Source organism: Phascolarctos cinereus, unplaced genomic scaffold, assembly GCF_003287225.1.
Source record: "Phascolarctos cinereus isolate Bilbo 61053 unplaced genomic scaffold, phaCin_HiC Scaffold_726;HRSCAF=1367, whole genome shotgun sequence".
In the NCBI taxonomy this organism is placed as follows: domain Eukaryota; kingdom Metazoa; phylum Chordata; class Mammalia; order Diprotodontia; family Phascolarctidae; genus Phascolarctos; species Phascolarctos cinereus.
Window position 1 is genome coordinate 32927037 of NW_027556098.1, and position 144179 is coordinate 33071215.

The window sequence follows — 144179 nt, forward strand, 5'->3', positions numbered from 1 at the left end:
AGTGCCATTTTTTTCAATTGACAAATGGTCAGAAGATAGAAACAGGTAGCTTTCAGAGGAAGAAATCAAAGCGATCTATATTCACATGAAAAAATGCTTTAAGTCACTATTAATTAGAAAAATGCAAATTTCTCTGAGGTACCACCTCACACCTATCAGATTGGGTAACATGACAGAAAAGGAAAATGACAAATGTTGGAGGGGATGTGGGAAAATAGGGACACTAATGCACTGCTGGTGGAGTTGTGAACTGGTCCGACCATTCTGGAGATCAATTTGCAACTATGCCCAAAGGACTATGTGGGCACACCTTTTAACCCAGAAGTAGTGCTACTAGGTCTGTATCCCAAAGAGATCAAAGAAAAAAGAAAAAGACCCCTATGTGTAAAAATATTTATAGCAGCTCTTTTTGTGGTGGCAAAGAATTGGAAATTAAGGGGATACTCATTAATTGTAGAATGGTTGAATAAGTTGTGATATATGACTGTGATAGAATACTATTTTGCTGTAAGAAATGATGAAGGGAATAGTTTCAGAAAAACCTGGGAAGACTTATATGAATTGATGGAAAGTGAAATGAAGAGAACCAGGAGAACACTGTATACAAAAACGGCAATATTATAATGATAATGAACTGTTAAAGACTCAACTCTTTATATAATGATCTATGACAATTCCAAAAGCCTCATGATGACAAATACTATCCATTTCCAGAGAGAGAGCACTGATAACTCCAGTACATATTGAAGCATATTTTTTCACTTTATTTTTCTTTTTTTGCCCCACTTAATAGTATTTTATTTTTTCCAATTACATGTAAAGATAGTTTTCAACATTTACTTGTATAAGATTTTGAGTTCCAATTTTTTTTTCTACCTTGCTCTCTTTCCTCCCCCCTTCCCAAGATGGCAAGCGATCTGATATAAACTATACATGTATAATCATATTAAACATATTTCCACATTAGTCATGTTGTGAAAGAAGAAATCAGAACAAAAGGGAAAACAACAACAACAACAACAACAACAAAAATAGTAGGCTTTGATCTGCATTCAGACTCCATAGTTCTTTCTCTGGATGTGGACAGCATTTTCCATCATGAGTCTTTTGGAATTATCTTAGATCACTGTATTGCTAAGAAGACCTAAGTCTATCAAGGTTGATCATCACACAATGTTGCTGTTACTGTGTACAATGTTTTCCTGGTTCTGCTCACTTCACTCAGCATTAGTTCATATAAGTCTTTCCAGGTTTTTCTGAAATTAGCCTGCTCATCATCTCTTATAGCACAATAGTATTCCATTATATTCATATATCACAACTTGTTCAGCCATTCCCCTCAATTTTCAATTTCCACTTTCCATTCCATTCCAATTTCCAATTATTTGCCACCACAAAAAGAGCTGCTATAAATATTTTTGTACATGTGGGGATCCTTTCCCCCTTTTTATGATCTCTTTGGGATACAGACCTAGTAGTACTATTGCTGGATCAAAGGGTATGCACAGTTTTATAACCCTTTGGGCATTCACTTTATTTTTCTTGATTTTTTTTTTGCAATATTGCTAATATGAAAAACGTTTTGTATGACTTCACATGTATAATGGGGATCATATTTCTTGCCTTCTGTATGGATAAGGGAGGGGCTGAGGGAAAGAATCTGAAACTGAAAATTAACATTTTAAATGAAATAAAGGAGTACAGGACTTGAGAGACAAGGATATTGAGAACATTTTACAAGATACTATTGAGACTTTGGGATGTGAGTTATTCACTAAGTTATCGGAGGAAAATGATTAAAAAAAAACAACAACAACAACCCAGTCTTTTCAGTAAGTTATCTGAGGCTATGGACTCTTCTAAAATTCCTGATAGGATGAGAGTTTCAGAAAAAACTTAGAAACTGATAACCCGGCCTTTCCCAGAAGATGAGAGGATATTGCATAGGGTTAAGACTGTTAATCAGTGAAGTATCTAGAGACATATTATTGGAACTGAACTTCAATTAAAAGTCATCTGAAGTGCAGAAGCGGCTACAGATGCCAATTAGTGTCCATGCTTCACAACACACAGTGTTGTAACAAAGGGCAATCTTTGGTGTAGATACTGCCTTTTCTCAGGAAAGAAACCATTTCTGGGTGACAAATTGGACTGAAGCACGATAGCACTGGCAGGCCTGTGAAGTGCAAAAAAAGAGGATGATTACTACTTAGAATTTTGAATTGTAGAGAGTCTGAAGACTTCACAACATGAAGTTATGCTACAAAGATGCTTGTGGAAATTAGAAAAGCAATCTAGTACTGATAAGACACCACAAGAAATACATGTTGAGCTCATGCAGTGAAAATAGAAAGGCACTTCAAGTTTGTAATTTGAGTAGACAGTCAACTACACAAAGGGCAATAAAATCTGAAGAAGCAAATGTAGTTAGACTATGAGCAAATGTGCCAGGGTACAGGATACTCCAAAGAACTGAAGTGAAAGCAGCCAAAATGTGATCATAGTAAACCAATTTATAAATCATTTCCAAGCTGCAGTGATTAATCTAACTTGAAAAAACTCAGCTCAGCCTAGCTCCTTGACATCTTCCTGTGTGTAGACCCTAGAAACAGGGCAAGAGACCATCTATAATTACCTAGACTCAAGGCAAGTACTTACAGAAAACCCACTCAGAGAAAGAATAATAGACAGTGCCATTATAGTAAGAGAAGCCAGGGGTCACAAATACCTAATGGAAAGATACCCCTAACAGAAACCAGATGAAGGGGAAGAACTACATTCTGCTTAAATAGTAACCAAGAGTGATGTGCACACCTAATAGAAGAAAGCAGAGATCGTGTGTGAGAAGCTGAATTACTGAGAATCAGTATCAGGACATGGAGATGACACCAGCAATGGACAGAAAGCTTGAACTCAACACAAGTTACATATTGATTCCTCGACCTGGATTTATTGGAACCCTCTACCCCTACTCCCCTAAGTGACAGTAAAGATTGCAAATTTGCTATATTGGACAGTTGCATCTCAAGTGACTATTATGTACCAGGGTTTCTAAGGGAGACATGAGAAAAATTCCATTGCAGCCTTTGAAAGGGTTAGGACTCTATGGAGTAAGTAACAAAGATTATCGATACTAAGTCTACATTAGAAGGAGACTAAGTTTGCTAAAGAAGTTATTGGTTTGACAGGAAGTAAATGCTTTGGCTTTGGTATGTCCATATTTAAGAACATCCCTGTTATGTCAGCACAGATTTGGACACTCTCAAACTTATTCAAGATCCTAGCAATATATAAGTAGTAATAGCCTTTCCAGCACAAGACCAGTAACCAAATGACCTATCTGTTCCAGACCTAAATCAGTCATGCCCAATGGCCAAGTAACTTCCTTGTCCAACTCAGAAGCAGCCAGTCCTGGTGAGGAGGCAGTACAACAGCTAAGTGATCTGCTTTGACAGCCTAACAAGTGAGGAGCTGGCACAGCAGAAGTAATCCATTACCAGCTACAGAGAACCATGAAAGAACTTCTCTCTGTAGAAAGGACATTGAAACATTGCATTTCCAGAGTTGTGAGTTGTCTGGTCACATGTTCCCTGCAGATATGTCTCACTGTAATTATACTTTAGGTTCATGCCCACATATCCTCTCAAGTATTCTGTATATTTTTGTGGTAAAGTGTAACCCTAGTTTGGGGGAATTTGCTTTTTAACCATTGTTCTTGCTATACCATTTGAGTAAATGACAGAAAGTCAGAAGCAGAGCCAGAAAGTCTTTTCATAGATTGTTAGAAGGACACCAGTAGGGGCTCATGATCTGATGTTAAGAAGATAAATTCTCCTAGTCTATAAAAGGTTGTAGCAGTCACCTTTCTGGGAAGCAACTTGCCAGTGTCTGGGATGGTTAAGGGAGTGAGTTCAGATTGGCCTATATGAAAAGAAACATGAGCATACTGGTTTTTTGTGGCCCCTGGGGAGCAAAAGTCCAGGTTGTAGTTCTAGGGCAGAAAGGAGTGCTTAAGGTCACTCACAGGACAGTGGAGATCTTGTCTCAGGTCCAGTGTGGAGAAGAGCACTATTGTTTGCCTGAGCTGCATTTGAAGGGCCAGAAGGAGCAAATGCTCACAGACACAGAGGAGTAGGGGCCCTGGGCTTAGAGGAGTGCTTATGGAGGCTCACAGGCCACAGCACAGGCCAGGAGAGCAGTGAACACACCTCTCCTTAGATTATACCACCTTGGAAGAACTGAAAACTTTCAGACTGTTTGAACTAGCCTTGCAAATAGCGACACATAAACCTGAAACTTGGGATAATGCTCCCTTGACCCCAGAGCTGAACTTTAACATAAAGTTAAAAGTCAAGAAATAAGCTGGAAAAATAAGCAAACAACAAAAAAGAACCTGACCATAGAAAGTTACTATGGAGACAGGGAAAATCAAGACACAAACCCAGAAGAAGACAATGAAATCAAAGCAGCTACATCCAAAGACTCAAAGAAAAATGTGAATTGGACAGAAGCCCAAAAAAGAATTCCTAAGAACAAGAAGAGTTTTGTTGGTTTTTTTTTAAAGGATTTTAAAACTCAAGTAAGAGGGTAGAGGAAAAATTGGGAAAAGAAATGAGAGTAATGCAAGAAAATTATGAAAAGAGGTAAAGGAAAACAAAAATCCATTGAAGAGAAGAATTCCTTAAAAAGCAGAATTGGTCAAAAGGAAAAAGAGATACAAAAGCAGCCAGAAAGAAAACAATTCAAGTACCATGGAGCCACAGCCAGGATAACACAAGATTAGCAGCTTCTACATTAAAGGATTGGAGGGCTTGGAATATAATATTCCCAAGGGCAAAGGAACTAGAATTACAACCAAGAATCACCTACCCAGCATGACCATGTGTCAGTTTTATTATAGTAGTGATTCTTTTAGAGTAGACAAGATGGCTTAAGTTCATGTCTCCAATATCCCTTACCTAGACTAGATGGCTGCTGAGTTTCTTTACAATTCTTAAATTACATGATTCCATTGCACTTGAGTGACTAGTTTAATGGTCATGCCCTCAATATAAATGGGGAAATCTGGAGATTTAGGCAGGAAGATAATGAGTTCCATATCAGACATACTGAGTGTGCCATATCTATGGGATATGTGGGAGGAGATATTTAGTAGGCTGTTGGCAAAAATAAAGACCTAGAGTTTGGGAGAGATGTTAAAGCTGATTTTATATATAAATAGATACACACACACATGTATATATGCATATGTATACACATACATATATGCATATACATGTGTACATATATTTATATACATACAAATGTATATATGTATATACATACATATGTATGTCATTTGCACAGAGATATGTCAATCCACATGAACTAAAGAAATCTCTATGAGAGATTATAGTGTGTCCTGGAGAACATTCATGCTAAAGGAACAGAAAATGGAGGGTGATTCTGAGAGGGAAACCAGGAAGGCATGTTGAGAAAGTAGGAGTAGAGAGCTCCTTTCAGAAGCTTAGAAACTGAAGAAAGTGTACCCAGGAGGACAGCACCAGTACTAAAAGCTACAGAAAAATTAGGGAGGATTAGGACTGAGGAAAGGACATAGGATTTAGCAACTGAGACTGTATTTAACCTTGGAGAGAGAGTAGTTTTAGTTCAATGAAAATTGAGGCTAAGAGGTTGAGAAGTGAGTGACTGGTGAGGAAATAGTGAGAGTGAGAGTTTGGCAGTGAAAGGGAGCAGATACAAGACTGGAGAGATAGAGAATGATAGTTTGAAAGGATTACACAGTCCTGTGAAGGTTCTTTAAGGGTGGACTACTGAGAATATTTGTAGGCAGCCTGGGAAAGAGCTAGTATATAGTGATTTAAATCAGACTGAAATAGGGAATGATTAATGGGCCAAGCTCCTGGAGGAAAAAGAAAATAGGACTGAGGGAAATAAGCAGAAAGGTTAGCCTGGACAAAGAGAAGGGCCAACTCTTTCTTCAAGTCAGGAATAAAGGAGAAGATATGGAAGGTTTTTGAGATATGGAGTTAAGGAAGAAGAGGAATCTCATTACAGATGACCTCTGTTTTCCCAATAAAGTAGGAGACAAGGACATATGTTAAGACAGAAAAAGGTGGGTTTAAAAAGAGAACATCTGGAGGGATGAAGGACAGAGAATCTATTACAGAAGAATAAAAAGTTCTACAGAGCAGGACTGAAGGCTTAGTTGAAATTAGATAACATTAATTTAGACCTAGTTGGCACAGAGGAATGAGTTGCCCCAGCAGCATTCAGAAGCCTGGGAACCTAAGTGGAGAAGGCAGACCGGGGGGCAGGGAGCGGGCAGTCCAAGGCTAAGGACTGGCAAGGCTTGAATGGCAGTGGACAAGAGGACAAGTGAGTTCTGTGAGGAGGGCAGTGTATAGCTCAACTTTTCTATTATAGAGGCTGTGAAGGGAGAAAAGATTTAAAGTATGACCATCTCTGTGGACAGCTAAAGAGAGTGAAGCTATAGGTCATGAGAACTGAGAAAGCTGATAAACTGGGAGATTAGGATGCTTGAAGGAACATTAATGTGTATATATTTTAGTTCCTAAGAACAAGCAGGATAATAACCTTCATATGGGTATGATCCTGGTAGTATCTGTAGGTCAAAGGGTATGAATAATTTTTAAAAATATATTTTTATTTCCTTAAATATTTCCCAATTATATGTAAAAAAATTTTCAACATTCATTTTGCAAATTTTTGAGTTCCAAATTCTCTCCCTTTCTCCCTGCTCGCACCTCTTGGGAAGGCAAGCAACATGATAAACATGTAAAATCATGTAATACATATTCCCATGGCATGAGAAATTTAATAACTTTTCTTATGCATTTTAAATTGTTTCCCACAATAGTTTAATCAATTCACAGCTTCACAGAGAATTAGCATGTCTTTCTTCCCACTGCCCTTCTAACAATGAATTTTCTCTTCTTTGCTAAATTGATAGGTGTCAAAGAATACATCAGATTTATTTTAATTTGCATTTCTCTGATTATTAGTGCTTTTGAACAGTTTGTCAGGTAGCTTGTATTTCTTCTTTTGAAAACTCTTTCTATTCTTGGACCATTCATCCATTGGGAAATGGTTCCTATGCCTTGTTGAGACATGGGGGTGACCTTGAGATTTCAAAGACTATGTCAGCAGAGTACAAGCTCTGGCAGAATCTTCCACTTTAGAAAGACTTAATATGGTCCTGGTGACAGATTATATCTAATGTTTGAGGTTCAGCTTAACTAAGTTCAGAGGCCATCGCTACTCATAAAAAAGAGGAAAATATAAGATGCCTTCTTTAAGCCTTTGAGGTCAACTTCCACAGTAACAGTGTTAGAATGGCTAAGAATCATTTTTAAACTTTTTTCAAACATTTCTCAGTGACTTGCTAGTGTTTCAAGTAGTACTTATAGGGCTAAAATTTTTATCTTCAGACTTCTAGTAATGTTCTTTCTGCCACACCTTGAAACTCTGCATGATAAAATTTGTTAGAGGAATAAAAAAATAGTAAATTCCACTTTCCTGCACTGTTCTTTCAATTAGTGTGTCAAGCAAAATGATTGTTATTCCATTACTTTTTCATCTTGATAGATTTTTATTTTATCAAAATTATAAAAACATTCTATCTTCCTTCTTTGGTAAGGGGTGAGTATACTATGCTCTTAACTACACTTCATTTTTTAAATGCCCATAAGAACACCTTTAAGAAGTAAAAATTAACAAGGCACAGGGAAAAAAAAAACAACTTGTAAATCTCTTAAGTAATAGGTTGACCAGAGAACAGCTTAAGATCAGCCATGGTTAAATCTCTTCAAACTTTTTTCATGTAAACCCCAAGTAGAAAGGGATCTGAGAGGGCATATAATAGAGTAGGTTTCATGTGGAAGAACCTGTTGCTGAGCAAGAATTCCTGCTACAACATACCCAACAACTGTTCATCTAACTTATTCTTTGAGACCTCCAATGAGGGACAACTATCTCATTTACAGATGGCCTCCATTTTGTTAATAAAGTACTAGATAAGGACCTATGTTAAGGCAGAAAAAGATGGATTTAAGAAGCAAATATCTGGAATGGCCATTAAGGGATGAGGGACAGAGAATCAATCACAGAAGAATAAAAAGTTAGGTGATAATAAATAAAACAGAAAGAAGATAATAGCATTCTACTTTGGAACAGCACAAATTGTTAGGAAGTTTTTTCTTATGTCTAAATTTGTCCTGAATTTGTTTGGTCTACTTCACTTTCCAAATGGCAAACTGTGAGGTGTCCTGGTATAACAGAAACAGTGGGGAAAATCCTAACAGAGCTAAAAGCTTCTGGAAGTGGCAGATTCCTAATCAATGCAGGTTTCTGTTTGTCTTTAGTTTTTGAAGAGGACCAATGATATCACGGTTGATGCTGACTTGCCAGTGAACTGGATTTAAGTGAGATAGAGTTGCACAATGTCATCAACCTCACTCTCTCTTCCAGAGCCATGAAGATCCTGTGACAAGATAAAAATCAAGAAGATTGGCAATGGCCCAGGATGCAGTGGAAGACCTTGGCATCTTTGATGTCTGACCAAGCTAAAAGCACCCCACTGCTACCTGCATGGCCACTGGAACAAATTGTTCTTATCTGACCATTCTGACAGAAGAAGTCTTCTCATGCTTGGAGTAGACATCCTGCTGACTCACGAGAGGGTTAGAGGCCTATAGGTTACCCTCAAACTGGTTTAGCCCATCTGCTGAGATGGTTTTTAAGTAGAAGCTGTATGACCACTTGTCAGGTATATTATAATAGTAACAGTGAGGGTCAGAAGACGTTAATCCTAGTGAGAAGGGAGGGACAAAGGGAGGTCGTGGCTCTACCTATTATCAGCTGTGTGACTTTGGATAAGTCACTTATCATTTCCTAGCCAAACAAACTCTCCCTTTTCCACTGTACTCTGTTGCCTTCTATGCTGAAACTTATATGATTTTGCACGCTAAGTCTATATTCTATATAAGATCATTCTGTAGACAAGCAGCATTGTATTATAAGATAGAAGGCTGGCCTTGATGACCCAGAGATCATAGATTTAGGTCTCTGACATATACTCTGTGATCAAGGGCAAGTCACTTAATTATTCAACTCTGTAACTCTTGAGTTACTGACTAGTTGCTCATCTCCATTGAGGGAAAGGGTTTTCACATTGGAAGGTCCTTATGCATCCAGACTAATTACAGATATAGTACTATTAATGTAAAGTTTAATTTTTGGACAAATTGGCCTACTTCCTGTTCCTCATACACAGGATTCTATTGCCTATCTCTGAGACTTTGCCCAGGCTGTTCCTCTGAAATGCCCTCCTTCTTATGCTCACTGTGTGACCATGGGCAAGTCACGTAACCCTTCTTGTAAGGTCTCTTTCCTTACCTGTAAAATGAAGCGGTTGTACTAGATAGCCTCTGAGTTCGATTCTGAGTCTACGATCCAATGAGCCCCTTCCCCTTGGAACCTCTGGTTCCCCTCAAGGTTCGGCTCTGGCACTGCCTCCTCTACCATGCTGCTTACTTGTCAGTGTTCTCCTCCACATCCAACATGACTTCCTATGTATCTGTATATGCATTGCATGCTGTTTATATGTTTTGTCTTTGCATTCTCAGCACCTAAGACAATGTCTTGAACATAGTGTCATGTTTTATGGATATAACTATTCTAAAGCTTTGCCATGGGATGGAATTGACTCTGGGTAACTGAAGGTTATAAGAAGCAGCTGGCGGTCTCTGTGGCTAGAGTGCTGGGCCTGGAGTTAGGAAGATCTAAGTTCAGATGTGACCCTGGGCAAGTCACTTAACCTCTGTTTGCCTTAATCCACTGGAGCAGGAATGGCAAATCACTCCAATATCTCTACCTAGACAACCCAAAGGATAGCACTGGCATGCTATGTTCCACGAGGTCATGAAGAGGTGGACACAACTGAATGACTGAATAATAGTACTGCAAAGCTTATAACCAGAAAGCTGGCACCAGAATGTCTACATGCATGTATCATTACAACCAACCAACATACACACACACACACACACACACACACACACACACACATATATTTGTGTATATACAATATGCATATGCATTATATATACACAAATACATGTTTAAGCACATATACATACATGTATATATATCTCACACAGCAACTCAAGAAGAGGCTATCTGTGATTTTTTTTTCTGTTGGTGGCAGTACTTACATATATAACATTTATAAAACTGGGAATCGTTTAAGTATGAAATCATCTACAAAGTAGTACACATAAGCCCACAGATTTAGAGCTGAAAGGAAACTTAGATGTTACCAAATCCAACCCCCTTAAAGATGAGGAAACTAAGGCCCAGAAAGGTTTACCCGAAGTCACACAGCTACTCAATATCTGAGCTTGGATTTTAAACTAGGCTTTCCTGACTCCAGCTCCAACATGCTATACCATCCCCTCACATTTCCAGAGGAAATGGAGGCTCAAAATACTTTAAATGACTAAAACATAGGGTTAGAAATTGTTTAGCTAGTCAATGTATACTAAAAATGAAAATTGCTCTTGACCTGCCTTAGATAGGTCAAACAAGTAATTATGAAATGTTTGCTACATTCTAGGAACTGTGCTGAGTTGGAGATTAAAACAAAAAAAGTAACCCCTGCACATAGAGAGATGAAATTCTAACCCAGTAGACAACAGATACATATAGAAATATATACAGAATAATACAAAATAGACACAAAGTAGTTTGGGGAAGGAAGGCATTAGTAGTTAGAGGAAGGCTTCATGTAAAAGGTGGTTGAGCAGAGTTTTAAAGAAAGCCAGAGATTCCAAGCAGTAAAGGTAAAGAGGGAGCGTGTTCCAGGCATGTAGTGTAAAGGCATGGAGACAGAAGAAGAAAATAATATCCAAGACTCTAAAGGTAAGAAGTAGACAGGCTGTGAAAGAACTCCCAGCAAAGGAGTTTATATTTGCTCCCACAGGTAACAGGGAGCCACTGAGGCTTGTAGAGTTCTTGAGGGTGGCATGCTCAGACTCATAAGAAAATTGCTTTATTGGCTGTGTGGAGACTTGAATTAGGGAGACCAACTGGGAAGCTATCGCAATAGTCAGATGAAGATTGCTTGAATTTGGGTGGTGACTATAAGAATGGAGGGAATAGTAAACAGAACAAAGTTGTTATAAAGCCAGAAATGGCAAGATTTGGATTGGTTGGATTGACTGGATTGGTTGAGGAATCTAGGATGACCAAGAAGTTGTGGATCTGTGTTAGCTCTTCCTGACTTGAAGCTCAATGCTCTGCACTCCTCAGCTGCCTCAAGAGGGGTAGGTTTTAGGGAAAAGATACTGGAGCTTATGTTCAATGAGTAAGTATGGTCTTATATAGGCTTCCATTATCGCTCTGATCAAGATCTCTTTTAAACCACTACTTGGGTCACCTTGGGCAAAATCACTCTCTGGCCCTCAGTCCCTCCTCTTTAAAATGAGGGGATTGGACTCTTATCTCCTCCATGGTCCTCTTCCAGCTTTAATTTTGTGTTCTTAGCTGAACCTCCTTAACTGGGAGGTTCACTTACTTCTGTACTGATTTTCTAATGAAGTGCTGGACCACATATCTGGTGAATCAAGATTCTGAGGAGCTCCAGGAGATACCATCTTTACCTTCTACTTTTGGTAAGCCTGAGTCCTATCCTGCCACAGAGAGGGAAGGAGATATCCTACTGCTGTCTCTTCCATGTCACTTTCATCAAGCCTCAGCAAACCCTCTAAGTCAACAATTCAACAAGCATTTATAAAATGCTTCATATGCACCAAATGAGACAGTGGGTAGAAGACCAGGCTTGGAGTCAGGAAGATCTGAGTTCAAATATGACCTCAGACACACTCAGGCAAGTCACTTAACCCCTATTTGCCTCAGTTCCAATGGGGAGTATACTGGAGAAGGAAATGGCAAACCACTCCAGTATCTTTGCCAAGAAGACACCATGGACAACATCCATGGGATTATGTAGAGTCAGACACAACTCAAACACAAAAAATCTGTCAAGCACTGTGCAAAACAAAAAAGAAAGGCAAAGACAGTGTTTTGCCTTCAAAGACCTCACGAGACAATCTGCAAACAAGCGTGTGCAAACAAGATACAGAAGAAATTAGAAGTTATCTCAGAGGAAAGGTATTAGCTTTAAAGGGAACTAGGAAAGGTTTCATGCAGAAGATAGGATTTTAACTAAGACTTGTGTAAGCCAGGAGGCATGGAAAGAGGGTATACTATAACCTCCTCTTTTTAAGAGAAGCATACAGACACTGAGTTCTTCAGGAAGAAAAGCTTTGCAGACCTATTCTAGATTCCCTAAGGGTTTGCTTGGAGGTCTGGAAAAAAAAAGCTTAAAAAGCCTTTAAAACAGAGGTTGTTAGCCATTTCTGTGGGTCGTGGACCCCACTGGCCGTCTGTTGAAGCCTATGGACCCCAGAATAAACATTAAATGCCTACAATGACTATACATACATACACACATACCTACATATATAGAGTGGTGTGTGTGTATAACCTCCTGTACGTATCTTTTTGGTCCCCAGTTACTTGCCAGCTGTCTCCCACCATCAGACGGTGAGATCCCTGAGGGCAGACACTGGGCTAGACCTCGGGAGAAACAGACAGGTCAAAGACGGCCCCTTTCTCGGGAGCTCTCAGCCTCCGTAGGAGACCCTACGCGACAGCTGTAGGACAAATGGGAAATGATCAATAGAGCAAAGGCACTAGCGTTACTCGGAACCAGGAAAGGCTTCCAGCAGAAGGTGGGACAGTGGCTGGGGCTTAACAACGTGCTGCCTACACTCACAACGGAAGGAAACGCAAACTTTCGGTTAGAGGTCAGTGAAAATCATGATGTCATTTTTCCCCCATCCAAGTAGGCCCCCCTGGAATCTCTCCCAGGTTAGAAATCCCTGCTTGAGGAGGCTCACGGTTCTAGGGGGGGCCCTCCCAGGCCTAACATAGCCCGGGGCTCCCCAGGCGCCCGGGCGCCGGCCTGGGGCTCCCGTTACACCGGGGCCCCCCTCCCTGCTCGAGTCCAAAATGGCCGCGGGGCACGGAGGGGCTCAGGGCGGCCCCTAAGTGGGCACCCTTTCCCAGCCGCCTCTGCACCCGGCGGTGACGACGGCAAGCCGGAGGGCAACGGGCCGTGCGAGGAGGAAAAGAGGAGGAACCCGGAGACTCTATGGCCCGTTCCCGCCCCCTCTTCCCCACCCCAGTCCCCCGGTCCCAGGCTGCCGCCGCTGCCCCGCCTCCTCCCTTTCCTCCGGGCTTCCCCCACGCTGTCCCCACCCCTCAGCTTTCCCAGGCCTGAGCCCCTGCGCCCAGCCAGGCCCTGGTGGCGCTCGCGCTGCCTGCCGGGATACTCCGCCCGCCCAGCCAGTCCTCCCAGCTTGCGCCGCGGCCGTGATATCCGTGTTTCTCCCAAGATGGTGGCGCTGGGTTCGGGGTGACTATAGGAGACGACAGGGCCCCTTGCCCGCCCCGACCTCCGACCTCTCCCCTCCCCCGACACACAGCGCTCTCCTCTCCTCTCCACCCGCCCGTCCCCTCCGCCGCCGCCGCTGCCGCTGCCGCCTCCTCTACTTCCACCTCCCCCCAAGGCCGGCTCCGCCGTGCGCCCCGCGCCCCGCGCCCCGGCCCAGAGCCCCCTCGGGCGACGACGGCGCTTCCTTCGGCTCCAGCTCCGGGCCCCGCGCGGAGCCGCCCGTCCGCCGCTGCCCAGCACCGGCCGAGCGGGCCCCTGAGCCCCCCGGGGTGGGGGGAGCGGCCGCGGCTGCGGCTGGAGAAGAGCGAGGGATCCCCGGCGGCCCCGCGGGCTCCTTGCCTTCCCCCGGGCCCCGGAGAAGGAAGCGCGGATCCCGCATGAGCCCCGGCGGTGGCGGCAGCGAAGGGGAAAGAGGAGGCGGCGGCGGGAGGAGGCGGAGGAGGAGCGGGGCGGCGGCGGCGCCTGCTGCTGCTCCCACCACCGCTGCTGCTGCTTCTGCTGCTGCTGCTGCTGCGAGGGCCGCGGCCCAGCCCGGGGCACCACCACAGGTCGGTGTTGGCGGGACCGGAGCCCCTTCCTGGGCTCCCCGGGGCAGGCGGGTGGGCTGCTGGGCCCAGGGCCGAGTCCTCGCTCGGCCGGGGCCGCGTCCCCGCCGCCGGGCCAGGGCCCTAACTGTCAGTTTGGGAGGCGTCCCCCTCCGCCGCCGCCGCTGCCGCCGGAGGGTTTTAACAGCCCCCGGCCCAGAGCCGGGGGGCGGCAGGCGCGGACCCCGGCCGGCGCTGAGCGATTGCCCGGACCCGGGAGGAGCTCGTCCTCTCTGCTCCAAACTGTCAGGTCCTCGCTTCCTTCCTTCTTCCTCCGCCGTGTTTAGCGCAGAGTATCTGCTAGTGGACTCGTAGTTTGTTTCTGGGGGAGGGAAGGAGAAGAGCTGTTGGATCTGTCTGATGGGATCGGGCTGCAAACGGAGCTTCTGCATAAAGTGTTTTTAGGCAGCCGCCGGTGGGGACCCCCCCACCCCATCCCAAGTTGCATTGGAGTTCATGGCATTTGCTAATGGGAGAAGTGTGTGAAGACTGGGAAATAATTCTGACCCCCCCCCCGACTGAGTGAGAAAACACGCACACACACGGAAATAGTTCCCTTCTTGTCCCTTCTCCCAGCTGAGTGAATGAGAGAGGAAAAAATACTCACATGCACACACACAAACACACATGCACACACACGAAACCACTCCTGGAAATAGTTCTGTTTTCTTCCCCTCCCCCAACGGAGTGAATGAAAGGGGGAAGACAACACCGAGAGGCGCACAAACGGCGCCAGGCCCGGCCTGTGCCTCGGTGCTGCCTGGATGGGTGAAGCTGTTCTTCCGTGAGCGAAATGTGTTTGGATGAAAAGCAGACAAGTAGTATTATTTCCTCTGGATTTATTTCATCGAAGACACAGGTGTTGTCTTTTTTTTTTTTTGTAAATCTTAGAATCCTAGAAAGATGATTCATGGTCTCATTTTGTTTTCTTTTTATGACATCCTATGGGAGGACAAAAATAGAAGAGGTGTAGAACCGTATCAAGATCACATTTATTAGGTGGCCAGTAAGCAAAAATTTAAAATAGTAACATTTAGTCCATTGTTGAACAGGCACCTAAAGTGGTGTGTGGGATGGGAAATGCTCCTTTAGCACAGAAATTGAGACAGCTTATCAGTGATGGCTTTGGTGACACAGGTATTAATTGAAACCACTTACAGGCAGTAAGTGGGTACGTACTAGACATTGCAAAACTTTAATCATTTTTTTAAAAAAAGGCTCCAGGGGGCAGCCATTTAAACTTAAAAACTTTTAAAATATGAACTTTTGTAAAAAAAAAATTTTCCTGATAGCATCGTATTGTCATTGTGATTGTAGATGCCATAGAACAACCACAGTGTTAAAGCGTAGCTGTAGAAGTTTTCATTATCAGGTTTGACACATGCAAAAAGTGAGTATATTTTGATCACTTGTTAAGTTTTCTTAATAGACAAAAAGAATTTCTTAGGCAAAAGTAATAGTCATGGATTTGAAAACAAATCTGGCTGTATCAATCCTGCTTATTAATCGGTTAAATTCAGCAACTAATTTATCCAGCACCTACTGTGTGATAAGCATTGTGTGAGGTTTATGGGGTTACAAAAGCGAAGTTGTTTGCTTGTGAAGCTTAAATTACTTTAGGGAGATAAAATATAAACATGAAACAATTGAAAGTGATACAAGGCAATTTAAGTAAGTAGCAAATTACAGTTATATATCAGTATTAAAACTATCTGTGATTTTTCATCAGTGTGAATACTCTTATGCTGCACATAACCCAAGCTTTCATGAGAGTTGTGTTTCTTATCTGATGTTGTAGTTGAGATATTTCCTTAGTGTAGTGATGTGTCTCCAGTAGCTAAATGAGTCCTACAACAGTTATACAGTTCATCAGTGACTAGAGAGTAAGTATTGGAAGTCTTTCCAGTTTGACCCAACAGACTTTGTGCTGCACTAGCATAGCCTTTGAAAATGCAGGTCCACCCCATGCCAGGAGGAGGCATCAGAATAGGACTATACTGGAAATTCAAATATAGAAGGACATTTTAAAGGTGATTTTTTTAAAGGATTATGACCTGACGAGTAATCATGCAGTCATGTTGTGCAAGTCTAGGTGATGCTGGTGTATACAGGATGTCCTAAGTCTTCCTGTAGTTTTATGTTAAAGCTTAAAAAATATTAAAGCTTTAAAAAGCTATTAAAACTTGAAACTCATGAAGACATTTGGGATTCCCTATGTCAGATAGTGCAGCCCTGTTGAATCCTTGGTAGATAAAAACAAATATTTGATTGACCTCTGCTGATCTCTGGGGATTAATAGCAGACAAGTGGTTCTGCTATACTGCTTCAGTTCAGATTCACTCATTTGATGCTACTTGTTCAGCAAGGTGTGCATTTCAACTTTATTCTCATAGAACTAAAATCATCCTATACCTTTCAGTAGGATATAAAACACATTGATGATCATGCTCCAATTTCTAATTGGTTACAGCGCACTAATTCCTTTTTATCATTTCTGTTATAGAATAAATGTTCACACATGCATTTTGTTCATGGTTATAAAATATACTGATTAGTTAATATGATTTCTGTGGTAACACTTGAAATAACATCCACACAGAATTCTGTACATCTTTCATCAGTCACTTAGTTAATTCCTTGAGAATTTTGTGTTTGCTCAGTGATCCCTCTCAAGTATCTGGTACAGACTCATCTTTATCCCACTTGAAGATTTTCAGATTCATCAAGAGCTTCTCTCATTGCTGATTAACTCTCTACTTAAGCTCACTTCCTCAAAATTTTCCCCTTCCCCCCTTCATCTCAATAAGTACCACACACTTCATAAACTTTAAGGTGCTATATAAATGTGAGTTATTATTCTTGGCATTACTTGTCCTCATATTTTAATATATTCTTTTCTTGAAATAATATAGCAGGAAAATCAGATGAATTGTAAGATAAGATAAAATAGGTATAAGAATATTAAATGAATATATAGTCTTTCTACTAATGTCCTACTTTAATTCCCAGTTATTATGTGATTTCAGGTTCTCTATTGCAAGCTATCTTAGATCTTACTAAGCTGAAACAGCTTTAAATATGGGTCGTGTGACAAACTGGCCCTGTGGTTGGACAAATACCAGTTTAGTTCGGCATAGAGAGGCTCCTTAACAGAATGTTGGCCAATCTCATGAAACATGTAAAGGTTGACATCTCTGTCCATGGAGGGAGTACCCTGACTGATAAAATTACAGATCTTTCAAAGTATCAGAGTAAAGTACTATGTAACTACTTCACTAGATCTGTGATTTCATTGGTATTGCTTACTATTTCTGCCGATATTTTGTGAAACTTCTCTGTGACTTAAGTAGTTAGATGAATTGGTACGGCCAAATTCATCCCTTGGTAGGCTGGTAGCAAAACCTTTGTTGATAAGGTTCTCTAGGCATAGAATGAATTGTCCTTAGAGTACTTAATTCAGGCCACATTCAATGCCTTTCCATTCCTTTCCATTTCCATAGGCCCTGCCAAAACTTCATGCCCTGCCGCTGAGCACTACTCCTCACCTCCCCTTTCCCTAAGCCGTCCGGCACCCCAAGGTCACCTTTGCTTCTTGGGAATAGGACTTTAGTAGAGCATCATGCAGTTATTTTGTTAAAAATCTTGTGACACTTTTTTAGTCATATGGCATTGTGGCAGTTCTGTTATCTTGACTTTGAGGCCGTGCCATTTTTTTTCCTTTGAAAATCTGCAGAATTTTTCTGTTTTTACTCATATTGTAGGCAGTGGAAGTTTCCAAAACTGCTGGTCATGTCTAAAATTTTAGTCTGAAACAATAGTATTTCCAGATGTTTACTTAAAAAAAAAAGTTGTTGGATATGTTCTGTAGCAGCTTTCCAAACTTGTGTTCAGAACCATTAACATTAGCTATTTACACAAGCAGTTTCTTGTGTAAATGAGCAGGTCTCTGTTTTCCAAATATAAAAGTATGTAGAAATGATATTTTGAGTTAAAGTACTTGGGTAAAACTGTAATATGTTCTCATAGGTGCAGATTTGTGGCTTTTTTCATAGTGCTTTTTATTTTTCAAAATGCCTTGACATATGTTAAGATGCAACTAGATGGGAGAGAGAGAATGAGCATTTATATAGTACCTAGTATGTGCCAGGCACTATGCTAAGGGCTTTTTTTTTTAAAGAGACAGTTGGGGTTAAGTGACTAGCCCAAGATCATACTGCTAGTAAGCATCTGAGGCCTCATTTGAACTCTGGTCCTCCTGAATCCGGCATCCGTGCCCACCTACCTGCCCCACTAAGGGCTTTTCCAGATATCTCACTTGATCCTCAAAACAACTCGATTGGCAAGTGTTGTTATTATTCCCGTTTTACAGTTGAGGAAACTTGAGGCAAATAGAGTTTACATAACTTTCCCAACATCACACAGCTAGTGTGTTCCCAAGGCTGGATTTGAATTTAAATAATCCTTACTCCAGATCCAGTGCTCTCTCCATTTCACCAGCAGCTACAAATTCAACTTCAGACACTTACTAGTTTTGTATCTTAACCTGTCTGCCTTAGTTTCCTTACCTGTAGAATGGGGTTATCACTTACCTCCCAGTGTTGTTGCGAGAATAAAATGAGATATTATCAAAGTTCTGTGCAAACTTTAAAGCAAGTATTTTATCCTTTTCACCTTATATACCCATTTATCTGTGGAGAAGTGTTTGAGACTTCTTAAAAGTCATGCCAGATCTCCTTACCTTCTATTCAAGGATCTATACTAGAAAATGCTGTAAGCTAAGGTTTTTCTTCTGCTTTGTTTTGCCCTCTTTTGGGGGAAGAGGTGGGTCAGTATGGGGAACTCCATGTGTGAGAAACTCCTTCAGATTCAGTTCACCAGCTATATATTCTTATGGGGAAAGTCAACATTGAATTCATGTGCTTACAGAGTTGCCTGGGACAGAGAGGAAAAGCAATTTATTTAAGGTCACATGATTAGTGTGTTAAATATAAGCAGGATTTGAACTTCTTGATTCCAAGCTATCTAGCCCTTACTTGTACATGTTGCCTCTCTTGTCTTCATAGACCCATAGAATCTTCCTTTTTTTCCATACTTTAGAAAATTACACGTATGTAATTTTCAATCAGTAAATTTACTGATTGCCTACTGTTATCTGCAGGAGGCAGTGATAGATACTAAATTGAATACAAAGTATAAGACCGATCTCTGTCTACCAGCAGCTGGAAGACTAGTTAGAAAAACAATAGCCTGTCAGTACATATTTTCAGTGAACTAGGAGATCTAGAAATAAAGGTTTTTATGTGATAGAAATGTTAATATTAGTGATAAATCTAATAATCCTATGAAACAGTTCTAGCCAATTCCAGTCAGTCCTCTCTCCTTAATGAGATCAGTTTGATTTGGAGCAGCACTTTTCAGACTTTGCAGTCTGAAGGAGTAATTGAGATAGTGTGGTACTGGGCTTGAGGTCAGAAAAACCCGGGTTCAAATTCTGACTAGTTGTGTGATGTTGGTTAAGTCATTAAAAACTTCTGTGCCTCAGTTTCCTGATCTGTAACATGAGGGAGAAAAAATGCAATATGTATTCTAGGTATCAAGTAGTATGATTTGTAGAATGTAGAGTGCCAAATGAGCATTAATAATATGAAATTAGGCTGGAAAGGTAGGGTGGCACCTCATTGTGGGGGTCTTTGATTGACAGGTAAAGGAGCTACTTAGAAGAGTTAACTTCATTTAATAGGCAATGTGTAGATATTGAAGGTAACAGTTACATGTATGACCTTGTGAATCTCTCTGGGCCTCAGTTTCTTTATCTGTAAAACAGAGGAAGGCTATTGTAAGGAATAAATGAGATGTAAAGTACCTTTCATACCTTAAAGCACTATATAAATGTTAGCTATAATTAAAATGAAAACTAGATGACTACAAAGTTCTCTTTTAGCTCTAAATCTAAAGAGCAGAGGAGTGGTATTAATTCTCTGCATTAGGAAGATTAGCTTGGCCACAGTATGAAGGATACATTGGAATGGGAAATGGTTGGAGGAGGCAAGATTTAGTAGAAAAATATTGTAATAGACTGGTTAAATAGTAATAAGGGACTATACACTAGGGCTTTAGAGGTGTAGGATTAGAGAGGCGGAACTGAATACATGAAATCCTACAGAGGCAAAATTTGGAGAATTTGGAAACAGTGCTACCAGTTTATTAATTGAAAGTTCTGGCAGCAGCATAATCTAATACTTTCTTGATGGAATTGGTAAATTTTGTGTGGTAACCTTACTCAGAGCAGCATATTCATACTTTGGATTTTTTTTCTTTTTAAATACTGATGTTCTTTAAAACAAAAGAAAGGACTGGTATTCCCCAGTGATTTCCCCCTCACACACTTTGAGGGGTCTTCCTCTCCCCTTTTCATCTTGTCAATAAATAAATAAGCAAAAAAAAAAAATTATACCACCTCTTTGCAGTTAGGGGGAAGGCGTGATTTACCATATGTCCCTGAAACATAAATTGTCCCTATGCTGATCAGATTTTTGAAGTCTTTGAATATTATTTTCTTTACATTAGAGTGATTATTATATCTGTTATTCTCTTGGTTCTACTTCCCTCTGAATCATGTCATACATTATTCCATTATGTTTACATACCATCATTTACTATGCTATCCCTTAATTGATTGGGTACCACTTCCTAGTTCTTTGATCTTGCAAAAATGCTGCTGTATTTTAGTGTATGAGTACTTTCTTTTCCTCTGTCCTTCTTACGGTCAAAGTTTAGTGACTTGAAGTTGGGGTAGGGCCTGGACTCATGATTTCATATATACAGGAGGCTGTTGCCAGATGAAAAAAGCTTCCTCTAACAATGCTGGTCAGACTTTAGAGATTAAGTGACTAGCTCATGGTTGTAGAGCCAGTGTGTGTCAGAGGGGACCCAGGTTTGAACCCAGATTTTCCTGGCTTCTAGATTGGCTCCCTATCCCCTGTACCATGCTACTGCTGAATTTTTAAGTATAATTCCAAATAGTTTCCCAGAATATTTAGCACTTCATAACCTGGCCCCAGTGCAATTCATTGAAATTGCTCTCCTTGCTATTCTTTACACAAGATACTGCCATTTCTCTCCTTGGGGCATTTTCACTGGCTGTTTACCATTACTGGAGTGCTTTCCCTCATCTTAGCACCTAACTTCCCTGGCTTCCTTTAAGTCTAGGCTAATATCCCACCTTCTACAAGAAGCCTTTTCCTTAATTCTAGTTCTTTCCCTTTGTGATTATCTTCAGTATAACGTTTATATATCTTGTTGGTCCATGGTTGTTTGCGTGTTGTCTCCTCCATTAGACTGTGAGCTAGTTCTTTGGGAGGAGGGGCTGTTAATTTTTTTTGCCTTTCTTTGTATTCTCACTGCTTAGCACAGTGCTTGGCTCATATTAGGTGCTTAATAAATGCTAGTTGACTAATTAATTCACAGATGCACCATAAAGAGTTCATTAGTGTGTCTTTTCATATCTCCTTAAACATTTCACCATCTTAATTTTTTGTAATTTTTGTCAATCTGATGAATGTGAGGTGAAACCTCAGTAGTATTTTAATTGGCATTTTCTTACTGTTGATACATTCTTATTGGTGAGCATTCTTTCATAAAATTGTTGATAGCTTGGATGTTTTCTTTTGGAAATTATGCATCTTCTTTGGTCACTTAATCTATTTTATTTTGTTTTATCTTTTACTTTTTGTTTTATTTTATTTTATTTTATTTTTGCTAGGCAGTGAGATTAAGTGACTTGCCCTGGGTCACACAACTAGTAAGTGTCAAGTGTCTGAGGCCAAATTTGAACTCAGGTCTTCTTGACTCCAGGGCTGGTGTTCTATCCACTGTGACACCTAGCGGTCCCATGCTTGGTCTATTTTAGATCAAGGTCTTCTTTATATACGGCCTTCATCAGAATTAATTGTTATAAAGATTTTTTTCCAGTCAAATTTCTCTTCCAATTCTAGTTGCAATTATTTTATTCGTGCAAAACCTTTTCAATTTTATATAATTAAAATTGTGTTTTACTTTTTATGATTATTTTCTGTGTCTTCTATTTTCCTCTTTTCTTAATGATGTGCCCTTTTTTTCTGCTTGTTTTGGCTTTATAAACTACTTTCCAGTTTTCCCATTAGGTTTTATTGACTAGTGGAGGGAGTCCTCAGCCCAGCATTTTAAATTTTTTTGCTATAGCAAAGAGCTGGAAAGTGAGTATCCAGTGGTGTCCTTGGGTTTATCAAACAGTAGGCCACAATGTTCCAGGGTTTCTCTTTTTTAAACCAATAACAAGTAGTTTTTAAACATTGCTTTATTAATATAGTTTGAAGTCCAATAGTGCTACATCCCCATCAACATTCTTACTTTTTAAATTGTTTTCCTTCAAGTTTTTGACCTTTTGTACCACCAGATGACTTTTGTTATTTTGTCTAGCTCTACAAAGTAACCCCAAGGTAGTTTAGTTAGTATGTCCGTAGCTTCAATTTTCTCTCATTTTGAGAACTTACGTGGATGGAGCACCCTTTATACCACACATTTAGAATTAGCATGTTATGGGGAGGCATTTTTTAGACTAATTCTTTTTACCCTTTTTCCTTATCCACTTAACTGATTGGTTTGCTTTTCAATATTCCTGTTCATTTATCTGCAGGGCTTATGGCTAGGTGACTCAATGGATAAAGTGCTGGGCCTGGAGTCAGGAAGACTCATCTTTGTGAGTTCAAATCTGGCCTCAGAAACTTAGTAGCTGTGTGACCTTGGACAGGTCATTTTACCCTGTTTGCCTCAGTTTCCTTATCTGCAAAATGAGTTGGAGAAGGGAATGGCAAACCAGTCCAGTATCCCTGCCAAGAAAACCCCAAATGGGGCCACAGAGACTTGGATGTGACTGAAAGGACTAACCCACAACAATTCATGTGTCTGTGGGAATTATTCTTTGACATTTCTAGTTGTATACTTCATGTGCTTATACGTGTTAAGCATGCATAGATTCACAGCCTGCAGAACCAAACTTAGGTCTGGAAAGGGCCTTAAAGGTGGTAGAGACCATCATCTCCTTCATTTTGCAGATATGGAAACTGAAACCAAGATGGGTAAAGGGATTTATTTGTTCAGGGTCCCACAAATAGCAAATAGCAGAGCCAGGTTTTGAAATGAGGAACTCTGCCTCCAAATCTAGTGTTATTTCTACTGGACCACACTGCTAATCTTATTCATGATAGGATTTGGAGTATTCAGTGCCACTAGCATTTGTTCGGTGCCTACGGTATACCAAGTGTACTGCTGAGTGTTCACAGATGAAATCAGTCCTTGTGTCAATGTGGTTGCTAATTTGGAGGGGAGGGGTTACAGCATGCTCAAGAATAAGCAAATAAAAAAAGATGTGTAAAGAAATTTGGGGCACTTGGGGAGTGTTAACAGCTGGAGGGAATTGAGTTTTTCCAAAGTTATAATGAAAATTAAACTTCAGCTGTCCTAATGTATTACAGTTAGGAAAACCCTTTTTTTTTTGGTCAGATATTTGTGCATACTGGTTTTCCTAATGTAATATAAGCTCCTCGAAGACAGAGACTTCAATTTTTATTTTCATATCCCCAGTGCCTGACACATAGGGGGTGCTAGTTGATGGACTGACTAAACATTTAAAATATATTAGTTCTACAAGAAATGAAAAAGTAAAATTTGAGAGTGACTTTTTAATAGAAAAGTATCTTTTATAAACCTTAGGGGCAGATTGTTTAAAATAAGATGGATTTGAACTTGGTGAAAAATATTATACATTTGTACTTCTGGCTGTCAAACAATGTTTCACAATCCAGTTTTCATTATTTGCTTCCTTATAGTGAACAAAAGATAACAAAAAAGTTATCTTGAATTGAAACTCCTTTTCCCTTGAAATGAATGATTGTTTCCATCTTCCTTAAAGAAGCTGCTTTTGTTATCTGTGTATATTAAGTAGATTTTGATTGTTTTTGACAAGTTTACTTAATCTTCCAATGAAAATACCCGTGACGTAGAATTTGAGGATTTGAAGGGACTTTTAAGGATAAGCTAGAACTCCTCATTTTATGTCGTATGAGGAAACTAAGTTGTAAGTGACTTGTCCAGTTCCACATCTAGTTAGGGTGACTAGAATTGGCATGCAAATGCTGGGTTATGTATAGAGGTTTGCCTTCAATTAACATTATTTAGGAATTTTACTTACTAAAACATTGCTTTTATACATTAACCTTCCACTTAAATTTGGATCATTTGAAAGACAGCTTAATCAATGAACAAATAATGCATTATGTTTCATAGATTTGCAATAGACCCCCAGTTTTTCAAGGTCACTTGAACTGTTAACATGAGCTGAGTTCATCTTATTTATAATTTACCCTCCTTGGCCTACTATATTTTAGAAAAATGGCAAATGGATACTTCATTGAACATAAAGACTTAAAGAGGCATAGACCCCCTCATTAGAAAAGGCAATGGCCACATTTCCAGACTTCATTTCTAGGACCTTTGAAGAGTCATTATATTTCAAATGCCACCCAGAGGCAGAAGGCTGTATGTAAGACCTTATTGTTTAGACTCAACATTTTGAATTAGGTTATGAAATTGTTTATTTGAATTAGGTTAAATTAAATATGAAATAAATCAGTGTTGGAAAATATGGAGTACTTCTGAACTGCTTATTTCTTTAGCCAGTGAGAATATTGAATGTGGAACCCATTAGTATTTCTGACCAGCTCAGTATATTCTGAAGTTATAGTTCAACTTCTACCTTCTTAAATCTGTTGCGGTCCAGTCTGGCACAGAATTTCTCCTAGTAATTCAGCAAGTTAGAGAGCATTATCAATCAATAGGTACTTCCTTGAACTGACTTACATAGGTAGGCTATAGGTCCAAGTTCCATTTCTGGAAGAAACTCTGGATAACTGTTCATTTTCTTCATTTTCACAAAAGACATCACTCTTATCTGGACTAAAGAGGTAGGTAGTTCTGCACATTCAAAATCAAGCTCTCTCTTGCCCAAACCCTACACTTCAGCTTAATTCCTTTGAAATTGATGAACCTGCCTCCTTTTTCCACTAGATGGGGTAGTTAAGTCATTGGTTGCAAACCACCATGGGATCTCTATAGCAGGGCTTCTTAAATTTTTTCTGTTTGTGACCCCTTCAGCGCCTCAGTCACATCCGACAGTTTAAAGAGGCTGCCTAGGACGTCAGCATTCTCTAAATACATAATGGGGCCTTGAAGTGATTAATTCTTATATAGTGGTATTTAGTTATTATTCTCATACTCATTTCCCCATTCCTCTGCAGATTTCCACATTTTACTGGGTTCACAGCAGATTCTACTGTTGTGGATATTGTTGAGTCGATTCAGTTGTGTTCAACCGTTTGTGATCTCATTTGGGGTTTTCTTGGCAAAGATACTGGAGTTTGCCATTTTCTTTTCCAGCTCATTTTACAGTTGAGGAAACTGAAGCAGAGCCAAGTGACTTGCCCGTGGTCACACAGCTAGTAAATGTCTGAGGCCAGATTTGAACTCATAGAGATTAGTCTTTCAAACTCCAGGCCTGGCACTCTATCCCACTGTACCACCTAGTTGCCCTAAGTGTACTGTACTGCTCTTTATAATTGATATCTTTTTTAACATGACATTGACTTATTATTTCCTGTCTCATACCCCAAACCCCTTTCGTACCATCACCTTTTAAAGAAAAATATAGTTCAGCAAAATCATTTAGGGCATATGCAAAATTAAAATTTCATATCCATATATACTTCTGCATATATATTCATATACATAACCATATCCATTTTCTATAGCAGTGAAAGGAGGGAGGTACATTTTCTCAACTTCTCTAGGGGCAAACTTGATAGTTATAATTATAGTGTTCAGTTTTGTTTTTTCTTTTTCATTTAAGTTGTTGTCATTATCTTCATTTTTCTATGTTTCTGTAATTGAAGATTTTATCAACCTGATGGTGAATGAACTTCTTTGAACTTAGCTAGGCTTGTACTTGGGAGGCAGGCAGACAGGCTGTTTGACTGGTACTTAGTGCCTTTCAAGGCATTCCACTGATGTGGTCTTTGTGACCCAGGGTCATCCTTATATATGGTAGAGTAATACATAATTCTTTTCTTTTTTAAGGAAGTCAGGGTTAAGTGACTTGCCCAGGGTCACACAGCAATACATACACTTCTTAATAAAAACTTATCTATCGCCTCTTCTCCTCCTCTTCCCCTCTAATACACAATACCTTTGTGTATTATGGTATCTAATAAGGTACCACTTCAAGAATTATTTCTCTGTACTTTAGCATAATTATGTCTTTAGAACAAGAGCAGATCAGGAATCACTGATTGCTGGAGTAGGAATGATGGCAGCATTGGGGTGGATGTGACTACTACATCTTAAAATTTGTGGTAGCAAAAAAGAATGTTGGCCATAGCCTGACATGTAGTGGTTTTCAACAAGTATGGGGAAAAAATAGGTTGGATCCTGTGAATATTTAATATTTTATAGGAGGAAAGCATAACGATTAGACCTACTCAAAAAGTTCTCACAAAGGCTGTCCGAACTGCTTCTTGGGTATGTTGTAGCTGAGTTTTGAAATTCCAGTACAAATTAAATTAGATGGCTGCTGAGGTCTCTTCCATCTGAGATGCCAAGTTGAAAACTAGATTCAAAAACTCATTCTGAAATCATCAGACTGCTAGCATGGTTTACAACAATGCTGCCAATATTCAGTATTTTGTGGTATGCTTTTGAAACTGCTGCCTTAATATCTAGTTTGTGAGCCATCCAAGAAGATATTATTATTTTACTTTTGCATTTACAGAAGTCCAGGATTTCATTATCTTATTTGGGTTGAAGTGTGGATATAGATTTTGGGGGGAGAAGTTTATTGGTAAGGAGATTGATAAGTATACCTGATCATACTTTACTGAATGACTTTTCAGGCCATGGGAATTTTATGGAAAATAATTATATTCCCACTTTTCTTGAGTGTTTATGTACTATTATTTAGGTTCCTTTCTGGGCCTCAATTTCTTTATAAAATGAAAAGGTTCTACAAATGGTCTCTTAAGGATTCCTTTGGCCCTAAGTGTAAATTAAGTATTTACCTTTTATACATTAGCCTCTGTCTTTATTCTACTTTTTATGTATGATAATACTGTCTTACCCATAGGCTCCATTCATTTAATCTTTTTTCTGAATCCCTGAAGAGAATAGATAATAACTTACATTCTGTATTTATAGCAAAATAATATTATGAGAAATTATAGAAATTCATAGTTTAAAATTAAAATATTGCTGGGTTATAGATAACTCTAATTTAAGAAAACTTGATATATAAAACTCCATATTTAACATTGAAAATGGGGTGATTATTCATATTATTAATGAATTACTTGTTTTGCAAAAAAGATTAACCCCATGGATTCTTTATATAATAAACGTTTCTTACTCATTTGACAAGTATTTGATTTACATACAACTTTTATGAAACATCTCAACTGTATAATAAGTAGTATATGTCTTCTTTTAACATAGTTTTTTATAACATAAAAAAAGTCCTTTTCAGATAACAAAAGGAATAAGAGAGCAGACATTTATTTAAGTGCTTCTCTGTGCTAGGCACTGTGGTAAGTGCTTTACAAATATTATCTCATTTGATAGACCCTTGTAACTAGACTGAGGAGATAAGAAAAATGAATAAAGTTGAAATGATTGTTCTTTTTTTACTGTCATCTAAAAAAGATGCATTTTGTTTTATAGACCTAAGATATTTCTTAAGTTTGCATAAAAGCTGTTAACTGTTGCAAGATTAGGGTGGGCAGCATGTTGTGGTAGAAAAAGCTCTGAAATCTCATGACCTAGTTTCTAGGCCTGGTTTTGTTGCCACTTTTTAAGTCTTGTAAGTCACTTAGACTTTTTAAACTTCAGTTTCCTCATCTATAATTTGGTGATAATAATACTTCATTTGGTTCCTTCTCATAGGATTGTTCCCAGTAGCAAACAATTTAAAATTGTAAAGAACTTCCTATACCATATTAAGTGATATAAAAGGGTCCACATTTATTTTAGGATATTTGACCCAAAATAAAGTGTGTGTGTGTGTGTGTGTGTGTGTGTGTGTGTGTGTATTAAAAACACTATATCCTTTCTTTTCCCCATTTGGTAAGGAATATGACAATAAACTATTATTGCCATATAAAAATCATCACATCTTGTAATGTGTAAGTTTACTTTTCAGAGAAAGTATCCATAAACCTCTAGCAAAGCCTTACTCCAGAGCTTCTTCATAGCCTTGAAATGAACCTGAGTTTTCAAAGGCTGTAACAGCAGATTACAAGCTCTGGCAAGTTGTGCCTAGCTAGAAAGGCATTTTGAGTGTGGTCCCAGAAATAGACTGTGTCTGAACTCCGAAAGATCAGCCTACCTTCGCATGGAAAGATTCAGCTTCAGCAAATTGGCCGTTAGAAAATGAATCCTTCTCCTTGGTACTGTATAAAGCATAAAAATGCTTTTTAGCTTCTTTAGCTCCCTTTCTGGTCCTCTTCTACTTCTTCAGTGAGATAAAGTAGGGGCACAGGATAGTAAGAATCACACAGATTTAGACCATTGACAGACACCAACTATGGGTACATAAAATATCAACTCTTGTTTAGCACCCACTAAGTTGATTCAGTAGTGCTGTTTTCCTGTAAATGGAATGGAAATGCCTACTACGTGCCAGCTTACTGCACAGGAAAAAAGCCAAAGGAGTTATAGCTAAATGGAAGAATGGCTCACATGTTTTCACAGCTGGCAAAAAGAAAAAAAAAGGAATTTCATTTTGTTTCTTAAGGGAACAAGAAATAGCATTTCATAATATATGTAATCCTCTCAAATTGCATTGTTAATAATGAGCACAGGCATGAAGATAGCATGAATATAGTTGCGTCTTATGTGCATATTTTAGAGAGAATGAAGAAACAGAAATCCTATGAAGAATTTGAAAGATCATCCAAACTGAGTCAACATACATATCTTAACACTTGGTTGCTTTAGTATTAAGGTAATCTTGGGAGGACACCTCCCCCTCCCCAAAGAAGGTTGATGCATATTTGACAATGTCAAGTGAAAAGAAACATTAAATAAAGCTTAATAACACTGAGTATTTGTAATGTCTCAATTTGAGAACAGATGACAATGTACTACTTTTCAGTATAGAGTCCAGGGGACTTTGCATTGAGAATGTTGCATATATTGTCAGATGTCACCAGGTTATTGTTTTTGCTTGACAATTACTCCTTTTTACAAGGGGCTTGCTCTTCAGGGTGTATGTGGGGGAAGGGGGAGATGTAGTGTAGAGTTATGTAATATAGTATAGTGTATTTCCAAAACTTATGATAATGTTAAAGAAAAAAACATTAATAGACTGAATGAGAAAGTAATTGTTCAAAAGTACTTTTCTTGAATAATTAAAGCATGTGTATTTATATGGTGTTTCACAAAGCATTGATTTGAGGAGAAATATAATAGTAATAGTTCACATAGTGTTTTAACATTTAGGACAAAAGAAATCCTTATAGTTAAAGCTATCTGAAAGTGGAATGAGCTGTCTCAAGAAGTAAATGGATTTTCCATTACTCAGAGTCTTGTCTCAGAGACTGAATGAATACTCTTTGGGAATGATCACACAGGATCACAGATTTATAGCTACATGGACAGAATCTACAGGCCATCTTGTCCAACTCCCTGATTTTACAGATGATGAAACTGAGGCACAGCGAAGTTAAGTGTCTTCCCAAAGGTTAACATAGGTAGTAAAAGACAGATGGGGTTCCAGTGTAGTTATGTATTAGGCGAAGTAGATGACTAATTGAAGTTTTAATTTTGATTTATTTCAGCTCACTTGGTATAAGAGGTTCAGCCTCTTATAATCCATGTTGACCCAGTCTATGAGACTTGTATCAATACATGCCAGAGTAATGATAGAAAGTATATTCAAAATTGGAGAATGATTGTTAGTGGATTTTGTTGGACTGGAACTATCTACTCCAATCAGGAACAATGCCCCTGTCCAGTTAACTTAGATCATTAATAATAATAATAATAATAATAATAACAATAAGTTTTTGATTTTTATAATTTGTCTTTTTTTGGTAATTGTTTCCAGAAGAGTTGGAGTCAGAAGACAATAATCTCAAAAATTGTATTCTAAATATATTATGCGAATTTATTTCATAGAGGATCTAGCAGAAATTTGTAAAGTTTGAGGGAAGTGTAATTTTTAATAAAAATTGATTTCATGAAATACTTGTAAGCCTCTGGAAAAATGAGTTTGAAGAATGCAGTAAAGGTCCACAAAACAGAAAAGCTAATGGGACATATTTGAACATTTCTAGAAAATTTTTCCTTGTGTGGAATTCTTTGTCCTTTATTTTCCTTTTTTTCCTTGCATTATCTCTATTAACAGGATTAAGATTAAGGATTAAATAAGTGTGATTAGAATAATTAAAGCAAATATTATTTTTGAATAATCAAGTGTAACTATCTAACAGGTTAAAATTAAATGTGAGGAAAAATGAAATGTTCACAAGTATCTTAAGTGTAATTTTTTTGTAAAACATTTTCTAATCTTTTAGCAGTAACAACAGAGTTTTCAGTTTCTTGGAGATTAATATTAAATGGAGAGTAAATAGATTTTCCAAAAAATGTTTATTTTCGAACAGTGTCTGCTGGATGCAGAGGTTTAGTTTAAATGGATCTTGTGACAGTTACAAGATGTTTTTTATAAATTGAAGACTTATATGTCTCCACAGATATTTTGCAAGAAGTTTAATTTTTACATGGAAAAATCAGCAGAGAGGTTTGATTAAAGTAGACAAAACATTGCATAATTTTGGGCATAAAGGTTGGAACTCATGTAACATAAGCTAAAAAGGAGCCTAAACTAGTTTGAATTCTAACACTAAAATGCCTAGAGGATTATCTCAAAAAATCATTTCATGATTGTGACCAGATGGCATCCGTGCAATAATTTTGAAGGCACTGAAGGATGAAATTGTAGAACTTGCTGGCCAAAATGACAGTGTCATTACACACTGTCACTGTACCAGAAAATTGTCATGTTGCCAAAATGATTCCCATTTCCAAAAAAAAAAAAGTTAACCCTCCACTAGAATCTCAAAGTATATTACCATATAGAATAAGCGTTTATAATAAAGACTAAAATTACCGAACACTTAAACTGGCATTAAATGTATAACATTGTTGTAATGAGGGAAAGTCGTGTCAATCTATTAAATTCCTTGAAGGGTGTAAATGAAGGTATGAATAAGGGGAAAATCAGTGTATTCTTCTACTTCCAAAAGACCTTTGACAAGTTTCCACACCCATGACTGTTTTGTTTGTTTTAAGAGCCTTGCAGTGGGATTGAAAGAAGACAAATGTTTTGTTATGGAAAGGGAAAAAGTAGTAACTTATAAATCATAATATTTCTGAATGGAGAAGAATTAAAATAGTGAAAGATTCTGTAGGTCAGAGAATTACAGAATTGTAAATCCTAGAGCAGGAAGAAACCTTTATCTTAATTCTCTCATTTTAAAACTGAGGAGACTGAGTCCCAGGGAGGTTTGAGGGCTTGCCCCAGCTTACTCAGGTAGTATCCGAGGTGGAATTATAAACCCAGGTTCTCTGACTCCAGAGCAAGTGATCTTTCCACTGTATCATTCTGCCTGCCTAAAAGATTCCAACATGAAAAATCACTTATTGCTTAAGAACCTGTGATAGCTTTATGTTTTGTCAATTCTGTCCTCCATTGCCTAACATTGAAGGGAAGTCTATATCAAACATCCATCTTCACTACACAACCTGCTACTATTTCCAGCCTCATCACTTAACCAAATGTCTACTAAATGCCTTCCATTCCAGCTAAATAAAGCATCTTACCTTCCCTGTTAACAGCTTGCTAGTTTCTGACTCTGACCTTACAGATATACCATTCTTAAATCTGGAATAAACTCCCCACTCTTCTTTACCAGTCCTTTGTCCTTTAACTTCAAAACCTAGCTTTAAATTGTTTTTACCTTTCCCAAATGCTGTCTGTTAAATCCTGTCAAACTAATATCACTTTTACTTTGTATTCCTCAACGCTTTTTATACGTTATTATATAGTAAACTCTTACTCAGCATGGTCAAGAAATAGTATGTTTCAGTTCATCAAATGGGCTGATGAACAGGTAAATAACAAATAGATTTCCAGTTTTCAAAGAATTTACCTATAATAAAATGCACATTTTATCAGTAATAAGTAAATGTTCACGATTCATCATGAGATAATAGAGAACTGGCTTACAAATTAGACCAACTTAAATTCAAATCCCACTTCTGACATACTGGCCATGTGACCTTGGACATGTCACTTAACTGATTGTGCCCCAACAAATTCTGTAAGGCTACAAGTGGCAGAAAAGTTTCCGATTAGCTTTGGTAAATGAAGTTCTTTACTATGAGCTACCCACACCAATTAAATCACATCCATATTTAAAAATTGAAGTTAGTGTTTGTTTTCCTTTGGTTTGTTATAATTGAGAAGCATTTCGTATTTTTGCAGTTTCCTGAGTTGTCATAATGAAAGTTAGGTGTAGTGTTGGTGAATTATAAACATTCTACTTGAAAGAATGCCCAGTAACAGTCTACTGTACTTCAGCTATTAAGAACAAGTGCTGTTTGTAACATTCTTAACTCACTTTACGAGTATATATTTCTGATCAGCACACGGAGGACTACTGTAATCACTTGGTCTTGGTTTCCCTATCTCCAATCTTTACCCACTCCAATTCATATTTCACACAACTGCTACGTCAGTTTTCCTAAAATGCCATTCTTACATCAGTTCTTTCCTTAAAAATTCACAATAGATAATGTTTTGATGTATTTTGCTTTACTATACTTATTTGTCAAGGAAGGTTTCTATTGGTGGAGGGGGGGGAGTGGGACCAGCATAGTAGTAAACATGCAAAAAAAAAAAGATGAGTATCAAAACATTTTTAAAATATGCAGAAGAAAGTAAATTCAGAAAGGGATACAACAATTAAGTTTAATACAAGTTTTGCACAATATAAACACAAGGTAACAATTTAATACACTCCTTTTTGTTTTTCTTCATGTGCTGGATGTTAGTTGATGATTGTGAAATTCATAAAGGAAAAGGAAAATAAGAACCCTAGCCATAGGCATGCTTCACCTTCCTTCATCTTTCCACCTAGACCATCTCTCAGTCTCTTCTCTTCTCCCTTTTCCACCTCTTACTTTAGGTACAGCAGTCAAATCAAGAGTCACATTGCTTCTGGAAAGGCTATGTAATAGCTTAACATCCCTGGGGCCACCCAAATCCAAACTGTTCTCCTTGGCTGCTGTTTATCTGCTGTAATTTCCCTTCTTACCATATAAGCTCCTCAAGGGTAGGGGATGTCTTCTGATTTTTTGTCTCCCCAATGTCTTCCCAGACACTGAGAGGCAGTGTTGCTTAGTGGGTAGAACACTGGACTTGGAGTTGTAATTTTGAATACTGTGTCTTCACACCTCAATTTGAATCTTGCCAAAGATGTTAGTCATGTGATTCTGGCCAAGACATTTAATCTCTCTGAGCTTCAGTTTCTTCACTTGCAAAATGGGCAAAATAATATTCAGTAAATATGGCAGAAATAGGACAATAGCTAAAGAAGACAGGGGGGTTAACATTAGAGGTGTTTCCTCCCAAGAGAAAGGCTCTTTTATTAGAGAAGAGAAAGAACCCTTCCAGAGGGGGCATTCTGAAGATCCTCAGGATGGGATTGAGAGCACAAATGTTTTCCATTTAGTTAGAAGAGGCTGTGTCACCTCAGTAAAAGAGGAGTCTCTTTTGTCTCTTGACTTTAAGTCCACTTATGCCATGCTGTCACAACTTATCATACCCTGATGAAAACCACTAAAAATCTTGTCAGGCTTTTCACTCTAAATTTGTTTGGGTGCTCTCTCCACATAGGCATATCCTCCAAGATTGAAAATCACGAATCATCCACACTGTTTTGTTACATATGATTGTCCATTTTCACCTTCAGATTCTCTAAGAGAAAGGTGGGACCTAACAATATGCTTGGAGCCTTCTATAGATAAATGGTCTCCAAAATGAGCACCAGTTACCCTAGAGGGCTGTAGAATAATATCAAGGGGGCTATACCTTAACCTCCAGGGTTATGTGATCAATTAATCTGTGAATGGGAAGATGGGTCTTTCCAGCCATTTTCTTCCCCCAGCCCATGGCCGACACAAATGTTGGTGTTTAGTTGTTTTTCAGTCATGTCTGACTCTTCGTGACTCCATTTGGAGTTTTGTTGGCAAAGATACTGGTGTGGTTTGCTGTTTCCTTCTCCAGCTTGTTTTACAGATGAGGAAAGTGAGGTAAACAGGGTTATATGACTTGCCCAGTGTCACAGGTCTGAGGCCGGATTTGAACTGGGGAAGATGAGTCTTCCTAACTTAAGGCTCAGCTGTCTATCCACTGCACCACCTAGCTGTGCAAGTACTACACAAGAAAATTACTCCTTTTATTACTCACTTAGTCTGGCACCCTTCTAGCACCCCCCCTCCTTACTCCCATGTGGGGCCCCTCAGGGCAATTAAAACTTTACAGGACTCAGACACTTCCAGGATTCCACCCCTACCCTTTGTATTCCCATCTTCCTCTAGCTATAGAAGTCCACCCAATAGATGGCTCATTTTTTTTGAGTCTGTTCTGGGTGAGTAATCTGCAGGTGTCCTCCCCCCAGCTTCCCCCAGTTGTGTTCTTTTTTTGATAGGAAATATAGCACAGGATATGCAGGCATGGATAGTTTGGGATTACATTGTCTTTCTCTCAAAACTCATCTGTCTTCTGAACTTTGTTTTTTCCCTAAGGGTACTACTATCCCTCTCTGTATTCTTTACCTCTACATTAGCCTTGCTTCCCACTTAACTACAATTACTCTCTTCAGAGTTAATAATGATCTCTTTATTGACAAATCTCTAATATTCATCACACTCGTTTTCTAGAAAAAGTAGTCTCTTTTTTTTTGGGTTTTTGGGACACTTCTCTTAGTTCGTCTGCCTTTTGGCACATTCTTTAAGTCTCCTTTGATGGCTTATCATTGGTATCCCTCCCCATAACAGTGAGTATAATGTTCTGTCTGGGGCACTTTCCTCTGTGCACTTAGCTCCTGTGGGTTTAAAGATCACCCTTATGCAGAGGACTCGCTGATCTGTATATCCAACCCTAATCTCCTCAGCTTTAGTCTCGCATTTGGACATCTCAGATTTGATGTTATGTAGGTATCTCAAACTCGACATGTCCAAAGTAGAACTCAGTATCTTTTCCCTAACACTCTCCCTCTCTCCTCAATTTCTCTTTCTGTTGAGGACCACTTATAGTTATTCAAGTTTGCAACCTTGTTGTTATTCTTGACTCCTCATTTTCCCTGACCCCATACGATCACTTGTGAAATCTTGTGCTTTCTGCCTCCACAACCTTTCTTGTATCTATTCTGTTCTCTTCACACACACACAGCTACCATCCTGCTTAATCTCTGGTTTGTAGTAGAGCCTTCCTAATTTGTCTTTCTGTCTTAAGGCTCTCCCTGCTCTAGTCCATCATCCCCATAACTGCCAAAATGATTTTTTTCTTAAGCGGTCTTCTGACCATGTCACTTTCCTATTGATTCTAGAATAAAATATTATTTAATCTTTGTCTCATCCTTTTATAATTTCTGTTTTGTGTAAGCTTTAAAACGTACATCATTATTAGTACAGTATAACATGTATGTAATTTATAAATAACGTAACATATATTGAGGGTGTGTGCACTACATTTTTTTTTTTTACTGGTGGATTGTGTGATGAAGAAAGTTGGGAAACCACTATGGGTGCCTTTAAGACATAAAAGAAACCCAATCCATATTTTTATCCCATTTCCTTGGTAAGATATTTAGTTTTGTTAGGCTTAGGTATATTATAAAATTAGTTTATTTTATAATTATTTTAAATTATAAAGAAAATTTCAGTTTGCTTTCATTCTTTAATTAGCAAAAATGGACTATTGTGCACTGTGAGGGACAGAAAGAAGCAGGTGTTTTTTGGTATAACTTGGTATGAGTAACATTTATTTGCATATATCAGTTTGCAAATGTGTGTATGTTAAGTTATGGAGTTATGTTGATTATCATAAATTTGTGTGTGTAAGGCCCACAGGAGCCATTGGATACTTTATGTGTAGTTTAGCTAAGCTTCACCAAATGAGGCTTGTTTATAGTCTGAGTTTTTAGATCTCCTATAGATGTGGTTAATTCAAAGGAATGTTGGGAGTATTTTTACATTCAATTTTGCTTTTTTAAAAATGAGGATAAATCCTTATTTAAAACATCTAAGCATTATCATTAGGTAATGATATAAATGATCTTAAGACAAACACCAAGGTATCTTTTTCACTAATCCTAATTGTTTTCATTCATCATCTAAGTTATTCCTGAATTTTCTCCTACTTTAAGCAGGATATTGACTCTTTATACTTTGAATGATGCAGTAAAATTTAAAGTGTTGTCTCTAGTATGAGGACCTCTCCTGGAATCCCTGCAGAGCTACTTTGGACAAGTAACTAGTCTCCCTGAGCCTTAATTTTACCCATCTACAAAATCAAGGATTAGACTAAATTGTTGTTCAAAGCTGGTCTGGAGTGAATAAGCCTTTACTTTTCTCATTAGGAGATCAGAAAAGTAGACATTACTTTGCTTTTTCGAAATCTTGTTCTTTCCACATTTGACTAGTATATGAGGAAGAAATTGACAAATGAAGAGAGTCTCCTTTAGTCCTCTAGTGTTTTTCTCTGTGCAGTTGCTGCTATGAGGAGTTTGTTGAGCAGTAGTTAGAAGCTACTGACTTGTCGGTAAGAAACCTGTGATTATCTTTTCCTTAGATAATTTCTCAGTCCTTCTTCCACCCTTCTTCTGAATACTGTAGTTGGGAGTTATATGAAACGAAATTTACATTAATTTGTTATGATAGACCACTTTACTTGCAAGATTAGGTGAAGTTGGGGTTTTTTTTTGTCTTTTTCTGAAAGACTATCTTCTTCCTCGGTACATTTAATTAACAAAAATCTACATTTTTACCAGGACATCACACACACATACACACACCCCACTCCCTAATCAAACAGAACTTAAACAACCAGAGGAGTAATTTTTGAAAGGTGTTTTTTTTAAAATATGCCTCCCAAAGACGTTTCAGCAAACTTTGTTAGAAATATATGATCATTTGAAATGCTGGACATCTTTGCAGATCAAGTATACTCCATAGTTTTCAAATTGTCATTATTTTAATTTGCAACTAATATAGCGTACATTTCAAAACCATGTCTGTTTGCAAATAAGCATTATTTCTGGTTTAAAAATTTTTTTTAACATTTTTTATAATTGATTTTTTTAGTTTCGAATTCTCCCTCTCTTACCTTCACTTCCCTGACCCACTGAGAAGACTAGAAAAAGAAGAGCCACTACAATCAAGTATATAGTCAAACAAAGCAAGCCTCTCTATTAGGCATGTCTCAAAAATGCATCAGTCTACACACTCCGAGTCCATCACTTCTCTTTCTAGAGGTGGATAGCATGTTTCATCATGTGTCCTCTGGAATTATGGTTGGTCATTCTGTTGCTCGGAGCTCCTGAGTCTTCCAAAGTTGTCTTTATGTATTGTTGTTATTGTATAAATTGTTCTTCTGGTTATGCTTATTTCACGTTACATCAGTTCGTAGATTTCTTCCCAGATTTCTCTGAAACCATCTTTTTTATCTTTTGTAGCATAATCATATTCCATCACATTTCATGTACTATGGTACTTTCTCAGATTCCAATTGTTTGACACTACAAATAGCTGCTATTAATATTTTTGTACATATGGATCCTTTCCCGTTTTCTTTGATCTCTGAGGTATAGACCTACTTAGCAGTATTGCTGGATCAAAGGGTATACACAGTTTAATAGCTTTGGGGACATAGTTCCAAATTGCTTTCCAAAATGGCTGGATCGGTTCACAGTGCCATCATTAATGTAGCAGTTTCCCACAGCCCCTCCGGCATTTGTCGTTTTCCCTTTTTTGGCCAGTCTTTTGAGTTTGAGGTAGTACTTTAGTATTGTTAATTTACATTTCTTTAAGTATTAAAAAATTCTGTTGCTATTGATAGCATGGATTTCTCCCTCTAAAAATGCCTATTCATATACTTTGACCATTTATCAATTGGGAAGTGGCTGTTATTCTTATAAATTTGACAATATTCTATTTATATCTTAGGAAATGAAATCTTTAACGGGGAAACTGCCCCAAAGGTTTTCTTCCAGTTAGCTGTTTTTCTTCTAATTTTAGCTACATTGGTATTGTTGTGCAGACCCTTTTTAATTTTACGTAATGAAAATTGTCCATTTTACGTCCTGTGAACTTCTCCCTCTTGTTTAGTCAAGAACTATTCCCTATTCATAGATCAGACAGATAATTTCTTTCATTAAGCATTATTTCTAAAGAGCCAGGTAATCCCTGCCCCACCACAAAAAAATAATTTTAGGTTCATTCAGAAGCAGAAGAATAGAACACTCCCTGATGCAAGAAAATGTAAAGGGGGAAAAAACCAAATCAATGGCTTTTGAAGGCATTTAGGCTCTGAGAAGTTTGCCTTAATGAGCTTAAAAAAAACAGTGGCATTCACTTTGAAAGACAAGAAGAAAAACAGTTTCTATTTGGACCTGAGTTTTTTTTTTCTTCACATGCTATATAAGCTAGTGTCCATAAATATCAGTGTTTTTTTGTGGCCCATTTGGCCACTTAGAAATAAATATTCTAAATTGCAAATGGACAAGTTTCTGTGTATGAACCCTAACCATTATAAGAGATTGAGAATAAAAGAAATTGAGAACGAGGGGCAATTAGGTGGCACAGTGATAAAGCACTGGCTCTGGAGTCAGGAAGACCTGAGTTCAAATCCAGCCTTAGACACTTACTAGCTATGTGATCCTGGGCAAGTAACTTCACCCCAATTGTGGCAAAAACTAATCAAACAAACAAGAATAAATATCTTTGGGGCAGCTAGGTGGTGCAGGGCATAGAGCTCAGGCCTTGGAATCAGGAGGACCTGAGTCCAAATCCGACCTCAGACACTTGACAGTATGTGACCCTGGGCAGGTCACTTAACCCCAATTGCCTAAGGAAAAAAAAATTAAGAACATATTTGAAACACCTAAATTTGAAGTATTAGATATTGCAGAGTCTTTATATGCTTTAACCATAAATTTTAAAAATAATTCATAATGATGGTTTAGGTAGTATACTTAAGGCCTTGTGTGTTTTGATTCAGCAGAAGCAAGAGCTGGAATTACAACTTCAGTTTTGTCACTATACTGATTAGACAACCTAAGAAGTAATAGGGTATATGGTATCCATATTAATGCATATTGCATACATTAAATGTGTATTGATAATTTTATTTTAAAACATTTTATATAATGAAAATAAAGATCGTGGTTTATTGGTTCAAAAATTTAAAATAAGGCATGTTTTTGTATTATAGGTCAGGATTCTGTAGGAGCCTGATTTTAGAATTCACAAGATCACCTGAAGTACTAGAGAAATATGGTATGTTTATGTTTTTTTTAAATATTCGTATGAAAATAACATCTCAATGTCAGCTCTTGACTATGCTTGTCAGTATTTGAAGATTTTCCCAATCCTAATGGAACATAGAAATAAAATAAATAAATAAAATATTTATTTAACCTATTTGGGACTATATGCTCAGACCCTTAGGGGATAGGAACAGAGCAGTTTCTTTAATTTAAAAAATACCTATAAAATGAGAAGGGAGATGTAACAGGTAATTGTCAGTAACATCCAAAATGTTTGTAGCTATTACTAATTACTGATTAGAAATTAGTAATAGCTACAATAGTAATATTAGTAACTAATTATTACTAATAAATTATTTTTGCATTTTAGTGTATATCATTTTGATAAGATAATCCAGACTGAGTAATACTTGAAATCTAAAATGTTGTTGTCATTTTGGTACCACTCAGTGGATCCTGGTAGCTACTTGAGTATAGACTGGAAAGGAGTATATTACTCCTCAAGTACTCAAGTCCCTAGAAAATGTCTGACATCAAGGTACTCTTGAAAACTCTTACGGTTTTGATTGGAAGATTTTTTGTAGTCTTCAGCTGCTGTTGAGGCAGGTGTGCTAAGAAACCTACAAACCTTAGGAGACTCAGTTCTTTCTGGGTATATATACCTATTTCTTGCCTGAATGGGTATATTAAATTTGATTGGAAATTTCCTTCTGGCTCTAAATCTATAATACTTCTTAGGCTTAGATTCCTTGAGGGCCTAGGAATGACCTTTTGACTTCTTTTAGATAATTGTAGTCTATAAGTTTTACATTCAGAATACAGAACCCTCTTGAACTATTTAGTGGTACAGTGCTGCCATTTTTCCTCCCCATCATATATTGTAAGTGAGGTTCCTTATAATGTTTCTTTAAGGCCAGTTCCATAAACTTCTGTCAAACTACTAGGTGTCAATTCCACTTGGCTAGAGGTGTTGGCTCTTTCTAGAGCTGTCTTCTCATTGGCCTGCTGTAGCTTGGTGGGGCAGAGTGAAACTAGCAAACAATTAAGGTACATATTCAAGTAGCATTTTGGACTTGTGTATCCTACCTGAACTAGTATAACGATGAGGACTTCTGGTAATTGTGAGCTCAGACACAACATCCATTGAAAGGTTACTAATAAGGCCAGCCGTGGTAGTGAACAGTCAATTTGGGAAGGAACATCAATGTATATAGGGAGGGGGTGTGTGTGTGTGTATACACATAGGTTTATTTTGTTGTCTCTTTTTAGAAAATTGTTTAGCTTTTGGACGATAAGTTTTATACATTTGAAAATTAGTGTTTCTAAGGAGTTTTGCTAACATTTGTCCAACCTCATAAAGTAATTCAAGCCAGTCTTCAAGGGCTCCTGAGTGTGTCCTCAGTATTCATTTATATGTTTATATTGTTCTTTCAAGTATATGCTCAGTTACTGACTTTTTTTCAAAATCTCAATGTTCATGATGGTCCCATTAATCTACTGCCATAAGTTTTGCTTGTATCTTATGTCCCATACTCCGAACTTGTGTTCATATTCATATGTACAGGCTATAAGCAAATTATAAACTGATGAGCTTAATTAAGGAGAAATATAAGAAAAGAAGTTTTAAAAACCATAGCTTGAATTATTACCTCTATACATTTATTTTCTAAATCTTTCTCTCTACCCACTTCCCCAAAATTCTAGACCTATATTTCCAATTCCCTTTGACATATATCCCACCCTACCTCAGACTCAACATGTCCAAAACTGAACTTAGTATCTTTTCCCCTGAAAACTACCACTTCCTCTAATTTACCTATTTCTGTTGGCAGTATCACTGTTCTCGCAGTCATAGGCTCGTAACCAGTTACCAGAAGAATCATTATTAAACATTGTTTCTTTTTCACCTCTGACATCTAGTTAGTTGCTAAATCTTATCAGTTCTTCCTCTGGAATCTCTCTCTCCCATTCTTTTACCTTATTTCCCATTCTACTGAGGGTAAGTTCAAGCCCTTATTTCTTCTTACCTAAACTAGTATATATTCCTTTTAGCAGTTCCTGCCTATAATCTCTCTCCTGTCCAGTCTGTCCCTCACCTAATAAATCCTTTTTTTCACCTTACGGTAGGGAAAAATCTTCCATTGAGTACTGAGTAGTAGTTGAGCCTTCTTTTCCTTACATTCAAGACCCTTCAGTATGGCTTCGGTCTACTTTTCCAACCTTGTCTCATATTATTCTCCTTTATATATACGCTGTTTCAGACAAACTAAACTGTTCTCCGTTTCCCGTTCAGCTCCTGCCTTCTCTGATCTCTATACCTATGCCTATGGCTTTTCCCTATGGCTAGGATGGATCCCCCTCTCCTCAAAAGCCCTATATCTATCTCCCTTCCTTTGAGGCTCAGCTCAGTGCCACCTCCTCCAGTAAGTTTTATCTTCTGATTTCCTTGAGCTAAAAATGTTCTTTCTGTCCTCAGATATCTCCTAGCGTTTTACCTGAACCTCTCCCTTGCATTTGTCAGCTTATCATACTGGTTTTTTATAGTTGTTTGTTTACATTCCACCACCTCCATTCCTACCCCCAACACCAACATCCCTGTCTCCCCTTTCCCCCCACACTCAACAGGAATTTCTTTGAAAGCAGCATTTTTGTTGTAGCAATCTTTCTATCTTCATGCCTATCACAGTGCCTTACTTAATCGATACTTAATAAATTGTTGTTTCTGAAAAATTGAAGATTGTAATTGGTATGCTCTTATATTTAGAAATTGACAAAAGTTTTAAAGAGGAGTGCTCTGAACATTGGATTGGATTGAAATGCTAAATTCTGAGGAATTCTAACTGAAAGTTTGTTTTTATTAGAATTATTAAACCTACGCTCAGCTCAAGTTAGCAACTAGACTGGTGTGACAACCTGTTTTTAATCAGTGACTCAAAGCTGTGATCACCTCGATGTCACCGAATGGCCACAGCTTGTAAAAGGTAACTTTGAATGTTATTTCATGGTCTTTGGTGGGCTATCTTCTTATAAAGTAAGATTATGCGATGATTATTAGTAGTTGTACAAATAAAAAAATATAAAACTGATAGAAATACAATCAAGAGTATTGGGCCTAACATTTGACTTACTTTTTCATATCTTTCCAAAAATTATCACTACCTTTTCCGCCTCTTTAAAAATGTCAGTAGCAGCCATCACTATAAGTCTGTATGGATAAACAATAGAGCAAACTGTTTTGGTAGGGAAATGATTCCAGGTTTATGCCTCAGTAAAAATTTAATTCTGAATGTTACGGAAAATAATATTAGAAGACTTATTAGAAGTTTCAGCTTTAAAATGTACCTCTTATTTGATGAACTTTTTATTGAAACACTACTCTAGAAGATTTTACAGCTTTAATAAAACCAGTGTACTTTTCTCTCCTAGAGAGTTACAGTGGAGGTAGAAGGAGTGGCTTGCAGGATGGAGAAGCTGCACCCAGTATTATTGGAAGTGAGCCACCATTTGAATTTGCTAGCTCATGCTGCAGTATTCAGATTAATGGGTGTCTTGTGATCACATTTTCTGCAATCCAAATCAAAGCTGAAAGTTATGTGAGCATTTGCTCTGAAATTTTTTATTTCTAAAATAATTTGCTTATTGTTAAATTTTTTAAATGAAAATCTTTTGTAATTTTTCACATAACATTTTTAGTAAGAGAGTGCCCCCAAAGTAATTTTTGCCTTTGGTCACATTTTCTAAGTTTATATATATATAAAATTTTTTATTGTACTCTTTAAAAATTGTAAATACTTGACATGAAAGAATAAATAGCTTCCTATTGAATAAACAAGTTTGATTAAATATTATTTAATATCATTACAAGGTAATTGATACTCCAGTTTTTGAAAGTTGGACCTGACTTGGAAATTTGCTAGTTTTGTTTCCTGTCTTCCATCACCATTGAGCTAGAAAATTAATTTGCAAAATATAATGTAAGCAGGGCTACTAGAAACTTAGTATAGATCTGATTATTTAAATTTTTACAAGGAAAGTTTTTTTTCTGTTTGTTCTGTGGAACTCACTTTTCTTTTAATTAAAAACAATCACATTTATAAAATTGATTAGGAAGACATATAGGATAATCATTTAAATAAAAGATTTAAACCAAGTCTCTGAAACTGGCATTTTAGGAAACTGAAACTGGCATTAATCTGTCCTTCCTTTCTTACTCATCTCTTTTTGTCTTTTTCCCAGTCTGGATTGATTTTAAATTATTCATCACTTGTAAATAGTATTGAGCAAGTGGTCACTTTCCAAGACCAAGTTAAAGAGAACAACCTAGTAGTTTTATTTAGATGTTAGTCACCATTTTCCTCAGTGGAGCCAACAGAGATGGGAAAAGCTAGACCCTAAAGCTAGATTGGAATGTAATTGTTATATGGTAATTGACATAGCTTCCATCCTCTTCTAAAAGAGTCTCACATCTCTGCAGCACTTAAATATCTTTGCTTCTAAGACTTGGATTTGTTTCCTCCTTGCTTGTGTCTTATCTTTATACCTTTGCAGTTTTTTTTCCCCTTTTCTATGTTCTCTCTGGGTCCTCCCCTTTTCCTTTATTCCTTTATCTTTCCTGTTAATTTTGAAAGTTTTGCTGCCTAAGTGTTTGAAAGCTTCTAATCTGCCTCTCTTCCCTTAGTGCCAGCAGGTTTATTTTTTGTTTTGCAAGCCTGCTCTGCCTCCTTACAATATGACATCTGATGCTGGAGGGTCGCACTTTCAAAAATGAGTCAGCTGGTACATGGGGTTATCATCAGTTTTTAGCTCTTCTGTCTGGGAGATACAAGTTTGGAAGCAATCTTGGGGTTCTTACCCACAAGGCTGGTGGAGACCAGGTGTGTCACGAAGGTGATTTGCTTGCTCCCTGGGGGAGAGGGTGGAGTGAAATTTTTGCATATGTGTCACAGCCAAGTCACTGCCACCTCCAGCAGGCTATCAATTTAGTTCTTAAAGTGATTTTCATTGACACTTTTAATTTTAATACTACTGTATAAAGGTTCTAAAATGAATTATTGAACTGGGACCTATTTATGCATTCTTGTTCTTAGCAATACTATGAACAGACAAGGGAAAACAAGTTTTGAAAGTCAACTAAAGAGGTAATTTTAAAATAGTTTTAAGAGAAGTGGAAAACACAGAATTATGCTTTTTTCTGGTGGCTCTGATTTTAAGATTCTTCTGATGTCTTTAAAATTTTGAAGTTCAAATCCTCATTTTCTGGTTAATTCCTAGGTTTAAGACTTGATGCCCCTTTGAAAACTTAGTCTTTGCTTTAAAAAAAAATTAATTTTAAGTTTGCAAGTATTGGAAATAATGTTTGTATTATACTATACTATAACATGGTTTAAAACTGCTAATAAAGTGAATATACTTCCTGGAACTCAGCCTGTTTTCTAACAGCAACATATAGGGTAAGGAAGGTTCGTGCACTCTAGAAATGAATTAGGATTGATTTAGTAGACTTGGCTTTCTGAGTATATCTCGATAAAATAGGGATATATAGTTTCTGTTGACAAACAAAATACTATAAAACCACTGGTTGGCAATTTTATATTTAATGGGCAATTCTCAACTATCTACAGCAAAGTTTTAATCCAAGGTTTAGTTTCTCTTACCATTCAAGTTTACTTCTGGTCAATAGTATCTCTTAGCACCACTAGTTAGTATGTGCACAAGGAAACCAAAGTAATGTCAGTATTGAATGGTGAATAAGAATAAAAATAAGAATGGTCAAACTGTTATGAGCTGGTAACTTATCATGTCAACTTGGATCCTTTTAGACTGACTTGCAGTTTTGCATGATGCATAAGTGAATCATTCTATAAGAGGTGTTAGTCCAGGCTTGACCCTAGAAAACTTTGCAGTTGTGTATTTTTAGCTAAAATTTTTGTTCTCCAGGCATAATCTTGATTTCTCGCTCAGATTTTGATTCCTTATACTACTGTAGGATTCTGTATATTATTCTTAGGAAGATAACACACTAGGTTTTATTAGGTAAATTGTATTTTTTAAAAAAACATAGTGTGCAACCTCATGTGTTTGAGTTTTTTCAATATGTATTATGAATTTGAAAATTTTGGCTTTTAGTAATATGTTGTGACCTAAAGAGTTTAATGTATTACCAGATTTATTTTAGAGAAAGTTATCTTCTAAAATAATTATATATAGATATTTCAGAAAGTAGTTTTGCTTAATGTTTTTTGCTTACATCTTGTAGATCACCAGGAGAACCTCACTCTGACGACATCGAAGCTAGCCGAATGTAAGTAAAATTGGTAGTCATTATTTGGGAAATTTAGTGTAATTACTTTATTTTTATAAATGGCTGTTACAATTTTCAGTATAGAAGATATAAAATATGTATTTTCAAAATTAATTGACTTTATATGAGATCTTAAAATAGCCACGAGCAGAAACATGCTTACCTGTTTTGTACTTCTTAGCTCTAACTGCAAGTCATTGACTTTACTGAAGTCTTCCTCTTCTAGATGTTAGCATACCCCTAGAGCCTTCTACTTTTTCATAATTAGAGATGGTAGCAGATTTAATAACATTTAATTTCTCTGTGGCCTGAATATCTTATTGTCTCTTCAGCCTTCTACTTGTGTGGTGGAAGGGAGAAATGCAGAAATGTGCAAGTGTAGTTCTAGCTCTTCACATCTCTCTCTTCCAGCTTTTCAGTCCCACTTCCACTGGAGAGACTGGAATCTGACAGCTATTCAGTGGGGTAGGTAGGCAAAATTTTTCATTCAGTACAGGTGTGCTATACTCTACGAGAATCAAATACCTGTATATGAAAATCTAAACTCATAAAATAAATAAAGGGGGAATAACCATATGAGAAAAAAGATTCTTGACTTTATAAAAAAGGATTTACCACACAGAGTTCAGTTATTATAACCAACAACAGTGATTATGCTATCTTGCATTTGCGTAGTGCTTTATAGTATTCAGAGCATTTTGATCTGTATTATAGCTTTCAAGTAATGAGCTTCTTGAGTATATCTAATATGATTTAACTTGTATCCTTTTCTAGGAGCACAACTACCATGTAAACTGAGATAATTACTGTTACAGTAATACTTAATATTATTTATTTCCAGGGGGGTGGATGACAAAAGCCATAGAGTAGAGAATTTGAAATCTGGATGGGACCTTAGAGATCATTTAATCCAACCCCTCTTCCTCCTTCCCCGACCTCCTCACCTCCTCATTTTACCATCAAGAAAAATGAGGCCTAGTGAAGTTATGTGACATATCTATAATACCCCAGCTGCTGAAATACCCAGCCCAGGACTAAAATTGAGCTAGCCTGAACCCTGGTCCTGTGTTCATTGCATTCAGTTTTTTCTTTATGACAGAAACACAGCAGGGGATATGAATATTTAAAATTTAAACCCCATCAATTGCTTAATTTAAAAAAAAATTGTCAAATAAAATTTTCTGTTTGGTCTCTGCAGAAAGTTGAAGAGTTTTTTGCTTGTTTCTTTTCTTCCTCATAAGCTTAAGCAAGCATACTTCTGGCGACATAGCTTTAAATATATCCTGAAAAGTAGATGAGACACATGTAAAATGTGCCTTGAAACTGGGAGATTCATTCTTCAGGTAGGTGTTGGACTAGGTGATTTTTAAGGTCCCTCCAATTTTAAGATTGTCTGATTTCTCTGTTTTTAAGCAATTGACTTAATGTTCCATTTGAATGCTTAGCATGGCTATTTGAATATATGCTTTATTTTTCTTGTACACTGCTTTACTTATTAAATTTTGTTCAAAACATTTTTTAGCTTCACATTTTTTTCATTCCCATTAAAAAATTTAAGAAGAAAAAATTTCCAAGACCAGGTTATGTAAGTGCTGCGTGAACGTGAATAGTTAGAGCTGTCCAAATTAGAGGCTGTTCCCTTTAGTCAGGCAGTGCATCATAAAATTTTCCATTATTTTTTGGTTGTGGCTTTTATCTCATACATTCAGTGATTATTATAGATCAAAGAATATTCCTAGATTACCAGCTTCCTGAAATAAAAAGAAGTACTCCTTCCATGTTTTCTAAGACCTTTCCAATGCCTTCTTACATCATATTCCTCTGATTCATATAATTTCAGCTAGTTTTTTCATATATTTCCTATCAGTGTTGCCAGATGCTAGTAGAATTGGTCATCTGACTCTTTTAAGGTTGAATTGTAGGGAAAAAAAACTAGTATTCTTGTATCAAATAAAAGCTGAAATATGTACAGTTATCATATTTGTAAAATGAAGGGGATGAGCTAGATAACCTGCAAGGCTATATCCAACTCCTGTAATCTATAAATCTTCATGTGGAAGAGAAATTAAACTTGCTGTGCTTGGTTTTGGATAGCAGAATTAGGACCATTGTGTATAATTTATAAAATTGCAGATTTTGGTTTAGTGGGAAGAAAAAAATTTGCTAATATCACAGTTCAGAAATGGAAAGGATTGCTTCTGAGGTTTAGTGAGTTCCCACAACAGGGGTTGTCACACAGTCTGAATGGTTACTTGTTAGGGCTGCTTTCAAACAAAATCCATACATCACCATTTGATTTCTGAAGTCCCATTTGAATTCCCATGGATCTGTGATTCTACAGTTAAATGATAATAGTGCTCTTTACTTTGAAAACTGAAGAAATATTCAGTAAGCGCCTATTTATTAAATGCCTACTATGTATAGGGCATTGTTCCAAATGCTGAGGTAGATTGAGATATAGCATCATCCTAGCCCTCATGTAATGTATTATCTAGCAAGAGGGCAACCGCACTTTATTTAAATATGTAATACTGTATAATAACAGTAGTATATAATAAGAACATAAGACAGGTAAAATGGTTTTGAGGTTGGAGGAAGGAGTTGGAGATAGAGATAAGGAAGAATGCACCCCAGGTTGAGGGGTGTGAGTGGTCATCGTGCCAGAAGTTATGGAGACGGTGAGAGTGAGTGAGTCTTGAGGCATGAAGATACACAAAGGAAAATAGTGTGAAATTCTTAGAGTGATATGGAGGTTACCTTGGCTATGCAGTGAGACTTAACCAGGCAGTAGAGAGTCATTGAAGGATTTTGAATACAAGAATGAAGTGACCGGATCTTGGTGTAACGAATAGAAGTCTAACAAGCTGATTAGTTACTTGGTAGTTCTGATTTCAGTGGGATGCATATGTCACCTGGGGACTGAACCATTTGATTTCTGAAGTCCCGTTTGAACTTACAGGAATCTGTGAGTCTATGATTAAATGACTACAGTGCTCTTTAGCTTGGAAAGGAACAGACCTTTCTCTTTCACTAGAGCAGGAATTTGATAATGACAGTTTTTGCCATGATGATGTTGAAGTTGAAGGGGACAGGCAGATTTGAGAAAGATTCAGACAGCTATTCAGTGGGGTAGGTAGGCAGAATATGGAAATAGAATTGAGAGGACTTGTTAAATTTCTGAATGTGAGTGATGGAGAAGAGAAAAGGTGTCAGATATAACATTGAAGTTTTAATGGGTGAATGATGTTGACAATTGACAGAAGTAGAGAAATCAACAGGAGTATTAAGTTTCATGGGCAAGTATGTTCTGTTTTGGAAATGAGTTTGAAATATTATCACAACATTCCTGTGGAAATGTCTGATAGGTATTAGGAATATAGGGGTGGATGAACAATTGATACTGAGTCTTCTCAGAAAGTAGGAGGTGAGTCAAACCTATTACATTTTATTAAATGAATAATATTAGTGTGACAGTAATGGCAAAGTTAAATGAAAATAACTTGGAATTAGTATAAATACTCTCCCTCTTGTCACTTAGTGATTATCATCCATAAATTAGGTGTAAAGCAGGGGCATGCTGAAGCCAGTTCTTATCACTTTACTAGAACCTGTTGTTTTAATTTTAAGTATGGGTATTTATACTTTTGAAATTAGCAGATGCTGCAAGTAAGGGCTTCATATATTGTTTTGTTGATTGTCGAGATTTAAAATGATGGAGAAGATGTTAATAATGTAGTTTAAATATAAAAGTATGTCATGTGTTGTTAATTGTTAATAATGCAGTTTAAATATAAAAGTATGTCATGTGTTTTCAGAGAGCTGATTGTTAAACATTTACCAGATACCTGGTATGTAAAGCCAGAAAAAAGTAATAGAAGTAGTATACTCAGGTCTTCCTTCTTCTCCCAACACACACTCCTTTCAAGTTTCTTAACTCAGTTTCTAAAATTGGAGGTTGCATCAAAATCTCTTAATGGTGAGGTATGATATAGCAAATCACTGTCAGAGCTGTTATTAGACTATACCTTAGAAACTCCTAGTTAGAATCATTAAGTCATTCATACAAAGGCTAATTTATTATAGATCTCAACTACTTTTGTCTATGAAAACACAGCGTTCCTTCTTTATATACCCATGAATAAGTAGTCATAATGGCTATAAATGTTTTGTTTTGTTTTTTTGTCTAGGCAATGGGGTTAAGTGACTTGCCCAGGGTCACACAGCTAGTAAGTGTTATGTGTTTGAGGCCGGATTTGCACTCAGGTCCTCGTGAGTCCAGGGCCAGTGCTCTATCCGCTGCGCCAGCTAGCTGCCCCTGTAAATGTTTTTAAAAGATAATCCTTCCCCACAAATACTTGGTTGCTAGAGTATTTGTGTACGTCATTATTTCATATCATTTATGTAGCTTAGGAAAAATTAGATGGGAAAGAAATGAAGTTTCTGTCAAATTTAAAATGTATCAAGGAAACCAGGTTTTTGCTATAATAATAATAAGTCCTTCAGAGTTCTTAATATTTACTAAGTAAATGATGCTCTTCTAAATACCACATAAAACTTGAGCTATTAAGATACAGACCTTTCGCTAAAAAGAAGTTAATGTGGGGCAGCTAGGTGGCACAGTGGATCTGGCCCTGAAGTCAGGAGGACGTGAGTTCAAATCCGACCCTTAGACACATAGCACTCACTAGCTGTGTGACTTTGGGCAAGTCACTTAACCCCAATTGCCCTCACAAAAAAAAAAAAGAAAAAAGAAATTAATGTGAAAATATTACTCCTTAAAGTACAGTTTTTAAAGTAATTTGTATCCAGAAATCCCAATTCCTTTGTGAAATCCTGATACATAGCATTTTTATGATTTTGCTAGATATAAACATTTAAATTCATAGCTTTATCAGTTACTTGAGAATTTGAAAGTATTTTATCACTTCTAAAACCAGTATTTTATGAAAAGTGGGAGAAGTATCCCTCGCTTAATAATTCATTTCAACTCAACAGACATTTACTAAGCACCCACTGTTGCAAAGCCCTGAAGTAGGTTGTAGAAATACAAAGACAGAAGAGGCTGTCTCAGCTCTCAAAGAGATCATCTTCTTTATCATCATCATCATCATCATAGGTAGAATGTACATAGAGCATTAAGGTTTTCAGAGTACTTTACAAATATTATCTCATTTTATCCTCACAGTCATCCTTGGAGATAGGTGCTAATATTACCCCCATTTTACAGATGAGAAACTGAGTTTGAAAGCAGTTCACTGACTTGCTCTGGGTCACACATCTAGTAGTGTTTGAAGCCACATTTTGAGCTCCGGTTTTCCTCTCTCTAGGTCCAGCACTCTAGTACCACCTAGAAGCCACTAGGGAACACAACATGTATACCAATAAGTAAATACAAGGTGATTTGAAGAGGGACAAACAGAAATAAGTATCTAAGGAGATCTGTAAAGGCTTCACAGAGATATGTAAGTGTTGGCTAAGGATAAGAAGATTCAGGGAAGTACATTCCAAACCTGGATGCAGGGTGGGTTGGGAGGGACCAGCTAGAAGAACTATTAACACATTAATTAGCTGTTTTTGTGCTTCTGGTATCATTTCTGATCTTTTTTATTTTTCTTCGTGAAAGAAATTACCTTAATCTAGGAAAAAATTAATGTTTATGGAAAAGCAAGTAACTTAATACAGCGTCCAAGTTCTTGTTGATAATATTATTCACTTTGCATAAATTCTTTTTTGATATAAGGAGAAGATTTCTATAATATAGAAGACAAGTAGCCCCATTTTTTTTTTCCTGAGATCAGTACTAGGTAATATGGCTTCTTTGGTTTGTTTGAAGCATTGAGCATTTCTAGGAGCTTATATATAGTGAAAGCTCCTAGAGATCACAGACCATTCCAATTTTTTCTTTGGATTTCTAGCACCTTGCACAGTACCTGGCCCATAGTAGACATAGTAAATGCTTGTAGAGTGATTGAATGTTACTGCAAATACACATTCCCAGGCAAAATAGAATTCATGTGTGGTCTTTCTACATGGGGTGAATGTCAGTACTGTTATCCATTAACATAATTATCAGCATGACTATGTATAAAAGCTTTCTACATTTTATGGAATATAGAAAAGAGAATAGCAGAAATACAGAAGTAGTCCAAGTATAAGTCCTGGAAAACAGGAGTAATAATACCTCTCTTCTCCAATAGAGGGTAGTAGAGAGACATATTACAAAGAGGAGTTAGTCCCTGTAAGATCATAATTAACCTTAGGTGTATGGGTTATGCCATCTTTGCAAGGCTTAATAATTCTAGTCCCATCTTATAGTATTTGTATGTAAATAATGTTTATAATAGGTAATACATGTTTAAATACTAAAAATAAAATACTAAAGAATAAATAGTAAGAGATAACATAATTATGAAAAATAGACATATACATGTGCATCTGTAGCAATGCTAAGTGAGCTAGCAAAGATTTCTGATTTTAAAATATTCAGATTTTTGAATAGGCACAAATGGTTTAATTTTATACTTAGTCATTTTGTACAAGGTTTTCTTTTAAACAAAATAGCAAATAACATAGTTTTAAAAGATTTTTTCCTTAAATTTGTTTGATAACCCAATGAAACCTTTTCATGTTTTATAATTTAGTTACTCTTTAAAGATAACAGAAGTAATTTTTTTCTGTCAGCTTGTGTTGACTTTCTTTAAAATTTTTTTCTTTTTAAGAACTTAAATACAAACATTTTAAGGTAAAAGAACAAGAGAAAGCATTGTATAAGAAATTATGAACTGTTAGTGTTGTATTTCAAAGAACCTTATATATCAGGCTAAATAAGTTCAATTGTCAGTAAATATATATTAAGCTCCCAGTGTGTGCCACGTACTGTGCTAAGCACTAGAGATATAAATGTGTGTGTGTGTGGGGGGACAATAACCTCAAGGAATTTACAATTTTTTTTTTAATTTGAGGCATTCAGGGTTAAGTGACTTGTCCAGCTACTAAGTGTCTGAAACTGGATTTGAACTCAGGTTCTCCTGACTCTAAGGCTGGTGCTCTGTCCTTTACACCACCTTGCTTCCTTGAGCTTATAATCTTATGGGGGAAGACCAACACACTAAAGGCTATCCAGTAGTACCTAATGCATATGCATAGTAGAGAAGTCTGAGAAGTCCCATAGTAGTTCAGCTAGGTGAGAAATAAGATATCTGAGCTGAGTTCCTTCCTTAAATGGAGGTTTTAGATTTCATGGCTTCAGTCAGAGAGGCAGAGGGTGATAAAAAAGTGGAATGCTGAGGCTGATCAGATCTTTGCCACTACAGAAAAGAACTGCTTTAAACGTTTTTGTTCTTTTCTTCTTTCTTTGGTCTCGTTGGCAGTATATGCCTAATAGTGGTATTATTGCTATTTAGTCATAGGGTGTATACGTTTAGTGGGTTTTGAGGGATAATTCCAAATTGTTTTCTTTAATGGTTAAACCAGTTTACAATTCTTCCAACAGTATACTTGTGTTCCTAACCTCCTTCAGCCTCCCCAATAGTTACTACTAATTTATTCTTTTGTCATTTTTAAACAAGGTGTAAGGTGCAACCTCTGAATTTTTAAAATTTTTATCTCATTTATTTGAGCCACTTTTTTTCCTCATGGTGGTTGAAAGCTTGCATTTCTTCATTTGAAAACTACATGTTAATAGCTTAGACCACTCATCTATTGGGGCGTGGCTCATATATTTGTATAAACTCATATATATACTTCTACATATCTTAGTTGTTATACTGTATTTGGAGAAATTTTCTGTCAGTGTTTTTTTCCTAATTGTTATCCTTCTGATTTAAAAAAAAATCCCCAATTACATGTAAAAACAATTTTTTAACATTTTTTGATTTGTTCTGAGTTCCAAATTCTATCCCTCCTTCCCATCTCTCCCATTTCCCTAAAACTGTAAGCAATCTGATATGTGCAGTGCTGTAAAACATATCCATATTAGTCATTAGAAAACTCAAACAAACAAAAAAAAGAAAAGTAGCGTGCTTTTTCTGTATTCAGATGATATCAGTTTTTTCTTGGTAAGTGGATAGCATTTTTCATCATGAGTCCTTTGGGATTGCCTTCTTGGATCATTGTATTGCTGAGAATAGCAAAGTCGCTCACAGTTGTTCGTACAGTTTTGCTGTTGTTGTGTACAATGTTCTCCTGGTTCTGCTAACTTCACTTTGTATCATGTCATGTAAGTCTTCACAGGTTTTTCTGAAATCATCCTGCTTGTCATTTTTGTAGCACAGTAGTATTCCATCACAATCATATACCACAGCTTGTTCAGCCATTCACCAATTGATGGCCATCCCCTTAATTTCAAATTCTTAGTCACCACAGGAAGAGCTGCTCACAGTATTTTTGAACAAATATGTCCTCCCCCCACCCCTTTTTAATTCCTCTTGGGATATAGACCTAGCTGTGGTATTGCTGGATCAAGGGGTATACAAAATTTTTTTCCCCTTCTAATTCTAACTACTCAGATTGGCCAGAAGCTTTTCAACTTTATGTAATCAGAATTATTTATTGTATCTTTTATGATCATCTCCCTTCCTTGGTTAGGTAAGAATTATTCCCCTAGCTAGAGTCATGAAAGGTGTCTCCTTTCTCCTCTTCTTTGTTTATAATATGACCTTTTTAGGTCACATATTCACTTAGAGTTTATTGTAGTGTAACATGTTGGACTAAACTTAATTTCTGCTTTCCTGTTTTCCAAGCAGTTTTTGTCAAATAGGAATTTCTTACACCATAGTCAGTGTCTTTTGTTTTTTCAAGTAACCTGCCCACTATGTTTGATTGCTTTCTGCAGTTTGTTTGACCCATCTCTTGCATTGATTAACTTCACTATTTTTTTAACCAATATACGTCAGCTTTCTTTTTCTTATTTTCTTTAAATATTTAAATTATGAACTTGAGAAACTTGAACAGAAATAATCATCTCTGTGTACAGAGAACATAAAAAGAGGAACCTCTGTTATCCTGTAAATCTCTATTCAGCTTGTTTTTTTTTAAAGTATATAGGACATCTCAAAGTTATTACTGCAGTTTTAAGCTTTTAAAGCTTAAAACTACACTAAAATTTTGGGACACCCTATATATTAAATTAATGTAGTAGTTCAGCACTAACCTTGCTTGTCTATATCCTCTTCTGAACTTTCTCCTGTGCATTTTTAAATAAATGTTTCATTTTGTCCTCTATTTTTGGCATCACTGTTGTTAACTCTGCTCTTCCTTTATAATTCTTTACTCATAACTCTCCCTTCATTGCTCCCTACCGCCACCATAAAAAAGAGAGAGAGAAAGAAAGCCCTTCTTTAAAACAACTATATATAGCTTAGTAAAAAAGATTCATACATTGACCATATCTGAAAATATGGCCATGTCTCACCTTGTATCTCTAGTCACCTTGTATCTAGTCCATCACCTCTCTTTCAAGAAGTGAGAAACATGATTCATTATCAGTCTTTTGAAGTGATTGGTTGTTGCATTAATCAGAGTTCTTGAATTTTTCAAAAATTGTTTTCCTCTATAATATTGGAGTCATTGGAGTCAATTTGGTTCCACTTACTCCACCTTTTATCAGTTCATACAAATCTTAAGATTTTCTGAATCTCTTCCTTTCATTTCTCACAGCACATTTTATTCCATTCACGTAGCATTCTATTTGACAGGAATTTACTTGTTTCCAATTCTTTGTTACAACAAAAGTGCTACTATAAATTTTTTGTATGTAGTGATTTCCTCAGGATATATACCTAGTAATGGTATTTCTGGATAGAGCTTAGTAGTACTTTTAGGTGATAGTTCCAAATTTCTTTCCAGAACGGTTGGAGAAATTCACATTGGCACCAGTAGTATGTTAGTATTCTCTTCATTCTGTGTCTTACTAACAATTGTCATTTTCCTTTTTTTTTTTTACACCAATCTGATGGTTGTGAGGTGGAAATCAGAGTTTTAATTTACATTTCTCTTCATAATGATTTGAACCATTTTTTATGGTTATTGCTAGCTTGCCCTTTTTTTAAAAAATGGATTGTTCCAATTCTTTGACCATTTATCTATTATGAAATGTCTGTTATCCTTATATATTTAAATTAATTCCCTGAATATTGTAGATAGAAGACTTTTTCAGGGAAATTTCCAAAACAAATTTTTTTTCTCAGTTTATTGTCTAATTTCCAATTCAGCATTGATCAAAATGCATTGATTTTACATGAATCAAAATCATTGTCTCCTATGATCTTCTCCTTTATTTGGTCACAAACTCTTTTCCTATCTATAGCTTGGAAATGCCTCCTTGCCTACTCCTCTGATTTGTTTATTTTACCATCTTTTATATCTAGGTCATGTAGCCATTTGGAACTTACTGAGGTATATGATATCAAAGCATCAATAGTCAGTAACCATTAAACACTTACTACGTGCCAGGACCTGTATTAAGCATTTAATGATATTAAAAAAGGCTTAAGACAGTCCCTGGGCTTCCAGTGGGAGAAGACAGCATCTAAAAAGAAACTGAAAAGCATGTGGAGGTTGGGGGAAGATTACGCATTGAGGGGGCATGATGAAGTCCTGCAGCCAGGGAGGGAAATGATCTGAGGAAATGAGAGTTTCAGAGTTGATTTCATATTGAAGAATTGTGAGTTTCTGAAGATCATGAAATCTAGGAAAGTAGTCAGGTAGGAAATGCTGAAACGAATTCCTGGAGTGCCTTCCTCAAACTGAGGAGCTTGGAGGAGCTGCTAGATATTCCACCCTACCCTCTCCGGACAGAGAGAGGGCCCCATGGGCAGGGAGTGCTGAGGAGGTATGAGTTTAAAAATTGATGTGTTGTTCTGAACCCAGTTTCTTTAAGACCACTTTCTAACTTTCTCAGCTGTTTTGCCAAATAGTAATTCCTTACTCAGTAACTAAGATCCTTAAGTTTATCTAATACTATATACTATTGTGCTTTACTGTTACTGCACTATTCCATTGATAAACTTTTCTATTTTGAACCAGCATCTTGTGTTGACTTTCCATGCATATTCTGTTTTTAACCATCTCGTTTAGCAGAGCATGTACTTGTTAAATGATGTTTTATTCTAGCTATCTGGTCTTTAACTTGTTTGGCAAAATTATGTGAAATTAATTATACATTCCATTGTGATCCAATGAAGAAATAATTAGTTGCTAAATTCCCTTCACAAAAGTCTTACTCTGTTGCCTCATTGTGACTTGGACTTAACTGCTAGGTTCTTGAAGACTGTCCTAGCAGTGCTTTCTGCTAGGTTATATTAAATTAGAAAGACTATCCTAGTCTAGCTAAATATATAGGCCCAGCCTACCTAAATCCTGAAAAGCTCATTGCCAGCAAGTGTCCAACTGGATTTGGTTGTGGCAACCCACGAAATAACTAAAAATATAAAATTATTTTTAGTTCCCTATTGTGCTTCCACAATAAAAATAACAGACTCAGCATTCTTTTTCCTACGTTCATACCTTTGCACAGATTGTCACTTGTGCTTGAAATGAAATTTATACTCATTTCCTTTTAGAATTCCTTGGTTCCTTCTAGGTTAAGTTCATGTTACTTTCAGTGGGAAACCTTTCTTGACTTTGCTTACAGTTCTAATGTAGGAGACAAGAAGAGTGTGTGCATGTGTGTTTATGCATATATAGATAAAATAAACTTAAGAATAAATGCAAATGAATACAAGGTAGTTTGAGGGAGAAGAGAACACTAGCAGTTGAGGGAATCGGGAAAGGCTTCATGTAGAAGGCAGTGGTTGACCTACATCATGAAGGGAGAGAGGGATTCTGTGAGGTGCAAGTGAGGAAGAAGGGCATTTTAGTCATGGAAGCAGGAAATGGAAAGTTGTAATTGAGGAACAAAGAAAGGGCCAATTTGAAAAGTCTGCGGAGCACAGGATGGGAAGTAACATACAGTAAGGCTGCAAAGATACATTAGGACCCGAATGTGATGAGCTAAATAGATGAGTTGATACTTGATTCTAGAAGTAATAAGAAGTTATTAAGTAAGTAAGGGAATGACATTGTCAGAATTGTACTTAATGGAAATCACTTTGGCTAAAGTATGAAGCATTGAATTGGGGAGAGACTTGATTCAGAAGGACCAGTTAGGAGGTTAATGGTCTATATGAGAGTCACTTCATAAGCAGTTCCTGTATGCAGCCAGATCATAAAACAAAATCAAAGTCAATATTAAATTAAAAGGAAGAATAAAGATGAGAAGACATGAATATGGTAACTGCTTCAACTCACCCTATTTAAATTAGCTTTTGATACTGAAAAGATGAGGAAATTGATTCATTCAATAAGCATTTATTAAGTACCAGTTATGTGCCAGGTACTCTGCCAGAGAGTAGGGGTACAGAGGCAGAACATAAACAGTCTCTGCCCTCAAGGAGTTTACATTTTGTTGTGTTAGGAGAAGAGGGAGGACAACAACATGTACAGAGAAAATGAAATAACAAGATACATAGAATGGGTGGGCAGAGGTGGGCAGAGATGATGAGTTCCATTTTGCGCATGTTGAGCTTGAGATGTCTGTAGGACATCCACGTGGAAATGTCCAGAAAGGGTTGAATATATGGGACTAAAATACAGGAGAGAGCCTAGGGCTGAATATATAGATGTGAGAGTTGGCTACATAGAGTTGATAGCTAAATCTGAGAGCTGATGAGATACTTCAGAGAATATACAGGGAAAAAAGGACTGGGTCTTGGATAGATGGGCCATGGGGATATATCCACACAAAAGGGATGGGACATGGATGTTGATCCAGCAAAGGAGATTAATAAGAATGACCAGACAGCTATGGCGAGAATTAGGGGACAGAAGTGTCAGTAAAACCCAGGGAGAGAGTTAGCGTCTAAAAGAGTGAACCAGCATCAGATGCTATAGAGGGTTCAAAATGAAGGAAAAGTGAGACAAGGCGGTTAGTATTAGGCAATTAAGAGACCATTGGTAACCTTGGAGAAATCAATTTCTGTTAAGTGGTATTTATGGAATGTAGATTGCAAGAGGTTGAAAGGCGTAGTGTGGAGGTGACATATTGAAGACAAGACATAGATATGGCTTTTTCTAGGAGCTTGGCTGGGAGAGGTAGAGATTTATAGGGAAGTAACTTGAGAATATAATAGGATCAGTGCAAGATTTTTAAAGCACTTTTGTAAGCAGAACAGGAGCCACTGAAAAAGGAGAAATTGAAAATGAAACATAAAGAAGGATGATGATTAAAGGGGCAAGTTTCTAGAGGGTCAGGAAATTGGCTGGACAGGTATTATAAAAGGAAGAGTTGATATTTGAAAGAAAAAAGGTCATTTTTCCCTCTGTGAGTGGAACGTGACTGAGATGATAATGTTGAGGAGGAGGCTGTAAGTGTAGAATTGGGAAGAAGAGGGAGCTGATGATGGATGATTTCAACTTTTTCAGTAAAGCATGAAGGAAGACCTTGGGGTTAGGGCCAGTGGCTTGAGGAGAGAAGAGCAGGTTTGAAATATGTGTTGTATGAAGTGGGAAAGAGGATCAATCAGAGAAGAGTAGAAAGATTGCTATTGAGCAGTGAAGCCTCAGGTAAGATTAGTTATTGTAAACTTCTAATGGACCCAGACACTATGGTACACTGTGTGGCTTTCTCCAATGGTGTTTAGCAACATGTAGGGTATTGACTATAGTTATCTCCCCATGCAAAAAAGTAAGCTTCATATTGAGGTTGGAAGAGCTCAGAAATAGGGTTAGCCAATAACCCATTAGCATACAAGGTCCTTTAGGGCAAGCATCAGTACCTTTCTATCCCCAGCATTTAGCATGGGGGTCTGGAAAGTGGTAGGTATTTAATAAATTTACTTGTTAATTGACTAACCACTTGATTTCATTGTTCAGTGGAGAGAGATGTCAATGGGTAACAATGGATTCATGTGCTACCTCATTTTTAAAGTATTAGAGAGAATGGTGGAAGATCAGGAACAGTTATCATTTAACAAAACAGGAAGAGGAGTGAGACTTTACTAAACCACATCCTGCTAAGAGATAAAACAAAAAAGGTAACAGAGAGAAAAAAAATTAAACAGATTGGCTGGTGGTTCTGTTACGATTTCTTCTTTTCCTCCATGATAATGGAACTCTACTACATTTGGTTTCAATGTTGAATACCAATAGGCAGGAAGACTGTTTTGACCTGACCAAAAATATGAAAGAGGAATTTGTGCTGGCAGCAACATAATTTTCAAGACATTTGGGAATCAATTCCAAAATATCTCACTGAGGAACAGATTCCAAAGAAGGGAAATATTAATACAGTTTTATTATTCAAAGTTTGTGATCCTGAAGATAGCACCAAATGAGATATTAATTGTAAAGCACTTAGCACAAGGCCTGGCACAAAGTAAGAACCATATAAATGTTAGCTGTTATCATTATTATTGTACTTTTATGAGAATTATCTGCACATGTTAAGGATATCACTGATATCGGAAATAAAGAGGTTGGTTTTGGTAAATGGGCATCCACGTGGTGCAGTGGATAAGAGCATTGGGCCTGGTATCTTCAGACCCTAGCTGTGTGACCCTGGGCAAGTTCCTTCACCACTGACCGCCTAACCTGACCTCCTCAGTTGTAAAATGGGGATAATAATAGCACTTACCTCACAGGGTTGGTATAAGTATCAAATGAGATAATATTTGTAAAATGCTTACAGCGCCTGGAACATAGTAGGCACTTAATAACATGGTTGTTCCTTTTCCCTTCCCCTACCCTCCCTCTCTCTTATAAATGGTTTTCCGTAGAGCATATCATTATAGTGACTCAGTTGACTGATGAGTGGAGTACACAGGATGCCACTGTTTGTTGTCTGTTGATTATAAAAAGCGCTTGACTTGGCAAATTTCAGTATTTACTTTAACAAGTTAAGATCACACAGGTACTCTGATAGATAACAACTACAGAGATACAAAATTTCAATCATTTTTCTGATTATCAATATCAAACAAAATTAAAATAAGAAGACATAATTATCAAAGATTTCACCAGTGTCTTGGAGGACATATTGGGCAATTTTCAAATAGAAAAGTGATTTCTTTTGGCTGCTTTTAAGGTAACCTTATGCTGATTACATTAAGACCTAGAATACTTTGGGGACTTCTCAATGACTTCCCTAATTGTCCAAAAGAAATTTGCCTAGTAGTCCAGACAAGAAAAACTAAGTAGGTGAAGAATATACATTATTGTTGTTCATTTCTTTCACTCGTGTCTGACTTCCTGACCCCACTTGGGATTTTCTTGGCAAGGGTTTGTTGTTTAACTCCTCCAGCTCATTTTGCAGGTGAGGAAACAGGGTCACACAGCTAGTACGCATTTGAGGCTAGATTTTAACACAGGGAGATGAATCTTCCTAATTCCAGGCACAGCAGTCTATCCACTGCTTCACCTAGCTGCCCTGAATATTGTCAACAGGCAGTCACAACATCACAAGACTTGTGGGAAAATCAGGTTTATTATGAGAGATATATGTATTACCCAGATCAGTTTCTATCATTCTATAATTCTTTTTTGTTTTTCCTTCTTTTTGGTGCTGCGTTATCAACTGTATCTTAGAGTCAGATAAGAACAAAAATGGATAGTTTTGTTCATTAAAAATTATTTAAAGTTAATGGTGCAGGTACTCTGTATTAAAGTCTTGTGTTTTTTGGAGAATATGTAGGGATGGGGGCAGCTAGGTGGCACAGCGAATAGAGTACCAGTCCTGGATTCAGGAGGACCTGAGTTCAAATTTGGCCTCAGACACATAACACTTACTAGCTGTGTGACCCAGGGCAAGTCACTTAACCCCATTGCCTAGCCAAAAAGAAAAAAAGAAGAAAAAAGAGAATATGTAGAGATTAGATGATCAGAATTGAATAACTTTTCTATTTGATAGCTTCTGCATAAGCAACTCTTTTATTTAAAATTTCATATAATCAGATAACCACATAAGAGAAGTTTCTAACAAAGGAAATTTTGTGTTAATGTTTTAGAGAGAGTCATTTGGGAGAACTTTAATTTTAAACATATTTATGTGAGAGAAGAATACTGGATTTGTACTTGAAATTTTTGAAAAATGATGCCTTATTAATGTCTTAAAGGTTTCTAGCTGATTAAACAGATTGGATACAACAGGTTTCTAGTGAAACCAAGGTTTTAGTTTTACTCTTCAAACAATCTAGGTTATGTTATTAACCTAGTAAAAATTTTTCATAACAGGTACAAAGATAAATCATTTTAAACCTGTCCAAGTTATTACAATTTTAAATTAGTTCCAAATTAATTAAATTTTAGGATAGTCTGTTGCAATTAGTTTTCCGAAAATAGATGTCAATTTTTTTCTAGTTAAATTAGCATTGTAAGAAAACCTGATATTAGGCTGTGCTATTCTGACTTTTTGAATATGAATATTATTTTGGCATTTTTCTTTCTCCCTTTTTTCTTTAAACTAATAATAATAGCTGCTATTTATGTAGTGTTTAAAGTTTACAAATTACTTCTCTTACATTATCCTACTTTTCAGATCCATTTTCCGAAGTCAGCACTGCAGGTGTTTCCCTTTTTACAGATGAGGAAGCTGAGGCTCAGAGAGGTTCAGTCATTAGCGATTGACCCAGGGCCATACAACAAGGGTTTGAACCCAGATCTCTCCTTTTTATGTTTTCTTTCCACTATGCCTCACTGCTTATGAAATCAAGGACCGTTATTGGAAAGGGGGAAAAAAAGGCTTATGTATTAATGAGTTGATATTGGTTCATAGTTTAGGAATTGCCATTCTAGGTTATGATAACAATTCTCTTGAAAGATTATTGGTACATAACATCTGTATAGGTATGCTAAAGCTTTGCCTTGCAGGGAGTTATATTCTGCCTATCAGATACTTAATTTGTCTCATGCTGGTCTGGATAAAGAGGATTCTCAAAATGATCATTATTGCCTGTGATTAAATTTTGCCAATATGAAACTGAAAAGTATTCTGAGGACCCATTACTACTTGAAAAGAATAATTCTTGAGATTTTTCATAAGGTTTCCTTGGCACAACTAATTTAAGAATGAGTTATACTTTAAGCAAATTATATAAAATTGACGTTTGGTACTACTCTGTATTCAAAGGATATTTTGGTGAATATAGAACACCATATATTTTCCATCTTTATTATTTAGTGTGTTTCTCTTCCAACCTTTATAATGAATTTTAGTGGAGAGGTACATAAATGGGATTTGTTTTGTTATTTTACTTTTCATTTAAAATGAGATCAGTAAAATGTGTATGGCTATACATCTGATTTTTTATCTCCAGAAAGTAAGAGTATTGTTGATCCCATTTTATTGTGCGTTGCCCTTGCTTTTTTGTTAACTGTTTTGGCATGAATCATAGGTTACAAGCTGCATGTATCTTTCAAGGTAGAGCAGAAGAATAAATTGGATTTGTTTTTGGATGTTTTGTCACCTGCCTGTGAGATAGGATGTCTTGTAAGCTTTATAATACAATCCTGCTTTGAAGTGCATGGTTTTCTTCATGTGCCCTTTATTCAATATATTATTCACTTATTCACTATTCTTGCACCTCTACTGTTTTGTGTGGGTACTCAGACATTCAAACTTTACTGCCTCTTGCCCTCTTCCCATATACATCCTCCCTGCTTCCTTCTCAGGAAGAAACCAAACCAAATCAAAAAACTGTTTGAGTCTTAGAGGGCCAACACATCACTATACATATTTTATATTTAGTTTTGGCTGTATATCTCCTGTATCGTACCCTGTTCTTTTCCACAAATGTGGACAGTCTGTGGGCTATAATAAAATGTCTTTCTTTATTCAATGGTCTCTTGTATTAGCCTTATTCTGCCAGATTCATAAGGTTACAGAATTTCAGAGTTAGAACTGACTTCGTATAGACCAAATAACTATCCCATTCAAGGATCCCCTCCATAACCTCACGGTTTAGATGGTCATCCAACCATTGTTTACACTAGTGTTAAGTGCCTGTATCACTTGAAGGTTACAAAGTGTGTAGAATATATAGTCTTTATTCTTTTTTGAGCTCATGATATACTTTCATAAATTCAGAAGACAAAATGAGATGAATTTATAAAAATAGTAGTAATGGGCTTTGTAATTGTATTTCATGGTTTGAATTTTGAAACTCAGCTAGTTTTTTCAGAATAGGAATAGCATAGACAATTACCTATCAAAATATTTTTATGTATATAAGGTAGTAAATAAATATGATGAAAAATTAAGTTTTTAGCCAGTTACAAATGTGATTTTTACAAACTGTTGCAGTTAAAATACAGTTTCTAGGTAAAAGGAAATCAGAGGTATATTTTTAAAATTTTAGAAAGTGATTTATTGTGAAGTCTAGACAATTTTAATTATAGACCCATTAAAAATTTATGTTATAAAAGTATGAAAGCATTCTCAGGAAGGTAGAATTCATGTAATTTTCATGAAATATTCTTAACAATTTATATTTCTCAAAACCTTTTTACACAAGAATGAAATAAAGCATAAAATGTTTTACTTAAATATCTTAAAAGCTAATAAGTTTTTATTTAACTTTACTGGTGACAGAACAAATGTTTTGTCAATGGCAATCAAGATTTTGGTAAAAACAGGAATCTTGCCTGTTCTTATTTTCTTTTTAATATTACACATATCGTGCTTGACTAATTTTTGCTTTGCTGAAGATCTGAATGAGCTTTGTATATGAGCGCCATACTAATCTTTATGCTTACTGTTTGAATGTTTGGTACAGGAAGCGAGCAGCTGCAAAGCATCTAATAGAACGCTACTACCACCAGTTAACTGAGGGCTGTGGAAATGAGGTCTGCACGAATGAGTTTTGTGCTTCCTGTCCAACTTTTCTTCGTATGGATAACAATGCAGCAGCTATTAAGGCCCTCGAGCTTTATAAGATTAATGCAAAACTCTGTGATCCTCATCCCTCCAAGAAAGGAACCAGCTCAGCTTACCTTGAAAACAACTCTAAAGGTGCCCATAACAACTCCTGCACTGATAGGAAAATGAACAAGAAGGAAGTACAAGGCCCCAGAGATGATTTTAAAGGTAAGATATTCTAGAACTTTAATTTTAACTCAGATTTATTTTTTGAATATTTTTGAAAGTGATAATAGAAATATTGTTACATTATTAAAAATATTGTTATATTATTAAAAATGATGGTATAATATAAACCCTTCTATAAAACATAACTGGCTTTGAAGGATAGCACAAGCATCCATGTTACAAGCTAACTGTGTTCTTTCAAGCTTTTATTATTATTATTATTATTCCCTAAATTTTTCAAGATATAACCCATAAAACCAATATTATAAATGGTAGTTAAGTTAGCAGGCACACCCACATGAATTTATTTAACCCATGTTGTACCTAAATTATGATTCTTGAATTGTACTCTTAGTTATAATCCTATGAACAGAGGGCCACACGATATAGGAAGATGTATTCTTCTGTCTTTCTTGGGTTTGCCTTAAACAAAATTTCAAAGAAATGAAGTTTAGTGCTCTCCACTTTGCCTTCTTGTACCTCTTTTTCCACATCCTTATGATCTTTACCTCACTATCTCAGATCCTATCTCACAAAAGTGCTCTCTTCTCTAGAATTAGCCAGTTGGTTCCCAAACTTTGTGTTACATCTGGATAAACAGTCTCTGCCAGTTTTAAAGAGTTAACTTTCGTAGAAATACTTGATTTTTCATAAAAGAATGTTTATTAATCCAAATGAATTGCAGATTGATGGGATGAAACAATAAAATGAAGAATTTTAGGCTGCATGTGGACATTAAAAAAAAAACAACTAATAGTCTTTCCTATAGGCAAGTCATCTTTACCTGGAAGTCTGCCTATCCTTGCTTTTTCATGGCTTCTTCCCTTCTACTTCTCTACCTATAAATTACTTAGATTATCTCGTAAGTCCAATTTTTTTTTTCATAATTGTTTTCGTGATAGCCAGAATCATTTGTATGCAGAGGCCATTTATAACTACAGTGTTAATAAGGTAATGACTACCTGTATATTTCTAAGGTCATATTTTTACCTCTTGTGTATCCAAATCTGTGTAATAAGTGAAACACACAGTATTTCCACAATTAAAAAAAAAAGAAAAGAAAAATTCATATAACATTTACCAGAAATAAAAATATTTTGTAGTTCCTTTGCTCCCCTCTGCCTTCTCCTCCCCCAATTCTTCAAAGAATTCTTCTTACTTTACTTTCTACTAATGTTTACTGGCTTGACAAAATTCTGAAAGTGGGTATGTTTTGTCCAAACTTCCCATTCTATAGGTGGAGAAACTGAGACCCACAGAAGACAGATTATTTACCTAAGATCACGTAGCTCATTAGTTAATATAGTAGCAGAATCTCACTTAAACTCAGGTTTCCATAATCTCAGACAAATGACAAGTGTTTTGTTCAAACTTTCTGAGAGTATGAGAAATGTTTTTCAATCTGATCTCAAATTTCATTACTTGCCTCTGAGAAAAATGTATGCTAGTATACACAAAGTTGAATGGCCTTTCCTTTAGGATTCAGTTCCCCATAACAAATTACAGGAATTTTGAAGAAATTTGAATTGCAGGATACCCATACCAATTTCCCTAAATTGGGATAGAAGCTCATTTCACTTCAACAACCCATATTAAGTACCTACTTTGAACAGTCTCATAGAGATAACCTTTTAAACCTAAATCCCATTTTCCCATGGTAATTAAAAAGTGTAGCATAGTTTGTGGGGTTAAACCTCCAAGTTCCAGTTAGTAAAGAATAGGAGAAAAAAAAATTTACTAGATGTCAAGCTGCAAAATCATTTCCAGAAATTTAATTACTATAACCTCACTGTATAACACTTAAGAGTAGAATTAAATACAAAATTAAGCATTCTTGCGTTATAGACCCTAAAGACAGTCTTATATTGAGGCCACAGTGTACTACGATTCCGTTTAAAAGATTCTCCTTAGCTACAGAAAAATTTAATATTTGACTGGTTTAATGTGGCTTTGCCCATTGGAATTGAGTTGTTTCTATTTTTAATTTACTCCTTGATTTTTTGCTTTCTCTCAGATTTTTTTTCAGTTGACTCTTCCCAACTCTATGTAACAAGTAAATTGCCTTTTTTTTCTTCCATATTTAACAGAAAGGTCTCTTTATTGTATAGTAATAATGCAGTTAAGTATAGTGCAGCAGGGCCATTAACCTCTTGATCTTCAAAGTTTTTTCTGCTATCCTGTTTTTCACTAAAGTAGGGAAAGGGAGTAGTGACAATAATGAAACAGTCCACAATAATGTGACAATAGGAGAAGAAGGGGAAAATAGGACAGAGAAAGGTATGGGAAAGAAGTATATGCTTGTGATTTATAGATTTTATAAGAAATAATCATTTAAATGTGATCTAGATGTATGAAATTAAATAAGATACAGCTAACATGTAAATTATTGAATAAATAAGAAAATCATAAAATCATAGAAATCATATGATATACTAGGGAGAAATCAACCCATACCCAGAAGGTCACAAGATAGCATCAGAATAAATAATAAAGTTAAACAAGGGAAAAGAAGAAATTTTAAAAGGATTTCTTTAGGAAATTACATTGTAATTTTTTTTAAATTTTAATAATTGATTTAAAAGACAAATTAGGTAAAAAAAAAAGTTGATGATGTTCAACCAGTAGATAGACTGTCCACAGTATTTTTCTAGATCAATGGAAAGAACAAAAAACATCACATTAGTTCTCTTTATGTACTTTAGTTTAGTTGATGATGTTTTTAAACATGTTAGAACATTTATCTTGCCAGTTTTGTGAAGACATATACTAGAAAGTAGAAGTCACATGCTTCAGAAGGCACAATGTATTATGCTTCAACCATGATATCGAATAGTGATGTTTCCTAGCATTTTTGTTTGCTGTTTTAAGATTACAAAGTGCTAAGTTTGCTTTGGAATATTAACTGTTTAAGTTGAAGAAATATGAGTACCTCTTTAAAAATTTTTTCATTTTCATTTTTTTGATGGTGGGGAAGAGGCCTTCCTAACACTGTTATTTGTTGCTGTGTCAATATAAACACTTGAGTCACTTATGTATAGCAAAATCTTGTTAATTCATATGGTTTTATTCATAATTTAGTCTTGTAATCTAGTTAGTCCAGGTTGAATTTTCCTTTTGTGCTCTTTTTCTTTCTCTCTGTTTCTCTCTCTCTCTCTCTTCTCTCTCTTCTCTCTCTCTCTCTCTCTCTCTCTCTCCCTCCCTCCCCCCTCCCTCCCTCCCTCTGTCCCTCTCCCTCTCTTTCTCCCCCCCCCCAATAATCCAATGAATCTGTGATCTTATCATTTTGGCAGTAATACACATTGCAACTTTTTTTTTTGGCCCATCCTATTCATGTTTTATCACACATAAATGTGAAGTAGGGAGGTCCATACAATCTTCCTCCTGTCTTCTTGATATCGTGGAGTTACAGGTCAAGCAGCACCTAGACTATCTTTTGGCTATCTTTCATCTCACTGTCTCCAACTTTTTCAATTATTTCTTTGATGACATGATTTATAACACTTTTCCTGTATAATTTCTTGTTTGTAATGTGTTTCAGTCTGTTTATACCCACCACAAACTTCTCCTGTTTCATTTTGGCTGATCAGCTTCAGTTCTTCAAAGCCCTATAGTATCCCATGATTTATAGCCATACACAACATTACCAGATGAATGTTTGTTTTTAAGAATTTAGACCTTTGTTTCAAGGAGTTGCTTTGCTTTCTTTAAAAGCTCTTTGTAATTCTGAAAGGCAGTACAGCTCATTTTCCTCTTACTGTTCATTTTTAGGCCCAGTTCATTGTCCCTTTTTAGTGTCTGTCTACAATATATGTGCTAATGAATGGTCTCTTTAGGCTATCCCTGCAATGGTATATCATAGTCTGAACAATGAATATTTGTCATCCATGTAGTTTTTTATGTGTGAATAGCTAAACTAAACTCGTGAGAATGATTATGAATCTAATTTAGTGGGCTATGCAATATTCTAGGACAGTGGTATCAAACTAAAGTAGAACTGGAATCCTGTGGACTTATTGACTTAGAAAACCACAAAGTATCACTATCTATAGTGTATTGGACTTTTATTTATTTTGTTAAATATTTCTCAGTTACATTTTAATCTGGTCCAGGCATCATTCCATCCTAGGAGTTTGACACCTCTGTTTTAGGATTTGATGTAATCAATGCAATATCATTCTCAAACTGGAGGACCTCCGCATCTGGAGAGGATACCTCTTCAGCTTTAACTCTGGACTGGGTCTCCTTTCTGAGAGTAGCAAACAGATGTCAGTGACAAGTATATATGTCCCCCTGGTTTTTTTGCCTTACTTGATAATAATTACAGGGGCTTTGAACGACATTAAGTTTTTCAGGAAATCTTGTATAAATTTGATAGGTACATGGGAGACATCTTGTTAGAGAAGAACCTTTTAAGGTGATGTTTTCCTCCATCAAATCTAGTGCTTTTCATATAATTAGCAAATGTTTAAATAGTAGAATTTTGTATTTCAGTTGTGATATTAAAGATATCTGTTGTGTAATTTTCCTTTAGAAGGCCTATTCCCCTTTTATACCCTTGTCAGAGATGCCCCCAGTGCATAGGTAGTTTATTCCCATAAAATTTTTATATAGAATAGAAAGCAGATGTGTGAGTTAGTACTAATTTATGATCTTTTGTCTAGTCACCTTTTTTTAAAAAAAAAAAAAGTCTGGTTTCTCACACACACACACACACACACACACACACACACACACACACACACACCCTTTGTTATTTTACACCTTTATCTTCCTTTCTTTTAGATACTTTGAGAATTGATCTCTTAGTGCCCTCACCATTGTGTTTTGCTTCTTTCTCGATTCCCACTGCTTCTGGAGAAGTATGTCTAGGACTGTTATGATAGAATCCAGATGTGTTAGCTCCACTATGGTGAAAAAAGAGCTTTTTTTTTCTTTTAAAAATCTTTATAAAAATCTTTTTTGTCTTTAATTTGTTTTTCTTACAATTTCATCCTTAAATGCCCTTAAAATGATTTTGTTTAGATGGTTCTCTTGCCAGCTTTCTTTTAAATTTGTTTTTCTTACACGGCTTCTGTTGTTTTATGAGCTGATTCTGCTGATAATCTTTCACCATCCTTCTCCATAACGCTTTACAAACATGTTTACAATTTTTAAAAGTGTTGCTGCTATCTTTTTTTACGTGACAAATAGATCGAGTGTTACTGACTAAAGTGGCTTTTAAGGTCTTTTGATTTACTCATTATAGGAGTTGACTTATATCAGTTAAACTTTTATATGAAATTATTGTAATTGGTGTCAGTGTCATTTTCCTCCAGCCATTCTCTCCTGCCCTCCGCCTCTCTTTTTCCCTCAGATCAATAGCTTATTTAAATTGATCAAGTTAGAGTTCAATTTGTGTACCATATCTTTTTTGTCATTTTTTTCTTCTAGTTTTATATTCATTTTGATTTTTTTTTCTAATAAGTAAGTAATCTGCCTCTGCATGAACTCCTGACTTTGACTCTTACATAGTTTTGAGATATTCAGTGCCTGTTAAAATCAATTTTATTTTTTAGAAAATTAGGTACTCATGATGTCCAGTACCTTCCTAATCCTTTTTTCTGATATGTATTATATGGAGCTATCAGGATTCTGTGTAGTCTTCAACACTTTCATCTCTCTCATTCCTTAATTCTGAACTATATTTTCTATCTGACTTTATTGCCCTAATTTCTGTTCCATAGCATTGACATTATTGAATATCAGAAGCACGTGTTGATTTGATTTAATTTAGAGTATCTTACACTTCATAGAATTTCTTTTTATCTTCCTCCTTGACAGTCGATGTTTACATAAGCTGTAGTTGGTGGTCTTTTGGCAAATACTTATGAGTCCTGTGATAAGAGATGACCAAATATACCAAGAAATGATGTTTCTAGTTGCCTCTGAATTTGTGATAGAACTATCTCTGCCAACTTCATTATTGGCCCCTCCAAAGAGAATCTGTGAGCATTCTTCCACTGAGCTTCAGTTTCCTTTTGTTGTCTGGTTTTGTTTGTAGCAAGAATGTCATGATTCTTTCCATTCAGTTCTTTTCAGAGTATATCCTCTCTTTGATCACTGGACAAGGAGCTCATACATAAAATTCTAACAGCTAAGTTAGTGTTTATAGATGGGCTATATAACATTGTGATTCTTACTGCCCTCTTTTCTGCCACTCTTCTGCTGTCATTACCGAAATAGAATTCTGTATTTGTCTTTATTTTATGGGTGGCCATCACCAAATGATATATTAACAAGTGACTGTCCTGCAAAGCACTCTGTTCTTGGGACCATACTCAGTCTTCCTAGCTTAATAGAACCTGCTAGAACTTTTCTTCTACTGGCATAACCTTCAGGAATTCCAGATTGTCTTCATTCTTTGACACAAGGCATTGGAGTAGTACTTTGTGTAGTGGTAGGAAAAAAAAAGTTTAATTAAGAAAATGAGTAGCATAAATAACATAAGGAAGATTGTAATGAAACATAATGACTCTCATGATGTTACTCCCTCCAGCCCCCCAGAGAAAGAAAAAGATTTTTTGAAACTCCCACTGTATTGCTTCCTGGAACTGTTGTGTTGTTTGTAATTAGTTGGATTTGCTCTTAAGAAATGATTAGGGGGGCAGCTAGGTGGCGCAGTGTGTAGAGCTCTGGCCTTGGAGTCAGGAGGACCTGAGTTCAACTCCAGCCTCAGACACATAACACTTACTAGCTGTGTGACTCTGGGCAAGTCACTTAACCCCAATTGCCTCACCAAAAAAAAAAAATGATTAGAGTAGTTGAAGAGATTGGAATCCTCATGTTTGCTTTAAAAATAAAAATCAAAGGAAATATGTTTAAAGAGATGTGAATGTTAATTAAATTGACCAAGTTCTTTGAAAGTGCCACTGGCAATGAGAATTTATGATATTCTGCTTCATCTTGTTAATAGCAATCACATTGTAAATAAATGAGCATATATATTTTTACCTTTTTTTGCTTGTCTGCCTTTCCCTCACATCCCCCAGGTAAAATCTTCTAAAATGAAAGATGTTCTTAATAAACATATAATTTGGGAAAGAAGACAATCAGTGTAGCATAATGGATAGAAAGCTTTCCTTGGGGTCAGAGTGAAAAATCTTGCCTCAGACACCCCTTTGTGACTCTGGACAAGTCATTTAAATTCTCATTGTCACTGATCTCCACTAATGGAAGAACTTCCTTACCCACAAATGTCTCCACTGGAGAAGGCTTTTGCCTCACTTTTTCCGCTAATTCTTCCACTCTACTCTTTTGAGCTAAGTCATTCACTGCTAACTGGTCTCCCTTGACCCTACGAATACTTTATAGCAAATGATTTATCCTTCTAGTTTACTGAGAATATTGTCTTCCAAAAGAGATTTCCCTCAATTCTTTTCCTTCACTGCTCAGAACTTTTCAGAATTATCTCCCATTCCTTTGTCCTTCGCTCTCACCTCAATCAAATGAAACACTTATTCATTGTTAAAGTTAATCCTTCTGTGTTCTTGAGCCCATATCCACCAGAATCTTGCTCCATCATCTCTTCTTTCATTACTCTTTATCTCTCTCCATCAGCTCTTTCTCATCAACCTAGTATCATCCAGCTGGCCAAAAATTCTTGAAATGTTTGTCTACCTGGTATGTTTGTTTGTTTATTTATTTATTTATTTTGCTGGGCAATGGGGTTAAGTGACTTGCCCAGGGTCACACAGCTAGTAAGTGTTATGTGTCTGAGGCCGGATTTGAACTCAGGTCCTCCTGAATCCAGGGCCGGTGCTCTATCCACTGCGCCACCTAGCTGCCCCTACCTGGTATGAATAAAGGAATTTTAAAAGCATTTATTAAGTTCTTCCTATGTGCCAAACATTGTGCTACCTGCTGGGGACACAAATAGAAAATCCAGAAGCTCTCTTTTCAGAGAGCTTACATTTTAATTGAGGAAACAACACATAGGAGGTTCAGCTGCAGAGAATGGAAAGATCCTGTGGCCTTTGGTGTGTAGCAGTAGTGCAGATGGTACTGCATGGTGTTCAGGAGTATGCAGCAACAGAGAAGTTGGTAAGGCCTGGTGGTCCACAATATTACTGGAAAGATTGTAATTGTTGAATCCCTGCTCATAGAATCAGTGTGAGCAGCCATGTCCATCCCACATCCATGGTTAGGGGATAGTGCCACTGGGGCCCAGCTCACAAACTGTAGTAAAGGTGTATGGGTCTGGGAGTTGCTTTTCAGCTTGAAGCAGGAAAGGGGAACGTGCATTGGCAGGAAGATTGTGGGGAAGAGGAAATCTCAGTGGGCTCTGAGCAGGAGTCAGAGTGGGGCAGAGACTAAGTGCTCCCACAGTATACTCCATTTAGCCTTTTGTGGTCCAGTGGGATCTTGGCAGGGGTTGGGCTAGTGGAGAGGGAATGGAGGAGGGCTCCCTGTGTGGCCTGCTTCACTAGGCCCTGCAGAGTTGCCACTTTTTCATAACCAACTCTCTTTTTAACTTCTTACAAATCTCTTACTAATTCTTTAGATCAATCAATAAGCATTTATTAGCTACTAACTTTGTACTTCATGCTTATTGTAAGTGCTGAGAATATAAAGAAAGAAGCTACTTCTCCTTAAGGAGTTTACATTCTAAAGGTGAGATGGGAAGTAAGTAGTCTTAAAGATTAACAATGGCTTTAGTTTTAGTTTATATTTTTCCTGACCTTTTTTTTTAACGTTACTGATCCTGCCTTCCTTCTGGATTGCCAAGCCTCCCTTAACTTCAGAGATATCTTACTTTCTTGGTTCTGCTACCTCTGTAACATTTCCTTCTCTTTTCCTTTCATTGACTCCTTCCATTTCCTGACCCCATTAGGATAGGTGTTTTTCAGCATATATCCTTGACTGTTATCTTTTTGACAAAGAATCTCAAGGTCTGAAGATCACTTATTGGCCATTTTGTCCGACTAACCCTTACCCAAACAAGAATTCTCCCTACAATATGCCTAATGAGTATTTGTCTACCCTCAGCTTGAAGGCCTCCCAGTGAGAAAGAGCCCACTTAAGCTCCCAAGATAGTCCATTCCCCTTTTAGAAAGCTTTTATTGTTAGAGTGTTTTTCCTTTCATTGTCCCTAAATCTGCCTCCCTCTAACTTCTACCCATGAGGCCAGGCAGAACAAGTCTATTCCCTCTTCCACACACTGACGTATTTGAAAACAGCTATCATATTTCCCTCTTTCTTATCTCAGCCTTCTCTTTTCCACATGTTGTTATCCAGTCACTAAATCATGTCAAACTCTTTGTGATCTCCTGTGACCCATATCACATCAGGCTTGTTATCTTCCACTCTCTCTTGAAGTCTGTACAAGTTTATGATCATTGTTTCCATGAGGCTATCCATCTAATCTTCTGCTGTCCCCTTTTCCTTCTACCTTCAATCTTTCCCATCATCAGGGTCTTTTCCAGTGAGTCCTATCATCTCATTTTATGGCCAAAGTGTTTAAGCTTCAGCCATTGTATTTGACCTTCCAGTGAATAGCCTGAATTAATTTCTTTAATTGACTGATTTGATCTCATTGCTGTCCCATGGACTCTTAAAACTCTTTTCCACCACCACAATTCCAAAGTGTCAGTCCTATGGTGCTTAGCTTTCCTCATAGTGCAACTCTCACAGGCATACTGGAAAGACCATAGTTTTGACTATATGAACCTTTGTTGGCAAGGTGATATCTTTGTTTTTTAGTATGCTGTCAAGATTTACCATCCTTCCAAGGAACAAATTAAAATTCTTTTCATTTCATGGCTACAGTGTTGTCTGCAGTGATGTTTGAGCCCAAGAATATAAAATCTGATACTTCTTCCACTTCTTCTCCCTCTGTTACTCAAGAAGTAATGGAACCAGTTGCCAAGATCTTAGTTGTTCTTGTTTTTTTTTTTTATGTCAGGCTTTAAGCCAGCTTTTGCACTTGCTTCTTTCACCCCCATCACGTTCTTGTCATCAGAGTGGTATTATCTGCATATGTGATATTGTTGATATTTCTCCCTGCAGCCTTGATTCCAGCTTTTGGTTCATCCAGCCTGGAAAACCTCATATAACACTTTGTATCTCTGTTCATGTCCTATTATGTTTTCATGTATGTATGTAAGTCCTGTTCCACTGATAAAAATAAGTTCCATGAACATGACTTAAATAAGGGCCATGTCTAATCTAAAATTTGCAGCTACTTCAGTATCTAGCACAGGTCTCTGTGAATGAGTGGTATTGAATGGGTCAGTGAACATAGTACAAGATATTTTCTTGATGAAGATTGCCCTGTTCCTAATTATCAGAGATCAGCCAATATAATTGTATACCTGTCAGAGTTAGATAGGCATGTTGTTTTTTGTTGTTGTTGTTGTTGTTTTTTGGTTTTGTTTTGCTAGGCAGCGGGGTTAAGTGACTTGCCCAGGGTCACATAGCTAGTAAGTGTCAAGTATCTGAGGCTGGATTTGAACTCAGGTTCTCCTGATTCCAGGGCCAGTACTCTATCCACTGCACCACCTAGCTGCCCCTGACAGACATGTTCTTGAAGCATTTTCAGGGACATCTTTGCCCCAGGTAGCTGGGTTACCTCTGAGTTAACTTGAATGCCCCTATTCCCTAACTATGAAAATAAAAATTTCAAGTATTGAAGTTATTTAATATAGTGAATGGGATTCTCTTTAGCTGAGCATACCTAATTACTGATCTTCTAGTGGTAACCCCCTTCCAGTTTACCTAGTTTGGTCCTTTGACTAAAGATTCACAAGCTTTTGTCCAGCTCATATTTAGTTATCTTTCCAGTTTCATGTGAAACCTGCTGGAACTTGTATTCCGCTAGCATAGCCTCGGAGAATCTCCATCAGCAGTCACTATGATGATAGACATTTCAAATGTCCTGGAATTCCTTTTTACCTTAGTTAATCTAAATTATTGGGATTTAACCATATTTTAAAGCTAGCTCATGAAAAGTTGTTTAATATAGGTATTTATCTGTACGTTTTAAATTCTGAACCTGTCAATTCTTTTGTTACTAACGATATTTGTGGATTCTTTTTACCATACTCTGAAAGTCTTAGCTATTTGAAATAAATTCTTTGATATTTTACATTAAGTTTTAGCAGACAAGTCTGTTCAAGGACAGTTGCTTGGGGGAAAGAGGAGGTTGTCTTTGAATTTAAGATGATATTAAATTCAGACAAATTTTTTTTGGTGAAATAAGTCATTTAAAATCATTTTTTAAGGATTTTATTAAGCTGAAAATACAACTAGGGATCATTTGATATATGAAGTAAAACTTATTTGCCACTTCTGTCATCCTTATGTACTTAAGCAGTATTGGTAACGATCAGGATATGAGGGAGATTAAATTAGCAGGGTTGACTCATTTTATCTAGCACTTTGTAATATCATCACATTATCGTTGGGGAAATTGTTGTTTTTGTATAATTTACAGTTAATTCTTAATCATATTTAGTGAAGACAACTTGAACTAAATGCTTAACAATACCATTTGTTTTCTTTTAAAGTAAAATACTTAAGCTTTGCATTATAAGGGCAAGAAACATTCTTTATTTTAAAAATCTAAATGATACTGGTACTCAGTGGTAAAGCATTTATGAAACTCAGTTTGCTACTTAATATGATTTTTGTAATTGCTACTGTCATGCTGCTTTAGTCATATTTTGTTGTTATAAAACATACAGTCTAAGAACACATATTTTTAGTTTTCAAAGCAATTTTTATCACGGTTCATGTCTACTAGTCTTTACTAAGTTGAATTTCAGGCTTTGGACGCAGTCTTCTCATCCTTGAAGTATATTGTTAGCTTATTTTTCTCTGTCAAGGAAGATTCCAGGATGTGATAAGAAAATTGAACAATTTTTTAAAATCTGTGATTGTTGTTGTTGTTTAGTTGTTTTTTAATCTTATCTGACTCTTTGTGACCCCTTTTTAGGGTTTTCTTGGCAAAGATGCCATAGGGATATGCCATTTCCTTCTCAAGCTCATTTTACAGATGAGGAAAATGAGGCATGGCATTAAGTGACTTGTCCAGGATCACACAGCTAGTAAGTGTCTGAAGCTGGATTTGAACTCAAAAAGAAGAGTCTTCCTGACTCCAGGCCCAGTCACTATCCACTGTACCACTTAGCTGCCTCATATTAAATTTAAACTTATACTTGTAGTATAATATATAGTTAGTCCTCCATATCCCATTATAGCTCACTGAATTAAAGTGTAAACTATTCTGTGGAATCACAGGGCCTTTTCACATATCTTTCTGCCTTAATAAAAGTGAACAAACATCCTGAAGGGGCACAGTTGAGTCCATTAAAGAATTTGACTGTCACCACAGTAGTGAAGAGAAATGGAAGGAAGCAGAGGGATAGGAAGTCATAAAGGGCATCTGTACAGAAAGAATATAAGATAAAGAAATAAAAGTTTGTTTTTATAACATCTTGTGCAATATGTACTCACTCTTGCATGGCAATGTAAGGTCTGTGGTCAAGTTCTGGACTAGATATTACAACTCTTATAATCTTAACTCTTCATGGTAAAATTCATATAATATTACTAACAAGTATTTGTAAAGCATTTAAGTATATACATGTGCTTTTAAAACTTTACAAATTTATAAGTTTAATAAAAAGATAATAAACCAGGGTACCTTCTCTCACTACTGTAGTCTATAAAAAAAAAAGATTTGTGCAATTAAGTACTATTTCTTACAGGAAGCCCATTTTTATCATGAAATTATATTTATGATCGCAGAGAAAAGGAATATTGGCTCATTTTTCAGTTTCTACCTGTTTCTATGAACCTGGAAGATAAATTTATAAGCTGAACAATTAATGAAGATCTCTTCAACTCCTCTAAGAAAAGACTCTTCAAGGGACTCTTGGAAAAAGTGATTCTAGAAGCAGACCTCCACTTTAACCAAAAGGTCTTTGTCATAGTTTAATGGGGAGCTGCCTTCAAAAAACTAAAAGCTGCAGGAGAAAGAAAAGTCGACCTGAAAAGTTTAATAATCAAAATTCAACATCCTCAATAAAAATGTTTCTACTGCCCTGTGTACAGCCTTCATGAGGAAGACTTTCTAAATGAATGTGCAGTCACTATTTCAGATAGGTAAATATTAGAACATTGTTTTAAATTGTTAAATCTAAATTTGTTTCCATAGTTGTAGAGTTTATTTGCAGTTTCTTATTTAGTAATTTGAGGATGGTATCATTGATGGAAATATTTGCTAAGTACGTCTAGCTATAAAGATTACTGAGTGGTTTTAGCCCTTTCTACCGTATCAGTAGCAATTCAGTAGTGTACAGTCCATTTTAACCTTTTAGGTTTATCATTTTGAAGCTGACAAGACTCAGTGGTCCCTCTATTATTTTTCAAATATGTCATGTACTTTATTATTGCGTTTCCTAACTAGGAAGGGCAACGTAGCCCTGCTTCTTCCTCAGTAGTCCCCATTACATGTGTAGGTCTGCATGTATTGAATTTTGGGGAAACTGGAAGGGACTTTAAGGTCATCTGGTCAGGCCTTATCTTCAAGTAGGTGAAAACTTACATCATTCCCCCAAAGATAGTTAATCTTTTCTTATTTGTGTAAAAAACCTTATTCTCAAAAATATTTTTACAAATGTGAATTTTTTTTTATTGAAAAGGCTTTTGTCACAGTAATATATTTTCCTTAAGCTGATTTTAGAAATACGGGAGATGAGTAATACAAAAATCTTTTCTTAATCTTTGCTCAGTGTTAAGTGTACTTAGTTCCAGCATGCTTTGCTTCCTTTCCTTTAGAAACTAGATGCATCCTAAAGTAAACTAAAAGTCAAATTGCACTATAACTTAATAGTAAAACTTTGATAGGTGGGTTCAGATATTTTGAACTTCAGTGTCAGAACAACCCACACTCTACCTTCAGTGATGAGACTGGAATAGATCATCTCTCAGGTCTCTTCTTATTGTATAATCCTGTGATCTGGAGCCAAACATTACTAAAATATTATCCACCTATTTACAGTTGGTGACAAAACAGAGTTGTTTTTTATAGTTTTGTTAATAAATTAGTAAATGAAAATGTTCTAAACATTATAGAAGAACTGGAGGATGCCATGGCCACCCTTTTCCCTTCCATACATTTAGATCTTTTTGAACGTTACTGATGAACAGTTGGAGTTGAGGTGGATTTTTCTTGTGAACCTTATTGAAATCTCTAAGGTTAAGTATTGGCTGGTGACTTGAAAAATGATTATTGGTTTGATTTTTTTTTTGTGCCTCTTCTGGTCTGCTAACAGTTTTGAAGTTTTTAATCTGTAAGCTGCCATTTTTCATGGAGAACTGAAATATAAATATGCTTTTCAAAAATAGCTTAGCCAAGGGTTTAATGGACATTTTAGTCTACACATTTTGAAATCAGTTTCACCAATTTTTTTTGTTCTATAATAAAAATCATTATGAAGATGAATCTTAGAAGTATTAGTTATGTCTGAGCAAGGATATTCCAAGCACATCTTAGGAAAATGAAGAATGTCAGTTTGGTGATATTTTAAGCCAAATCAACTTTGTCTAAAATGGATTTATATATAACAAAATCCAATAAAGATCTCCTGCTTTGAATTAAGTGTTATTTTTTTTTTTAAAGAAAGGAATCCATTATTGAGCAAAATAATAATATGGTCTGGTTATCTTGGTTTTATTTGGTATACTTATACTTTTCAAAGCATTTTTACATAGACCATCTTATTTAACCCTCTTTCAGCAACCCAATGAAATCAGTACAATAGGGCATACATCATCATCATCATCTCCTTTCTAAAGATAAGAAAACAAGTCATACAGTAACTTATTAGCTCAGTTGCTCTTATTTTCTCTTTCATCTCTTCCTAAGTATTCAAGTACTATGATTGAACTAGGGAATAAATAAAGGAGGAAACTGCAGGCATAAAGCAAAATTTCCTGTAATGATTGCCAACATTGACCCAATCACTCAAGCTTGCATATCTTCACTGCCAGAACACTAATAAGTTTTAATGTACACATTTCATACTTCATTGTAAGGGTATAGCTTAAAAGAAAGAGTTGAACAAAGACTTGGGTTCAGCATTGAGGATACAGTTTTGTTTATTTTCTTAATAGAAACTTTTGTGGGATTAGTACTTCTACACCAAATGTGTATTTTAGAGGTATTTTGTGTGGTTACTAATACTGTGAAAAAATCCACCCAGGATTGACAATATAAGAGCATGTTATTTCCCATTTGTAGCTGCATCTTTGTGTTGAAGGTGAGTACTTTACCTGTCACCTTTTTGATGATAATTGAAGCTCAGACTTGGGACTGAAAATGGACACTGAAAGTTCTTTATTAGAGTCAGGTTATATTCTTAAAGCATAGGTAGTTTACAGTTTATGAGTGGATTATATTTCAGTGTAACTGTGCATATAATTTTTGTTCTAAAACCAAGGATTGTTATGCTACATGAGGGAACAAAAGAGTTTGTTCTATTCTGCTGGTGCAGGGCTAGACTTAGTCGAAATTCTGAAATAGAAATTTTTTTCTTTTAGCACTCTCCTATCCCTCTTTACGTACTACTGTTTTTGAAGACTATTTGTAGACATGAGGGAACTAGGGGCCTAAGTTTATATAGTCTCATATAGTCTCAGTACCTCACAGATCCACTACACTCTCCAAAATCCCCCACGTTGCAATATTAATTGCCTACCAATTCCCGTTCCCTGTAGGTAACTTTCTCAGCTTAGTGTTAGGGAAACAGTAATGCCATTTAACTTATTTGTGCTGATATATAACTTGATAATTGATATAGATCTAGAACTTAAAGGGAGACCTTAGAGGTCATCTTGTCCTGCCTCATTATATATATGAGGAAATGAGGGCTAAGAGGGTAAGCAGTCCCTCTGAATTTTCTTTGCACTAACGAGTCAATCAAAACCCTTTCATCCAGCTAAAAGACAGTTTCCTAACTTTTTTTGTGTCACAGGCCCTGGTGACAGTCTTGTGATACCCAGGGATCCTTTCTCAAAATAATGTTTTTAAAATGCATAAAACAAAACACAGAGGATTACCAAAGAAACCAATTGTAATGAAACATAGTTAATTAAAAAAATTATTTTAAAAGTTCATGAACCCCAGGTTAACAATTCCTGACCTAGAGAAACATGAATTTTTAAAGGAACATTATTGTGAATCCATATTGACTTATTATGCTCAAGAATATGCGGCATTTTGACAGAGGTAAACTACAAAAATCAGACAATATAGAGGAAGGTATTTATATTTGGAAATAGACTGCTTAAGAATCTGTCTCTTTACCTTCCCCTAAACTATTTCTGCTTTTCAGGGTAATTGTGACAAAAGGATGGAGGAATAGTGGAGGAACAGTTGTTTATATACACATGTTATTTGTAATTCAGGTGCTATCAAGACTTTGTTAAGTTTTGATTGATAGGCATTGATTCCGAGAATAACTGTATTTTTTTAACCATTAGTTTTAAAAATTTCTCCCACCTACCTCCCCAACCAAATGTTTGTAGCATTCTAGTTTTCTAAGGACCTTTATATATTTTATATCATTTGATCCTTAAAACAATAATAGCATTCATATAATACTTATGACTTATAAAGTATATTTATTTAATTTGGTCCTTTGAGGTGGGTGCTATTATTAACCCCATTTTAAATATGAAGAAACTGAGGCTGACAGGCTTTGATTGACTTGCCCAGGGATCACAAAGTTATTAATTTTCTGTGAGGCAAGATTTTAACTGACCACAAGTCCCATACACTAACCAGTATATCATCTAGCTTCTTCAATCGCCTTCTAAGACATAGACAAGGCTAGTAAAATCAGTCTTTTCCAAAAGAAAATGAACTGAGATTTTACGGAAACTAATTCAGTTAAGCATTTAGTAAATACCTATTGTGTACAAGGTTCTCTGCCAGAGACTGGGAATCCAAAGATAAAAATGACAAAATTTATAGGGATGAGACATGCGCACAAATAAGTATAATGCAAATAATTGTATGCGTCAAAGATGTCAAATACTTGAAGAGAGAGAGAATTCTATTTTGTTTGGGTTTGGGGGTAGGGGAAAAAGTAGGAGAGATTTGTGAAAGTATCATGGAAAAGTTGGCACCTGGGTGACCCTGAAAAGGAAAGGTTACAAATAGGCAGAAATTGAGGGAAGGAAGTCCATTCTGAAACTGAGGACAAAGGCTTTGAGAGTATCTGGGAAATGGTGGCATATAAAGAGCTACTTTTTCAGCTTAAAGGGAGGAGCATGAAAATAGAGTCTGAGCTAAGTTGTGAAAAGCCTTCCTTGTCAGACTTCAAGGTTTGTATGTAATTGGGTGGGTTTGGGAGCCACTGAAGTGAAGGTTTATGAGCAAGATGATGTTCTCAGGCTTTTGTGTTGGGTCATTTATGAGGCGTGGACCTGGGAGGTAGATGCTGGAGCCCCTGACTGATTAGAAAGTCTTTGGTAGTCTGGTGCTATTGATGGGAGTGGACATGAAGGGGGTGAATTGAAGGCCAGAAATTTTTATGAAGTCGGTTAAATGATTTACCAAGTTTATGTAGAAAGAGGTACAAGTTCTATTGATTCTTAATTCAAGGATCTCTGATCTGGGAGAGTAAGGCTTCTGAATGTTTTGTCAGAGGCCCACGACAGGTAGTTTCAAAAAATTTAATAGCAAAGGTGGGTAACAGTCACCAAGCACTTAATCTGTGCTAAGGGTTGGGGATATAAAGAAAGGCAGATTCATAGTTCCTGCCCTCATTGAGCTCACTTTCGAATGACAGAGAAAACATGCAAACAACAGCTCTGTACATACAACATATATGCAGCAGAGTAAATAAAAAGAAACTTCTAAGAAAAGGCATCAGCAGGGAAGGAATCTGGGACAGGCCTTATTCACAAGGCAGAACTTGAGCTGAAGGCTTGAAGGCAGCCAGGGTAACCATTAGGCAGAGGGGATCCTGGAATACATTGTGTGCTTGGCAGACACCCCATGAAAAGGCAGAGAGTGCCTTCTGGGAAAATGAGCAGGGAGGCCAGCAGAGCTGAATTGTAGAATATATGGACAGGAGGGAAAGTGTCCAAAAGGAGGAAGAGGCCCGGCTGTGAGGAGCTTCGAAGGTTAGAGAATTTTGTATTTTATCTTGGAGGTTGTAGCAAGTCACTAAAATAGTTCCTCATGTTATTGTTTGGAGCAGAGGCTGAGCAAGCTTAGAGAGTATTCATATTTATAGAATGCTTTAAGATTTAAAGTGTTTTCCTCACAACTCTGGGAGGTAGATAATTGTAAGTATTATTCCCATTTTACAGATTAAAAAACCTGGCCCAAAAGATTAAATACCTATGGTCACCAACTCAGTAAATTCAGATCCATAGCCTTTCTGACTTTTTTGCTGAGGACAACTGTCTGTTCTAGCAAAAAAGCAATTTAAACTCCATCCTCAACACAATTCACCTTCCAATTCTTGGAAATTCATTGCTGAAGATACATTTTAGGAATACATAAAACTAGTGACTTTTCTGTGATAGCTTCACCAATATCCAAAGAATTAATTTTATCTAGTATTGTGATATGTAAATGATTATACTAATTAGAAATGATGTAGGGCTCTTGAGAGATTGTCAATATGGACCTGAAATCTTTAGTGATTTTGTTTCTTAGGCCTTGCTGATTAAATAAGGAATTTAAAATGGAAAATAGTTTTTCTCCTTTTGTCCATTTTTATTATTTATAAAAATATTATAGTAAACCTTTTAGAAAAATAGTATGCTAATGTATTTTTATGAGGCTCTGTGTAAATAAGAATATGAAATTACTATATGGGAGATTGTGTTTCTAACACTGGTACTGTTTGGGGGGAGAGCATCATTATTTTCCCTGTATCAGCTTCAGGAGGCCCCAGCTCATCTTGAAAATATATTATGGCCTGTAATTTATGGATTTACCCGACCTCATTTAAATATTTTTTAGCTTGTATCATTTCTGTTAATAAAGATTTCTTTAAGTTTACTCCTTACTATATAAGGTAACATATCCTTTGAATTTGTACTAGTTCTGTCTCTTATCCTGGTCCCCACCTTTTGGGTGTACTTCATTTTGTCAATAGCTCTTCTAAAACTGGGTATCCAGAAGTAGACACAGAGTTTCAGATGTGATCTTCCCAAGACAGCACAGTGGTACAATTAACTCCAAGATTTTGGACGTTTTCTATTAATGCTATCTAAAAGAACCTGTTAACTTTTGGAAGTTGCTACAACACAATGCTGACTTTTTATACTTTTGGTCAGCCAAGTTAAAAGACTACTTTTCCTTATGAACCATTTTCTAGCCACATAGGATTATCTCCCACTCATCTACTTATGCAAATGATTTTTTTTAAACTAAGTGTAGGACTTTACATTTATCCTTATTAAATTTCTTCTGTTAGTCTTACTCTACATTAGCTTGTTATTTTGAAATTTTTATACCGTATATTAGCTGTGTTTCCCCAGTTTTATATAGTCCACAAGTTAATATGTAATCTCTGCCTTCATCTAGCTTATTGATAAAAATGTTGTACAGAACTGGGCCAAGGACAAAGCCTTAGGGCATTCTGTCTTTTTTTCAGGTTCCTTCATTCAATTAAGTGCCTTCTGTTTGCAAAACATTCATTGTACTAGGCAAAAAGATGAAAGGGAGGGGCAGTTTAGATAGACAGTCCTTCTAATGTTAATGCAAAAATACATAGAATTATAATGATAATGGTAATGGTGATGATAATAGCATTTTATAGCTCCTTATCTACTTTGTGCTAGGCACTATGTATACTAAGCACTTTACAAATGTTATCTCATTTGATCCTCACAAAAATCCTGGGAGGTAGGTGCTATTATTATTCTTCCTATTTTACAGTTGAGGAAACTGAGGCAAACATGTTAAGTCAATTTGCCCAAAGTCACACAGCTAGGACAAGTCTGAGGTCAGACTTGAACTCAAGCCTTCCTGACTGCAGCCCTAGCCCTCTATTCAATGTGCCACCTAGCTGCCGTCAGATATACTGTTTTGCATAAAAAAATGTTATTGTTAAGTCATTTCAGTTTGACCTCATTTGGTGTTTTCTTGGCAAAATGCTGCAGTGGTTTGCCATTTCCTTTTCCAGCTCATTTTGCAGATGAGGAAGCTGAGACAAATAAGGTTAAGTGACTTATAAAGGATCATACAGCTAGTAAATGTCTGAGGACAGATTTGAACTTGGGCTTCCTGACTCTAGGCCTGGTGTTCTATCTACTGTCCCAGGAAGTACAAAATAAGGTATAGTGTTAAGATTCCAGAGTGAAGGCTGTTACTAACAGGAGGTATAAGAGAAAAGTTCATGGAAATGTTTGTGTTTGAATTGGGTTTCACAGAATAAATAGGAATCCAATAGATGAAGGGGAGGAGGAAAGGACATTCCAGGTATAAGGAAGCATAGGAACAAAGTGATAGTATACTGGAGCCATCTCATACCAGCTGGCTCATAAGAGCCAGTTGTTAAAGTTTTAGTGCGAGCACCATCTATTAACACCTTGGAAACTGGCAAACTCTACATATTGGAGCTTGATTTATTGTTTTGTTGATTTTCTAGGCTTAAGAAAGAGATAAAGGAAATGTTAGCATTGCAGATTAAATTTAAAAGTATGTCCTGCATGCATTTTTTTTCCCAGAGAACTGTTAAAATATGTACCAGCTCCACTCACTCTCCAGACCCCTGGGAACAAAAGCACAGCAGCTGAATAGTTCAGGGTATGTTGGGAAAACAGTATAGTATAGTTTAACTGGAAAGTAAAATGCATAGAAATGAATGAAATGAAGTAAAATTGGAAAAGCAAAATAATAGGAGATTGTGAAGGGCCCTGAATCTAAAACAGATATGAGTTTTATTTAGTGTTAGCTTTCAGGCAGCACTCAGTCACTTAACCAAACCTGCATATAGAAGAGCATGATTAATTTATCAAATATTTTAAATCTGAGGAGATTCAAAAAGTTTAGATAAGAAAAAGTCCCTGCCTTCTTAGAACTTAGCCTATTAATCAATACACTGAGTCTGTTCAGTAAACCAGTTCTTCCAAACCCAATTAGCTGTGTTATCGTCTGGTTCACATCTTTCAGTAATGTTCACAAGGGTATTGTGGGAGGCCTTGTCAATGATTTGTTGAAATCTTGATGCACTGTGTTTAAGATATTTACCTAATGTAATCTACTTATCACGTTGAGGAACAAAATCAGGTTTATCTAACATGCCTTTGCCTTTTTTTTTGAAGTCTGTTCTTAGTCATAGTTACCTATGTGAAGGGTGAAAGGTGAAAGGACTGAAGAAATAAAGGTTCAGTCTTCCAAGCATAAATGAAGAATGGCAGTTGCCCAACAAACCAGGACCAAACCTCCTCACCTTAGGCCTAGACCCTGAATACAGGGGAAAACAGACTTTTGTATGTTAAGAACAGTTAATAAAATAAGGCCAGTTAATTAAAAGGAAACAATGCAATATTAAGTAATCTGATTTCTAATTGGAGGAAAGATTAGGAACTTCCTAAGGTGGGGGGGGGGAGGTGTGAACAAGTACAATTTCCTGAAATTAAAAAAAAAGAAGTGTCCCATTCCCCATCAAATGCTTGTGAACAGTCAAAGAATTTTGGAAACAATAACTGATTGATCAGCATGGAACCAGTTTTCAGATAAAACATATGGATTGTTTGAGATGTACTTTTGTGAGAATTTGTGAGAAAATTCCATGCATCAAACTTAAGATCTAACCAGATCTCTGGTCAGCATAACCTAGGTCCGTGGTTAAGGGTCTCCAAGCAGCAGGTAGAGATGGTCCAACTTCATAGCCACCCTGTGCTACAATGCAACAAGGTTTTCTCCCAATTTCCAGAATTAAATACAGTTTTTTCATTGAATAGAATTTGGACTAGACCCATAATTAAATAGAAAGAGAGCTGAGCCAGCTCCAGAATTGAGTCACAAGATAGAGTCAGTGTGGTTCACCCAGTTCCCGCAGTCAACCTCTTGCTATCCTAATCCCCTCAGTTCCTTCACCTATTTCTTTTCTAAGTGCTCATTACTTTTCATAATCTGTTTTACAGTTTTACCAGGAATTGAAGTTAAGTTCACAAGTTTGAAGAATCCACTTTTTTCTTCTTTTTAAAAATTAGTCTAGCATTTGTCCTTCACCAGAATTTTTCTTAGATCCAGCATTATTAAAAAGCTTTGATTGTTGTCTTTAGAATTTAAGGCTCGGATCATACTCTAGGGTTTTGCTTTACTGACATTCTTATAGGATTTTAACTGCTCTTTTATAGTCATCCTCAATTTACCTCTTGCTTCCATCCCTTCTTTATTACTTTCATTATTTATGATAAATAAATGTGTCATTGCTTTTGACTTTATTAATAAAGTATTAGATATATTATCTCTGAAATCTTTAAAATGAAATTTGATGGTTCTAAGACTAACTGTATGGAAAAGACTAAGAAAGCCAGGTTCAAGGAAAAGAGAGCAAGAGAACACTTTATGTAAAGTGATCAAGGACTCTAAAGTCTGCAAACCTGGGTTCAAATCCTACCTCTGGTGCTTGTGAACCTTTCTTGGTCCTGGACAAATCATTTAACCCCCTTGAGCCTCAGTTTCTTCATCAGTAAAATAAGGTCCTGGACTTAGATGGCCTTTGAAGTCTCTTCTAGCTTAAGCTCTAGTTCTGTGAAAGAGAATGCTAGGATTTATAGTCAAAAGGGAACTAGGAAATCATCTAGGGCAGCTCCCTTATTTTACACATAAGGAAACTGAGGCCCAGATAGGTTAAATGACTTTCTAAAGGTCACATCTGTTTCCCCGTCTCCTAGTTTTATGAAGGAATTTCTATTTGAGGAAATTGACACCAACTTTTGGTTCACTCTACTTGTTACTTAATGAGGTAGTAGTGTATTCATTATCCTTCATGGTAGTTTGTACTCTAACCTGCCATTACCCTTGGTTGTCATGTTTCTTTTGGCAAGGGAATTGTGTATTAGTCAGGAATTCTTGGGCTTCCTTGTTATTATTTTGCTTTGGTTAAACTTTTCTGGAAATCAATTCTAAAGCTGATATCTTTACTTGATTTAAGTTCCCACTTTTCTGGAACTTAAAAAAATTAACTTTTTTTTTTTAAAGAATGCATTCCCAGCTATATCAATAAATAATGTTAATGTCAGGTTAAATTACTTCTAAGTATGTCTTTCTATTTTGTTTGCTAACAGACATCTGCCTTAACACTTAATTCTAACAGTTTTGAAATTTATATTTTAAGTTGTAACTATATATATATGTATACACACACAGACACATTTTATTTTGTTTTCCTCATAAAGTGATTGATAAACTTCTTTTTGGTGAATTCCACATATTTGGTTTTTAATGCATTTTAAGGTTGGAAACTTTGCTTTATTTTAACTGTAGTGTTTTTGTAGTAGAACCAAAGATTTTAAAATGTTGAATGATCCCCAGAGTTCATCCAATCTAGCTCCTATCCAAATTATTAATTCCATTTGTAACATTCCTGACAAATCATCCTTCGCTATCTGAAGACCTCTAGAGTCTGGGAGTTCATTATTTTCTAGAGACAATCTATTTTATTTTGAGAGAACTTACAGTATTAGGAAGTTTTTCTCTATATCAAGACAAAAATCTCTTTTCTTATAACTTATACCCATGAATTTTGGTGCTTCTGGGGCCAAGCAGAAAGGATCTAATTGTTCTATAAGTTAGTTAAGAATAGCTTAAATTAAGCCTAAGAGTAGCAGCGTTTCCTCTTAATTCATTCCCTCCCCCCAGCTTCTCTTCTCCAGGCTAGACATACCCAGATCTTTCAGCCAATCCTGATGTGAATTGGTAGTACTGCGCATCTTGTTGCCATCCTGAATATATGGATGGTAAAATACTTTAGTGGATTATTTATATGGGAGAGAATTTAATCTTTCTTAAAAATGTGAAGTTTACCAGGGAGAGACAAATATTTCTAAGTTTATTTCTAGGTTTATGCTTCTTAGATAATTTAATGCCTCTTAAATGCTGAAGCCAAGGATGAAGCCTAGTCAAGAATGGGAAATAGAGACAGACTTTGCCCGATACAACATTTTTGAACTTCATATTCAGTGAATGACAGATTAGGATGCTTCATCCCATCCCAATAAGCTCTAGCCTCTTAACACCATTACATTAATGAGCTTTCTCTGAAATGCAGGCCCAGGGTTTTGGTACACCATAGTAGCATTTGGAGGTGGGGTGAGGAGAATGAGATTCCCTCCTTGTTTGGGGACTTTTGCTACTGGAAGCAGCCAGATCTACAGATCTCTTTGCTGAGTACTTGATACTCATCAGTACTGTCATTCTGTGATCTGTCAGATGCTTTGGGAAAAGTTTGGAGAAGGAAGAAGGGGTGTATATATACGTCACATAAATTTTTTCACATATATACTATATATGTATACTTAAGAGATGGGGGTAGGGAATGGTGGAAGCTACAAAGTATCTTTGCCCTTGACACTTTATTTCGATTAATATGTCTATGAAGTAATATGGGCATATCAATTTAACTACATAGCATATCCCAAAGGGGGTCACAAAAAATTGTAAATGACTGAACAACAACGGCAATATTCCTTACAGCCTCTTTTGTATTCTTATTGCCCTCACCCTGTTATCAAATGAGATAATGTATGTGCAATGATTTGTAAATTTGTAAATGTGAATTACTCCTGCTGGTCCTGCTGCTGCTGCTGCTCCTGCTACTGCTGCTGCTACTACTACTACTACTACTGCTACTACTACTACTACTACTACCACTACTACTACTACTACTACTACCACTACTACTACTATAAGGCCCCATTACTACTTGCCTACCTTGTAATAGCCTTCAGACTAGTAATACAATATAAAAGCAGAAGGAACCTTAGACATCATCTCATTTCACAGGTGAGTAAATTGAGGTGTTGGATATTAAGTGACTCATCCAAAGTCACATAACTGCCAAGCGGCTTTGGCCAGTCTAATTAGTACTCCCTCTACTCTATGTTTAAACCTTTGTTATATAAACAAATCTCATCATATTACTCCTCTGCTCACTGTTGTTGACTTTGGAATAAAATCAAAACTCCTTTTGCCTGACATTCAAGTCCTTACACAGTCACTTTGACCCTACCTTTAGGCCACACCTTATAACCTGATCATTAATTATTTGCTTTTCTCTCCTTGATAAATGTTCACTTCTTTCCTTTTCTGTCCTTTGCTTAGTATTTATACCAATCACAGACTCTTATTCATAAAACATTCTTTCAGTGAAAACAACTGTATTTGAAAATCATATAATTAATTATTAATTTAATCTTCCATTTCTGTACCTTAGGCTAAACCAAGAATCTCCTCCACCCCTACTCCCACTAATTATGTAATAGGAAGTGAATTCTACATCAAGGCTCTGTACTTTCTAGCAGTATGGCCTTGGACAAATGATTAACCTTTCTGGGCTTTAGTTTCCTCAGCTATAAAGGGATTTTGATGAGATATCCTGTAAGTTCCCTTCCAGCTCTAAATCTGTGATTTTATGAATAGTATGATAACCTTTTGACTTGAAACTAAAAATTCATTAGGTAGCATGATATGGTTGAAAGAGCACTGACCTTGATTTTAGGGAACCATAGTTCTGGATTATGCCTATGAAAGTGTTTTTTGACATTGCAAAAGTCACTTTAACTTCAGTAGGTCTCATTTTTCTTATCTATACCAAGGTCCTTTTCAACTCTATTATTCAATTTATTAAAGTATCATTTCTGTGAAAAAGATCTGAAATAAACTAGAAAAAAAACCCGGAAGATGTTGTTGTGTTTTCATGTGGAAGTAGAAATGGAGGTAATACTTATAGGTCCTTGTTTCCAGATTGGAAGTAGGGATCTTTTTTCTACTTCCCCCTTACATAGGTAATAAAACAAGAAAATGTTATTTGGGGTGGCAGGAGGAGATTAAAAAAAAAGAGAGACTTGCCAAACTGGGGGCTATTTGGGGTATAAAATGAAGCTTAAATAGAAAATGTTGGTTCAAATTCAAAATAAAACTGTCTTAATATATTCTGTGGTTGCAAACAGGAGTATACTAACACGTGAATTATCTCCATATTAAAAAAAAAACTACCTGTCATTAAGGTTAAAAAAAAACTTTAGCTATTATATGTTTTCAAGTTCATCATTGGTTTTTTTTGTTTTTTGCTAGTGGGGTTAAGTGAATGCTCTAGGGTCACACGGCTAGTAAGTGTCAAGTATATGAGGCCAGATTTGACCTCAGGTCCTCCTGACTCCAGGGCTGGTGCTAGTCTATCCACTGTGCCACCTAGCTGCCCCTATTGTTTTATCTTGTGAAAGCAATGAATGAATGAATGAATGGTACTCTATATGAGGAATATAAGTATGCATAAATAAAATAGGCTGTGCATTCATGGAGCTTAGTATAAGACCACTTATAAAAGTGAGCTACAAAAGGTCTAAGTATATGAAGCCTAGAGTGCCAGGGGTAGAGTCCAGGTTTCAGTGAGAAGGTTTGGGAAGGATGGCCAGCACAAGTTTCATTTATTTATTCATTCATTCATTTAGATTTAATTAATTAAGCAGGAGTGAAAGTAATATATAGTCATAAGATTTTGTTTATTTGTATTTCTGATTACATAAGTGACATCCCAGTTAGTGAGAATAACAAACCATGTGAAGTGGTCACATATTCTAAGTTACACTGAATATTTTCATTGGGCTACAATTAATTTCCAAATTATACACAGTTATAATATTGAATAGCATAAATAGAGTGGACTATATTCCAGGTGGCTCAAATATATCCTAGGAATGCATAGTTACTTTTAAAATATTTGTTAGGCAGTAACGGTATTGATTGCAAAGTGTTTGTCATTGCTTTTTTTATTAGATTTTTAAAAAGTGAATACTTATAAAAATGTCTTTCTTTTTCTTCCCCAAACTTTATAGATGTGACTTACTTAACAGAAGAAAAAGTATACGAAATTCTTGAATTATGTAGAGAGAAAGAGGATTATTCCCCTTTAATACGAGTTATTGGAAGAGTATTTTCTAGTGCTGAGGCCTTGGTTCAGAGCTTCCGTAAAGCCAAACAACATACGAAGGAAGAACTGAAATCTCTTCAGGGAAAAGATGAAGACAAGGATGAAGATGAAAAGGAAAAAGCTGCATGTTCTGCTGCTGCTATGGAGGAAGATTCAGAAGCATCATCCTCAAGGATAGGTGATAGCAACTCTCAAGGAGATAACAACTTACAAAAATTAGGCCCTGACGAAGTATCTGTAGATATTGAAGCAATCAGAAGAGTCTACAACAGATTGCTTTCTAATGAAAAAATAGAAACTGCCTTTCTTAATGCACTTGTGTACTTGTCACCTAATGTGGAGTGTGACTTGACTTATCACAATGTGTACTCTCGGGATCCTAATTATCTGAATTTGTTCATTATTGTCATGGAGAATGGCAATCTTCATAGCCCTGAATATCTGGAAATGGCTTTGCCATTGTTTTGCAAAGCAATGAGCAAGTTACCCCTTGCAGCCCAAGCAAAACTGGTCAGATTGTGGTCTAAATACAGTGCAGACCAGATTCGGAGAATGATGGAAACGTTTCAACAGCTTATTACTTACAAAGTCATAAGCAATGAATTTAATAGTCGTAATCTAGTGAATGATGATGATGCCATTGTTGCTGCTTCAAAGTGCTTGAAAATGGTTTACTATGCAAATGTAGTAGGAGGAGAGGTAGATACAGATCATAATGAAGAGGAGGATGAAGAACCCATCCCAGAATCCAGTGAATTGACACTTCAGGAGCTTTTGGGAGAGGAGAGAAGAAACAAGAAGGGTCCTCGAGTAGACCCACTAGAAACTGAACTTGGTGTTAAAACTATAGATTGCAGAAAACCACTTATCCCTTTTGAAGAGTTTATTAATGAGCCACTGAATGATGTTCTAGAAATGGACAAAGATTATACTTTTTTCAAAGTAGAAACAGAAAACAAATTCTCTTTTATGACTTGTCCCTTTATATTGAATGCTGTCACCAAGAACCTGGGATTGTATTATGATAATAGAATCCGAATGTACAGTGAACGACGCATTACTGTGCTCTACAGCTTAGTTCAAGGACAACAGTTGAATCCATATTTACGACTCAAAGTCAGACGTGATCATATCATAGATGATGCACTTGTCCGGGTAAGTTATGTGGTCATTTGAAATACACACTAGAATATTAAGTTAATTATAGGAAAGATGGAGAAGCCAATGTATAGAGCTATGTGCTGAATTCATTTTATAACTGGGTAAAAAAATGTATGATGACAGCATACTGTAATATAGAAGTTATAGTGAATGTTTATAGGCACAATTGAATTTCATGAGTAATGTGGTAGTACTATGACTTTTGCCCATCAAATTCAAAGTTAACAATTTTATATTTCTTTACAAACTAAAGATTAAAATATATGTTATTACATTAGTAATTACCCCTTTCACTAGAAGAGAGTAGGATTTTTTCATTTCTACAAGGACATGATAAAAATCGTTTGCCAGCCAGTTCCAAATATATTTTAAAAATAGAGATTAAGGAAATAGAAGATACACAAAATCCAGAGGAATTTGGAATCACTAGCAAAAGCCACAAACATAAAGACCTTCATAGGAGAGGAAAGATTAGTAGCCCTCATACAGGCAGTTAGCAGATATCATCTATTTGAATTTCTAATAATCCTTTTCCAAAAATTACTTGTGAATCATAAAGTTTAAAGCTGAAAGGAAACTTCAGATCTAATCAAGCTCATTCAATTTATAGATAAGGAAATTGTGGACCAGAGAGGGTAAAAGCCTTGCCCAAGGTCATAAAAATAGTAAACATAAAAGGCTTGGATCTGGACCCAGATTTTCTGCCATCCAATATTATACCCCCATTTCTGCAGAAGGCCTTTCCCTGTTCTCCACATTACTATACTGGCCCCTGCTTTCTAAAATTATTTTCAATTTTGTGTGTGTGTGTGTGTGTGTGTGTGTGTGTGTGTGTATCATGTATGTGTTGAGTTATTTACATGTTTTGTCTCATTAGAATGTGAGCTCCTTGACTGTAGGACCATATTTTTGCCTTTTTTTTTTATTCCTAGTACTTAGCACAGGGCTAGTGCTTAATAAATGCTTGTTGACTGATTGTCTGCATTCCCTCCACCACACTAGATTCCCTAAAACTGGAGTTATAAGTTCCTATAAACATCTATAAATTTTTTTAGCTTACTTTCAACAATTTATGCTAATGGAGGACAGGGCTAGTGAAGATGAATGAAAATTATAAGTAATTCCTAAATTATCATTATTAGCCTTGGAGAGTGAAGGATATGCCTTTTACCATTTTCTTCTATAAACCCTCCTTGGAAGTAAATATAAATATCAGGAAGAAGGAGGGGGAGCAGTTAGCTCCAGAACAATTGAAAATTAATTGTATTGTATCATAGCATTTAAAAACCATAAATTTAATCCACTATTTTGCTTAAAGTAATAAAAACAATTTCTTTATCTTTAGTTTTCAGCATGGAAACAAAAATACTGGTTTTATTCTGGTTTTGAACAAATTGAATATCTTTCCTACTCATAGATGAAAGTATAATTAACTTTCAGTAGTCCACACTAAGGGAATTGGGAATCTTATGGCAAAGTTAATTTTTTTTTAAAGTATAATGTTATTTATTTATTTGTACATTAGTTTTTGACATTGACTTTTATAAGATTTTGAGTTGTAGCTTTTCCCCCCTCCCCAAGATGTCAAGCAGTCTGATACAGGCTATACATGTAGGAAAGTTAATTTTTAAAAGTTGTATTAGACCCAGTTTATGCAGCTTGACTTGGTAGAAAAGATAACTGGCTTCAAGACCTGCTTCTGGTGCTTAGTGGCTACCCTGAGCGAATTATTCAACCTCTTAGTACTCTAGTTAACTCTCATATAGACTATAAATTGCAGGCAAGATGCTTACCTGCATTAATAGAGTGTAGAGGTAAATCATAATTAGTTTCAAATCTTTCTGTCTTATTGATTGCAGGTGTCTTAATACTAGAGTGCTTATAACTTTTAAAACACAAATTCCTTAGTCTTCCTTCCAATGCAAAAGTTGGTTGGATAGTGGCAGAAAGCCCCAGAAAAGGCAGATGGCAGAAACACATCTCTCTTTCAGGTTTGAGCTTGCTTGCTTATTAATCTGTTAGGTTTTTTTTTTTTCATTTTAACCATGTGATTCAGAACCACACTCATAGTTACTAATTTAAATAGCCAGTTCTCAATCAGAGATTCCTACAAACTTAGAGGGTTTGGCTGAAGTGTAGACATTATACATACATGTTGTATTATGGAGTTTTCAGGGCAAATGGGGGTGCCAGAGCACAAAACTCTGTACTAAGACTTCTTGGTTCATTCCTTTTAGCTCTGTGGAGGCTATTCCTTATGCAGTAATTACGGCTGTCCTTCAAATAACAATGAAATCTTACTGCAAAGGACTAAAGAATTGGAGGAAAAAAACAGTTTTCCCAGCCTCCTCTCCTTGCAAAGTGAAGGAACCTCAGAGTTAGAAGGGGCTTTAAAGACCCTCTAGTACAATCCAGACTCTATAAGTGATTATCTACATTCCAGTGAGGGTCGCCTACCTCTACAGGCATAAAATTCCACTTATGGATAGTTCTAATTGTTAGAACTTTTTTTTTTTACATTAAGCTGAAATCTTTCTGCAGCATGCACAAGTTGCTCCTTGTTCTGCTTCCCAGGGCCAAGCAGAATAGCAGTAGGACAGTGGAAAAGAATGCTGGATTTAGAAATCAGAAGAACTTAGCTTGGGACCTCTTGTCACTCATTTCCTGTGGAACCTTGGGCAAGGTCCTTACTTAATCTCTCTGGATCTCATTTTCCTCATCTGAAAAATGGAATGTTCCGTTGTAACTCTGCAGTCCTGGATCTATTCTATCCTCTAAAAGATGAGCCATCAGATACTTGAAAACATCTGTCATGAGGTTGGACCCCCAGCCCCCCTCTGCAAGTCCTCTCTCAGCACTGAATATCACCAGTTCCTCCAACCAGTCCTTACTTATATAGAGTGCTGGCCATGATTAGAGGTAGTGAGAGACATAAAGCAAATTTCCCTGATCTCCATTCAGTTCTGGAGGAATGAGACCAAAACCTATTTAAGAAGAGCTACTTGGGGTAAACTTGCCACATATATTTTGCCCTTTGTTTTTCATACCTTCAGAGATCTGGGAAATAAAATTTATTACTTTGCCCAAGAACAAAAGACTTACAGAGGTTCCCAAACTTATTTGGCCTACTGCCTCCTTTTCAAAGAAAAAAAAATTATTCAGTGCCCCTCGGGGGTTAGGTTAGGTTAACCCTTATTTTTATTCAGCCCAAGGCTAGTACGGCCTCCCTGGATCATTCCATTGCCACCCATTGGGTGGTATTGCCCACTTTGGGAACCTATGGACTGAAACAGTAGACTGTGGCAAAGTGAATGTAAATATGAGATAGTTGTATTGTCAAATGACTTTCCAGCCACTTGTAAATTGTTGATAAAATCATAAATTAAGACTTACCTATGTATCAGTTATCTGTAAACCTATTTGAGAATGGTATTTGAAAGTCACTTCTCAAATGACCTCTTTCTCTCTAGAATTGTAGGTGCTCTCTTTAGGCAGGCTTTATGATCTTTGTTAAAAAGATTTCATTTGTATAAAGAAATATAAACATATATCAGGAGTTACTTAAAATTTTTCCCCCATTATATGTTAAAACAATTTTTAACATTTTTTTAAGGTTTTGAGCTCTAAATTCTATCCCTCCCTTCCTTCCCTCCCCTCTCCTTGAGACAGTAAGCAGTACAATATAGGTTATATGTGTGCAGTCATGTAAAACATTGATTCAATCATTTTGTGCAAGAAGACATGAAGAGAATGAAAGAAAGTGAAAAATAGTATGGTCTGTATTCAGACAATATTTAGTTCTTTCTCTGGAGGCAGATAACATGTTTCATCATGAGTCCTTTGGGATTGTCTTGCATCATTGTATTGCTTAGAATGGCTAAGTCATTCACAGTTCTTCATCATACAGTATTGCTGTTAGAACTTTATCCTGGTTCTGCTTGCTTCACTTTGCATCAATTCATGTAAGTCTTAGGTTTTTCTGAAATCATCCTGGTTGTTATTTCTTATAGCACAATAGCATTTCATCACAATCATATGCCACAGCTTGTTAAGTCATTCCCCAATTGATGGGCATCCCCTCAATTTCCAATTTTTAGCCACCACAAAAAGAGCTGCTATAATTTTTATACAAATAGGTTCCCTGTCTCTCTCCCCTCCCCATCCCCAATTTAGAAAAATATATATTTTTTAAATCTCTTTGGGAAAAAGACCTAGCAGTGGTGTTCTTAGATCAGAAGGTGTGCACAGTTTTATAGCCCTTTGAGCATAGTTAGGAATTACTTTTTTAAAAGATAAAATACACAATTCAGAAAAGTTTTAGCAAAATTTTTCCTTGAAATAGAAGATACCACATTCATAGCCTGCACGTATCTTATAAAATAAATGAAAAAAGGGAATGGGGAGCCAAATAGTAATCATTAAGCCATAAAGAACATAATATGTGAGAGCTTGAAAGACCCATAGAGATTATTTCATCCAATTTCTTTACTTTATACATTAGGAAGCTAGGGTCAAGGGACTTAAGAGCACTCAGCTTGGTTGTTGGCAGAGCTAGGAAAGCTTTCACGTCCAGGTACTGCGTTTTATCAGGGATAGGTTAAGATGTTTGGATTCCATCTTCCAAACGTGGATAATTGTTTTATTTCTTGAGGAGAGTGGTTGCTATAATGACATCATAATAACAAAATATTTTTAATAGCATTTTGAAGTTTATTTCACACAAAAGCCCTTTGAGGTATAGGTATTACAAGTATGGATGATTGACTTGTCTGTAGTCTCACAGTGCATTCTAAAGCGAAGATTGGAAGCCTGATTTCTCCGGGCCAGTATGTATTGAAGTCACAGTTAAAGATAAAAGGTTGAGGAAAGGTTGAGGAGCCTGATCATTCTGAGCCACTGAAAATGTACTGAAGGGCTTTAGTTACCACAGCTTCAGCAGGAGTAGGAATATAATTATAATTACTAGACTTAAAGATAGGACTTTCAACACTATGCCCTTGGGTCACTCAACAACGGAAACTTAACAAAATTAATAGTAATAGCTTACTTTTTCCTTGTCCCCATCTGATTTATTTTCCCTTGATGTACTTAGAAGATTTAGTTGTTAATTTTTTTGTTTCCTTCTCTTCAGTGTATATTCTAATTCTGCTTTCCTTGTTCTATATCTGTGTTCTTTTGTATGTTTTTGTATTTTTATTCATATTTATCATTTTTTGTATCTCAGCAACATTGATATCCCATATTGATAAAATATTTACTAATTACTGGCTTTGTAAGTTGTTTACAGTTTTTTCCTACTACTAATAAAGTAGCTCTGAATATTTTTGTACAGACAGATATATGTTTTAACTTTAAAAACACATCTTCATCGCCTCAAATTTACTAACAGATAAGATATATTCTTTATTTTTAAATGCACAAAGTAACAGTAATAGTCATACATAATGAATTGTAGAAATAAAAATTATACTTTGTATATAATTTTATACAAAAGGCTGCCTCTTAACGTACTTGAAAACTATGGAATTATTCACACTTAAATGTTATACATAATATTTATTTTTGTTTAACAAACCTTTGATGATGACGCAGCCTGTCTGAATTAGCATAAGTTCCAAATCTGGTTTGACTCTACTTTCCTGATTTCCTAATTTATCCTAATTTCCATTACCATAATTTTGTGCCCTTTTAAAATATAGGCAAATCTTGTTGCATTCACATCAGAATTTTAGCTGTCTCAATGTAAACATTTAGTGTGGAGGCAATTTATGCTATTATTTGCAGATAATGGTTCTTTCACTTTAAAAAATGTATTGGAACTATGTGTAGTGCACTGTAGACACCAGAGCATGTAATAGAAAACACTGTGTTGTCTTTTGGAATTCAGTCATAAGTAGGAGTAGGTGGCATAGCCATAGATGAACATTAGACTACAGAGAAATCATAGTGTGTGACTTGGTTTAGCAGAGCCCAGTGTTTTTGTGGTGGTGAAACTGAGTAGATATGTGAAGGCAGGAACATATATGATAGGAAATTGGATAGGGAAGACTTTCCATAATTATAAACTAAATAAGGTTGAGATGGTAAGGTAGTGCTCGGCTGTCAGCTTTTAGAGAAAAGCTGCCACAGTAGCCCTAATCCCCTGAGAATCATTTCCTTCTGCTGCAACACATGTTTTCTTCTCTCTCTCTCACCATCCCACTCCCCCTTTGCCACCTCTGTTTAGAGATCCTTCCCCGAAAAGATGTGGCAAGCTGAGCTCTATATTATAGGTTAACCGTGGAGCTTTATCTGCATATGTGTGAATTGTAGCAGTACATGTTTTGTAAATTGTGTATATTAAATTGCTTTAGATGATAACTACTGGCATTTATATAGTGCTTTAAAATTTGCAAAGCAGTTTATATTCCTTTTGAGATAGGAACTGCAGGTATTATTATCCGCATTTTATAGTTGAGGAAACTGAGTCTTGGACAAGTTTGTCTCAGAAGAGACTTTAGCAAAAATTGCTTATCCCCTAAATGTCAGGAATGGAAGTTAAACCCAGATCCGTTTTACTCCAGCACACTGTCCTTTCTGCCATGTAGTACATACATTCTTCTTGGTTGCTGCTCCTCCCCTTTACTTATGTATCGTGTGGTTCGGATTCAGTCAGGAATATTGAATGGTTTGTCATATATTCCTAGGATTTCATAAAACTGGAATAGCAAAACAACTAGGACAGCACTTCTCATAGTATCCTTTCATTTTCGTATTACAGTAAAATTGATTCGATCCATTCTAATGAAAAACAGAAATAAATTCATAGACAACCTCAGAACCACCTTCTGTCTAATTGCTTCAGCCCCTTCATTAGAAACCTTTTTCTTGTTAGCTAACAGGTTGATTTTAATATGATTAGAAGAGCTGCATAGCTTTAAAGATACTTTGTATTTCTGTGTGAAAATAGTTTCAGATTAAGACCTGAGAAATCCCATTTTATCTAGTCATAGAACTATGTAAGTATCCATGCTTTCCCAAAGACTATGGAAATTGTCTGTTATAGACAGATAAGCATAAATAGTGTATCAGTGTGTTTCAAAGAGTATGTTGGGAATTATGTGGACCATACCTTGAAATCATATGCATGCCCACATCTCCCTGCAATTGTGTATGATTTACACGTGTAATTACACGCTTATGCCCATCATCCCCACCAAGTCTCCCATCTCTCCCATTGTGTGCCAGGGAGTCCTCACAGCAAAACGTTATATTACGTTGTGAACTTTAAAGCTTAATAACCACAATTGTATAGCTATCATCATTATTATATAGTCCAAAGCGCTTAAAGATTTCTGGGTTGTCGTGGCGGTTTTTTTGTTTGTTTGTTTTTCCACCTATAAGTCTGATGTTTTTATGACAGTTGTCATCTAAGATTTGGATTATCACCCAACACACAAGTGATATGGGTCTTTACAGTTTGTTTCCTTACGTATTTGTTTTTTAAAGAAAAATGTGATCTCTTTAGGACTTCCTAGGCAATTAAAATTTTAAAGATTCAAAAATATTTTACCTACATGCAAAATCATAATATATAAAAACTAAATTGAAGGCTGCATTAATCCTCTGAAAAGTATGCTATTTTGTAGTTACAATTTTACATTTTATTTTAGACAGCTTTTAAATATGTCACATAGTGTGGTTTACCTTTACTCTTCATTTAGAATTTCTCCTAATTGGAGGAAATGTATACATATACAATATGTATGTATGTAAGAGAGAAGTAAATAGAATAAGAGGATAGAGAAAGGAGCTTACACATCTCAGAATCCTTTGTTTAGGTTAGAGTCAAAACAACTTCATCTGTTGTATTTAATGCATCAGACTTTCCAAAATGTTCATTTTAGAATAGTATGTTCTCAGAGTCCTTTTGATTAAGGAAACCTATATTATTATGTTACTATGCATTTTGTTATAAAATTTATTAGTTTTTTCATAGAAATAAAGTTGTCATGATATAAATCACATGCAACTTTATAAGAAGAATCAGAATATGTAAACCAGAAGGAAATGGTAAATTCGTGTTGCATAATAACCTGAAATGCAAAATGCAGAGACAAGGTGCACTATTATCTTCATTAAGTTCTCAGCCATGTGAAGGATAAAAGCAGTTCTTTGCTGCATGTAACTTGTAAAGTATAGTCGGTGATAATGGACTCTTTACTCAGTGCTTACTAGTATGTGTCTGGAAATCATCTCTGATGCTGAAATATTGGTAACTAGAGCTTGAAAGCATTGAGCAATATAGGGTGCCACCAGCTTAGATAAGAAATAAGACAAACTAACTCCACTTTGTCTTTCATTTCTTGAGTAAAACCAATTTTAATGGACTTAAGACTCGTAAATTCATGAATATTTTATAATAAAAGGTATTGCTATATGCCTAATAAAGAAGTACATAGTTTACCAGTTTTAATTAATCATTTATATGATAGGCCTATTAAAACTGTTATGAACACAACTTCTACGATACCTACACAATTTCTACGATTCAGAGAATACTTCAGTATCTCACAGTTTACAAGGATCATCCTTGTGAGCATTGGTTTTTTCTCATACTCTGGTTGTGCAGGAGTGCTAGATAAGAGAATTAATTATAAGATCATAAATTTAAAGCTATAAGATACCTTAGAGGTCATTGAGTCCAACCTCCAAATTTTTATAGATGAGAAAACTGAGACTGAGGGTTATGGCTTGCCCCAAATCATCCAGTTAATGAGAGTCCGAGGCATGATTTGATCTTAGACCTTACTGACTCCAAGCCCACCCAACTATCCATTGAATCACTTCAAATGCTTAGTACCAGGTGACTCAAGTGTACAATGAACTGATTTCTATGAATAAATTTAAAAGAAGGGAATGGGTTTCACTGGTTTCACTTGTTATAAAGGAATTGAAGAAGTGAAAGATTAATGTGAGTTAAGTTTATAAACTGCCCCTGTGTAGCAAACATACTAATCTTAGTAGGAATTAACTTGTTCTCTAGTCTGTAAAGATTTACTCTCTAGTCTGTAAAAATATATAATACTATCAGATTCAATTTGGAAATATGTTTGTACTCCATTGCATGTACTAGTATTATACATAATTTGAACATTCACTTTTCTGCTGTCTTCCTTTCTTCTTTCTCTAATATCCTACCCATGACTTAGAATTAACAGCATCTAAGTCTGATTTTCTGTTACATGTTAGCTTAATGATAAAGTAGTGATCATTGTGTTAACTCAGACCCAGTTTGGGATTATTTTCCCACTTAGTTATTTCTTTCCTTCTTCTGGAAGGCAGAAGCAAGCCATCAAAGTAGATTGCATTTATGTTGCAAAAAATTACTTAGATCCTAAGTACCTTAATTACCAGATTTCTTTTTGAAGTACGTTATCAACATCTAGCAAGTTCATTATAAATTTGCCTTCTTTGTATCTTCTTTTATCTCACAACTCATATTTTCCCCTCATTGTTTCCACTTTGGTTTTGCTTGATTTCCATCCTAATACTTCCAGTTAAAATTTTGATATATATTTATGTTTTTCTACCACTAGCTAGAAATGATTGCCATGGAGAATCCTGCAGACTTGAAGAAGCAGTTATATGTGGAATTTGAAGGAGAACAAGGAGTTGATGAAGGAGGTGTTTCCAAAGAATTTTTTCAACTAGTTGTGGAGGAAATCTTCAACCCAGATATTGGTATGTATTTTGGTAATGTGTTCATTCTCTTAGATCGTTATTTGTGTGCTAGGTTTCTCCCAATTATGTACCCATCCTTTAGAATTGATTATTTGACTTAGCTTGAGGGTCAGCATACCTATAATTTGTTCCTGATTCAGAAAAATGGAGTAAGACTTTGTTATATTTTATACATTTTATCAGTTAGTTGTAAGCTAGGAACTGGTGTAAAATATTTAAATCCTTATTGAAGTGATTAGGTGACCTGTTAATATTGGAATGGCATCATTTACATAAATTATTTTTAAAACTCCTTAGGAACCATCCACATCAGATGAAGTTGAGTTTCATCTTTTCTTCCAGCTCCTTTCTTCTTATAGTAAAAGATAGAGAATATTACTAGCCTTCTGAGTTGAAATCTAAATTCTACCAAATGAATAAAACAAGAAAAAGGAAAAAAAAACTTCCGGGTAGTTCATGATGTGTTGCTTTGCTTAATACAGGGTTCTTTAATAATTACTAAGTTAGCATATGCTAAATTGGTGAATAGTATAAAAAGTATAAGAAAGTCCTTGTATTTCTGAGTATGTGTAATACAAAATAAAGTAGGTTATCTCTATTAATTTTGAGGGTTAGTATAGTGTGTCCCAAGTTTTAGTGAAATTTTGGGGTTGAATAGCTTTAAAATGACTTTTAATTCTGCTTTAATGGCTTAAAATTGCACTGAGCCTTTTGGGATACTGTATATGCCACATTGTATCTTAAGAGAAACTAAAGAATTTTTCTTGTTTATTACTCCATACTAAATTTTAATTTGATGTGGTTTGATTTAATGATTTGAACCGCTTAGTTGCAAAAGAAGTCAGATTTTGAGTTTATGGGGGAAAGAAAAACATTAAAGATTCAATTAGAAAAACATATGTTGGGGCAGCTAGGTGGCACAGTGCATACAGCACCAGCCCTGAAGTCAGGAGGACTTGAGTTCAAATGTGGCCTCAGACCAAACGCTTGACTGTTACTTGCTGTGTGACCCTGGGCAAGTCACTTAACCCCAATTGCCTAAAAATTAAAAATTAAAAAAAGAAAAACATATATTAAACAACTTACAGAAATTTCATAGTTTTATTGCACTTCTAAGTTTACAAGGTAATTTCACAATCCTGTGATGTCCATAGTGTAAAAGTATTATGCTCATTTTATAGATAAGGATATTGAGGCTTAGAAGAAAAGCAACTTACCCGAGGTCAAATACAACATTAAAATATCAGACCTGGAATTTGAGCCCAGGTTTTCTGATTCTAAAACAGTTGTTTTTACCACTGCATCAGTATGATGGACAAGACATTGTGCTATGTAGCCGGGATTTAAAGATGAAATGCGTCATAGCTTCTGAATCCCTCAAGGAGTTCAAAATCTAATATGAAGATAAGACATATTACACAAATAAAAGTAGGAGCGGTGATTAGAAATGCAGAAGGGTGGGTTTAAGGTTTATAGAAAGGAAAACTTAGCTATTAGGACTCCAAAAGTGAAAACCTTAGAAAGTTATTGATTCTTCTTTGGAGGATTCTTTAAGCAAAGGCTGATTGACCACTGTATGGCTGTGTCATAAAGAGGATTCTTGTTCAAATATGGAGTATATTAGAAGGTCCCTCCCAATCCTGTGAGTGCCAAGACGGTTAACCAACAATGTTCAGTACTATAGCAAGGTTGAGGAACCAAGAAAAGGCCATTGGATTGGGCCATTGGAATTTTTGGTAACCCTACTATCAGAGTATTTTCAATATAGTTGTAGAATGGTAACCAGCTTGATGAGTCTTTGAGAAATGAAGGGGTGGTGAGTAAATAAATAGTCAGTAAATATTGATTATTTTTTGCAGAAGTTAGACAATGAAGAAAGGAGAAAGATGGGACTATAGTTTGAGGATAACAGGATCAAAGGGAAGGTTTTGTTTTTAAAGGCTACATGAGACATGAGCATGTTCCTTGATGTCAGGGAGATACTACTGGAGGGAGTGATTGAAGATCAGTGAGAGAGACAGAATGATCAATGGAACAGGATCCCCGAGTAGAGAGAAGGGGATGGTATCCCAGGCATACTTGAAAGGATTAACTAAGCAAAGGGGAGGGCCATTTCTTCTACACCTCTTGAAGGAATTGGGAAAGACAGAAATACTAAGGGTGCTTCAGACTTCTCTGTGTGATCAAAGATGGCGGGGGAGAGAGGGAGTGGGACTGAGTGTGTGAGACAAGAGATTGTCTGGAAATAGTCACTGTGGGGAATTGATAGAGAATCGTTAAGAGGTGGTGAATAAAGGATAACCCGTGAAGTGAGGATCCAGTTAACATCAGATAATATGATTCTGCAATGAACTCAGTCAGCTTGGTTTCTGATATTTAGCCATAGGAACGTCAGCTTAAATCATGCATGTTTAAAAAATGCTCTTCCTTGTCTTTGAGGCAACAGCATTTTGTTTTGTATGGTCACTTGGAAAAGATACAACCACAGCAATTTGAAGTGTTTTTACCCTTTGAATATAAGATTTCCTATTATTTTGGTTGCAGTCATGTTGGTTTACTGATAATAATTTTGAAAGATCCTATTAAGTTAGTAGCCGGTTGTTGAATAGTGACACTCTATTGAAGTAGGTACTTTTAAAATTGTCTGTATCATGGTACAAGTTTGCATTTACATTTAAGTGCCAACATAAATTTTTTTAATTTGACTTTTGAAATGCCATATTAAGTGCCATGAAAATGTTATTGTAGAAGCAGATCTCATTAATTAAATTCCAGGATATTCCTAAAATACCAAACAAATTATGCCAAGGATTTGAAAGCTTCCTCTCTTTCCATGTACAAAGATCACGCTGCTAGCCAACTATATCAGTCAGACCAGCTGTTTAGAGTTGTTTTTCCAGCAGTAGTGGATTTGCACAGATCACCATCGTCTTTAAGGCTAGAAGCAATGCTTTGTTTGAAATCTGGTTCTAGAATTGAGTTCTTTCCTCAGCCTTGCTTCTGATTCAGTTTATTGACTGAATCTGCTCTCTCTAACCAACGAAGTTATTTAACAAAATCCATCAGAAAGTAAATGATGGTATAACAGATTTGTCAAGGCAAGTGGCTTTTTTTCCCTCTTATTTCCTCTGGCTAAAGTATGATTTTTATTTTAGTGATATATTTTACTGTTCACTTAAAAATTATTTCTTCTGAAATGCAGATTAATTTAATTTAGTAAGAAATGGGGCAAAATATATTCATTTTAAAATTAGCATATCAATGTTTTAAAGCAGCTTATAAATGTTTTCTAATTTTGACAATTGGTTTATCATTTTATATTTTAAGTTTCCTTCTCTCTCTCCCACCGCCTCAATGTAAAATTGTCTTTTATGTAATTTACAGAAAGAATATAAATTTGGCTTTGGTAGTCTTTTAAAAATCTAACATGATATACAAGTGACTGATCTCAAAACTGCTTAACATCCACTGTTATTTATAACAGATATCAGAGAGTTGAAGTCTTATGTGAATTTTCATGACTAAAGTGATTCTTAATTCTTATAGCCATTAGTAGATTATTATACAGAAAAATACCAGTACACATTCTATTATGTCTCTTCATGTAATAAATTAATGATAAGTGATATAAAAATATAATTTGTGTTAAATGATTTTTAAAAATTTTTGCTAATATGAAAGAGAACAGAATATAATATTTATAGCTTCAAAAAACTCAAAACTATTATATTCCGTTCTCTTTCATATTAGCAAAAAATTTTTTTAAATCATTTTAGTGAGTTGAAAACCTTTCAAATGCAATTCCAATATCATTAAATAATGTTTAGGTATTATAAGGAAAGTATGAGTGGTCTTCAGTGTAATAGTAAGATTTGAAAACCAAAGACTTGTGATCTCTATGAATTGTTCTAAAATTATAAGGAAAGTATGAGTGGTCTTCAGTGTAATAGTAAGATTTGAAAACCAAAGACTTGTGATCTCTATGAATTGTTCTAAAATTCTGTTGTTCTAAAATTATTTTTGAAGTTCAGAATAATAATATATGTGTAGGACACACGATGAACAACTTAGAATGGAAATTCAATCATCTTGTCAAAATATGTTGAGAATATGGCATGTGAACAGGCTGTGTCAGAAATTCCAAAATGAACAGAAAGGGATCCTTGCCACCCAAGGATCTTATAATAGGTGGCAATATGTATGCAAATAAATGTAATATAAAGTAGAAAATGGCTAGTTTGTAAGAAGGACACAAAAGTTCTACATGAGTTAAGAGGAAAGAAAAGAGATTATGTGAAGCTAAAAAATGTAGGCTGTAAATATAGATTCAGATTTGCTCCTCTTACAGATTTATTATCGTTTTGTATAATATACTTATGTTAAGGATAATGTAACTACATCAATCAACTATCTAAATTTAATTAAAATAATAATAATGACAATGGTAATTATTATCTCATTTGCTCAGCACAACAACCCTTGGAGGTATATATTGTTATATATTGCCTAGGGCCACACAGTTAATACTATCTGAGGTTGGATTTGAATTCATATCTTCCTGACTACAGGTACAGTGCACCATCCTCTCCTCTGCCTAGCTGCCCTGTAAACTGGAATACATTTATGAGCTTAAATTTAAATACATTTGCCTGTATTTATATTACAAGACAAAAACTCCCAAATTCTGCTTTGTAGTTATGAGATTTAAAACAACATTAACTAAAAATTTCTGTTAGAACTATTTAGTGAGATTAAAAAAACATACAAAACATTTTACATTTTTTTCTTTTTCCGGAAATGCGCTGTTTTTCATGTTTGGTCACTCACTGCAGCAGAAATAGACCTAGGAGCTTTAAAAGATGAAAATGACACCTTTTTTCCTCTTTTTAAGTGGAATATTATAAAAGGCAAATTTAAGGAACATCCCCCTACTATCATACCAAGATCCACTGGAATTCTTTATTCTTGCATGTTTCATTAGCTTCCTGAAATCATATGCTACCACTTTTTAAATTATATGCTTGCAGCATATTCTAAAATTTGCCCTTTTGTTTTTTTAAATGCTGATTTTTTTCATATGTAAACATGAATTTTCCTACTTTTGTACAAATTAGTTTGATATTTGTATATAATTAAATTTTACACTTGTTTTATTTTTTTTTCCAGTCATAAATCTTTACTTAAAGAAAATAAGTAATATATTTTAAAATCATTTCTTATAGGTATGTTCACATATGATGAATCTACAAAACTGTTTTGGTTTAATCCATCCTCTTTTGAAACTGAGGGTCAGTTTACCCTGATTGGCATAGTACTGGGTCTGGCTATTTACAATAACTGTATACTGGATGTGCATTTTCCCATGGTTGTCTACAGGAAACTAATGGGGAAAAAAGGAACTTTCCGTGATCTGGCAGACTCTCACCCAGTAAGTGTTTGTTTTTTACTTTCTCCCTTACACTTGATATAAATGTGAGAATTCAGTTTATATTAAAAATATTCATGTTTTGACTAATGTGAAAATGTTTAATAGGAATATACATGTGTAGATTGTGTGCCATCTTTAGGAGGGAGGGGGGAAAATTTAAAACTCAAAAGCTTATGGAAGTGATTGTTGATAACTCAAAATAAATTAATAAAAAAATTCATGTTTAACATTTCTAAAGTACTGGCTACTTACTTAAATATTAACTACAATGGTGGTAGTATTTAAGAGTAGGTGTGGAATACTGGCCTTTACTTTCTTTCAAATGTGGGCTACTTTACTGGGCTCTGCCTATTATGATGTGGCATGCTTGTTTTCAAAAGAAATAGTTAACTATTTGTTATGATTTCAAATTCACCAGCAGGCTCACTTGTCAGTTGTTGTTATTTTCTTCTTCTTCTTAAATGTTTAGGTTCTTTATCAGAGTTTAAAAGATTTGCTGGAGTATGAGGGAAGTGTGGAAGATGACATGATGATTACTTTCCAAATATCTCAGACAGATCTCTTTGGTAACCCAATGATGTATGATCTAAAGGAAAATGGTGACAAGATCCCCATTACAAATGAAAACAGGAAGGTAACCCATGCCTTGAGTTCTTCATTGCTCTTCATTTCTGTGCATTGCAAAATGTCTGTCATGTATTCTGGGTATTTTCAGATCAATATCTAAACACTACATCTAAAAGTTAAGTGATCAAATAACCAATTTCATTTAAGTCTTAAAGTCCACATTTTCTAATTTTTTTGAGTAATGCAGGGCAATTTGTAATACCATCTTTCAAAGAACTATGGGTTTTATAATAAGCACAGGTCTGTTTCTTTATGAACAGTGAGCTACTGTTAGTGTATTTATAGAAACACTTCAGAACTTTATGTATCTTTATATTTCATAAACATGTGTGACTGTATATGTACGTGTATGTGTGTGTGTGTGTGTATGTGTGTGTGTAAATATGTGTTATGATGAGATATTTATTAGTTCAAGTGGTGAAACTTTGAAAATATTGTACTTGGCACCACATAGCTAACCTTTTCTTAGAAGCCTGTGACAGGATAGCTACCAGCAGTTTATACTCACTTTGCAGGTGATTCAGGTAGAGGTTAAGGTGAAGATAAAATGATCAAGAGAGATTTGACAGACTGATGACCACCAGAGGGATTTGGAAGGATATAAATAAAGGAAGCTGTGCTCAGAAGACAAACTTTGAAGACATTACAATTTTATCCAGAACTCAGGTCATGTTTTCTTTTTTTTTGGAAAGGAATGTGAATTAAGATATTTTTGTCATGCATTTGCAAACTCAGGCAATGCTGTCTTACATGATCATCAAGATTTTTGTAATGCTTTTTTGTTTGTTTTCACACAGCTGACTTAATTTATAGGTGTTTTTAATCAACCAATCAGCAAGTATTAAGTTTGTACTATGTATGGGCCACTGTGCTAGACCCTAGAGATGCAAATACAAAGAATCAAAGAATACTTCCTCCCAAGGGGTAATAAATGAAATGGCAAGTCTAATTACTAATATATACCATGTAATTAAATACAAGGAATTTTGGAAAGGAAGGCATTAGAGTTGGAGAGATCATGAAAGGTTTCTGGTAGCATGTGGTGCTTGGCCTATGAGACAGAATTGAAGTGCGAGTTATTTTAGGTATGGGGGTGAACAGTGCAAAGACGTAGAGAAGGAGAATCTAGTGAAAGGAACAGAGAGACAGTCAGTTTGTATGGAGTACAGGTGCAGGAAGGCAGAATAATGTATAGGGAGACCAAAGATAAGTAGGAAAGAAGCCAGTGGGGAAAGGGCTTTAAAAGCTAAATTGGAGTTTATATTTTATCCTGGAGGTAACAAGGAGTCTCTGGAATTTACAGTGGGTAGGGTGGACTAGAGTGGTGAGACTTTGAGGCACGCACAGAGACCATTAGAAGCTGTTGTCATGTTCCCAGTGAGAATGAGTGGAGAGAAAGAATTTGATAGGAGAGGTGTTGTGAAGCTTTGTTCACTGTATCTACAAAATGATACCTGTGTAGTTTGTCTTCGTGCATATCTCTTCATAGAGTAATTGTGTTTATGTAGAGTCTTCTGTAAATCAGATTTCCATCGAAAGAAAGGTGTTCCATTGGGGCTAAAAAGGGCAAAAACAGAATAAAACTACAGTTCAGCCTTCCTTCAGTAACACAGAAAGAAAATAAATTTGTAACAAAATACCAGCATCCAAAATATAATATAATATAAATGTGGCATAAAATCCATAGTGTTAATTTTATGTTTTAGTACCCTATCCTGTGGGCCTTATAGAAGAAATAATGTCAAGGAGACAATATGGTATGGTGGAAAGAGCACTGGCTCTGGAATCAGAAGACCTGGGTTCAGATCCTGTCTCTGCGACCTGTATGACCTTGGGCAAGTCACTTAACTTCCCTGTGCCTCAGTTTCTTCAGGTATAAAGTTAAAGGGTTAGACTAGATGGCCTAAGAGGTCTCTTCCACTTCCAGATACATATGATCCTGTGAACATAAGAGGACTGGAAAAAAAATCACCTAGCTTAAGTATTTTATAGGAAAATAGCATGTAATTTTCTGTTTGCTTAGACCCTCTGAATACCATTTTGTGGAAGCCACTAACTTTTTAAAGTAAATACTCTTATTTGAAGAAAAGGTAGGGAGAAACATACATAAAAGATGGTGACTTAGCACATTGACAGAAATACAAAGCTGGGGAGACTTCAACATTTTGTAAACCAAGACTTCAAGTGTTTTAAATTGAGTTAGCTTCTAGATTCGTGCATTGTTTTAATTTCTGTATATTGAATTTCTGTGAAGTATGGTTTCTGTGAGGTTAATGAGGTCTATCTATAGCATTTCTCCCATCTCATATAGAGATATGCCAGAAACATCTGAGTTACAAAATATGCTTTTTTTATATCTGTGAATGTTGTATTGAATTTTAAAACTATTCTTGAACTTGATTTCCTTTGGGGAAAAAAATATACTACCCAAATGTTTACCTTTTGTTTTCACTGCCACAATAAATTCCTTTGATTAATGTTTTCCTTCAGGAATTTGTCGGTCTCTATGCTGACTATATTCTCAATAAATCAGTAGAAAAGCAGTTCAAGGCCTTTCGGAGAGGTTTTCACATGGTGACCAATGAGTCTCCCTTGAAGTACTTATTCAGACCAGAGGAAATTGAATTGCTTATCTGTGGAAGCCGGGTAAGAAGCAGGCACATGGTTTTGTTTTTTGTTTTTTTAAACGTAAAACTCATTTATTCACTGATTCATTCCAAAGAAGCTAGTCTAGAAGATGTTAAGAGATACTCTTTTGTTTTCAGAATCTAGACTTCCAAGCATTAGAAGAAACCACAGAATATGATGGTGGCTATACCAGGGACTCTCTTATTATTAGGTAAGATGCTCTGTCTAGAATGGCACCATTTTGTCCATTTAATGGGGGCTGGAGGGTATTTCATGTTTTAGGTCCCTTTATGTATTCTTTAATAGTAAAAGACCTAACCTTTAAAGTTAAAGTCATGGAAATTTGTTTAAAAAAACCCACTCATTTAAAAGTCAGGGCTTTGATTTATTGCATAAATAAATTAAATACATCATGTGCAGGCCAGCTATTTTAGTATATGTTTGGAGCATACATTTTCTAATATTTTTAGTGACATTGCCAGCTGAGAATGGAGAAAACTGTGACATTAACTCTATTCTTCTTTTCCATGCTGAAAAGATAGCAAAACTTGACTTAGGGCCACGGTAACTAATAGGCCAGTTATCAGCTGGTAAATCTGTGACCTCCAACTTGGCAGATTTCCAGGACCATAGCCTTAGGGCATTTCTGTATCCCTACTGTCCAATAATATTAGAAATGATAGGTATAAAATACAGATTTCAGGGAATGTAATGAGGTAAAAAACCATTAGCTCCCTGTGTGCCAAATTAGCATTGTTAGCATGGATATAAAACCATGATTAGATGTCCTAAAGTTATCAACAGTTTTCAGCGTGATCCCCATTCCTGCTTACTCTCTAGGAAAATTTTCCAAGCAGTGTCTCTGCTTTTTCACCCACCAGGGGAATCTCAAGGACAAAGTAGCTTCTTAACAGAAAGGATTTGGGAACTTAAAAAGTCTTCATGTTTCCAAGAGACTCCATAAGTTTGGAGGTAGTGGGTTATTTTTGTTTTGTTCCTCATTAACAGAAGAGTCTGCTTTTCTTATAAGTAAATGAATTAATATTGTTTTCACTCCTCAGTTTAGATTTTGCTTTTATTCAAGTAGCCAAGCTTCTCATAGTCTGCTGTTTCAAGTACTTCCTCTAGAATAGAAATCATCCCTTTGAGATTTCATTTGTCCAACAGAATTCACTCTCTAGGCCCTACTTCCATCAGATGCTGCCACTTAAGAGATCTCACTCCTTATTAGTTGCTTTTTTAAATAGAAGTATAAAACAGAATAGGGGGTTGAGGATGATTCTGAGGGTTCTCATTGCCCATTAGGAGCTGTTCAAACAATAGGAGCAGGTGAAAAACAGATTTGGGGGCTAGGGCGTAGGCCACTCTGCTGCCATCATAACTAGTATTCAATGTATCACCAGTTTAGAGAGACCATAAAGATCTTGGGGTTCAGCCTCCTTATTAGGAAACTGAGATGGAGAAAGGGGAAGTGATTTGCCTTAGGTCACACAGGCAGTGAAGAGCAGTTAGGATCTAAGCCCATGTCTTTTAACTCTAAATCAGTGCGCTTTCTGTTACACCATCCTGCCCATCATTTGGTATTTAAATGGTATGAATTTTCATAGAAGATAGGCATACATACCCACACATCCCAAAGCCAACTAAAAGAGATTTTCTCCCCTGAAATGTCAGATTACCAGTGCTTACTTCTACTTGCATGGATAATGAAAAGTTACTTTGATATGTCATATTCCTCTTATAACTTGGCCTTTTATTACAGGGATTGAAGTGTGTCATCATTCAAATGATACCCTTCAAATATAACTGTAACACAAATTTCACAAGTCTGAACTATGTTAAGCTTTCTCCTCAACCCAATACCATCCTTATAAAGAGGATTCTGTTGTTTTTACAATTTTCATACCTTTGTTTTGAGGACATTTTATGCACAAAACTTTTTCAAGAGTATTTTTGCAACGTGCAATGTTTGCATCTTGTGTTGATATGTTGATACTTAGATTTTTGATACCATTGATGTTCATATCAACAGTGGTACAGATTGCAGCCCATCTGCTCTATCATCCTGGGCAGTTCTTTTCCATGTTCTCCCATCAGTTCTCCACAAAGGGTACAGGGCCTTCTTCTGTATGTCTTGATATTGTGTGGATGTCAGTAGAATATACAGGCAGTTCTTCAGTCATCGCTCGATCTCGTCATGTTATCACCATCCCACCATCCTTCTAATCTCAGTCAAACTCCTTGAAAAAGCTGTCTGTACTCACTGCCTTCACTTCCTCTCCTCTTACTCTTCAACCCTTTGCAGTCTGACTTCTGACTTCATCACTCAACTCAAACTGATCTCTGTGAAATTAGCAATAATCTCTTAATTCTAAATCTGATGATCTTTTCTCTGTCTTTCTTCTCTCCCCATTTTATGTGTTGCATTTCACACTGGTGACCATTCTCCCTTCTTTGATAATTGCTCCTTTCTAGTTTTTCTTGACATTGTCCTATCCCAGTTTGCATCCAGCCATTCTGACCGATACATTTCCTTCAGTGGTTCATCATGTCTCTGACCCTAAATATGGTTATGCTCCAAGATTCTGTCCTCTCTTTTCCCTTCTTCCTTTTTTCTCTTTCCTCCCCCCTACTTCCTCTTTCCTTTCCCTCCCTACTCCCCTCATCTCTCTGTCTCTCCCACTCCCTTCACCTCATACTCTTCTATGTGTTTAACTTTCATCTCTATGGAGACAACTTACAGATCTGTATATAGCCCCAGTCTCTCTTCTTAGCTTCAGTCTCACCTCAAGAGTTGGCTGTTAAATATTTAAAAGAGGGACATCTCAAGCACAGGATGTACAAAACTGACCTCATCTTCTCCTCCACCCACACTTTCAAACTTTCCCCTTTCTCTTCAAGGCACTGTCATCCTTTAGTCTTATAAGCTTGGCATTACTCCCAAATTTACATTCTTTCTCACCCAGTACATCAAGTCATTTGTCAAATTTTGCTGTTTTCACCTCCACAACTTCTCTTGCATATTTCCCTTTCTCTCTATTCACATAACTTTATACCTTAGTTCAAGACCTTGTTATCTCTCACCTGCATCATTACAGCAGCTTCCTTATTGTTCTCCTTACCTTAAGTTTCACCATTATAGTCCACCTTACACTCTGCTGCCCAAGTAATTTTCTTTAAGTACAGATTTTTCCATGTTACTCCTACAGGGTAAAATATAAACTTATTTAGTTTGGTTTTTTTTTAAGGTCTTTACCACCTGTCACTTCTTCCCACCCCCAGCCCCGTCCATCTTTCCCATCTTATTATACATTGCTTCCCCTCCCTGCTCAGTGATCATAACTTATCTGGACTTCTGTCTTGCTTCACATGACCTTCCATCTCCATGTCTTTGTACTGGCCATGCTCTATGCCTGGAATGAACTTGCTCAAGCATTTCCTTCTACTGAAACTTCCTGACCTCTATACACACACACACACACACACACTCCTAATTCCTTCCCACCCTATTTAATGTTTAAGTACTTGGCATATAATTATATTTAGTCACTTTATATTTGCACTCTATGGGTCATAGCTCTATAGCCTCACCAGAAGAATATTGATGTTAACAAGGTAGACCTTTGTTTCAAAGAGAACGCTTGGGTCTTTCTAAGCACAGCAGTTTTTCAAAAGGAAGCCAGTATTATTCTCCTATTCAATTCTTGATCCGGTTCGTTTTCCATATGCAGTTTCAGTTCAAGTTATGTGTTATACTGTTCAAATTTTACTGATGGAGCATCCATCTGTGGATTATTCATCTAAGTACATAGCATAGTCTGAGCAATAGGCTGTCTTTATCCATCTTGGGTGTTTTTTTGTTATTTTTTTCCATTTGAATACCTAAACTGAATGCTTTTGAGTGATTATCAGTCTCATTTAGAAAGTTGTTCATTGGGGCAGCTAGGCGGCGCAGTGGATAGAGCACCGGCCCTCAAGTCAGGAGGACCTGAGTTCAAATGCGGCCTCAGACACATAACACTTCCTAGCAGTGTGACTCTGGGCAAGTCACTTAAACCCAATTGCCTCACTTAAAAAAAAAAATTAAAAAAAGAAAGTTGTTCAGTATTATGGGTCTTAATACAATGAGCACATTGTCAACCACATATAGGAATATCTGGAGGGCTTCACCTATTAAAAATATGCTTCATTTTATTTGGACTCTGTATTGAACATATTTAATGGTAGTGGCTAGCTCCTTTGGCAAGTATATATTTTCCTGTGTTGTGTCTCTCATTGTACACATAATCAAATGAGGGTTTTAGAACAAAAGTATCTGTTATATCTTTCAAGGAATCTCATGATTTTACATAGATATGTGAGATAGTTTGTTGTATAAAGGCCTTTAAGGTGGTATTTAGCTATAGTATAGCCACTATACCAATGCAAATGCTTCTGAAACATATAGTCTGTGAACAAAGCACAGTAGTATTATGCATTCTCTATACTTTTCTTTCAGTATGTGCTACTGTAAGATTTACTTTGTGAAAGTCTTCCTCTTCGTTTCCTGTTCCTCCTTTGGAGGTATTCTCAATGTATGTGAATGTTGTTATAAAAAATTTGTAGAAACTATGGCTCAGGTAGTTTTTAATGTTTTATCACCTTTTATTTGGTAACAGGATGGTCTGAAATTTTGTTCACTTTTCTTCCCTATTCAGAATTGATTTATCAGTGCCTTCAAAATTGTCATCCTCAGCTTTGGATTTTGCTATCTAGTTGAACTGATAATCCCATTTTTGTTTTCTTTAATATTGTTTCAGCTTTCTTCTCCATTACCCAGGATTGTGGTGTTCAAATATAAATGTGGTACATACACTGTCATTATTAAAGAAAAGAGTTTGCTACAAAAATTTTGACACATCTTTTCAATTTTTCATCTGTTCACCATCTTTCTTGCTGCCTCATCCTTAAATACCCTCAGAATGGTTTTGGTTATGCCTAGAAAGCATCTCATAAATTTGCTGTTATACAGTAATTGTTTTATGAGGCAGTACTACTTACAACCTTTTTTGCAGATGAATTTGTTCTGAACTAGTATGGCTCGTTGACTTGCCATATCTCTTGGCAGGTAATTCATGCTTGATAGAGTGTTTTTTATACAATATATTTTTAATACAAAATTCATATGATATTAAGCTCATAAATGTAATCCTGTAGCCAGTGAGACAGTTTTTAAATAGAATTTACTGTTACATTTTCTCCCCTACTTAGAGAGTTCTGGGAAATCGTCCATTCGTTTACAGATGAGCAGAAAAGACTCTTCTTGCAGTTTACAACAGGTACAGACAGAGCACCTGTGGGAGGACTAGGAAAATTAAAGATGATTATAGCCAAAAATGGCCCAGACACAGAAAGGTAATTATGGAATTCATGAATAAATAGTACCTTTTATCATGTTCCCCAAATGTACCTTTTTCAAGTATAAACATAATACTCTGAACAATTTTACAATGGTATTCAAGGATTTGTTTGAACCAATTATGATTTTGGTTCAATTTAAGTATTTTTCAAAAAAGTATTTTGAAGTTGCAATTTGTACTGGTTTATAATAAGTGTATAGCATTATTATTATTATTCATTAAAAATTTGGTTCATCTTTCAGCTCAATAAAATATTAACTTTTTTTATCTCAGCAAATTATTGTGGTTCATTCACTTTTTTTTTTTTAATTCACAGCTTGGTTCTGTTGAAGTCACTGGTTAAGTAATAATTCTTTCAGAAATAGTTAAACCCAAGCATAGGAGTTTGGCCATTTGCCATTACATCTTGAGTTTCTAACAGGGAAATGAAATTACCATGCTCCCGTTTGTGTATTATTGACCCTAAGTAGCATTTCTTTCCAGATATAGATTAGTATGTTTAATTTTAAGTTGATTTTAAAATTATGTATAGCATTGAATAATTTACAGGTAGTTGAACAGAGAAAGCTCATTGGACCTTGCATATTTTTAGGCCAGAGAGGATCTCAAGTTTGTAATTTAAATTCAAAAGCAAAAACTCATTGCTATGTGTTTTGATTTAGTGTGAATTATTAATGGCCAACCAACTTGATGGAATGTACATCTTTCACAGATCATAACACGTATGTATACTGTATTTTCCCATGACTTAATACTTTTCCATTTTTTCCTTTTTCTTCTCATTTAGGTTGCCTACATCTCACACTTGCTTTAATGTCCTTTTGCTTCCGGAATACTCCAGCAAAGAAAAACTTAAAGAAAGATTGTTGAAGGCCATCACATATGCCAAAGGATTTGGCATGCTGTAAAAAAAAAAAAGTTAATAAATATAACAAAAGGGATAAAAATTGGTGGTGATGATGTCCCTATACAAAAAAGGCCATAAGATAGTGAGCTACAGTAGTCACCCGTGTTGGTGCCTCCCTTCTTTAATGGGGACATTAGGGCTGGAACAGCAGATTTCAGCTGCTTGTATGAACAAATTCTTTATTTTTTCTTTTCACGTGAAAGTGTTACATATTCTTTCACTTGTATGTACAGAGAGGTTTTCCTGAATATTTATTTTAAGGGTTAAATCACTTTTGCTTGTGTTTATTACTGCTTGAAGTTGAGCCTTTTTGAGTATTTAAAAAAAAATACCAACAAAACTGTACTTTCCCAAGGAAAATATTGCCATCATTTGTAGCCCGTGTAACCTTCAAGTATGTGCTATTTTTTTGTCCCTGTATCTATCTACTCAAATCAGGAACTGTACTTTTTTGAACAGTTTGCTTTTAAAACTTGAAGTCCTGGAAACAGTGTGATGCAATTACTGCTGTTCTAGCCCCCAAAGAGTTTTCTGTGCAAAGTCTTGAGAATCAATAAAGATGGAAGGGAGAACTTGGAATGTTTTAACTGCAGCCCTGAGAACTTTACTTTAGTTACAGCACAACAAATTAAAAAACAAAACAAAATTCATGCCACTGTATGTTGTCTTCACGTGTCTTGCAATATACTATTTCAGTAGCCAATCCTGTTTGTTAGTGTATGAAAGGGTATAGATTTTAGGTTGTGGTTTTTGTTTTGTTTTGTTTTTTGTTTTGTTTTGTTTTTAACATTTACTAGGGAAAAGTGCATATTCAGCCAAATGGTAGTGAGCCAAGTGTATTGCAAGAAAGATAGGAAATTTGTTATATTATAGACAAAGCATGTGGAAGTGCACTTAAAATTAAGTTTTGTTAATTGCCTATTACATTGATTTTAAAATTGACAATCCAAAGTCTTCCCTACATGATGTCAACATCCTATTTAATGAACTGTTGCTCCTTTATCAAGGCACATGATCAGTGTTGCAATGTAATCAAAAAAGATGGCTACTGTTCCTTGTTTTTTTGAATCTAACAATAAGCAAACCTGGAAATGAATGAAAATATTGATCTTAAGGCCTGTTTCTATTGTATGTCCCCAACTATTCAATATTATTTTAAAAAGTAAATGCTAAAAATTACTTTATGTATTACAGAAAATAAACAATAGGTTTTCAATTTAAATGACAATTCAGAAGTAGTTTTCCCCTTTCATAGTCTTCTGTGTCTGTAATGTTAATTTCTCCTGTTGCAATATACAATAAAGGGATTGTGTATTTTTAACTAAGGGGACATAATTGGTAAATCTTTATACTACAAGCTATAGCTGTTGTGCAGAGCTGAGCTTGTGCCTTGACAATTGTTTTAACTGACTTCTACAGGTCAAATCAGCTTGATGATTTGTGTGAAATTGGCAGGAAAAGGACAAGTCTTGAAATCATTGGAGGGGGGGAAAGATGTCTTTCAGGATTATTTTAATAAATTCTTTCTAGTATAGAAACAGAACTGTTATGTTAACTATGATGCCGAATAAAACAGTGACCTTTTTCACCATGACCTAGTGGAAAAATAAGACAGTGATTTCCTTACTTGATAAGTTAAATTTGGTGTAATTTGGGCTCACTTGTTTTAGAATATTGTTAAGGTGTATATACTACATGACAGTGGACACTCAAGATTATACATTTTTCTAAAGGACTTACCTATCCATTCTGGGTTTATTTGTTTTTTTTTTCTCTATGCAGTAAAAGTGAGAGCAAAGGAAACCCCAAGTGCCAATGGGCATTTTATATAATAAACGGGTGAAGCAACTTGAAGCTGCTCAGTTATTCTCTTAAATTCTGTTATCACTCCACTACTGAAATCTTGCCATTTTAATGATATGTTTCTCAGACAAGTTTTTGATTTATGAATCCAGCAGAGTTAAAGCACTAGGTGTACTATTTTAAAACATTAGGAATTTAAAAGAAAATCTACATCAAGGAAAGCTTTAAGAAAGAAAAATGGCTATGCCAATCATTCTCTTCAGAAGTTTATTTTCTTGTGTGCTACTTCTTTGCGCATGCCTGTGGTTTTCCATTGCTAATTAGTACTAGAAGATAGATCAGGCAGATAGGAATGGAATAAAATCAAAACAGGTATTTATTTGCTCTCTGTATAACAGCTCTTGGTTTTGTGTCTCAGGGGTTTGGATGAAACCAGTGATTTAATTGGGACTGTATTTCTCAACATATCATCAAAAAAAATGGCTGGCAGTACTCCTCTCTTAAAAACTGAACTTCTGCTTTTAAATTTAGTTTTCCTCAAAAGTAGTTTTTGTATCTCAATCTGAAAACCTAGGTTATGACATCAGTGAAGCACAGGAAGAGAATACTTTCATTAAAAACTCACTTCCCAGAACTGACCCATTTTTCCTAATTGTAACACTAACAGAAAGAATTGGCTTTTTAAGTGGGATAAGAATAACAAAAAGAGCCCAGTTCAATTTTAGTGTATTTATTTTCCAAAGTTTATAACTGTATAAAGTCATTAGTTCACCCACTTTAAAAAAATTTTTTTCCGTATAGAAGTTTCTAATTTTGAAGGGGATATTGCCTATTATTTTTGCCCTCTTGGTAGTAACAAAATTACCTTTTGCTTAAGATACTAATTTCTGATTAGATCATCATTGTTTTATGGCTATTTGCTATTTTTTAAAGGGCATAGTATTATACAGTCATCTTAGGGAAAGAAGGCTTTTGTTTCAAGGTAATTATCGATTTTTATTTTATTTTCTAGAAGAGTAGTTTGCTTCTTGTAAGACTATATTCAGGCCTTTTAAACTTTGGTTGTAATTTCTGGAATTTGTTAATTAGCAGCCTTGGGCAATTCTTTAACTTCTCTTGGCATCAGTTCTCTCACTGAGGTGTTGGACAACAATTTTAGAGGTTCCTTTGACTTCTATAATATTATGGGGTTTTTTGTGGGGGTTTTTGAGAGACAGATTTAGAACTGATACAGGAGGGGGCAGCTAGGTGGAGCCGTGGAAAGAGCTCCAGCATTGAGTCAGGAGGATCTGAATTCAAATCTGGCCCCAGACACTTGACACTTACTAGCTGTGTGACCCTGGGCAAGTCATTTAACCTCAATTGCCTCACCAAAAAGGAAAAAACAAAAACAAAAAAACCTGATATAGGAGCTGCTAACTGCACAGAGGATGCAAGGTGTATGACTTGTGTATCTGTGAGAATGGGTTTTAAATATATCCAGATAGTATGTCATAATGACATTTTTATCACCCCTTAGTAAAAGTAACTGGAATTAATCAACTTAAAAAAGTTTAATGTTTTATTTTTATTATGCTGTTTACTCAATAGTATAATTTGTCTTATGGTCATATTAGCTCCAAAGAAGGTGACAATGCATATACCTATAAAGACCTTCCACATAAACCCTAGCAACTTAACTTGCAACAATATACTTTTTTCACCCTTACAACCTGCTTGGAAATTTTTTATGTTATAGGAATAATTTTTCCGTTACCCCCCTCATAATGGAAAGGGACTGTTTTATAATTGACAAATACACATTATATTCTTCCCTTATATGAAACAATCCTTAGCTTTCATTGACTCTGATAATACTTTCATCAGTTACAAACAAGTATGGCACAAAACAGTCTGGTACTGAAACACCCAAAAAGGTTTATGTTGTATTGAACTGCACTTTAATAATCTTTGTACATTACAATTTTTGTTCCACAAAGACTCTCCTAATATTTAATAAATTTGAAGAGCTAAGGCTGGGCATGGAATGCAAAGACAGTGTTTCTTTGCAATCATTTCTTTTAAATGAGGGATTTTTTTTTTAATCTAGAAATTGATACTTGGTCAGTTGAAAGAAGAAAAAACCAAAATAAGATGGCAGATTGTATAGTATGTTTTAAACTGTAAATTGGTCATATATTACCTCTGTTTTCTTTATGCCCTTGGTAAGGCCAGATCAGAGATACCTTAAAGAATCATCAGATTCAGACTTAGCTTGTCATAAGAAATCATCCCATAAGGAATTTACTGTCTCCACCCACTGAAAGAGAATTTTAGGGCTGGAAGAAAGTAATCAGTCAACATAAAGTATGTCCAATATTCCAATTAAATACAGCCTACTTAAGGAGCTGTTAATACATAAAACACCATCTATTACACCTCTCCTTGTGTGCACAGAACTGTGCTGGAAGAGATCCAAGTTTAAGAAACCTGCCTCCTAAGAGCTCAGAGGAGTAAGACACCAAGTCAGTAGTTACAATACACAATATGATCTAATTAACACCTTGGAAAGTTGCAAGGGGAAAAGTTGTTATCAAACTAGGGAGTTTGGGAAGACTTTGAAGAAGAGATTGTATCAGAGTTGAGATTTCAGGAGTGGGTAGGAATTTAATAGGCAAAGAAAGAAGATGATTCTTGTCCTGGGGAACAGTCCCAGAAAAGCCTTGGAGATGAGCAGTTAAAGTGGAGATGATGTGGAAGTGATAGTGCACTAAGGAGCACTGGGTTGAGGGGGAACCAGAAATGCTAGGGAAATTCAAACATTACTCTGTTCAATAGGGAACCACTGAGATATTTTTTTATTAAAAAAACTGCATAGCATGGTCATATATATGCCTAATAACATTATTCTGGCAGTAGTATGAGAGTTTGATTGGAGGAAAGGCAAGAGTGGAAGTTTAGGTGCAGAAGCTCTGGAATTGAAGTTTCACGGTGTCGTGGGTTTGAATTCCAGCTCTGTTACTAGCTGTGTAACCTTAGACAAAGCCCTTGGTTTCTTAAAGGTTCAATTTCTGCATCTGTAAGTGGAGATGATGTTGATTTAATTAGCTATATCGCAGGGTTGTTAAGGAGGATCAGAGTAGGTATATTTTATCCTAAAGTACTATGATCAAGTCAGCTATTAATAATTACAAGACGTAGAGTAGATAACACAGTAAGGCCTGGTCAGTTCTGTTTTATATTGAGGAAATTAGGGAGGGAAATTCTCATTTTAAGTCAGAAAAAAAAATGGCCCTGTAATGGGAATGAACGCTATTCAGTTTGCCTCAGATGTTGATATTTATTAAGTACATTCTCTAAGAGTCATTAAAAAAAAAAGAAAGAACCAAGAAGGCTTAAATCTTTTTGAGCTTCTTTATAGCCCCTATTTGATTCTTTGGAGAAGGGTATATGTTATGTTAAGAAACTCGATGTGTTTTTGACTCTTCATGACAATTACTCTTATGTGCTCAGCTGTGTAGCATGGTCCTGTGGGTTGGTCCAGTCTTCAGAACTGCTTACTAATCTGGGGACATGGTCATAATGATTTTCTTATAGGTTCCATTGCCAATACTTACAAACATGTATCTTGGGTGGATTTTTACATTGTAGCGAAGATTTCAAAAATCATTAGGGGGATAACCCAAAGGGCTGTAGTGTAGTGAGTGTGTGCGGGCTGCAACACATTAAAAAATATCTGTTAAAGAGAAAGAGAGTCATTTGAGAAAAAGATGAGTGAAAAAGATGAGCTGGTCTTATGGTAAGATTGAGAAATAACTCAGCTTCATCTGTTATTATCCTTGTGATGTCAAGTGAAAGAAAGGAAGGCTGCCCTCATTGGGCAAGATCCTTCCCCTGCTCCCCCCTATGGCCACCTTATGGGAGGACCTGAATAAGACCCAGACAGTCTGGGCAGGCATGGCCAGACTGCAGTCTGCATCATATAAAAGAATACACTGATGAGGTCATAAATACATTTCATTATGGAGTATGGATTGTTCGTGTGCTTTTTACTTTTAGTGCAAGTTATGCCTTCGCCCCAGTATTATTGTCACGGAACTAGCCCTGAAAACAGCTTTGAATCCATAGTGCAAGATGGCATCTGAAACTCATCCACTCTCAGTAATGAAATTAGAGAAGGACTTTATCCTAGTGGGTGCATCCATTGCATTTTCCTCCTATGGGGAAGCTAGAATTAGATTATGATCTGATGCTTGATACATATGTATAATAGCATTTATATAGCACTTTAAGCTTAACAAAACACTTTATAAATATGTCATGTTATCCTCACACCAACCCTGGGCATAGATTTGATTTTATAGGTGAAGAAACTGAGGCAAAAATCATCCTGTTCCTATCCTGCCATACACAGGAGCCTGGAACCCCTAACCAAACTCTCAGACCCCATTATGGTGAACTTGAATGCCCTAGAACTGACTTAGTTTTTCGAGATTGCTATAGAAATGACTGAAGGCAGTTCAGCACAATTGAAAATGTACTAGGTTTGGAGACAGGACCTGAATTCAAATCCCAGCTCCCTTGTTTAACAGCTGAGTGACCTTGGGCAAGTCACAAACTATTTGGGCCAGTTTCTCATTAGAAATCATTCCCGTGAGATGTCTGGACTAGGAAACCTTCAAGATCCCTTCTAGATCTGTCTATGAGCCTATGAATAATGTGGAGTAGAATAGAATCATGCGTACTTTGTTCCTTTAAGGCCTGGGCATAATTTTTAGGAAAGAATGATTTACAGGTTAATTACAGCATGTGGAATATGACATCTTCATTTTGGACCTATTTTAGGGATGTACCTAAAATTATGAGATTATTTGACAGTCAGAATTGGGGAAAGGGGTTCCCAAGAGCTCTGACAAAAATCCAATAAACAAGTAGGTGAAAAAAAAATAAGAGGAACCTCTGTAGGTTGCCCTGCATCTTTAGAATATATGATTTTGGTGACCACAATACACAATTTATGCTGTGCAAACCTGTTGGATGAATTTGGGCTATACTTAGCCTGGAGAAGACTGGAGGCTGGAAAATGAGGGGATCTGAAGACATGACAGCAATTAAACTTGTTTTATGTTATAGGGTCATTGGGTTGAAGTTATACAAAAGTGGGTTTTAAATTAATATAACAAACATATTAACAATTAGAGCTGCCTGAAGGTGTAATGGGATGCCCCATGGCTTGATGTGTTTGGGTATTTTGATAATTTATGATTTCAAAACAGTGTCGGTGTGTTGGTATTATTTTCCCACTGGCAGCGTATAATCTCACTTCATAGAACATTGATGTTCCCTGACATTTTCTAAATATCACTTGATTGCGTCCTAAACTGTCCGCAAAAGGCACAACAGACATTCCCACGTACACGCTGAAAAAGCTATGGTATCTGAGTGATGTCATATCCGAGTTTTCCAATATAATCATCCTTTGAAATTCACGAGTCTTGCCATTAGTGAGTGGAAAATGAGAGCAAGTGGAGTGCACTTGCAAGAAGAATTAAGAAATTAATCTCTACCAAACTTTGTACTGACTGAAGCTAAGAGCCCGGACATCCATCCACCTCATTTATCCAACATCAAATGGGCTATTCTACATAAGTCTTTTCCAAATAACAAGCTAAACAAACCAAAGACTTAAACTTTTTCATGGAAACATTTCTAAAATGTATATATCATAAAACTTCCCTACCTTAATAAACAGTATACTAATACCACTATTACTGAAGATATGTTCTGACCATACACTTTTTTTTGTCAGAAACTTTACTATTAGAAATAGTACCACAAAGTACTTACTATACAGATTCTAGTAGAAAGGAAAGCCCTGCCCTCAAGGAATTTAAATCTAATGGGGGAGGACCTTCTGAGAAAAGGAAACTGGGGGAGGGAGGAAGAGAAGAGGCACTGGGGCAGGACAGGAAGGGAGCATGGCAGAAGATGTCCAGAGTCTAGCCTAGGCACCTTCCCTAAATGGAGACTCTGGGAGGAGCCATCCAATCACAGGGGTGGATGATATGTTGAATATATGAATTCCAGAGCTGAAGTGAGACTTTAGGATGATGTATAGGAGGCATCTTAGGGATGCATTTCAGAATGTCATAAAAGGGCTATTCAAGTGTGTGCAGGAGCCAGCTCATACTAGAGAACCAATTGTTAAATCTTCGTGATGAGCATTTACATCTCACAAATGGACAAATGCTACAAATCAGGTCCCGATTCATTCTTTTGTTGATTGTCTACTACGTGACAGAGAAAGTTTTAATAATGCAGATTACACTTAAAAATGTTTTCCTCCTCCCATAGAGTTGGTTGTTAAATATTTGCCATCACACCGTTGGTTATTCTACAGAAATTAACATGCCGGATTGAGGAAACCTACATCTAGGTATCTGAGTAGAGGGAAGGGAAGAATTAAGATCCTGTTGATTTCCTGTGTTGCTCCCTGTTCCCATATTCCTGTGCCCTTCAGCCCAATTTAATTTCCCCTTAATGTCACACTCAAGATCTACTCAATCCTCCCACTGTGCTCCCTAAAATGCCTATTCCATAATTAATAAACTTTCATCTTGAATCTTTTTCTCTCTCATTCCTTCCACCTTCTGGCACTCACTGAGACCTGGCTCCTTCCTGACAACAATGAATCCCTTGCCACTGTTTCTAGTACTAGCTTCATGTTCATTCATACCCATCCATCATGGGGGAATCAGAATACATTGCCCTCTTCCCGTTTTGACCTCCATATTTTCCATTTACCATCATCATTCAGAAATCTCTCTTTTGAGGATGTCTGTTGACCCCTCACTATATTCTCCTTCCTCAATGAACTTATTATCTGGCTCGAAATCTCCACCCCCATCTCCTCCCCTCAAAATAAGAGATTTAAACATACATATTTACATTACCTCAAATACCCTAACCTCCCTGTTCCTTGACCCCCAATGACCAACTCTCCCTCCCCACCTTAACTAGACTCAGAGGGTCAATCCCTTGGTTTTTGCCAAGTATCCCATTTCCACTGATGAACTCAAAAGTTTCATCATAATTTTTTATCATTCCATTTTCACCCCCTAACCCTGTTCTTCCTCTACATGATCTCCAATACCTCCACCGCTCAAATCTTTCTTCTGCAACCTTTATTCCATCCTCTCCTGACTTCCTTACCATATTGCTCCCATTCTCATCCACACTTTCTAACCTTTAATCTCTCCCTATCTAGTGGATTCTTCCCTACTACCTACAAAAATGCCAATTTTTTTTTAAAAAGCCCTCACTTGATTCTAATATCCCTGCTAGCATCCCTTTATCTTTCCCGCTCGCAGGAAATTTCCTTGAGAAATTGGCTCCATTTCCGTTCCTTTCACTCACTTATAAACCCTCAACCTGGCTTCCAGTTTCATCATTCAACTGAAACAGTTTTCTGTAAAGTTATCAGTTGTCTCAATTACAAATCTAATAGGCCTTTTTCTCAGTTCTCGTGCTTCTTGACCATTGTTTCATTTCACAGTGGATTGTTCTTTTATACTCAATATTTGTGCGTCTAGGTTATCATGATGTGGCTCTCTCCTGGTTCACTTCCTACCTGTGACAGCTCTGCAGTTTACCCTTTGCTGGATCTCAATCCAAGTCACATCCACTAACCTTGGGTGTACCTCAAAGCTCTGCCCTGTTTTCTCTTCTGCCTCTCTACCATATTGCTTGGCAATCTCATCAGTGCTCATAGATTCAGTTATTGTTTCTATTTTTTTCTTTTCTTTTTTGTAATATGAGGCAATTAAGTGACTTACCCAGGGTCACACAGCTAGTAAGTATCAAGTGTCTGGTATGAGACTGGATTTGGACTCAGGCCCTCCTGACTCTCGGTCCGGTGCTCTATCCATTATGCCACCTAGCTGCCCCCAGTTATTGTTTCTATTTGGGTGATTCCCACATCTATATAACCAACCCAAATCTCCTTAGCTCTATTCTCACATCATGAACTAACTTTTAGACATCTCAGATTGAATGTTCCTTAAGTACCTTAAATTCAACACATCCAAAACAGAACTCATTTACCCCTAAACCTTCCCTTCTTCCTGACTTTCCTATTACAAAGTTAAAACCATACGCCTGATTATTGTGGTCAGTAATGATGGTGTCGTCTTTAACGCCTCACTTACACACATTTCACATAGCCAGTCTGTCGCCAAATTTTATCATCTCTACCTTCACAAAAAACTTCCCCTTTTCTCAACCCCTATAGCTACTACCCTGGACTATTGCAATCGTTTTATGATTAGTTTACAATATCTTGCAGTATCAAGCATCTTCCCCACTCCAGTGTATCCTCTACTCAGCTGCCAAAATGATTTTCTTAAAGCCCATATCTGACCGCAGTATCCCCCATTCTATAAAGTCCAGTGGCTCCCTGTTACTTGCAGTATCAAACCTAGCGTGCTCTGTCATTTAAAGTATTTCACAATCTATCCCACTTGCCACCTTTCCAGTCTTCCTACATTCCACATACTACAGAATCCAGCTACATTGGCTTTCTTGACATTCCTCTCACACAGTACTCCATCTCTTGATTATATGCCTTTTCACTGGCTTTTCCCCATTCTGGTCATGCTCCCGCTCCTTACTTTTGTCATCTGAGTTTCCCTGGCTTCAAGATTCACATGAAATCCCACCTTTTTTAGACGACTCTTCTCAGCGTTCTCCCCCTCTCCACCCTAGCCTCCCCACAACTAGTGCCTTTCCTCTGAGGTGACTTTTCATTTACCCTATATATATCTTGCCACATAGTCGTTGCACACAATTGTTGGTATGTTTTCTCCCCAACTAGAATTCAAGATCCATGAGGTCTGGGACCATGTTTTTTACCTTTCTTTTTATCCCCAATGCTTGGCACAATTTTTGGCATGTTGTTCAGTCACATCCAACCCTTTCTTGGTAAAGATGATGGAGTAGTTTCGATTTCCTTCTCCGGCAGATTAAGGCTAAGTGACTTGCCCAGGGTCATACAGCTAGTAAGTGTCTAAGGCCAGATTTGAATTCAGGTTTTCCTGACTCCAGGCCAAGAGCTCAATCCACTGAACCACCTAGCTGCCACCCAAAGGTTAATAAATGCTTGTTGACCAACTGACCAAGACAGAGTGGGTTTCAGGTCCTGAAAGAAGCTAGGTTATATTATTCTACCTCCAGAAGCAGATGAATGTGATCTTTGTGTTACTAGCCTTGTCAAGATAGCGTAGGGGTATTCCAGGGCCAACTTGGCTTAAGGCCTTGCAGAACACTCCACCTTGTAGATCAGACCTCAGTTTGTTGGGGAAAGGGCTCAGAGTGGAAGAGAGACAAGGCTTGGGAGGGGCAAAGGAGAATTTGTGATTCTCAGCCCCTTGAAGAAGAGGTGGGAAGATCATCACACCTTCTCCACTCCCCAGCTGAAGCCAGAAACACTTGGTCTGGCTGCATATACATAGTTATTTGCGTGTTTTCTGCCCCATTAGAGTATGAGTTCCTTGAGGGCAGGGACCCTGTTTCTGCCTTTCTCGGTTTCCACAGTGCTTTAGCATACTGGCAGATAAATCCTTACTGAATGACTAAGGCTTAAGGCCCTGAAAGAATATACCTAATTAACATTCCACTTAATAACAATATACATGTTGTTAAATATGCTGAGTTAATTTCATTTTAAGTTGTATTTGAGCTCCAAACCATTTATACATTCTAAATAGTTGGCTATTATCTTACTACTTGAAGAAATCACATCATTTCTCATAAGTGATGAGAACCTTATCTTTTCTCCTCCCTCAATAAGATGAATAATGAGTGCTATGTGCTATGACTGAATTCCTCGTCTTCTGGAAGATGGAAAGTGTGGAGGGTGGGGGGGAAGATTTTAGCGTCTATTAGAAAGTGATTCCATTTTCATGGACTTGGCTGAAATACCATCTCTATCCCAATTTAACTCAGGTCTTACAAGATATGTGACCGGTAAACTACCCGAGTTCCCAAATCAGCATTTCCCTTATCTATAAAAAGGGGACAATTGAAAGAATCATGATTCGTGAAGTTGTTGTTCAGCCGTTTCGGTTTGCCTGACTCTTCATGACCCCATTTGGGGTTCTCTTGGCAAAGGTCCTGGAGTGGTTTGCCATTTTCTTCTCCAGCTCATTTTACAGGTGAGGAAACTGAGGCAAACAGGTGGAGTGACTTGCCCAGGGTCACATAGCTAGTGTGTCTGGAGCCAGGAAGACTCATCCTCCTGAGTTCCTGAGTTCCAAACAAACTCAGACACTTACTAGCTGTGTGACCCCAGGCAAATCACTTCTTTGCTTCAGTTTTCCTATCTGTAAAATGAGCTAGAGAAGGACATGGCAAACCACCCCAGGATCTTTGCCAAGGAAACCCCAAGTGGGGTCATGGAGAGTCGGACACCACTGAAACAGCTGAACAACAACAACTGTAGCTCTTGTGTTTTGTATTTTTCCCCTAATCAATACTTCCTCTGTGGGGATGGTGGCTTTACTTTTATTTTTTAACACTTTACTTTCAGGGGCCGCTAGGTGGCACAGTGGTGGACACGGCTAGGTGGACAGAGCACCAACCCTGGAGTTGGGAACACCTGAGTTCAAATTGACCTCAGACACACAACACTTACTAGCTGTGTGACTCTGGGCAAGTCACAACCCCAATTGCCTCACCAAAAACAAGCAAATAAACAAAACTTCACTTTCTAATTGAATATTAGTATTAACAGGCAGATCCCATAAATCAAGTCATACTTCAACCTCACTTCTCCTGTCTGAGCCCCATTGCAGAGAAGCTGAAGAGGTATGGATCATGGGAATGACTTTTTGCTTCACTGTACCAACTTATTTTCATATTAATAACAGCTAGTATTCATATATTGCTTTAAGGTTTGCGAAGTACTTTGTATATGGAATCTTATTTAGTTCTAATAGCAACCTATCATCCCCATTTTACAGATGAGGACACTGAGGCTGAAGGAGGCTAGCCAGGTCACACAGTATGTGTCTGAGGCTGGACTTGAACTCATAACTTCCTAATTTCCTAACCCCTCTACTACATACCGCCTAGTCTCTAGCCAAAAGGATAAGGGTTTGGACAGAGAGAGAATTTACATCATGTAAAACTTTGTTGGAGAGACTGATGAGCTTGTTTAGGACTCTAATAAATTTCCCTAAGGAAGGTATGACTGTGCCTATTAACATCATGGTGAGGATCCCAGAGGATGCCCCGAGCCTGGACGTTTACAACCTGTTCACATCCCATCATGGATATTTCAGAAGAGTTTCAGGGATCGTTTTCTGATTCATCAGGCTACTGTGGATCAGAGGCACCTCTTTTATCTGGACCTAGAAAGGGGACACTGGCAGGTGCCTACAACCCTCTCAATAGGTATTAATGGTCACATTCACACCCATACTAGGAAGGTGAGATCAAAATTCTCATTGCTTGATCATCCTCCTTAAGTCGATCAGGCTCCTCCAGTTAACCCCTAGTAAATCCTTCAAGTATTTGTCAAGCATCTACAATGTACAAGGCACTGTGCTAAGCAAAGGGATTACAAATGTCCAGAGTTCCTAGAACACGGGGCTAAATTGAATGAGATGAAATGCAGTGCAGAAGAGTGAAAAGTGTTACAGCTGGGGTACTAGAAAAAACATGCAACTGCATATTGTAGGATGAGAAAGAGAAGGCTTAATAACTATTATTTTTTTCTAAAGAGACCAGGAATTTTAGTAAACTGCAAGTTCAATCTCATGGCTTTGCTGTCATTTTTCAGTCGTCTCTGACTCTTCATGATCCTGTTTGGAGTTTTCTTGGCAGAGATGCTGGAGTGGTTTGCCATTTCCTTCTCCCGCTCATTTTACAGATTTGTAAACTGAGGCAAACTGGGTGAAGTGACTTGCCCAGGGTCACACAGCTAATAAGTGTCTAAGGCTGGATTTGAACTCAGGTCTTCCTTACTCCTGGCCAGGCTAGTAAGTATCTGAGACCAGATTTTGAATGCAGGAAGGTGAGTCTGCCTGACTCCAGGCCCAGCAGTCTATCCCTCTAGCTGCCTTTAATCATATGGCACCAAGAGCTATGGTGATTCCCAGGTTGCTTTCAGAGTCCAGAAGAAGGGGCATCATAGTCCCCCTACTTGAGATGCCCCATGATTTAGCTGACAGATTGCTGGTATTGGCATAGACAGGCTTAGGTTCAAATCCTCCTACACTTACTGTGGACTGGGCAGTGAACTTTACTCCTTTCCCTCCCTAAATATGCTCATTTTGTTGTCCTTTGCCTAGGAAACAGGGAAGTCTGCTTCCTTCTCTCAACCCTCATCTTTATTTATTTGCTCTCCTGTAGGGCAGCTAGATGGAATTGTAGACAGAGTGCTAGGTCTGTAGTCAGGAAGACCTGAGTTCAAATCCAGCCTCAGACACTTAATGTGTGACCTTGGGCAACTTAACTCTGCCTCAGTCCTCAACCTTAAAAACGAGCTAGAGTAGTAAATGGCAAACCACTCCAGTTTCTTTGCCAAGAAAATTCCAGATGGGGTCACCAAGAGTTGGATATGACTGATATGACTCAACAACAAAATTTGTTCTACAGTTTAGGGATCAGAACTACAGTGGGATCATAGCATTCACAGGGGTATGCAAATTAACTGGGACAAAACAATTAAATGTATTATCTTATTCAACAAACCTTATAACTCTTTACATCTTTATAGGTAATACGTCTCCATTTTGCTTCAATCCCTTTATGTGATTTGGCATTGAATCCACAAGATTTTGACACATAATTTTTCATTCTTCCTCAGGAAACCACATGTACCACATTGGATTTAAAAAACTTTTTTTAGTTATCAATTCAACTTCCTTTCACTCCAACTCCCCAACATCTGAAAAGAAAAAAAAAACAAATGCAAAACCTTTGTTGCAAGCATAGCCAAAAAAAAGAAATTCTCATATTGGCCATGTCTGAAAATGCCTCTTATTCTGCATGCCTCATCATCTATCCCTTGAAATCATAGTTCGTCATTGTATTGCTCAGAAATCTTAAGTCTTTCAAAGGTGTTCATTTTTACATTGTTGTTAATTATATCCATTGTTCTGATTTTGTTTCTTTCACATCAGTTTGTAAGTCTTCCCAAAATTCTCTGAAATTGTCCCTTTCATTATTTCTACCCCTGCTTTTTTGCTTTAGCTAAAGCATAATATATTCATCTCCAGCCTTTTACCTTTACTCTGCGTGTATCCTTGTGCTTCAGATGTGTTTCTTGTAAACAATGTATTGTAGGGTTATGGTTTTTAATCCACTCTGCTATCTGCTTCCATTTTGTGGGAGAGTTAATCCCGTTCACATTCACAATAGTGATTACTATCTGTGTCTTTCTCTCCATCCTATTTCTGCCTCCTCTCTTCTTTCTCCTTTTCCTCACTAGAATTTTGTTGGTCTATGCCTAGTTTCTGCTATACTCTTTTCCAGTTTTCCCAGCAGTTTTGGTCAAATAGTGAGTTCTTATCCCAGAAGCTGGGGTCTTTATGTTTATCAAACAGTAGATTACTACAGTCATTGACTACTGGTGCCGAGGCACCAGGAGATTTGGTTACTGGAGAATGTCATTGCCTGTGGTGATTTTCTGAGCTGGTGTCTATCTGTTCCTTTGCTGTACTGAGGTAGTCAGGGGGTCCTAGTGTGAGTGCTTGCCTACTCCACTACCCTGGGGCTCAGGATCTCCCCGGTATGCAGAGGTGTGGCTTGCTGGCATGCCTCACGTCCTATACTTCTTCCTCTCCCCAAGAGCAAGAGGGGCCTTTCCCATTAATCCCCCCAAGCTTCCTGGACTATAAGACTGCTATACTCTGTCTTTCTGCTGGCTCAGCTATTCTGGGGTTTTTCCTGGGGTGATATTTTCTGGGCTTTCAGAGGTCAGTAAGGGAGGGTGAGAGCAACTTATTTCTTTGTCTGCCATCTTGGCTCCCCCATCATTTCTTATAGTCCAATAGTATCCACAGTGGATAGAGTACCATGCCAGGAGTCAGGAAGACTCGTATTCCTGAGTTCAAATCTGGCCTTAGACACTAACTAGCTATGTGACCCTGGGCAACACTTAACCCTGTTTGCCTCAGTTTCTCATCTGTAAAATGAGGTAGAGAAGGAAATGGCAAGCCACTCCAGTATCTGTCAAAAAAAAAAAACCAAATGGGGTCATGAAGAGTTGAACATGACTGGAAAAAAAAAAAGACTGACATCCCATATCATTACATGAATATACTACAATTTGTACATTTGAATATTAAGTATATTTTTGATGAACTGTCCGTTTTTTTTCCAGTTCTAGCTTTGATTGTGTCCCATAGGTTTTTAATGATAATCAAATGAATTCCCAGCCCACTCAGGTCAGTTTATGTCCATCTCTTTGACAAATTTCCTAAACTTTCATGATATGGGGCATGGTGCAAGATATTTCAATACACCATCTTTATTTGGGAATTTCTATAATTCTGCCCAAAAATACTGTTTCTCAGTATGTCAATGTGTTTATCAGAGTCCATCATTCCTTTAATGGGGATAAGACTTTCAGGGCAACTTGAAATTTAAAAAAATTCCCAAAACATTTTTTGCATGGGTGTTTTACAATATCTTAAAGATACTTAGATCTTACAAGTTCACTTGAAATTCTGCAGTTAGTGGTTTTCATGTAGCTTCTTCTGTTATTCAATACTCCCACCTTCCTCTTGACTTGTTTTTTATTTACGTATAACAACAGTTAGACACTGTATCTTGTTTTTGCTTGTCTCCTGTTCTTTCTATGTGGATAAGCCTAAGTTGCATTGTAGAGGAATCAAGAAAAACTCCTCCAGCTGCCAGCTTCCTCCTTAAGTTTTTGCTTATTTTCTACAGATTAGTCTGTTTTGTAGCAATAGTTACTCAGTTCTTCCTGTTGTCTTTCAACTACTTTCCTTTCTGCTTCAATTCATCTGATCTTATTAAAATGTGAACTTCAGTGACCTTGAAAAACTTGGTTTCCTCACAGCAAAAAAAGTGAACTATTTCTTACAGTCGACTGAAGTGGGCTCTTTGAGAGCTACCACTTTGGCACACTTCTTACAAACCACACAATTAAAAACACCATTAAAAGAGCAATGAACCATACGTGTTTGGCATGAAATCTAACATTCAACTGAGACAACTGACTACAGTTGGAGAAACCAGCTCAATTGGGTTTCATCTGGTCAAGGTCAGATGTTCTGAATCCAATTAACCTACTGATGCCTCACTCTCTACTTCCTCCAGCTCCAAATCGATTTAATGTCGAAGCATGTAGGTGTGATCATTGCTGTCCCAATGTGAAATCCAAATAAAAATTATTTCTTGTCCTGAGTAATTTGTAGTACAGTAGAAACTCCAGACACATAAGATCATCTGGTTTTGGGGTTTGTCTGGCCTACTTGCTGTTTCCCTTTTTGATCATTCTATGCCTGCTTTTGACATGTTTAGAATTGAAAGACTTGTTTCATTAAACTGAATCAGCTTTGAGTGTGGTCCTTGTGACTGGTCATCTACTGTTAAAGTAGATTGGCGACTACATCAATATAATTTTTTTGGACATTGAATCCCTTAAATTGATTTACAGCTTAAAAACACCTTTGAGATCATGTACTCCATCTTCTTCATTTTACAAATAAGAGATCTCATAGCCAGAGTGGTTAAATCCAAGGTCATATAGGTAGGAAGGAGGCAGAACCTGGATTTGAACTCAGATATTTATTCTCAACCCAGTACTCTTTTTTTTTAAGGCAATTGTTGTTGAGTGACTTGCTCAGGGTCACACAACTAGTAAATGTCTGAGGCTAGATTTGAACTCCTGACTCCAGGGCCAGTGCTCTATCTACTTGCTTCCTAGCTGCTCATCTATTACTCTTTTTTTTGCTGTTTGCTAGGCAATTGGGGGTTAAGTGACCTGCCCAGAGTCACACAACTAGTAAGTGTCATATGTTGTGTGTCTGAGACTGGATTTGAACTCAGGTGCTCCTGTCCCCAAGGCTGGAGCTCTATTCATGGCGTCACCTAGCTGCCCCCCCCATTACTCTTTCCAGACAAAATGAATTCTAGTCCTGTGCCATACCTTTCTACTTTTGTAGTGACTGAGGAAGAATGGTAAGAAAGGGGGTAGAGAAATCTTACAGTTTTCATATTGCCTTTTAATTCAACTGTTGGTACTATGAGATCTTAGTCCAACAACCTTTAAGTTGTCATGTTTTTGGAGGAATTTGACCATCAACAGGGGCATTCTTTCTGTAACTGAGACCATAAGATACAAGAAAACTGCAGCTAACTGGGAGGAAGTTTTTCTTTGGAATGCGAGTAAAGGGTTTGGCAGAGTTGGTTTCGCCATGCACTGTGAGGGCAATGAGATTTAATGGGACATTTGGCCACCCCATCCTACAGTGCTCATGATAAGCATAAGAAAAGAGGCCACCATGAAGGCAATTGCATGCGGTTCTGCACCAAAATCTACTATAGAGCTTGAGGGAGGAGAATTCTACCAAGAATTTGATAACATCCTCCTGTTAGGTTACCACATATCTTAACATTCAATGACTTCAGGACAAAGATGAGCTGATGGGAGGATGCTGAAAAACACTTCGGGAAATATGGTTCAGGAATGAGAAACCGAAGAGAACAAAGGCTTGTAAATTACCCAGATCATGAATACATTCTTCAAGAAGAAAGGGAAGTTTGGCTTTTAGAAAACATTGATGATGATACCTCCCTGGTAAATCCTTAGTCTAAAGATGCTGTGAATAAATGCCAAAGAATTGGAGGCTGGCGGATTCCCCCTTCACCTCAAATTCTATCAATTCCAAAATGTGGTTCCTTCATAGTATTGTGGTCTGAGGAGGTTGAGACCCTTCATAGACCAGAGTACAGGATGGGGTCATCTGGAATGAATTCACAGACTCAAGCATTCTGTAAGTCAAGTTGGCAAAACGTTTATTGTTACGCTTTTCAGTGGGCAAGGATTCTTAAGGAACCTGCAAGAGACAGAGGATGGAGCTAGGGTTTATGTGGAAAAGGGCATGGGAAAGGAATGCCAGGGACACTGATGAGGTAATCCAAAGGTCCAGGTGTCTTTGGGAGCAATGGATGGGAAAGTACAGGGAGTATACCAGACGGAGGGAGATGACAGAGGCAGGGATCTTAGGGGTCTGGCAGGAGGAAGAGTCCTTGGGCTGGCTAAGGACAAAACTCCTTGGGCTGGGCAAGGCACCCCCCTCTCTCTCTGTCTTGATGAGATAATGCTCACAACAAGGGAAAGTTTTCTCATAAGACAGGAGCTTACTAAGGAATTGAGAGGCTTCCAGAGACGACCATGATCTTAGGACTGGAACCTGAGCAGCCCAGCATTCTCTCATCTAGCTTTGTGTAGCCATACCAGGAAGAGAGAAAAGGGTCTTGCTGGGGCCTACATGAGTAATTGCTAGGCACAGTGTCCTTGGGAGTGATTGTCAGAGACAGTGTTTCTGAGATTAGGGAGAAGTTGGGGTCCAAGTACAAGCACAAGCACCCATACACGTCATCAGTAGGGTATGTCCTGACCCATGACCTAGGACACTTGGTCCTAGAGTCAGTCTCTATGGAGGAAAAGGAAATCTAGGAAGAGGGTCTTCCAAGGACAGTAATTCCCCACCTCTGGGTTTAGGATGTTATCTGGAATAGGGCCCAACCAAAGGGGAATTCCTAGGGTCATAGTCAGCTTTAAGTCTGCAAGTACTCTATTATTTTATAGATGAAGAAACTGAGGCCCAGAGAGATTGAGTGACTTGTCTAGGGTAATACAGGTGGGCAGAGCCTGGATTAAAACTGAGGTCTTCTGTACATAAATCCAGTGTTCCTTTCCATAGGAACCCACTATCTCTCCAAAGATGTCAATGGTTACAAGTAAAAACATTTTGTAATTCTTCCAATAGATTTAACCTTGGCACCGAAACTCCACAAAGAGTCTATTTTCAGTGGAATGCTATGGACAGAAAGAGATGTACTGCTTCTCAAATTCACAATGTATCCCCAAATGCCCATTTCAAAAATTAATTCCTAAAAAACTCTGTGGTTCAGTCGTGTCCAAGTCTTCATGACCCCATTTGGAGTTTTCTTGGCAAAGATACTAGAGAAGTTTGCCATTTCCTTCTCCAGCTCACTTTACAGATGAGGAAACTGAGGTAAACAGGGTTAAGTGACTTGCCCAGGATCACAAAGCTAGTAAGTGTCGGAGGCCAGATTTGAACTGAGGAAGATGAGTCTTCCTGACTTCAGGAACTCTATCCACTGAGCCACCCCGCTGCCCCTACAAAGCAAGGAGGTAGATTTATGAAAAAGGCTTCTTGACCATTGAAGATGCAGCAACTAATTTGAATATTGTATCCAGAAAACCACCATTTATGCCCTTGTCTGTGGTTGTTTTTATTAGACTTAAAAGGTGATGATTCTGGATAAGAGACAGCCTTTGAAAGTATAATCTATACCTTCTCAGTGACACAGGGAAGTGGCAGCTACTTGATCCAGGTTTTGATCATGATTTATTTGAAATTGGCTATTATCTGTAAAATGGGTACAACAACACAGCTTAATTATGATTGTTTAGCATAAAATGGGGTTATACATATTTTTATATTGTATAATTGAGTTACCCTGTTCCTATTGGCATCCATGATATCTCAGTGGTATGTTCCTTAAGAAAAAAATGTTGGCCCCCAAACCTAAATGTCCAGCCAAACTTCCCATTCCCTGCCCCCAACACAGACAAATCACACTTGGGAGACCCAACATCAGTTAATGGAATTTTTGTGTGTGTGCTTAATATATAGCATACATGCACGTAATCTGCCCAAACAATTCACCCAAGAAGTCAATAGATCACTGGATCTTCCCACAGTTATTTGAGAATTTGGATCTTTCATTTCAGGGAACAGGAATAACCTGTCTTACCATTTAACTGTGTCAAAACTGGTTGTTGCCACAGACCAATGTGGTGTAATTAAAAGACTCCTGAAAAATTAGTCCGGACACCTGGGTACAAATCTTAGCTATGCCACTACTTGTGAAATTATGGGCAAGAAAATCTCTCCTCTGTGAAACTAGAGAGTTTTAGACCATGGAGGTCATTTAGTTCAACCTCTTTATTCTACAAATAAGGAAACTGAGGCCTAGAGAGGTTACAGGTCTTGTTTAAGTTTATACACATTGTAAGAAGCAGAGTCAGGCTTTGAATCTTGACTCCTAATCTAGTGATGTTTCCTATGTAGTACATGCATTATCATCCCCATGTTTCAGATGAAAAAAATAAGGTTAAATAACATGTCTGTGGTCATATACCTAGTCAGTGTTAGAACTTCAACTCAGATCCACATTTCCCCTAGTTTCAAGTCTAGTGCTCTTTGCACTGTACCATAATGTTCCACTATACCATAATGTGTACATACACATAATGTGCCATAATGTGGCAACCTCATGCCACAATAGAAAAAAGTCTTAATTTTGATTGATCACTGAGAATTGTTTAGGGTCATGATTGAGGGCTGGCAGGGACCAGCAATCAATTTCAAGCCCCCTCCTCCCCCCGCCATTTCATAGATGAGGAAATGAAGACCCAGTCCTCCAACTCTAGATGCAGTGACCATTCTGTTATGCCACCAGGATCTTTGGTGATGTTTTTATTCTGCTTTTGGACAGCCAAGAAGACCTCTGAATCTGTGAACCACAGTCTAATGGTATAAGAAACAGCATCCAGACACAGAGTGAGGGGCTTGAGAATGAGGTGAGAAGTAAAGGGAACAGACATATAAACTGGCTCAGTACCCTGGCTCTGATAAAACTAGGCAAATGGTGTGTGTGTGCATGAGTACACATACGTGTGTGTGTGTGTGTGTGTGTGTGTGTGTGTATAGGGAGTGGGGGTGACCTACATTGGCTCTTCCTTTCAAGTATCTTGAGAAGAGAAATTCCATTCGGGTTCTAATCACAGCTTTGACATTCTTGGATTTCTTCCAACTCTTGGTAGCTTCTCTTCCTATAGTTCATTCCCTGCCCCCAAGTCAATGCTCAGTTTTCAAATTTCTCCACTTTATACAAACTATTGTTTCCTGCTCTCCTTTTTTTACTCACAGGATAAGGTTTCTCAAGATCATTGGATTCCTAGAAAGCCTTCCTAAGAAAAGGGTTTTGCAGAATTGAACTGCAAGGATCCACAGATGAAGATGGGTCTGGACAATCCAAAGCATTCACTACCACAGCCCATCAAAGTGATGCCTTTGAAGGTGGAAAGTTTCTCTTGCCTGGGTCCAGGTGGTAATGACTCCTCACAACTTCAGTTGCCAGGATCCAATTTTCAGCAATGATTGGGCCCAGCTTCTTGGCCATTTCTTCATCCAAAGAAAGAAATTATCTTTTGGGGGAAAATTTAGGGCAGTTTGGTGGTTGAGCAGTAAGGGTTATTAATGGAACCAATTTCTCTTCACCTGGTTTTCTTTGGTGAGGATTGCATTGCAGCTCTCCAGGAAAAGGATCTCTGGGGAAGTAGTCTTTTGAACAAAGCACCAATCTGGCTTCTTTAAGGTAATGCTTCGTGAACTGGATTCTGGTCCCACTGGAAGCCATTTCCTCCACTCTTGCTCTGTCTGGATCAGTTTTTGAATCCCAGACATAACAGGGATCTTGCCCACTGCTCTCCTGGGTGTAATGATCTCCTGGGAGAGGAGCACGTGGTGATGGAATCACCACTTTCCGAAGGTAGTGCTTGACTTTCTCTTTAAAATGTGGTTTTTTATTCATCATAGCCTGAACTTCAGCCCGTAAGGGCATGTATGATGTTGCCTCTTCCTCGCCCAAAAAGACCCTTCTTGAGCTGGGTCTTGATTTGGCTAAGTAACCACATTCTCTGCTACTGCTATAATGTGGACGTCCTGGAAACTTGTCCTTTGGTCTCCCACTGGCAGGGTCTTGGCCATCGATCTGCACATCCCAGTGTGGGTGGTAGCTGGGCGCTGCTGATTTGGACAAGTTGGTAGCCTTTGATTAAAATTAGATCTATGGTTGGCAGAGATGGATTTTCTCTTCTGTCCTTCCTGTTCTTTACCCTCGTGGGACCTCTGGAGATAAGATTGGATTTGCTTGTCCAAACTACTCCATTCCTGATGGGCCGCTAACTTTCTCCTTCCTGAATTCATTTTCAAGCTGCTTTGCTTTGGATCTGGACTGAACTTTCTCTTAGAAGCTTCGAAAGACCCGTTCAAGTCTTTCTTGCTTTCTTTCTCCTTCACCAACAAGCCACCATTGGCAGTAGGGGAGAAGTCATCCCTGCTGGGGCCAAGATAGCCTGGTAGTGGAGTCTTCCTCATGTCTCTTCTGTTCTGCACTATAGCCATCAACACTGGCTCGCCGCCTGCCATCATGGTGCCATGGGAGCTAAAGAACTCATCATTAGTGAGCTGTCTGATGAGGTCCTTGTTGCCTTGCAACCGGGCATAAGCCAATTCTGACCTCCAGAGCTTCTTGCAGTATTGGCTGTACAGAGCTCTCTGTTCCACCAACCAGGTTCTGGCTTCGTGTTTTTTCAGGGACTCCAAAAGACCGAGTTTTTTCTTGAGCAGGCTCTCTTCCTTCCAGTTGAAAGTAAGGGTCGAATAAGATTTTTCCAAATATTTGATTTTCATCTTTTTTTTTTTTTGCTCGGGAATCACACTCGTTTCCTCTAGATCTGGAGGGTCTTATGTGGGAGACATCCAAAGAGCCCCACCCCATGGATCTCTCCATGTATCTGAGTGCCCCACAAGCTCTGCCACCCTATTCCCAGGTCCCTGGCTGAGTTCTGCTCAGAACAGAGTAAGGTAGCCAAGATCCTGGCACTATTTGTGTGAGTGTGGTTAGTTACCTGTGGCTGATACTACCACCCAGTCCATTCTATTCAGGCAACCCAGAGTTTGTTGTTGAGACTTGCCATGGAGTGCTTTGTGGGGTTGCTAGGATATTGGATCTTCTTCCTCCCTGGAAAAGGATGGGGGACTATGTTAGGAGGCTCCAGCCAATGGCTTGTTGGTTTTGGAATCCAGACAGAAAGGCCACACAGAACTGAGAACATTGACATTGCTCATTCTGAGAGCCATACCCTGCACCAAAGAGGGGGCATCACCAAGCCTCCTGGGGTTCCATATCCTCTTAAAGTGAACCCAGATCATGTGATGTAGGACAAGAAACATGATGAGAGCCAGAGGAGTGTGTTTGCCTTTGGAACTAATGCTATTTCCACTGCATGGAGCATAATTTTATCTGATTCAATTTGAGCAAATATAACCCACTCACCCTAGGGGAAACTTAGATCTTCCTGACTCCAGACTCTGTGCTCTATCCATGGAGTCACCCAGGAACTAAGATCTTTAGACTAGAGAAGAGAAAGCTCAGGAAGCTTTTTAAAATTATTTTTTTTAATTCTTAATTTTAATTTTTAAAATTATTTTAAAGGCTGTCATTTGGAAAATAAATTTCATTTATTCTGTCTGGTCTCAGAAGGAAGAAATGGTAGCAACAGGTGGAGGCACAAAGAAGCAAATTTGGGCTCCATGTCAGGAAATCCTTTGAACAGTCAGAAGTATTCCAAAGTGGAATGAGCTGCTTTTAGAGGCATTGGGTTGGTTACCCCTCATTTGAGATCTTCAGGCTGACCGGTCCCTTGTCAAGTATATTATAATGGGGCTCCTTTTTTGGGGGGGGTGTTAAGGGTTGGATTAGATGGTCCCTGAAGACATCCTCTGGATTACAGCTATGAGAGGAAAGGCTGGAAGCAGGATTGGTAGTCTAGAGGCCACTGCTATTCCTGGGACTCTTGGGCTCTGCGTTCTAGGCTATCTCTACTGGGGTCTGAAGGGAGGTAATGGTAAAGTTGGTGCAGGTGGTTTGACTTTCCTGGTCCAGGCTACTTCCTGGTAAGTAAGCAGGTGACTTACTGCTTCAGCTAGGCTGGCTTGTCCATCTTATGGGTGGTAATGGTCAGCAGATGACAGCCTTCATCAGTGGAGGGAATATCCATGCCAATGATATCACACATCCTTAGAGCATCAAAATGTTAAAGTAAATTTCTTAGTAAATATATGATGTTCTAGAAACTGAGCTATGTCTAGCTTACAGTCAGTTCAGACAACTGACCTGGCCCTGAACATTGGCAAACAGCTGGGCAGTGCCTGGGGAAGGTGGAGGTTGTTTTTCTAACAGGTTTTAAAATAGACTTGAGGCTCATTCAGTCGGGTTACTTAACACCACCCTGCACCAACTATGACCGCAGAAAGACTACACTTCTCTCCTTCCACAATAATAATAAACAGTATAGTGCTTTTTATCTTTTTTGAAAATTGTATTGCTATCCTTTGTTTTTCACATTAACTCTATTTCCAGATATTTTCCTTCCTCTCCTACTAGGGAAACTATCCCTTGTAACAAAGTATACAATAGAAAAAGGGAAAAAAAATTTGAACAAAACCACAACACATCAGCCCAGTCTCACAGTACATATAATATTATACACCATAGTCCTCCACCTCTGTAAAGGGGTTAAGGACATCCTTTGTAATTTTTTTCTCAATTAAATGTAAAAACAATTTTTAACATTTGCATTTTAAAATTTTGAGTTCCAAATTCTTTCCCTCTCTCCCAGACCCCCTCCTTGAGAAGGCAAGCAATTTGATACAGATCATGCATGTGCAGTCATGCAAAACATATTTCCACATTAACCATGTTGCAAAAGGAAACATAGACCAAGAAAAACAAAAGAAAGTTTAAAAAGTATGCTTCAATTTGTATTCAGACTCCATTAGTTCTTTCTGTAGAGGTAGATAGTACTTTTTATCATAAAGGAACGTGCATTTTCTCAACTCTTGTCTGGGGCCAAAATTACTCATCCACTTATATGGTTCTTTACAGTTGACCAAGCGTCATTTTCCTTACAATAGTGCTGTAATAGAAATAGTATTGTCTCCATTTTATAGATGAAGTAACCAAGGCTCATAGTTCAGTGACTCGC

At 36.8% G+C, this 144179-nt stretch overlaps 1 protein-coding gene across 8 annotated transcripts; it reads left to right on the top strand.

The window, feature by feature from the left end:
- The first annotated feature begins 14004 nt into the window (after nt 1-14004).
- On the top strand, nt 14005-119870 carry UBE3A (ubiquitin protein ligase E3A). Of its 8 annotated transcripts, none has more exons than XM_078146320.1 (12): nt 14005-14088; nt 46072-46116; nt 46528-46581; nt 64923-65233; nt 92309-93558; nt 103143-103287; nt 108510-108715; nt 109185-109349; nt 111833-111988; nt 112108-112181; nt 117221-117364; nt 118157-119870. In XM_078146320.1, exons 4-12 carry the CDS (start codon nt 65038-65040, stop codon nt 118275-118277), a joined length of 2457 nt encoding a protein of 818 aa, XP_078002446.1. In that variant the 5' UTR covers nt 14005-14088; nt 46072-46116; nt 46528-46581; nt 64923-65037; the 3' UTR covers nt 118278-119870. The 8 variants fall into 8 exon arrangements, 7 of the variants coding, with proteins under 7 accessions (XP_078002446.1, XP_020848448.1, XP_078002444.1 ...); XM_078146318.1 differs by lacking the exon at nt 14005-14088 and adding an exon at nt 42677-42796; XM_078146321.1 differs by lacking the exon at nt 14005-14088 and adding an exon at nt 44657-44689.
- The last annotated feature ends 24309 nt before the right edge of the window (nt 119871-144179 follow it).

Excerpts from the sequence above, each read along its gene's own strand:
- UBE3A (XM_078146318.1), top strand. The coding sequence starts at position 42,777 with ATGGCCACAGCTTGTAAAAG. Across the intron at positions 46,582-64,922 it reads TCTGACAGCTATTCAGTGGG|GAAGCGAGCAGCTGCAAAGC; the intron begins GTAGGTAGGCAA and ends TGTTTGGTACAG. Across the intron at positions 103,288-108,509 it reads AATCTTCAACCCAGATATTG|GTATGTTCACATATGATGAA; the intron begins GTATGTATTTTG and ends CATTTCTTATAG.